Here is a 144,179-nt window from a genome sequence, read left to right on the forward strand (position 1 = left end):
TTATCCCACATTAGGTATAAGCAGAAGAGTTCCCCCACATTAGGTATAGGCAGCAAAATCCCACCCCCCTCCTCCCCAGGATGGAAGCCGCACCTACAGCAGAAAAGAGCACTGTCTGCCTGGGGATCCGGGACCAGTTTCCTCAATCCTCAGTAGCAGCGGCGGCGGGGGGCCCTTTACCGCGTCAGGCCCTCTGACCATGTGCGAACGGACCAACCGCCCCTGCTGGAGACTGATAGAGGAGTTATGTCTCTGTTCCTAAGCCCATCGGAAATATGTTTTTTTTTCCGATGGTCTTAGGCAACCCCTGTAAGGGGGACCCCTGTGATGGTCCATTGTACAATGCACACCAATGGGTTCCTCAGGTTTCCATCTAGTGTCCGTTTGGCAGAGTAATTTTTTTTTCTACGCTCGACTCCCTTCATTTTAACATAATCTGCAAATGGAGCTCCAAACGCAGATGTGAATAAGCCCTCAGATTGTTTAGTCAGCTGACCACTGCCTCTTATGCCTCCCACGTACACATGCATGCTTGGCTTACTTTGCTCTGGCAGTGGCTTATGTCATAAAAAAATAAAATAAAATGTAATCTATACCTCAGGGCTGTGGAGTCGGTAGAAAAATGTTCTGACCAACTCCGACTCCGGAGTTTTCTGTGCTTCCAACTCCGACTCCGACTCCTCTGTATTAATATGCAAATGTATTTTATACATTCCTTGAAGGAAAGAAAGGCAACATACATGTCATTACCACAGGACTACTGGCTGGGAAGCCAACAGTCTACTGTATTGGACAGTTTGTGTGCTGATCTGCTGCTGAAGATAGGGCAGTGGGAGGATCCAGGAAGGGGCATTTATTATAAAACATGATTTCCCTAGTAGAATCCCATAGTCAAGTTTAAAGGGGTACTCCACCCCTAGACATCTTATCCCCTATCCAAAGGATAGGGGATAAGCTGTCAGATCGCCGGGGTCCCGCTGCTGGGGACCCCAGGGATCGCCGATGCAGCACCGCGCTACCTTTACTGCACAGAGCGAGTTCGCTCTGTGCGTAATGACGGGCGATACAGGGGCCGGAGCATCGCTACATCACGGCTCTGCCCCTCGTGATGTCTAGGGGCGGAGTACCCCTTTAAGCTAACAATTGAGTTTACAAGTTTTTATAGCCTTAGCTGAATGGCAGCAGTTTTTCCAATGGTTTACAGCTTCAGTCTTGAACTATTGACCCTCCATTCCCTTCACTTATACAAGTGTCTCTAGTCCTGCAAAAAACATATTTCCTTAACCCCTTATCAGTGAGAGGCGAGGTTACCCATGGGTTCCCTGTAACAGCAGAACACAACACTATGGAAAGTATAAGTATTGCCGCTCCTAATTGTGCGTTGTGTGCCATATAGTGAAGCACATGAAAAGCTTCTTCACGGTCACTTAACTTGTTCGTTTTGCGGTTACGTGAGGCCCTGCATGCATTGGTCTTTATTCTTACAGTAGAGAAGTCATTAATTATAACTTTTTGTGAATTGGGACATTTAAACTTTCTTTTTTTTATTTTATTCCAATCTAAATTTAGTAGGAGTCTGAGTTGGTGCATTGTTTGCAAACTCCGACTCCAGGTACCCAAAATTTCGTCCGACTCCACAGCCCTGCTATACCTACCTCATCCTTTTTTAAATAAAATAAAATAAAAAAGTGATTATTTAGTGTTTCTTGGACAGAAGACGTGGTGACCTGCCACGCCTCCTCCATTCATGTCTATGGCCCATAGACATGAATGAAGGGGGTGTGGGGTGACGTCAGGAGGGGGTGTGGAGTGACATCTCCAGTCCCAGAAACACAGATGATCGAGACTGGAGCAGCAGCCTGGCATAGAATGCGGTTGCTTCACGGAGAGGACCCCCGCGATCAGACATCTTATCTCCTATCCTTTGGATAGGGGATAAGATGTCTTTGGCTGGAATACCCCTTTAAAAGGGTATTTCTGAAAATGTTCTATCTAAAGGGGCTGAGGGTGCAGTTAAATAGAAAAAATAAAAAATAAAATAACTATACTTCCCCCTCCCTGCTCCAATCAGGAAGGCCATAGCTGCTGTCACCGATTGAGTGGAAAGGTCCTTGTGCTGCCACTAACACAAGTAAGTGCCTGCAGTGGGGATCGGCATCTAGCCAGGAGCAGTGCAAAAAAAAAAGGTAAGCATAGGATATTTTTTCTCTACTTAAAAGGGGTACTCCGCCCCAGCGTTCGGAACATTTTGTTCTGAATCCTGGGTGCAGGCTGCAGGGGTTGTGATGTCACGGCCACGCCCCCTCAATGCAAGTCTATGGGAGGGGGCATGGTGGCAGCCATGCCCCCTCCTATAGTCTTGCATTGAGGGGGTGGGGTGTGACGTCATCAGGGACTACAGCCGGAATGTTCTACAGACCATGTGACCCAGCCCTAACTGTGCCCTGAGCCCCTTTAAGAGTAGAAAAAATAATTCTCCAGAATACCCCTTTAACAGATTATAGAAGAGTGAAATGTGGGAAAACCACTCTACTATAAATCATACAGAATAATAAATAAATAAATGACAGTCATTTATATTTGCCACAATAAACTGTTTTGGCTGCTGAAATGCAGAAAAGCAAAAATGGAAAAGAAAATTAGCTGGTCATTAAAGAAGCACTCCGGGAATTATAATTTTCATATATAGGGCAGCATAGACTATTATTAGAGAATAGAGGTTCCCGGGTATAGCTTACCTGTGTGAGCTGATGTGGCAGGCATAGGATAGGCGCCATGCACACACAGAATCTCTCAAATGACTCAATAAGGCAGCGTAAATATACGATGAATCCTCTGGCTGGGTGTTTGATCACTGCACCTGGTCCTCTCATGAGACTACTAGTGCTGGAGGTGAATTTATTAGACTTATAAATGGGTTTGTGTCAGTGCACACTCTGCAGTTTTTATGCATTTTCTTACTCAAAATGCGTTTTTAGAGTAATACTGACATGAGCCTCAGGAGAGGTGTATACCTACTATATATCCTGATTCCATAGAGATAGCAGCAGCAGTACACAGATAGAGCTGGAGGGGAGATGTATAACTACTATATATCCTGATCACATAGAGATAGAAGCAGTATACAGATAGAGCTGGAGGGGAGATGTATAACTACTATATATATCCTGATCCCATAGAGATAGCAGCAGCAGTATACAAATGGAGCTGGAGGGGAGGTATATAACTACTATATATCCTGATCCCATAGAGATAGCAGCAGTATACAGATAGAGCTGTAGGGAAGGTGTATAACTACTATATATCCTGATTCCATAGAGATAGCAGCAGCAATATACAGATAGAGCTGGAGGGGAGGTGTATAACTACTATATATATCCTGATCCTATAGAGACCGAAGCAGTATACAGATAGAGCTGGAGGGGGAAGTGTATAAATATTTATCCTGATCCCATAGAAATAGCAGCAGTATACAGATAGAGCTGGAGGGAAGGCGTATAACTACTTTATATCCTGATCCTATAGGGAGAGCAGCAGTATACAAATGGAGCTGGAGGGGAGGTATATAACTACTATATATCCTGATCCCATAAAGATAGCAGCAGCAGTATACAGATAGAGCTGGAGGGGAGGGGTATAACTACTATATATATCCTGATCCCATAAAAATAGCAGATGGAGCAGGAAAGGGAGGGATCTGTGAGATAGTAGGAGGGATCTGGTAGGTAGTGATGTCATCCTATAGTCCACAGGAAAACCGAAACCAGGTCCGACATCCTGCCACTCATATTAAGCACAATAACTTATTTTTTCTCAGACTGTTGATCACATGACCAGGCTATTGTAATTAAACGTATAGATGCAGCTGTACTGAAATAAAAAAGAAGGCACAGTTTTCAGCTAAGTATCTAAACATAATATGTGTGATACTGCCTGCAGCCTAGTATGTGTGATACTGACTTTACAACATAATGTGTCATACTACATGCAGCACAGTATGTGTGATACTGCAAGCTCTCAGCAAAGCATCTAAGCATAATATGTGTGATACTGCCTGCAGCCTAGTATGTGTGATACTGACTTTACAACATAATGGGGGAAATCAAAACCTGTCCAGAGGAAAAGGTGCCCAGTTGCCCCTAGCATCCAGATTGCTTCTTTCATTTTCAACAAGGACTCTGCAAAATGAAAGTAGCGATCTGATTGGTTGCTATGGGCAACTTTTCCTCTGGACAGGTTTTAATAAATCTCCCCCAATATGTGTGATACTGCCTGCAGCCTAGTATGTGTGATCCTGACATTACAACATAAATGCGTCATACTGCGTGCAGCACAGTATTTGTGATACTGCAAGCTCTCAGCAAAGTATCTAAGCACAATGTGTGGTACTGCTTGCAGCTTAGTATGTGTGATACTTACAACAGTGTATCCAAGTATATTATGTGTGATACTGCCTGTGAAGCAGTGTATCTAAGCCCATTATGTGTGATTAGCCTAATAAGTGTGATACTGCCCAGAGCATTATATCTAAAGCAGTGTAACTAGGGCAGTGTTTCCCAGCCTCAGGCTGTTGCAAAATTACAACTCCCAGCATGCAACAGCTGGAGACACACTGATTGGGAAGCACTGGTCTAGCGCAGCAGATCCTGCGTGGGGGGTGGAAGCAGGGGAATAAACTAGGGGGGTTTACTAGAACTGGGTGTATGGGTCACAGGGGGGAGGGTATTATGCTAATTGTAGGTGGGGAAAAGACAAGCAGGGCGGCGGCTATCAGGGAGGATTTCATACATTTGAATCATGGGAAATGTAGTTTCAGGCTCACAGCCCTGCCATCTGTACGGGGGGCGCAGAGAACTAGTTTTTGGACCAGATGGATTGTCAGGCAAGGGCTAGCAACTATATATGGGTCTTATTTTAGGTTTGCTTGTAGAGCACAATCAGCTGGATAACCCCTTTAAAGGGGTACTCCACCCCTAGACATCTTATTCCCTATCCAAAGGATAGGAGATAAGATGTCTGATCGCGGGGGTCCCGCCGCTGGGGACCTACGCAATATAGCACGCAGCACCCACCTGTTACTGCTTCGGAAGCGCTGGAGGGTCTGGCTCCCGACCACTGGGACGGAAGATCGTGACGTCACGACTCCGCCCCTGTGTGACGTCACACCCCGCCCCCTCAGTGCAAGTCTATGTCACGCCCCTCCCATAGACTTGCATTGAGGGGCGGGGCATAACGTCACACGGGGCGGCGTCGAGCCATCACGCCCCCTCCCATAGACTTGCATTGAAGGGGCGGGGCATGACGGCACACGGGGGCGGAGTCGTGACGTCACGATCTTCCGTCCTCGTGGTCGGGAGCCAGACCCTCCAGCGCTTCCGAAGCAGTAACAGGTGGGTGCTACGTGCTATATTGCGGGGGTCTGCAGCGTCGGGACCCCCGCGATCAGACATCTTTGGATAGGGGATAAGATGTCTAGGGGTGGCGTACCTCTTTAAGTGGTTAATATTGTTCACTGTACAAACAGACTGGGGGAGATTCATTAAAACCTGGGCTGAGGAAAAGTTGACCAGTTGCCCATAGCAACCAATCAGATCGCTTCTTTTATATTTTCAGATGCCTTTTCAAAAATGAAAGAAGCGATCTGATTGGTTGCTACGGGCAACTGGTCGAACTTTTGATGAATCTCCTCCTAAGTTCCTAAAGGCCCCCTTTAAGCTGGCCATGCACCTTCAACAGCTGCCAGCCTGTTCACCCTATACACGTGTTCTGAATTGAGAGAGGGGTGGTAAGCCGCTGCCAGACAGCTCTCTAGGAATAAAAGGGTCAGGCTCGATATCATCTCTTGAGGTCCATATACAATAGGCCAGTGGTCTCCACACTCCACACTGTGGACCTCTAGATGTTGCAAGACTATAATTTCCAGCATGTCGGACAGCTAAAGGCCTTTCTACTTCCTCAAGAGGATCCACACTAGGGATCGACCAATATCGATTTTTTAGGGCTGATACCCATAATCTGTGACCTTTCAGGCCAATAGCCGATAATTTATACCGATATTCCGGTATAATTTATCGTCTCTTTCTCCAACTCGCCCCAGCCCCCGCCCCCCCGAAGAAGCAGCTGCAGATCATTGATTTAAAGTGGGTTATCAGATTATCGGCAAGGTAATTGCGGATACCGATAACGTCCAAAATCGTGAATATCGGCCGAACCGATAATCGGTCAATCCCTAATCCACACTGTCCCTGAAAGGTAAATCAAAGCTTTCCTCTCATCTCTTAGCCTTTGGCTGTCTGGGCCTGGGGTGGTAGGCCGCTGCCAGACAGCTCTCTAGGAATAAAAGGGTCAGGCTCGATATAATCTGTGGAGGTCCAAATATAATAGGCCAGTGGCCTCCAAACTGTGGGCCTCTAGATGTTGCAAAACTATATTTTCCAGCATGCCGGATAGCTAAAGGCCTGTCTGCCTCCTCCAGAGGATCCCCACTGTCCCTGAAAGGTAAATCAAAGCTTTTCTCTCATCTCTTTGCCTTTTTGCAACATCTGGGAGGTCCACAATTTGGAGACGACAGCAATAGACAGTCATCCGGGAGATTCAGATGTCACGTATGACTAGATGACGTATATATCAGCATGAAGAAATAAAATGGAAACATAACAAAAGAAGCGGCAACTTAGTAACAATAAATTGATTTTTTATTATACTTTTGGATTACAACGATGCTTCAATTCTCACAACCCTCCACACCTCTCCTGAACACAATGTGCGTCATTCTGTGTGTATATATACATATAAACATACATACATATATACACACGTAACATAGGCTCCTCCTCTCTCTGTACAATGGGCGTGAACTGTGTGCGCATATAAATACATTGATGGGGACAGAATCAGCAGGACAAAAGCAAACTCAACGCGCTGTTACTTGTTAATTCGCTGTTTATATCGCCATTGATTTGCATTTTCAATGAGTTTTTCGTTTTTTTTTTTAACCCTATGGCAGATCCAGAAATAACCGTAACAGTCATGGGCCGGCGTCTATCTATGGTTACAGAACGCCGGGCAAAAAGCAAAAAAAAAAAAGCTGCCATCTCTGTGGATTAGACGCCCGTATTACCGTGTAGGCCGGAGCCTCTACGCGCCTCTATTTACAGCCGGTAGGCGCGTTTTCACATAATAGAGCAGCTCTTGGCGCGGTCTTTGCGTATTTCCGTCTCGCTTAACAGTTCAGTCCGTCCAGGTAGCTGCGAGACGCGTTTCAGTCCCCTCTTGGAGTTGCTGCGTTTGAGGTTCTTGTGGATGCGGTTGACGGAAGCCAAGGTGGTGACGTGAAAGACGTCCCGCACGCTGTTCTCCGACACCTTGGAGGAACATTCTACGTAGGCCACGGCGCCAATCTGACGGGCCTGAGTGCTGCCCTGGAATAAAAGAGAAGGTCATTAGTTTATGGAATCAAACGTTCTGTATACATAATATTAAAGGGGTATTCCGTGCAAATTTTTTTTATCCCCTATCACACCACGCCCCCTCCATTCATGTCTATGGGAGGGGGCGTCACGCCCCCTCCCATAGACATGAATGGAGAGGGCGTGGCATGACGTCACGTCCCCAGTTCCGGAGGTTTCCGAAACTAGAGACTCAGTCCCTGCATAGAATGCGTGTGCTGCACGGAGATCGTGGGGTGTCCCAGTCCTTTGGATAAAAATTTTTGCCCTGAATAACCCTTTAAATGGTTTGTCCCTTCAGGACCACCCCTCTGCATACACCCTCTTAGCATTCTTGTTACCGATCCCGATTTTGGAAGGATAATCCCAGGATCTAGGCTGAAAAACGAGGTAGGGGGGTATATTGGATAAATTGGGCATCGCTGAAATCGTATGGACCGACAGAACAAAGTGAACGTACCATTTTAACCATATAGTGCACTGTGAAGCAAATAAACCTGCAGAATTAAATTTTTGTTCCACAATTTTTTTTTTTTCACTTTGCCGAGGATTTTGTGGTACAAATAAGTGATGACATTACAAAGTACAATTGGTCCCACATTAAAAGTCCCACATCAAAGTCCTCATATAGGGAGGAAATTGAAAGACTTGAAAAAAAAAATTGTTGCGTCCTCAGGGGGTTATGTGGACAGGGACAGAACATCCTGCAGCCAAATCAGACTGGAAAGTCGGTTCGGTTTTAGAGTGAGTGTGTTGACCTTCAGGGAGAAAGTGACCTGTCCATTTCTGATTAGTTCCTTAGAGTACCCCTTTAAGCAAAGTAAACCCATAGCCCATCCTTTCCCTCTCATCAGCCTATTGTATAAATATCATTCATTAGCTATATAGGGCAGTTTCCCCTCTTTGGTTTTCAATAACATGCATGAAGCGAGGGAATGACGTCATCCAGCCATCCAATCTGTGTCTCTGTCCAAATTCATCTCTGAAAGCAGCTCCCACCCTCCTGAGAGACACAGACCATGTAAATACTGCCCTGCACTGATGAGTAACTGGGAGGTGTGTGCAGCCTTAGCCAATCAGACACTGAATCTCTCTAATGCTCAGAGCAGGAGGGTGGGGACTGGCAGAGCAGAGCTGCAATGATTGCTGGGAGATGTAGGGAAGGTTACAGAAGGATGGCAAAGAATATTATGTAGCCAGAGAAGACAACAGAGGCCACAGGAGCCATGTGTATCAGGAAGGATGGTTTACAGGGAACATAGAGCACAGTATAGGACACATGAGTGGACACAGGTAGCAGTGAGCGAGCACCACTTTATATTATCACCCACCATATACTGTCAGGCCCCCCCCGTCATCGTCCACCACCAGCGTACGCCCAATAAAGCTCACGCTTCCCATCTGTGTTTTAAAGGGGTATTCCAGCTTTATACATCTTATATCCTATCCTTTGGATAGGGGATAAGATGTATAAAGCCAGAATACCCCTTTAATTTCATTAAAGGGGTACTCTGGCCCCAAGACATCTTATCCCCTCTCCAAAGGACAGGGGATAAGATGTCTGATAGTGGGGTTCCCACCGCTGGGGACCCCCACAATCTAGCATGCAGCACCCACCTGTGAGCACTGCAGGAAGCGCTGGAGGCTCCAAGTCTTGTGCCTCTCGACTACGGGGACGGAGTATCGTGACATCACGACTCCGCCCCCGTGTGATGGCACGCCCTGCCCCCTCAATGCAAGTCTATGGGAGGGGGCATGACGGTCGTCACGCATCCTCCCATAGACTTGCATTGAGGGGGTGGGGCGGCATAGGACTTGGAGCCTCTGGTGCTTCCTGCAGTGCTCACAGGTGGGTGCTGCATGCTAGATTGTGGGGGTCCCCAGCGGTGGGAACCCCGCTATCAGACATCTTATCCCCTATCCTTTGGATAGGGGATAAGATGTCTTGGGGCCGGAGTACTCCTTTAAATACCCAACCAGGGACTTTAATTACATTACAAGACGATCAATATGAATCTTTTCTATGTTCTAACATTTTATGTCAACTATTAAACAGAAATCCGACATAATTTAATGTTTATACTGTAATGAAATAACGTTTCACAGGGAAGAACAGTAGGATATATAATTAAGTCATTATTTACTGAAACCTTCACTTCAAGGGGAACTTCCCTGTTTGTATTATTACAATGAAACATATTGATCAGAGGATAAACTGCGGGATTAACCAATGTATATGAATCTAGGAGCCAGGAGAAAAAGTTAGGAGCCAAGATGTCATGTCATGGGGGGGGGGGGGGGGGGGGCACGACAAGGAAATAATTATACCGCTGTACAAATCACTAGTCAGACCACACATAGAATACTGTGTACAGTACTAGTCAGACCACACATGGAATACTGTGTACAGTACTGGTCAGACCACACATAGAATACTGTGCACAGTACTGGTCAGACCACACATGGAATACTGTGCACAGTACTGGTCAGACCACACATGGAATACTGTGTACAGTACTGGTCAGACCACACATGGAATACTGTGTACAGTACTGGTCAGACCACACATTGAATACAGTGTACAGTACTGGTCAGACCACACATAGAATACTGTGTACAGTACTGGTCAGACCACACATAGAATACTGTGTACAGTACTGGTCAGACCACACATAGAATACTGTGTACAGTACTGGTCAGACCACACATGGAATACAGTGTACAGTACTGGTCAGACCACACATAGAATACTGTGTACAGTACTGGTCAGACCACACATGGAATACAGTGTACAGTACTGGTCAGACCACACATAGAATACTGTGTACAGTACTGCTCAGACCCCACATAGAATACTGTGTACAGTACTGCTCAGACCCCACATAGAATACTGTGTACAGTACTGGTCAGACCACACATGGAATACTGTGTACAGTACTGCTCAGACCCCACATAGAATACTGTGTACAGTACTGGTCAGACCACACATGGAATACTGTGTACAGTACTGGTCAGACCACACATGGAATACTGTGTACAGTACTGGTCAGACCACACATAGAATACTGTGTACAGTACTGGGCACCAGGGTTCAAGAAAGATATAGTGGAGCTGGAGAGGGTTCAAACACGGGCAACCAGGGTAATACGGGGAATGGGAGGACTACAGTAACCAGAAAGATTATCAGAATTAGGGTTATTTAGTTTAGAAAAAAGAAGGCTTAGGAGCGACCTAATAACTATGTATAAATATATCAGGGACCGTACAGAGATCTCTCCATGATCTATTTATACCCAGGACTGTATCTATAACAAGGGGGCATCCTCTACGTCTAGAGGAAAGAAGGTTTCTACACCAGCACAGACTGTTAGGGTATGTTCACACTGAGGGTTTGGAGAGGAATTTCAGCGAGTAATTCTGCTCGCTTATTCCTCTCCAATTCATTCAGCAGCGCCGTACCCCATAGTATGTAGTTAACTTTCCTCTCCTCAGTTCACACTGAGGAAATTCCGCTAGCGGAATTCTGTCACAGAATTCCGTTCCGCATGAAGAATGAACATGTTCTTTCTTCATGCGGAATTCTGCCCAGCTTCCGTGTGGAACTCGCGCAAAATTTGCGCATTTTATTGTGTGTCCTATCCCCTTTCATTTCCGCGCGGAATTCAGTGCGAATTCCGTGTGGAATTCCGCGTGGAAAAAAGACAGTCATTTTGAGCGGATTTAATCAGCGAGAATTCCGCGAACATCTTAACCAGTGTGAACATACCCTAAGAGCAGTGAGACTATGGAATTCTCTCCCAGAGGAGGTGTCATGGGGAACTCTGTAAAAGAATATAAAAGGGGTCTGGATGCATTTTTGGAGAGTAATAACATCGCTGGTTATTTATACTAGATTTAGAGGGACAGAACGTTGATCCAGGGATTTATTCTGATGTCATATTTGGAGGAAGGAATTTTTACCTCTAGTCTGAGGGTTTTTTGCCTCCTCTGGATCAACTCAGTAGGGACTCATTAGGGTTATAGGCTGAACACGATGGACTCTGGTCTTTTTTCAACCTTATGAACTATGTTACTATGTGATCAGTCATTAGTGTCCCCTCATCTCCCTGTGTCACAGTCATTACTGTCCCCTCATCTCTCCCTGTGTCACAGTCATTACTGTCCCCTCATCTCTCCCTGTGTCACAGTCATTACTTTCCCCTCATCTCTCCCTGTGTCACAGTCATTACTGTCCCCTCATCTCTCCCTGTGTCACAGTCATTAGTGTCCCCTCATCTCTCCCTGTGTCACAGTCATTACTGTCCCCTCATCTCTCCCTGTGTCACAGTCATTACTGTCCCCTCATCTCTCCCTGTGTCACAGTCATTACTGTCCCCTCATCTCTCCCTGTGTCAGTCATTAGTGTCCCCTCATCTCTCCCTGTGTCGCAGTCATTAGTGTCCCCTCATCTCTCTGTCACAGTCATTAGTGTCCCCTCACCTCTCCCTGTGTCACAGTCATTACTGTCCCCTCATCTCTTCCTGTGTCAGTCATTATTGTCCCCTCATCTCTCTCTGTGTCACAGTCATTACTGTCCCCTCATCTCTCCCTATGTCACAGTAATAAGTGTCCCCTCACCTCTCCCTGTGTCACATTCATTAGTGTCCCCTCATCTCTCCCTGTGTCACAGTCATTAGTGTCTCCTCTTCTCTCCCTGTGTCACAGTCATTAGTGTCCCCTCATCTCTCTGTGTCAGTCATTAGTGTCCCATCATCTCTCTGTGTCACAGTCATTAGCGTCCCCTCATCTCTGTGTCACAGTCATTAGTGAGCCCACATAAGCAGCATATGTCACGAGACCGCCGCAGTCAGCAGCCTAGGCGCTCATCCTCCGTACTTCATAAATATACCATTGGTGCTGTATCCTCTAGAGAAGTGTTTCCCAACCAGTGTGCCTCCAGCTGTTGCAAAACTACAACTCCCAGCATGCCTGGACAGCCAAAGGCTGTCCAGGCATGCTGGGAGTTGTAGTTTTGCAACAGCTGGAGGCACACTGGTTGGGAAACCCTGCTCTAGCGGGATCATCTGAAACATGACGGGACATGACGCAGTTGGCCATAGTACTGTACCATTAAAAAAAACAAAAACCATGTTGCCATTTCCCGATGTGACTAGTCACGCTTCTGCCATAATGTGATATCTTAATGAAACCAGCTTTAGTAATGGCGCGACTCCGACTACTGGCTGTCCAGGTGACGTCTTCTGTTTCTGTACGACAGATTCTCTAGAAATTCTTTTCCTCTCCTTATCCATAAATATCATTTTCTCTCTGTCATTTCTGTTTAGTCTGCTGCAAACCGACTGGAGAAAACATGTCTTCTCCATCCCTGTTCTGCTTATGGGAATGTAAACGTCTTCTGTGCGGGGTCAGAGAGGATGTGGATTAGGACATGGAAGGAATGAAGTGTGGGAACTGTGTAAACACCGGCAGAGACGCTCCATTTTAGGAACACAGGACGTCTCTCCTCGTGTACCGGGATTCTCATCTCTAGCAGCCAGAAGAATTTTAAAGGAGACTTAAAAGGGTACTCCGTCCCTAGACATGTGCCCATGTGTGGACGCATATTGCCGAGAGCCCCTGATGAGGTCATCTACTCGGGTGTACCGAAACTCGTAGGGCAGGGCATTGTGTATGGTCCGAATGCTATATGGCCGTTTGAGTCTAGGTGGTGACTGGTATTGGTCAGACTGGATTAAAGGGGTATTCCAGGAAAAAAACTCCAGAAAGTTAAACAGATTTGTAAATTACTTCTATAAAAAAAATCTTAATCCTTTCAATAATTATCAGCTGCTGAAGTTGAGTTGTTCTTTTCAGTCTGGCAACAGTGCTCTCTGCTGACATCTCTGCTTGTCTCGGGAACTGCACAGAGTAGAAGAGGTTTGCTATGGGGATTTTCTTCTACTCTGGACAATTCCCGAGACACATGTCATCAGAGAGCACTTAGACAGAAAAGAACAACTCAACTTCAGCAGCTCACAAGTACTGAAAGGATTAAGATTTTTTTTTATAGAAGTAATTTACAAATCTGTTTAACTTTCTGGAGCCAGTTGATCTATATATAAAAACAGTATATTTTATTATATATTAACAGTGTTTTTCCTGCGTCTTTACGGATCAGGGGATCATCATCAGTATGTGGGTATATCGTTCACTATATTTATGTATGTTTCTTAACAGCATATTAATTAAAAGTTAAAGGGGTACTCTGCCCCTGGCATCTTATCCCCTATCCAAAGGATAGGGGATAAGATGTTAGATCGCCGCGGTCCCGCTGCTGGGGACCCCGGGGATCACCGCTGCGGCACCCCGCTATCATTACTGCGCAGAGCGAGATCGCTCTGCACGTAATGACGGGCGATACAGGGGCCGGAGCATCGTTACGTCACGGCTCCGCCCCTCGTGACGTCACGGCCCGCCCCCGTCAATACAAGTCTATGGGAAGGGGGCGTGGCGGTCGCCACTCCCCCTGCCATAGACTTGCATTAAGGGGACGGGCCGTGATGTCATGAGGGGCGGAGCCATGACGTCACGCTGCTCCGGCCCCTGTATCGCCCGTCATTACGCACAGAGCGAACTCGCTCTGCGCAGTAATGATGGCGGGGTGCCGCAGCGGTGATCCCCGGGGTCCCCAGTAGCGGGACCACGGCGATCTGACATCTTATCCCCTATCCTTTGGATAGGGGATAAGAAGCCAGGGGCGGAGTACCCCTTTAAGTTTTATTTCACCGAACACCCCCCCCCCGCTCCCGTACTTAGGGGATAAGATGTCTGATCGCGGGTGCCCCGCTGCTGGGGACCCCTGTGATCACCCTGCTGCACCAGGCATTAGTTTAGAGCATCAGGTGCAGCGCCAGAGGCTTGTGACGTCACGCCCCGCTCGTGATGTCACGGCCACGCCCCCTCAATGCAAGTCTGTACACAATGAGATTCTAGGAGGTGGTCTCACCTGTTCATGCGTGACCGGGATGAGTCTCTGCTTGGACAGTTCCCGTAAAGTGTTCAGGTCTGTCCGCATGTCGAGTTTGCAGCCTACGAGGATGACCTTGGCACTTGGGCAGAACTCCTGAGTTTCACCTTGCCACTGCGGAGACAAAATAAAAAAAACACAAAGTTCAGTAAAGATTCCGGATAGTCGATAATTCACACGATCGGACGCTGCACCGGTGACCGTTCTCTTCTGACTAAACAAGAGACTCTAATTCCAAGAAATATTAGTATTTATAAATAAATATATAAATAAATTAAATAAATGACATTGATCCCACCAACCAGCCCGGACACTTTATAAAACCGTTCTACCGGTTACGGTGTCTCGATACTATGTACGCATTGATTTTGTAGGCACCTTTTCTACGTTGCATAAGGTGGCTCATAGCTAGAATACAATGTTTGGGTGTCCAGAACGTTCAGTTTAAAGCAGTGGTCTCAAACTGTGGCCCTGCAGATGTTGCAAAACTTCAACTCCCAGCATGTCTGGACAGCTAAAAGCCTTTCTGCCTTCTCCAGAGGATCCATACTGTCCCTCAAAAGTAAATCAAGGCTTCCCTTACAACTCATCCCCTTGTGCAGTGGTCTCCAGATGTTGCAAAACTTCAACTACCAGCACCTGTCTGGTTTCTCCAGTGGATCCATACTGTCCCTCAAAAGGTAAATCAAGGCTTCCTTCACATCTCATCCCTTTGTACAGTGGACTCAAACTGTGGCCCTTCAGATGTCGTAAAACTTAAACTCCCAGCATGCCTGGATAGCCAAAAGCCTGTCTGCCTTCTCCAGAGGATCCACACTGTCCCTGAAAGGTAAATCAAGGCTGCCGTATCATCTCATCCCTTTGTGTAGTGGACTCAAACTGTGGCCCTGCAGATGTTGCAAAACTTCAACTCCCAGCATGCCCGGACAGCCAACGGCTGTCCGGGCATGCTGGAAATTGAAGTTTTGCAACATCTGGAGGGCCATAGTTTTAGACCACTGCTTTAAAGGGTACCTTTAAAGGAGTACTCTGGTGGAAAACATTTTTATTTTTTTTAAATCAACTCGTGCCAGAAAGTTAAACAGATTTGTAAATTACTTCTATTAAAAATTTTTAATCCTTCCAGTACTTTTTAGCAGCTGTATGCTACAAAGGAAATTCTTTTCTTTTTGAATTTCTTTTTTTGTCTTGTCCACAGTGCTCTCTGCTGACACCAGGAACTGTCCAGAGCAGGAGAAAATCCCCATAGCAAACCTATGCTGCTCTGGACAGTTCCTGACACAGACAGAGGTGTCAGCAGAGAGCACTGTGGACAAGACAAAAAAAGAAATTCAAAAAGAAAAGAATTTCCTCTGTAGCATACAGCTGTTAAAAAGTACTGGAAGGGTTTTTAACTAGAAGGAATTTACAAATCTGTTTAAACTTGTTGGCACCAGATGATTTAAAAAAATGTGTTTCCCACTGGAGTACCCCTTTAAAGACTTGCTCCCTAATGTCTTTCTTGCTTCTGCATTTATCTGGTCCATAAACAGAGAGTATCCAGCATCACCACATTTTTCTGAACAATTTTCTAATCATCAGGACCTCCGTTCGCCCTATGCAAAATTATACCAAGCATAGGACAGTGACCCCCCCCCGACCTACGATGGCCCCGACATACAATCATTTCAACATACGATCACTCTCAGAGGCAGCATCAACATACGATGCTTTTGTATGTCGGGGCCATCGCATAAACGGCTATCCTGCAGCGCAGACTGCTTCAGCTGCCCCCGGATAGCCGTTTACGGTGCCCCATGTGGTCCGCTGACGATCACTTACCTGTCCTCGGGGCTCCGGCGCGTCCTCTTCGGGATCCTCTGCATCGTCGTCGCTCTCCATCGTCGTCATCACGTCGCTGCGCACGCCGTCCCGTTATCCAATAGGAGCGGCGTGCGTAGCGACGTGATGGCGGCGACGGAGAGCGAGGATGCCGGGGAGGGATAGGCCTTACCGGAGCGTCGGGGACACCCCGGGGACGCGGCGACAGTGATGGACGGCGACATCCAGGGCAGCGGTGACGAGCGGTGGCGGTCCGTAGCGGCGGGGACAGGTGAGTATAACCTACAATACCAGTGGTCTTCAACCTGCGGACCTCCAGATGTTGCAAAACTACAACTCCCAGCATGCCCGGACAGCCAACGGCGTTAGTAGCGACGTGATGGCGGCGACGGAGAGCGCGGATGCCGGGGAAGCAGAGGCCTTGCCGGAGGGTCGGGGACGCGGCAACAGCGATGGACGGCGACATCCCGGGCAGCGGTGACGAGCGGTTAAGGTCCGGAGCGGCGGGGACAGGTGAGTACAACTTCCTCTACCAGTGGTCTTCAACCTGCGGACCTCCAGATGTTTCAAAACTACAACACCCAGCGTGCCCGGACAGCCAACTGTCCTATACTTTACATTGCACGGATCCCTCAACATACGATGGTTTCAACAAACGATGGTCCATTTGGAACGGATCACCATCATATGTTGAGGGACCACTGTATCTAATTGATCAGCAGCAAGTGACAAGTGTTGATGCCTAATCCCGGCCAAGGTCACACAAGGGTGACATTGAGCAAGTAGCCGTCTATAGCGCAGTCTGCACCTCCAGGATGTGCGGAGGCCTTTTTTGTGTGTTCTCTCTCTACGCCAGATTAATAAATGATAAGCTCAGCTCTTGAGCCCCTCGAGTTCATTTTCTTGTTTAATGGAACACATTCATTCCCCATGCTGAATGCTAAGTAGCCAAATTTTTCTTATTTGCCGAGATCACTTGGCTGCAAAGAGATCTTGGTTTCACACAACAAACGAGGCAGCGGATTCAGCAGAAACCTCCCAGCGAGGGCAGGAAGAAGTGTTACGTGCTGACAGCGGGAAGAAGCTGCCATCGCCTGCCTTGGAAAGACTGCTGAAAACAAGTTTATCCTGCATTACAAATGAGATAAACTACTAGCCTAATTCCTAACAGTGCCACTGAACGAAAAAGAGCCGGCATTTACAGAACGCGCCATTTCCACGCACGTCTCCAAAGAGGGGTTCAACCTAAACTTGACAAGAGTGTCTTACGCCGAAAAACTAGACTAATGGTGCAAAATTAGTCATAACCATACCTAATGATAAGGCAAAGAGCCCATAACTACGTACGCATGTCCGATAATTTAATGATTATCTCGGGAAGGCTGCAATGTCAACACAGGAAATAATATGCATAGAATAGTTAAGAATAGGAAACGTCGTCTATGTAACGTCTTAAGTATATAGGCTTAAGATTGAGAGAAACAATATCCTGGCTGCTGCTTTGAAGTCATTTGAAGATTTCAGCAACTGCTCCAACACAGTCCACAGTCTCACTGCTCTTACAGTAAAGAACCCCCGTCTGTGCTGGTGTAGAAACCTTTTTTCCTCTAGACTTAGAGGATGCCCCCTTGTTATATATACAGTCCTGGGTATAAATAGATCATGGGAGAGATGTCTGTACTGTCCCCTGATATATTTATACGTAGTTATTAGGTCTCCCCTAAGCCTTCTTTTTTCTAAACTAAATAACCTTAATTCTGATAATCTTTCTGGGTACTGTAGTCCTCCCATTCCCCGTATTACTCTGGTTGCCCTTTGAACCTTTGCACACATCTCACACAACAATATGCACCCTCAAAAACTGCTGTTCAAGGATTGCATACATTGTGCAAGATGCACACTGGACTGCCTTTATCAACATGGAGGCCATACTAGATTTGGGGATTGCAAAAATTTACATTAAAAAAAATTATGAAATATATATATATATATATATATATATATATATATATATATATTTAAAGTCCCTTAATTTTAAGTCCCTCTCACTTTTATACTTACACTTACTTGTATACTTCGCACTCATGTATACAGACACACAATCGCTATCTCAGACAATCGCTTAGTATACTTTCTTTTATAGTTACCAGACACCACCTCTCTCTTCCACTGCCTGGAAGTGAATGCAAAATGAAGAGTAAAAGATTAAATGAGTGGTCTGGTTAAAAAAAAAAAAAAAAGTTTATTTTAGGGAATTTTGTTAAGAGAGCAGAGTCAGGGCCTTCATCTATTATCCGTAGCAGGGAGCAGCTACAAAGAGTCTCTGACATTTTATAAGTGATTGCTAGCTTGTCTTCTGATGGACTTCCTTGTCAGGCCGGAGGCGCTGCTGGCCAGTCAATGTGCAGGTGGTGTTCGGTTTGATGACCAGAAACTCAAATCCCTGATGTCATCACCAGAGCAAGTTCTGCAGTAAAAGTAGGAACACAATTCAATAATTTTATGGATTACAGCAACCAGAACATAAACGCTGACATGTTTTGGACCCTACAGGATCCTTACTCTTGGCATGCCATGATTAAGGATCTTGTAGGGTCCAAAACACGTCAGTGTTTATGTTCTGGTTGCTGGGCTGGAGGCACTACTGGCAAGTCCTTGCACAGGGGCAGGTGGTAGAGACGAGAGCTTTCGACTTGCTTGATTTGAAGACCAGAAACTCAAATCCTTTGATGTCATCACCAGAGCAGCAGCAGGGGTCCCATCCTCCCCCAGTGTTGACAGCGACTAAGTGCTTCTGATTGACAGCACTCAATGGATTACCATACATAATGTCATTATCCACCCAGTTGTCACTTCTGAACTAACTTGTCACCCAGCACATGTCCACCTTGAATCTTTCCCTGAAAAGGACTATGGGAAGAGAGTGACTGTCTACAGCTACCCAATTAACTCTTCAAATGCTAAAGATGTGTTCAGCTCGATGACTCAATGAAGTGGAGACTCTCTTATGGCCTCTCAATCAGCAGGACACCGCTGTCTGCGCTCTATGATCTTCCCCTTCGCTGCCGCTTATTACGGTAACATCAGATAGTGTTTTCTTATCTCGGCCGGAGTGATATGGGAAAACAAAAGAACAAAAATGTGCATCTATTCATCTCGATTCCCCGCAGAGAACACAACCTTCTCCATTTGATGAAACATGTCTTGTTTAAATTATAACTACAAGTTGCAGCAGCGATGAAAGAAAATCGGCAATACGCAACGGGCCTTCCTTCCCCAACCCGCTACATGCTGCATAATGATGTTCAGGGCAGAATCTCATTGCCAGCCCCTCACCGCTCGCTTTAATGAAACACACAAGTGTTGATTGCTCAGCATCATTACCCGGAGCCGCAATGTTCTCATGGAAATGCTTCTTCCTCCTAAGCTGACATACTGTTACAGGCAAGAAGAAACCCAGCCTCAAAATATAGCACTACTGCCATTTGCTGCAGCACAAATCCAAGGGAGAAAAAAAACAAGGGAAAAAGCAACCACATTAAATACATATCCTCTAAAACTGAAGTACTATATATAGTAGAGACAATTTGGGGTCCTTGGTGTATATTTTATATTAGGATGTGAGAACTTCCAGCTATGCTTCTGATTAGAGCTGCAAGTAAAGAATATTGTCATAATTGATAAGTTGGCTTATCATTTCTTCGAATATTCAATTAATCAGATATAAGAAAAGAAAAAAGAAAAAACACGAAAAAAAAAAAACACGGGATTAGGGGACCAGGGAAGCGTTAACGGGAGGAAGTGGACTGCATCGTGAAGAGTTAATGGGAGAAATAGAGGGGACAGCACCTGAAGGGTTAACAGGGGGTAAGAGAGAGAGAGGACAGCACCTGAAGGGTTAACAGTGGGTAAGAGAGAGGGGACAGCACCTGAAGGGTTAACAGGGGCAAAGAGAGGGGACAGCACCTGAAGGGTTAACAGGGGCAAAGAGAGGGGACAGCACCTGAAGGGTTAACAGGGGGTAAGAGAGAGAGGACAGCACCTGAAGGGTTAACAGTGGGTAAGAGAGAGGGGACAGCACCTGAAGGGTTAACAGGGGCAAAGAGAGGGGACAGCACCTGAAGGGTTAAGAGGGCATAAAAAGAGGGGATAACATCTGAAGGGTTAATGGTAGGGAAAGAGAGGGGACAGCACCTGAAGGGTTAACAGGGGCAAAGAGAGGGGACAGCACCTGAAGGGTTAAGAGGGCATAAAAAGAGGGGATAACATCTGAAGGGTTAATGGTAGGGAAAGAGAGGGGACAGCACCTGAAGGGTTAACAGAGGTAAAGAGAGGGGACAGCACCTGAAGAGTTAACAGGAGGGTAAAAAAGGGGACAGTGCCGATGGGTTAAAAGGGGAGAAAAAGAGGGGACAGTACCTGAAGGGTTAACAGGGGAGAAATAGAGGGGATAGCATCTGAAGGGTTAACAGTAGGGAAAGAGAGGGGACAGCACATGAAGCGTTAACAGGGGATATGTAGAGGTGACAGTACCTGAAGGGTTAACAAGAGGGAAAGAGAGCGGACCGCACCTGAAGGGTTAACAGGAGGGTAAAAGAGGGGACAGTCCCCGAAGGGTTAACAGGGGAGAAAAAGAGGGGACAGCACCTGAAGGGTTAACCTATGAGCCAAGGCCTGTGGGGAGGATGGAGGAAGGAGCTTCTGGCAGGCGTCAGGACTGGGGAGGCAGACACAACCCCCCCCCCTCCTTTGGATAGGGGATAAGATGTTTTTGGCCAGAATACCCCTTAAATCAAGAGGGGTTAGGAAGACATTGGCCCAGATTTATCAAACCGTGTGAGAGAAAAAAAAATCGTGATTTTCCCACAGCAGCCAATCACAGCTCAGCTTTCACTTCTCCAGAGCTCGTTTTTCCTTCCTCTGGATTCCTCTTGGACTTTTTCCAACCTTATCAACTATTTAACCATGTATTAAAGGGGTATTCCAACTAAAAGCGCAAGTCTCAAGTAATTTTATTTATTTATTTAAATCAACTGGTGCCAGAAAGTTAAACAGATTTGTAAATGACTTCTATTAAAAAATATTTACCCTTCCAGTACTTTTTAGCAGCTGTATGCTACAGAGGAAATTCTTTACTTTTTGAATTTCTTTTTTGTCTTGTCCACAGTGCTCTCTGCTGACATCTGATGCCCATATCAGGAACTGTCCAGATCAGGAGAAAATCCCCATAGCAAACCTATGCTGCTCTGGACAGTTCCTGACACAGACAGAGGTGTCAGCAGAGAGCACTGTGGATAAGAGAAAAAAAGAAATTCAAAAAGGAAAGAATTTCCTCTGTAGCATACAGCTGCTAAAAAGTACTGGAAGGGTAAAGATTTTTTTTTATAGAAGTAATTTACAAATTTTCTATATATTTTTAGTTTTATCTATCTATCTATCTATCTATCTATTTTCCATATTTCCCTACAATTCTATACATTTTTATGTACCATATACTCATTTTTGTTCCTCATATTTCCTATATGTAATAGATTATTAAAATATTCAATAAAATTTAGTTCAACACCTCCCATTAACATCACACAAATTTTTTTTCTTCTTTCTTTTCGAGTTGCTTTCACCTTCTTTTTTCCTTTTTATGTTTTCACCTGCTCTTTCTGTCATCCACTCCGGATTTTCCCTATTTTTTGGATCCAATCTATCACTCCATTTCACGTTTTTACACTCTCTAACACATCATTAGTAGGAGGCTATATAAACTGCATTTTTACACTATTCTGACACCTATCGCTACTGAAGAAAAGGCCCGAGGCCTTGAAACACGTCTAGAAGAATATACTCCAGTTTATATACGTTCTTGTATCTATACATATTTTTTGATTTTTAATTCATGTTTTAATCCAAGTTATATATTTTTTATTTGCATTTATTCTATTATTTTATGCTCCTGTACCTGATCTTTTACTTCCATATTTTCATATATACTTATTAATAAATAATCATTATTTTATTAGATCCTACCTCATTTTTCTCTTTCTTTTCATTCATTACCCTAGAGGACTGGTTTATAATTGATTTATATCAATTATTCGTGCATTTATTCCCATTTACAAATCTGTTTAACTTTCTGGAGACAGTTGATATATATAAAAAAAAAAAATCCTGGAATAACCCTTTAAAGGGGTACTCCGCCCCCAGACATCTTATCCCCTATCCAAAGGATAGGGGATAAGATGTCAGATGGCCGGGGTCCCGCTGCTGGGGACCCCGGGGATCGCTGCTGCGGCACCGCGCTATCATTACTGCGCAGAGCGAGATCGCTCTGCACGTAATGACGGGCAATACAGGGGCCGGAGCATCGTTACATCACGGCTCCGCCCCTCGTGACATCACGGCCCGCGCCCGTCAATACAAGTCTATGGGATGGGGCGTTGCAGTCATCACGCCCGCTGCCATAGACTTGCATTAAGGGGACGGGCCGTGATGTCACGAGGGGCGGAGCCATGACGTCACGCTGCTCCGGCCCCTGTATCGCCCGTCATTACGCACAGAGCAAACTCGCTCTGTGCAGTAATGATGGCGGGGTGCCGCAGGGGCGATCCCCGGGGTCCCCAGCAGCGGGACCGCGGCGATCTAACATCTTATCCCCTATCCTTTGGATAGTGGATAAGATGTCTAGGGGCGGAGTACCCCTTTAAGCTCCAGTATGTGGAGATGCAGGCCACGCCCAGCATGGCCTGCATCTCCACATACTGGAGCTTAAAGGGGTATTCCAGGAAAAAAAGTTTTTTTTATATCAACTGGCTCCAAAAAGTTAAACAGATTTGTAAATTACTTCTATTAAAACATCTTAGTCCTTCCAATAATTATCAGCTGCTAAGGTTAAGTTGTTCTTTTCTGTCTGACAACAGTGCTCTCTGCTGACACATCTGCTTGTCTCGGGAACTGCACAGAGTAGAAGAGGTTTGCTATGGGGATTTGCTTCCAATCTGGACAGTTCCCGAGACAGGTGTCATCAGAGAGCACTTAGACAGAAAAGAACAACTCAACTTCAGCAGCTCATAAGTACTGAAAGGATTAAGATTTTTTTAATAGAAGTAATTTACAAATCTGCTTAAAGGGGTATTCCAGGCAAAAACTTTTTTTTTTTATATATATCAACTGGCTCCGGAAAGTTAAACAGATTTGTAAATTACTTCTATTAAAAAAATCTTAATCCTTCCAATAGTTATTAGCTTCTGAAGTTGAGTTGTTGTTTTCTGTCTAACTGCTTTCTGATGACTCACATCCCGGGAGCTGTCCAGCTCCTATGGGGATATTTTCCCATCATGCACAGCTCCCGGGACGTGACATCATCATTGAGCAGTTAGACAGAAAACTTCAGAAGCTAATAACTATTGGAAGGATTAAAATTTTTTAATAGAAGTAATTTACAAATCTGTTTATCTTTCCGGAGCCAGTTGATATATATAAAAAAAGTTGTTGCCTGGAATACCCCTTTAACTTTCTGGCACCGGTTGATATAAAAAAAAAAAAAAAAAAAAAAAAAAAAAAAGTTTTTCATGGGAGTACCCCTTTGAAAAGAGGAAAGAGGCCAATACAAAGCAAGAGGAGCTCTAAGTTCGGTTTAGATGGTGACCCCCTCCTTTTTGTATGCCCATGCTGGTGAGCCAACTGGGTCCACATGACCTCACTCCAGCCACTGAATACGTGTTACAGTCACATACAGTAAGGTCACCGGGCCAGGGACCGTTCTTTCCTGCCAAAAATATCAGTACAATATGAATCTATTAGACGTTTAAAAGAAAATAAAAAAGACTCCACAAGTGATTAATAGATGTTTAAATATGTGAAATGCTTACGGAAATATTTATTCACAGGGTTTGGTCCCCACAGAGATTAAGAAGACGACAAAACCCGATGATACGAGCCGAGCGCTGACTCTGGATCCGGTGCCCAAATTCCACTGTAATTAATTCTAGTCAGCTATGCCGCCCCTCTGTCTGACGCGTCGTATTTGTTCGTGTATATCGGGCATCTTTGCGGCTGCATGACTTGCCGTATCGCACCCTTTGTTTGCTGTAATCTCCTAAAGCTCGGCATCCACAGTTGGCCGTACATATAAATAAAAGTACACAAACATACGATCGCCCACGTACGCAAACTGCCATAGCGTCTACACGGCGGCTTAGTCTGACTCGCGCGGGCTCGTGGCTCCAGTGGATTTTCCCCGCACCGAGGCGCTGTAGGAATCTGTGGAGTGGTCTCCAGGGTGTCTGTTGTGAACAATGTCCATTCACAGCCTGTTATTACAGCTACTGTGGAATTACCGACGGGGCTGGAATCAGCAGCTGCCGCGTCCAAGGCTCCCAGAAATGTCGCAGCAGAAGACAGAAGAAATCTCAGCCCGCTGTTCGTTTAATGACATCCTGTGCCACAAATGGCCGCTATCAGGTAATCTGTCACCATACGGGTTGGTGACACCCTTTTTAGAAGTGTATAATTTGGTGACACACTCCTCTCCGTACCGCCAATTGTACATATAGCGTTGCCCGTACTATGACGCACAACGTGATTCCAGTATCAGCATTACAAATGTGGCTGCAACCCCCCCCCCCCCCCCCCCGTGTAATTTAATTCCACCCCCTCCCCCCTTAATCACCCCCTTCATTCCCTGTTCCACTTCATCACTGCCTGTATCATTAAATTACCCCCCTTGATCACCCCTTACGTCACTTCATTCTCCCCCTTTATCCCCAACCTGTGCCACTTCACCCCCTGATTCCCCATGTCACTTTATTCTACCCCTTTAACCCCCTGTACCACTTCATTTCCCCCCCCCCTTTGTTCCCTGTGTCACTTCATTCCCCCCTTAAGCTCCTTTGTGCCACATTATACCCCCATGTCACTTCATTCTCCCGTCACTTCATTCTCCCCCTTGTCCCTTTGTTCTCCCCCTTGTTCCCCGTATCCCTTCATTCACCCCCTTGTCTCTTCATTCTCCCCCTTGTTCCCCCGTATCCCTTCATTCTCCCCCTTGTTCCCCGTATCCCTTCATTCACCCCCTTGTCTCTTCGTTCTCCCCCTTGTTCCCCCGTATCCCTTCATTCTCCCCCATCTCTTCGTTCTCCCCCTTGTTCCCCCGTATCCCTTCATTCTCCCCCTTGTTCCCCCGTATCCCTTCATTCTCCACCGTCTCTTCGTTCTCCCCCTTGTTGCCCGTATACCTTCATTCACCCCCTTGTTCCCCCCTACCTTCATTCACCCCCTTGTCTCTTCGTTTTCCCCCTTGTTCCCCCGTATCCCTTCATTCACCTCCTTGTTTCTACTGCTATGTTTACCACAGAACAAAAGATAATGGCACATGTTGCGGCCCTCTCATTCTATTTAACAGAACCAAATGGAACCCCATTTGTGACAGAACCCAATGGGACCTCATTTGTGATGGAAACCAATGGAACCCCACTGTTGACAGCACCCAATGGAACCCCACTGACAGCACCCAATGGAACCTCATTCATGACGGAACTCAATGGAACCCCATTAGAAGTCAGGTGGGGAGGCATCGTAGTGATAGCGGTTCAGTGGCAGAGATTGCTGGGACAAGCCACACGTCATCTGGTGCCAAGAAACTTTATGGGATAGATTTATAATTAAAGGTAATTTCTTCTGCATCATAAACCTTTGAGACTATTAAACCTAATTAAGAATAATCAATTAAGAAACTTACACTAATTCTACACTCAAAATGTACATTTTCACCGCAATCCCCTTTCACTCTCCATTACCGTTTTACCGCCGTCCTTTGCCGTATCCGTCGCATCCATTCTACTTTTATGAAGTTATTTTGAAGGAAATATTTTTTTAAGGGGGTAACAGTAGGAGATGAGGTTGTTCAATCTTCCTTCAAATTAAATTCTCTCTGAACTTGTTTCAAGCTCTACAAACTCTTTACGAATCGTCGAGAAGGTGTCGGCAGCTTTGATATGAATGTGTTAAATGGAAAAAAAAATGGAACGGGAGGAGGAAAAAGGGATTTGGGGAAACGGAAGTAATTGAGGCCGTGTACATAAAACTAATGAGCCATTAGTAGATCTGCTGATACATAGAACAAGGCTTATGTGGCGGGTTATTAGGAAGGATATTAAGCCTCTGCATACTGCTCTCCACTGTCCCCTGCGCCCTGCAGTGCCCGCTCTTTAAGTACAGACATCTGTCTGGAACATAGGGACATTGTAGGAGCTGTGTATGGCTCCATTGTGTGAACTGCCCAGGACATTCTGCTTCTTTGGACAAATTCCAGGCACTTCCTATCAGCTGCAGAGGATAAACATGGAGTTATGTGGGTCAGCAATGGCCACAAACTAGTCACAGGATGCTGCCCAGTCTAGAAAATGCATCAAGGTCATTCAACCCTGTGGCTGGCACGGTGGATGTGTAATATGGATACATTTCGTCTATTTTGGAAATCTGTCAATGATAGCATAGGAACGAGCTATCCATTTGGATGTAGACCTGGTGAAGACAAGAGGATGAATATACCCTGAAGGACCTTATTGATTCTGTAGGTCTCCATACACCAGCTGGGTCTCTTCAATGAAACAATCACCTCCTCCATCAATTGAAACTGGACCACAAGCTGGAATAGGCCAGGAGAAGGTCCTTTTAGGGATATGTATAGTACATGGTTGGCAGGCAATATTAGCGGGTCAATGGGGTGCAGAACTAGCTTTGACCTTCCCAGGATCCTAATAATGGCTCCCTGTACTTATATGCCCCCCAGGTCTCAAAAATAGAGCAGGGTTGGAAGACCCACTCGTAGAGAAGGGTAGGAAGACCCACCAGTAGAAAAAGGATAGGAAGACCCACCTGTAGAGCAGGATAGGAAGACCCACCAGGAGAGCAGGATACGTAAAACCACCAGGAGAGCAGGATACGTAAAACCACCAGGAGAGCAGGATATGGAGAACCATCAGGAGAGCAGGATATGGAGAACCATCAGGAGAGCAGGATATGGAGAACCACCAGGAGAGCAGGATATGGAGAACCACCAGGAGAGCATGATACGTAGAACCACCAGGAGAGCAGGATACGTAGAACCACCAGGAGAGCAGGATATGGAGAACAACCAGGAGAGCATGATACGTAGAACCACCAGGAGAGCAGGATACGGAGAACCACCAGGAGAGCAGGATACGGAGAACCACCAGGAGAGCAGGATACGGAGAACCACCAGGAGAGCAGGATACGGAGAACCACCAGGAGAGCAGGATATGGAGAACCACCAGGAGAGAAGGATACGGAGAACCACCAGGAGAGCAGGATAGGAAGACCCACCAGGAGAGTAGGATAGGAAGACCCACCAGTAATCACACACAAGCCCGTATCAAGTCAAAGAAAAGTGAGAGCAACTAGTCACAAGGATGCTGTCCAGTCTAGAAAATGCATCAAGGTCATTCAGCTTGGTGGATGTGTAATTTGGATAAATTTCGCCTAGAAAGCTTTAAATTATAGCACAGGAACAAGCCATCCATTTGGATGTAGACCTGGTGATGTACAGAGGATGAAAATACTCTGAAGGACCTTATTGATTTTGAAGATTATATATATATATATATATATATATATTGATTTGTAGGTAGATATGTAGGCCTCCATACACCAGCTGGGTCTCCTCAATGATAAACTGTACATCCACCTCCTCAATCAATTGAAACTTGACCACAAGCTGGAATAGGCCACAAGTCCTTTTAGTGATTTGTACGAGATGCTCCCAGGTCTTAACAGTAGAGCAGGATAGGAAGGTGAAATCTGCATTGGAGCCCACATCTAAGGCTTTGCTCACAACATTAGCATCTGTAGTCTAACTAGATCACTGCAAGGAACTGATGACAGAGAGTGCTATCCCATCTTAATAGTGGCTTCCTGTGCTCAGAAGCCCCCAGGACTTAACTGCAGAGCAGAATAGGAAGTTGAAATCTACATTGGAACCAGGGCCGGCTCTGCCTTTAGGCAACATAGGCAGCCGCCTAGAGCGCCCTCTTGATGGGGGCGCTGCTCTGCTTACTGTAATAAAGTTGGCCAGCATCCAAAGCACCTGCCCATCCAAAGCTCCTGCCCATCCAGCAGAACCCCGCCACACTACCCACACCCTACCTGAACTATAATAATCAGCATTTTTCAGCCTGCTGGAGGAGCGCAGCGCCACCTCTGGGGTAGACAGGGCGATCACTAAAGGTCAAGTCTATCCAACATCCTGACATCGCGCATGCCTCCATACAGTGGGGGGAGCCAATGGGCGGGATCAAGGGGTGGCAAAATTAGCTTTCGCCTAGGGTGGCAAAAATTCTTGCACCAGACCTGAACCCACATCTAAGGCTTTGCTCATACCATTAGCATCTGTAGTTCTGCAGAACTTGACAGAAAAAAATAAATAAAATGCAGCATGCAGTGATAATCATACACTAACTATATCACTGCCTTAAAGGAGATGTCGGGTGTGGACTTTTCCTATTCCATCCTGCCCGGGCTGCAAAAAAAGAGAGGACAAACTTTCACTTACCTTCCTACGTCCCCCCGGAGTTCTGCAACAGCTGATTGGTCGGCCGGGCTGTTTACTTACTACTTTCCTTTGCCCGGTACGTCACACGGCACTTCAGCCTATCACTGGTCGCAGTGATGTCTCACCTCAGCCGGTGAAAGGCTGAAGCGCCGTGTGACATACCGGGCTAAGGGAAGTAGGAAGTAGACAGCTCGGCCGACCGATCAGCTGTTGCGTAGCTCCGAGAGAATGTAGGAAGGTGAGTAAAAGTTTGTTTTCTCTTTTTTTGCAGCCCGGGCAGGATGGAATAGGGAAAGTCTGCACCGGATATCTCATTTAATAATGGCTCTCTGTGCTCAGAAGCCCCCAGGACTTAACTGTAGAACAGGATAGGAAGACCCACCAGTAATCATACACAAGCTCGTATGAAATGAAAAATAATAAGAGCCACGAGTCACAAGGATGACTGAAGCCGAATGGCAGTAGTGGTGTCTGGAATAACCGTAGAATAAAAAAGAAAGGATCCCAGCACTCTTGAATATAATGCGTCTTTTCTATTTTATTTAGGCATTCAAATTGCAGCACATAAACGCAGGCCCGGGGTCACGTAACTAGTTACGCGAACCCCGGGCCTGCGTTTATTTGCTGAAATTTGAATGCCTAAATAAAATAGAAAAGAAGCATTATATTCAAGAGTGCCGGGATCCTTTCTTTGTCTTCTACGGTTGTATCTTATCCACAGGCACCAGATATTTCCGCAGTGCCAACCAACGCTGGTTACTGCGGTGTCTGGAATAAATGAGCAGCCACTCACAGAGTTTGGCAGTAGCAGACACGAGCTGGATAAGTGAATAGTGATTCAGACAGAAGGACAATAAATGATGGGAGTTGTAGTACGCATATGTTGGCCAAATCGAACATACAGAAAACACTAGCTAGTGGAAGGCAGAGGGGGTCAAATGAGGAGTCGGCTACACCAACCAAATAGAACAGGGAGCGCAGAGACATTGGCTCAGATTTAGGGTATCTTCACATGTAGCTAATTCACAGTAGATTTTGATACCATTGACTAAAGGGGTACTCCGCCCCTAGACATCTTATCCCCTATCCAAAGGATAGGGGATAAGATGTCTGATCGCGGGGGTCCAGCCGCTGGGGACCCCCATGATTTCGGCTCCGGCACCCCAGACACCCGGGTGCACGGAGCGAACTTCGCGGCCATGCCCCCTCAATTGAAGTCTATGGGAGGCGGCGTGACGGCAGTCACGCCCCCTCCCATAGACTTGCATTGAGGGGGCATGGCCGTGACATCACAAGCCTCGGACGCTGCACCCGACGCTCTAAACGAACCCCGGGTGCAGCATGGAGACCGCGAGGATCCCCAGAGGTGGAACCCACCGCGATTAGACATCCAAAGGATAGGGGATAAGAAGTCTAGAGGTGGAGTACCCCTTTAATGGGTCCGCGAAAAATCCTCAAATCAGCCATTAGTGCGGATTTTCCGTGGACCCATTTAAGTCAATGGTATCAAAACCCGCAGCGGATCAGTTACATCTGAACGTACCCTTGCTATTCCTACTCTGACAGTTTACTATGTGCATTTGTGACACAATTTTGGTGCACGTGTGTTGAAATTTTGGCAAATTGCGATACCTAATATGAACAAACCCGAACAATCGCACAACTTGCATTTTTAACCCAATAAATCTGGCATGTTTTTGGCAAAAATACTACAGATTTATCAATGGAACCTGAAAAAAAAAAAAATTAATAAAAAAAAAAGCTAAATGTATTTAATTTTTTTGACACAAATGTCAAGGTTTTACCAGAAGAGGAATGTTGGCGATAATTTGCGGCCCGTTATGAGTAATGAATACAAATTAATAATAGCAAACTTCAGTGTCGCTCACCACACCGGTCTAATCCACCACACCCGCGCACGGACACGCCGGTCTCGCCCTCGGCCCAAAGCAAAGAAAAGGATTGTCCAGCGCAAGGCTTGCGGATAAAAGCTTCTTCTTTATTGGAAAATTCACAGAGATCACTCGACAGAGGACAATGTCTAAAGACATTGTCCTCTGTCGAGTGATCTCTGTGAATTTTCCAATAAAGAAGAAGCTTTTATCCGCTGGACAATCCTTTTCTTCTAAAAATTAATAATGGAGTATGGAAAATACAGAGTCTACAGAATGTTTTCCAGTGCAGATAGTCCTCCCGTACGTCGGTCGTTTTTGAAAAGTCTACCGTGCAGCGCGCGATGGTGGATTTGTCACCCTTCGATCACAGGTCTCTGCTAACAAGCTTCCGTGGCAGCTTTCTCTCAGACGCTATTGAGGCCCAGGAGGTGCCTGATAAATAAGGGAGGAGGCGGCAGCATTAATTTGCACCTCTCCAGACAGAAGCTACGTGTGCATCCTCACACCTCAGACAATGTTACTAGGATGTACGCCTTCTCCCACCATGACAGCACGCGCTGCACCGGGGCTGACAGATGAGAAACATTCGCTCATACACTTCCTTTCTTGCACATTGTTAAAAAAATAATAAAAAAATAAAAATAAAAAAAACACTAACAAAGAACAAACCTGCCGGAGAAAGCGCATACTGTCTATGCATGTTGTCGAAAGAGTGAAAGCTGCCACGTCCCTCAAACAGCTATGAAAAACATTGCTGGTTGAACAGCGCTGCGTAGTAACAACGAAAGCAGCCGCCATCTTTGATGTGAGCGTCATAACCTATGGGTGATGCCAGGGCAAAGATGGTGCTCACGGTAGCACACAAAACTGACACGGTATGCACATGGCAACGCATGGTATACGGCAAGAGCAAGGTAGTGGAACTAAAACTAAGGCTTGGTTCACACTGCTGTCGTACTCCGGTATATGTCGTGCACCATCGGCCCATCCATTAGAACAACGGAAGTTAGGATGGGCCGACAGAGCTCCATGAAAAAATATTTCTAATGTACTTTGTTTAAAAAAAAAAGAAGTTTTCTATGTTTTATTCAGGTTTACAAAAGTTGTCACTAGGTGTCTCCCTACTTGTCCAGAGCACATTTCCCCCACCCCTATCTCTTGCACAGACTTTGGAATCCCGCTGGCCTGGCAGAAGTCTAAAATCAGGAAATGCTGAGGGGGGTGAGCGCAGCCTTAGCCAATCATAGCTCATCTCACATTGAACTGCTCTGGGCTGTGTGTAGCAGAGTGAGGGAGGAAGTACTCCCCTGTATGGCTTCAGATGATGTCACGTCTGATGGGGAACACCCCTTCCCAGTCTGGGAATATGACTGAGCAGAAAATACAGAGCGATATCAAGGTAGAAAACAAAAACATAATGGGTGGTTTTTCATGATGGGGGCAGTGACCTGGAAGTCAACCGATGTATGCCAAAGAAGTCACTTTTATTCCATGCTGGAGGGTTACAGCGGTTCGGGTCGGGGAGAGGGAGGAATCTTGAGCTCAGCCGAGCTCGTGGAACGCCGGTTCCGTTTCGCGGGTGGTCCGTAAGGGTATGTTCACACTGCGGAATCTCCGAGAGCTGAATTCAGCGAGTGGAGATTCCATCTGGCGGCCACCGCTGAAAATACTTCGCCGGTAGGACCGTGTGGCACTGTGCCGTCACCACTGATCAAGATGCGGTAAGTATCATTTTGATCAGTATCACCCGCACTACAAGCCTCTATGACAGGTTAGTGTGGGTGATACTGATGACAGATTTCCTTTAATAATCACTTCCTGATTGGTGGATGGCGCCAAACACCCAATTATTTCCTTACTTTCCTGAACGCAAACAAAAGGGTTCTGCATGCAAATCTTACCCTTGGTTGGATTTGAACTCAGGCCTTGAAAACCTGTGCAAGGCCCTTGTGTCCCACTAATGCCAAAGTAAGTGTGTGTGGGGATAAGGACGGTAACCAAGTGAGTAGAGCAATAAGACCACCAGTTTTGTAGAACAAATGATACAGTATGAACCAACAAAGGATGGAACATTATCTTGTCTTATTTTAATTATAATAATAAGAATAATAACAAAGTCCAAGGTGGATATGACAGAATACGATGTCCCAGTGGGTGATGAGGCATAAAATACTATGTGAAGTGATGCGCGAGGCTGGATCGGCACCCTCTGAGCCAAAAACTCCAGTGACACTAATACACAGTGATTATTTACAGCAATTCAGGAAAAGCTGGCAGACCTCCGACAGTCGCGTGATGTCACGGTGAGCGTGCTCCTGCCCGGTACATAGGATATTAACACTCTCATTAACGCTCATGAATATTTATATCACTCAAGGAGCCTTTATTCTGCAAACAAGACATATCTATGAGCATCGGTTCTGCTGTTTACTTTACTACGGATCCCATTGACTTAATTGGGGTCTGTCGGGGATCCGGTATTTTATTCCAGTTAAAGGGGTACTCCACTGAAAAACATTTTTATTTAAATTTTTATTTTTTTATTGACTGGTGCCAGAAAGCTAAAACAGATTTGTGAATTACTTCTATATACAAAATCTTAATCCTTCCAGTACTTATCAGCTGCTGTATTTTTCACAAGAAGTTATTTTATTTTTGAATTTCCTTTCTGTCTGATCACATTGCTCTCTGCTGACACCTCTGTCCATGTCAGGAACTGTCCAGAGCAGGAGCAAATCCCCATAGCAAACCTCTCCTGCTCTGGACAGTTCCTGACATGGACAGAGGAGGCAGCAGAGAGCATTGTGGTCAGACTGGGAAGAACTATACAACTTCCTGTGGAGCGGAGCATACAGCAGCTAATAAGTACTGGAAGGATTAAGATTTTTTAATAGAAGTAATTTACAAATCTTTATAACTTTCTGGCACCAGTTGATTTAAAAAAAAAAAAAAAATAGGAGATCCATTCTAACAAACTGGCCGACGGACCGACATTCACCAGAGAACAACATTTGAACGAGCCTCTAGGCTAAGTTCGCCTGGCAGAATTTTCGTGCGGAATTCCACAAAAAATATTTGGCACGGAAATACCGCTGCAGCAGAATCCCACGGATTTTAATGGGATTCTGCTGCACTGTGCATACGGTGGAAACATCTGCCGCAGAAATCCCGATTCTGATGTCTGCAGAAAGAATAGACTTGTCTATTCTTTCTGCAGATTTGACTCGGAAATGCATTGCCGTCTATGAGAGCAGTCCTAGTGCCCGCTGGAACATTCAAACATCCCGAATATCCATCCGTGTTTTCTGGGACAGACATTCCGCACATTTTCGGCCGTGTGAACCCGGTCTAAGTCTTCTCCAGGCAAAAGCCCGGTGAGTTAAAGCGGTACCCCGCCCCTAGACATCTTATCCTCTATCTAAAGGATAGGGGATAAGATGTCTGATCGCGGGGGTCCTGCCGATGTGGACCCCCACAATCTCTGCTGTGGCACCCCAGATATCTGGTGCATGGAGTGGCGATGCGGGGCGAAGGCTCGTGATGTCATGGCCATGTATGCCGTCACGCCCCCTCCCACAGACTTACATTGAGGGGGCGTGGCCATGACGTCACGAGCAGGCTGTGATGTCACGAGCCTCTGGCGCTGCACCCGACGCGCTAAATGAACACCGGGTGCAGCAGGAAGATTGCGGGGGTCCCGCTGCTGGATAAGGGATAAGATGTCTAGGGGCGGAGTACCACGGGTCAGCACAAGGGAGAAATGGCCCCATATGCCATGAGGTCCTCCCACCACAAAGCACACCACTCGCTGAAGGACTCCGACTGTACAGTAGAAAGCGTGCAGCTACAAATCGGGAGCTTATTTTCTCCTAGCAGAGAAGTTAACTTGACCCATTTCCTACAAGACATATCTGATTTCCCGAGAGCCGAGCAGCATCGTAGTTTGAGAAGATTTCTGATTCCTGTGTTTGATCCAGGTCTGATCTCCTGACTCTGCACCGAGTCTCCGGCACTTGAACCGGATTGTTGACCCTGAATCCGTGCCACCTGCCACAACCCTTCTGCCTGTTCCCGACTATGCCATCTGCCGCCCGCCCACGACCTACACCAGTACCTAGACCCGCCTTTCCCTGACTCCTCGGAGTCACACGCCAATGTACCCTGCACCAATGGGCCAGTCGCTACCCACACTTGAATACAGGGATAGGTCGGCCGTGGAATCTGCGGTGGTGCACGAGGTAGGGTAAAGCCACAGGTAGAAGAAAGAGGATACCCAGCACTCACCAGTAATGCACAGTGAAGATTTTTTTTTTACTATAGTGTAGTACAAGGACGCGTTTCGGCATGGGAGCTGTCTGCCGATTCTGCCATAGTGTAGTACAAGGATGCGTTTCGGTGTGGGGGCCTTCCTCAGCTGTCTGCCTACGACAGACAGCTGAGGAAGGCTCCCACGCCGAAACGCCTCCTTGTACTACACTATGGCAGAATAAATCTTCACTGTGCGTTACTGGTGAGTGCTACCCACTGCTACCCACATTTGGACCACTCTTGAGAAGCATCCCAGTGCCATCTAGTAGCCAAGTCCAACTTCTATATCCCATAGCGGGATAAATGGTGAAAACCAAGGAGTTTGGCCCAAAGTCAAAAGCGTTGGGTAGCACAGCAAGTCCACAACCATTGGTTGTGAGAAACACGTGCCCACACAGAACAATTTTTCCCTAGATTGACAACCAATTGGCGCTGTTGTTATCATGGTAGGTGAAACAGAATATAGTTCGTTAGACTAGTGCCACCTAGGGCACTTTATATGGTATATTAGAAAAGGGTAGGCAAAAGACAAAAGTTCCAGCATGGCCATGTTGCACAAAATCTTGCAAGTGTTCATTCCAAAACCACACACTAAATGACATAGTAGAACAGGAAGTGACACGTTTCGGGTGCAACTCACCCATAGTCGTACTTGAGTACTTAGTGCACATGACTAAGGGTAAAGTGCACCTGAAACGTGTCACTTCCCATTCCACTACTTCCTTTAGTTTATCCGTTTTGTAATAAACTTGTTAGATTCTATGCAACATTGCCACACTTGAATTTTTTGTCTTTTGTCTGCTGTTCCCGGGTGCCATCCTGTACTGTCTGGGCAGTGGCTGGGTTCTATCGGGTGAGCTGGAATTGCGTATTTAATTTGTACACTCAATGGAAAAGGGTGGCATCAAGAAGCCATGCTTATTTCTATTAAAGGCGATGGGTCACCAAATGTAATTATTTTTTATATTTTTTTTAGAGGTGAATATTTTAAAAAATACTTGCGTTACAAAATATGTCAAATTAAATAATAACTTGTTATATTTCTCACTGTTGACCAGCAGAGGGAGCTAACATGAGAAATCTGGTGAAGGCAAGCAACTTGTAGATTGACTACTGCAAAAGTGGCCTCGCCCGTCTACACCTTCCTTTTGGGTTTGTGTGAAAATGTAGAGGGGGAGGGGGTTTTGTAGTTTTTCAATTTCACTGTCTGCTCCATTTTGTTGGTGTCTCCACAGTGGTAAAGTACAGACAACCATATTACCCTTGCTTACTGTTTCCTGCTGCCAGATGCCTTTTGCCCACTGCCTCCCGCTGCCAGATGCCTCGTGCCTACTGCCTCCCACTGCCATACACCTCTTGCCCACTGCCTTCCGCTACTAGATGCCTCTTGCCCACTGCCAGACACCTCCTCTTGCCCACTGCCAGACAATGAAATAGACAAAACCCAATATACAAATGGCCATAGGACTAATTGTATATACACCAAATCCGGTAGAGCCTGAATATACCTGAAAGGCATCAACTGGGCACAAAGACCTAATACTAGGAGGTCAGTACTGAACGTTCCCTTCACAGAATAGTAATGAATACATCACACGCTGTATGGGGCACCCTCGCACATGAGCCTACCCCAAGGGACTCTACGCACCCTGATCTGTGCCCGGCACATCACATCCTGTAGCACTCCGAACAAAAGCCAGTCTAGACTATGAACCGCCTATTCTGGGACAGCTGCCCAAGTGTTTAAGTGAGCAAATTGCCCGACTAAATGTGTTCCCCTTCTCACATTCCCCGCAGATGGGCAGGTGGACCGAGCAACTTCACGAGAGCTTTAGCTTTGCCTGGAAAAAGTGTGAAATTGTGAATTACCAGGGATCGTGTTCAGCGGATCCTGTAATCCTCGATACCTTGTAGCATTATACCGCAAAATCCTAAAATGAGAAAGCTTAATTTATGCTAGAAATGGCAAAACTACTATAATATTTATTACATTTCTCTGATATATTTTCTATCATTGTTCACGTAAAGCAGGGGTCTCAAACTGTGGCCCTCCAGATGTTGCAAAACAAGTTGTGCAACATCTGGAGGGCCACAGTTTGAGACCACTGCACAAAAGGGATGACATGAGAGGGAAACCATGATTTACCTTTCAGGGACAGTGTGGGACCTCTGGAGAAGGCAGACAGGCTTTTGGCTGTCTGGTCATGCTGGGAGTTGTAGTTTTGCAACATCTGGAGGGCTATAGTTTGAGATCACTGACATAAAGGGGTTGTTTCACAAAGACCACTCCTTGCCCATACTTGCCACCATTGGAACATTTAAGCCGCATCTATGAGAATGCTAGTAAAATGTCTGGAATGCCACCAAATGTACCAATTTGCACAAATTCTGCCCGATGCCGATGGGATTGTAGCCAAGTTCATGGTATTATTGTCCAACCAAAAATGGGACTGTTGGCAAATGTGACTTAAATGGTACCTGTCACAGTCACTGGCAACAGGACATGTTTTAACAAGGGGTACACCACTTTTTTTTTTTTTTTGTTTAAATTAACTGGGGCCAGAAAGTTAAACAGATTTGTAAATGACTTCTATTTAAAAAATCTTAACCCTTCCAGTACGTATCAGCTGCTGTATAGTCCACAGGAAGTTTTTTTCTTTTTTAATTTCTTTTCTGTCTGACAACATTGCTCTCTGCTGACACCTCTGTCCATCTCAGGAACTGTCCAGAGTAGGAGCAAATCCCCATAGCAAACCTCTACTGCAGAGAGCACTGTGGTCAGACAGAAAGGAAATTCAAAAAGAAAAGAACTTCCTCTGGAACATACAGCAGCTGATAAGTACTGGAAGGGTTAAGATTTTTAAATAGAAGTAATTTACAAATCTGTTTAACTTTCTGTCACCAGTTGATTTAAAAACAAATGTTTTCCAGCAGAGTACCCATCTAAAGGAGTACTCCAGAATATGAAACCATGTCCGCTATCCTAAGGATAGGGGATACGTTTCAGATTACAGGGCTCCCCGCAATCTCCTGTACGTGGACCCTGGCAGGAAGTGCCTGGGGGCGTGTCTGACCACAGCATGACGCGGCGGCCAACACCCCCCCCAATACATCCCTATGGGAGAGACAGAGCGCTGCATTCGGCAGTCTCCGGCTCTGCCATAGAGATATATAGAGGGGCATGTCGGCAAGAGCTGGGGGCCTTGAAGAGGAGAGTTCGCCGGGGATAGGGGATACATTTTCATATCCAGGCGTTCTCCTTTAAAGACTGACGAAATCAGAGGTAGAACTTCCTGAATTCCCGTATACTTTGCATGGGACTTCCAGAAATAAGTCCTCTTCTTGAGTCAGTCTCTAAGCAAGTCTCGGGCTACAAGATTGCCCAGGAGCCCTAAGATGGTACCATTAACCTGACCTGTGGGTGGTGTGAATATGTCAGGGGGTCTCTACGAGCAACACTCCACAAAAAAGGGAGCACAAGCAATGAGCCCAATTGTTCTCGTATGGTACGGAGAGCCGATATCACAATAGGCCCTGAAATTAGATATATTAAATATACGACTTATACTGGTAGAACCAAAGAATAACGGCAGAGAAGTGAAAGAAAAACACCAGCACACGCGATGATGATAGATACCCTATACACGGACCAGCGGGAAGCCAAGCAGTAAAGCAGAGGTCCAGCAAGATTCTCTATTTCTCCATATAAAAATACATATTTCCTAACAGGTTTCGGTCACAAGGGACCTTAGTCACAGGGAGCCTTTGACTAAGGTCCTTTGCAAGCAAAATGCGTCTGGCATTTTAGCCTACTAAAGGCATGTATTTTAAAGGATATATATCATGTTGGATAGAGGCAAAATTTTAGATTGCGAGGGTTCTGACCGCCAGGACCTCCCCCCTGTACTGGGCACCAGCTCTCTCCGGGAACGAGACATGTCGACCCCTCCATATGTTTTTATGGCTCTCCTATAGAGATACACGTAGAGAGTGTGTTGGTCGCCGCTTCGTGCGGGGTCGACAAGCTCTGTTTCCGGGGAGAGCCAGTGCCCCCCGTACAGGAGGATCGCAGGGGGGTTTGACGGCTGGGACTCCTTGCGATCTCCTGTATGGGGCACCGGCTCTCTTGCTGGATAGGGGATAAGTTTTTGTACGCGATACTTCTCCCTTAATATTGAGAAACAAAGAATGAAGCTTCCTTCACCCACGCCGGACTTCTACTTTGCATGCATTCTGACTGTATACAGATAAATACATTCCACAAGAAGTATAAGTACCTAACAAAATAAAATGAAGCTCCGCCCTTGACATTTCGAACAAATGAACAAAGGAGGAAACAATACTGATATCATAAAAGACTGTTGCTACGTAACAGTCCCTTTAAAGGGGTACTCCACCAAAGGATAGGGGATAAGATGTCTGACCGTGAGTGGCCCGCCGCTGGGGATCCCTGCGATCTTGGCTGTGGCATCCCAGACATGCGGTGCATGGAGCGAACTTCATTCCCAGCTGGATGACTGGCAATGTGGGGCGGAGGCTCGTGGTGTCACGTCCACGCCCCACATGTGACATCACGGCCACGCCCCCTCAATGCAATTCTATGGGAGGGGGCGTGACGGCAGTCACGCCCCCTCCCATAGACTTGCATTGAGGGGCGTGGCCGTGACGTCACGAGCGGGGCGTGACCGTGACATAACGAGCCTCCGGCGCTGCCCCCTACGCTCTAAACGAATGCCGCGGGACCCCCGCGATCAGACATCTTATCCACTATCCTTTGGATAAGGCATAAGATGTCTAGGGGCAGAGTACCCCTTTAAGTGAGCAAACCTAGCGACCTACGGCTTGACTGGTCAAGAGGCTGTGCGGTCAAGCATAGTTTGCGCATTTGTACCGATCCCTCTCTGTAGTCCTCTTTTTCGCTACATTTTCCGTCACGAATCATAACGATCCAACCAATTGTGAAATCTCTGCGTAGACAATTTAGACATTTCCACTAGAAGGAATACATACAAATGGAGGAAAATAACATCAAAAAAATATCTATAAAAGAAAAGTGGTCATTTGTTTTCCATGGCAACCGGATTTTAAAGTACTACAAATGAGTGATAATAACAACACATTGCCATCCAATAGACGGAAAAGAAAAACAGATTTTCTACAATCATATGTTGACTAAATCGCACCAACTTATGCTACGGTACTTCTGCTGTAACAGCGGTCCTATTTATCGACACGCTTGTTCATTTTAGGCACTCGTCTCCATTCCTTTTATTTTTCATGCGAGCAGAGGAAGTGGTGTAGTTCTTTCCAGTCTGAGCACAGTGCTCTCTGCTGCCACTTCTGTCCTTGTAAGGAACTGTCCAGAGCAGGAGCAAATCCCCATAGCGAAGACCGTTCCCGACACGGACAGAGGTGGCAGCAGAGAGCACTGTGGTCAGACTGGAAAGAACTACAGTCTGAGGGTAGGCTGTATGCAGACCAAGCCCAAACATGGGTGTTTGGGGCATTTTAGGGGCAGGGCTTAATATTTAGGGAGGGGAAAAAATATTTACAAATAAAATGGTGCCAGAAAGCTTAACAGATTTGTAAATTACTTCTATATAAAAAAAAACTTAATCCTTTCAGTACTTATCAGCTGCTGTATGCTCCAGAGAAAGTTGTGTAGTTCTTTCCAGTCTGACCACAGTGCTCTCTGCTGACACCTCTGTCCGTGTCAGGAACTGTCCAGAGCAGGAGCAAATCCCCATAGCAAACCTCTCCTGCTCTGGACAGTTCCTGACACGGACAGAAGGTGTCAGCAGAGAGCATTGTGGTCAGACTGGGAAGAACTACACAACTTCCTGTGGAGCATACAGCAGCTGATAAGTACTGGAAAGATAAACATTTTTATATAGAAGCAATTTACAGATCTGTATAACTTTCTGCCACCAGTTAAAAGGGTACTCCGCCCCTAGACATCTTATCCCCTATCCAAAGGATAGGAGATAAGATGTCTGATTGCGGGATGTCTGATTCCATGCCCCCTCGTGATGTCACGCCACATCCCCTCAATGCAAGTCTATGGGAGGGGGCGTGGCGGCAGCCACGCCCCCTCCCATAGACTTGCATTGAGGGGACGTGGTGTGCCGTCTTGAGTGGGTGTGGCCCACTCAAAGCGTTCAAAACAAAATGTTCCGAACGCTGGGGCAGCAGAGTACCCCTTTAATTTGACATTTTCATTCCCTTGGAGTTCCCCTTTAAGTAAAATGTTGGGACCCTCCATTTACAACTGCTGCAAAACTAAAACTCGACCGCCATGATGCGGAGCTGAAATTTTGCAGTAGTTGGAGACTAACAGGTTGGGGGGGGGGACAGATCCAGAACGCGCCACAGCCGCAACTATTAATCTAACACAACGTTTTCACTTGGGGGAAGAGATACATTAGCGCACAATCCTACTTACCTTTTTTAATACACTGTCTAAAGTTTCCGGACGGCTGATATCGAAACAAATGAGTACAGCATCGGATTCGGGGTACGCCAGAGGACGGACATTGTCGTAATACGCTGAGCCTGCAAATGGAGAAACACATTAGCCGATTCCGTTCAGAGTCTTATCCCAGAGCGAACAGAGATTAGTAAATGTCTTCCTATCACTTACACATTATAATACTGCTATAAAACAGGGGGGAAAAAAACACATTAAAAAGGTCTTGTACTTGTGAGTAGAAATAAAAGCATTATGATAATCTCTCCGGCATATGGTGCCCGCGGTCCTTTATGCCGTGCTGCACATATTTGGGTTTTGCAGAATCACTTTTGGCCTTTTGGGTTTATCCCTATGTGCAGAGGACCCTCCTGTCCTCCCATAAGAGATCAATAAAGACAATTTCCAGCATATATATATATATATATATATATAAAGCTATGCAAAATAGGGTCTTTCCCTTTAAGGAAAGATTCTGCCATTCCCAGTCATGTTCTAAGGCTCTTTAAAGGGGGTACTCTGACATCAGGTATAAATAAATAAAAATGCTGCAAAAAAAATATAGCATTGCTTATCTATCCCCAGTTTGGAAGCCATTTATTTTGTGGGTCTGCATTCCTCTCCCCTACGATGGTTTCTCTGTCTCTCTATTTCCTGGTTGAGCGGTTTCTCAGTACTACAATTCCCAGAATTCATGACTTTCCCACAGATCATTATTGCAGCTCTCCTGCCAATTCCCCGCTTAGAGCTGCTGCAGAAAATGTCAGTAGACAGACCATTGCCCTGCAATCAGTAAAACTGCAGCACCTGCTTTATTCATTCCCTGTCTGCTCCTTTGCCTGTGGCTTTGCTGAGGACTTGACAGTAGTCCGTCACCACTCCTCATTCTTTCTAAATGTCCCAAAAAAAGAGATATATAATGTGGAGATGTGATGAAGGCTGGTCAGGGGTGGTGACATCACTAAAGGGGGGCGGGTGAACTCAGAGATAAGATTACAGCCACACCTTCTGAGACAGCAGAGAATGAGGAGTCATCTCGGGAGAGAGGGAGGAGCCTGGGAGCTGCTGAGACAACACCACACTGAGAATGAAAGAACTACACAACTTCCTGTCTAGGGTATTTCAAGACAAAAACATGCTGACGCCAGTACAATTTGTGATAACACTATATTAGTCAGTTGTTATACATCTTGGAGTGATAGATTTATTTAAAGGGGTACTCCACCCCTAGACATCTTATCCCCTATCCAAAAGGATAGGAGATAAGATGTTTGATTGCGATATCGGCTGCGGCACCCCAGACATCCGGTGCACGGAGCGAACTTCGCTCCGTGCACCGGATGTCTGGGGTGCCGCAGCAGATCCTTTGGATAGGGGATAAGATGTGTAGGGGTGGAGTACCCCCTTTAAATATAATTTGCTGATAACGGAATACCCCTTTAAGGAGTCAAACACTAACTCGCAGGAATTCTGCCTCCAATAAGTGGCATCAGAGAGCAAGCCCTTTTGCCTCCTGGGAGAGAACTACTTTGCATATATTTTTTCCCAAAATTTCCAGTGAAGCATGAACGGCCTCCGGAGGCCAATCTGAAGGCAAAACTTAACCCCTTCAGCACACAGATGTCCTCATTTGCCATGTAGGTAACATTCCTGCTAGTTTCTTAGGTACAATGCCTAGATATCGGACCCTCTCTAGCCCAATGTTGACTATAACTAGAAAGAGCACCACCCTCATCCATGGGCTGTATCTGGCATTGCAGCTCATCCCCATTTAAAGGGGTACTCCAGAAAGCTCCAGAAAGTTAAACAGATTTGTAAATTACTTCAATATAAAAATCTTAATCCTTCCAGTACTTATCAGCTGCTGTATACTACAGAGGAAGTTTAGTTGTTTCTTTCTGTCTGACCACAGTGCTCTCTGCTGACACCTCTGTCCATGTCAGGAACTGTCCAGAGTAGGAGTAAATGCCCATAGCAAACCTCTCCTGCTCCGGACAGTTCCTGAGACAGACAGAGGTGTCAGCAGAGAGCACTGTGGTCAGACAGAAAAGAACAACTCTACTTCCTCTTTAGTATACAGCAGCTGATAAGTGCTGGAGGGATTAAGATTTTTTTAATAGAAGTAATTTACAAATCTGTTTAACTTTCTGGAGCCAGTTGATATGAAAAAAAATTTTTTCACAGGAGTTCCCCTTTAAGCGAATGGTAATATCAGACTATGGGAACATTCAACCCCCTCCATCGTGGACAGATTTCAGTGACCATCTATAAAACTATCAATGTCCATTGCTAACAGTCAGGATTCTGAAGAAACATTAATGTAAATCGATGCAGCCAATAAATCCACCAGTAACTAATACAGTGAAATAGACTATAGACTGGAGTCAATGCCGGTCTACAGCTCACTGGCAAAAAGTCAATTCGGTCACGGAGAGTCGGTGATTGTTATTCCCAGTGTTTTGCGCGGTGTGCCTTCAGACTGGAGACTCTCATGCTTCACATTATACGCCGGATCGGTAAACGCTTCTCTCTCTTTGTGTATCAGAGCAGTCCGCAATACACGAAAAAAACAAAACACAAAAAAAACAAAACGTGAAGACAGGATATAAAAAGGAAACAAAAATATAAGGCGAGTCAAGCTGGAACGTGTGATTTAAACACTGGTTATAAAACTCACGACAATGTTTTAGCGACAATATATGTGCGAAACTATACATTAAGATTTAGTGTTACAGAAGCACAAAACACTGCGCGTTGTACCCAGAGTAGCCATATCCTCGGAGCTAAAGGGCCATACGTTATCTACGGGCATTAGTGCAGAATGACTACACGGCCATTGTAGCGCTCTCGTTCCTGGGGCACAGACAGGATAGATACAGAACCTCCATGTATACTATGTTTAGTATCATTGCTTTTTGATAGTATTTGCCAGTTGTCACAGTGAATAGGGGACGACTATGCCAATTTATAAGACCCATCTGCTATTAATGCCTAGTGCCCGACTCACCCCAATGAACAGTGCCCAACCTTCTCCCAATACACAGTGTCTGACTTTGCCCCCCATGCACATTGCCAGACATTCCCCTCCAATGCACAGTGCCTGACTCCCCCCAATGCAGTGGCCGACACTCCGAAAATGCACAGTGCCCGATACTTCCATTCCCAATGCACAAAGCCCTACCACCCCCCCCCCCATGCACAGTGCAAGACTTACTCCCCTATGCATTGTGCCTGACTTTTTCACCGACACACAGTACACAGCTTTCCCCAAATACACAGTTCCTGAATTTACCCCATGCAATGTCAGACTGCCCCACCCCCAATGCACAGCACCTGACTCCCCCTAATGCACAGTGGCCGACACTTCCCCTGACCCCCCCCCCCACTCCCCTCAATGCACAGTGCCCAACACTCCCCCCCCCCCCCCCCATGCAGTGCCCAACTTTTCCCAAATACAGTTTATAAATTTCCCCTATGCAATGTCAGACTGCCCCACCCCCAATGCACAGTGCACAACTTCCCCCCCCCCAAATGTACAGTGCCTGACTTCCCAATGAAGACTGCCCTCCCCCTCAATACACAGTGCAAGACAACCAACCCCCATGACATCATCTGAATTCATACAGAGGAGAACTTCTTCCCTCACTCTGCTACACACAGCCCAGAGCAGTTCAGTGTGAGATGAGATATGATTGGCTAAGGCTGCATCCTCAGGTTTTTCTTGCTATTTGTCCCCTCCTATCGAGTGCCTCTTTTCCAAATCGTGGTGACACATGATGGAAAACACTGAGCTGACACTTTTCATAACTGGAATTTGGCTGCAAGCACCAATCTCCAAAAGAGAGAAAAATAAGTTTTGGTGCATCAAAGCATACCTGCGAAGTGTACACACAGACCGCGCCTTGTGTAATCACGAGTCAGCCCGAGCGATCAGGTCAGACGGGATGGCAGCCCGCCGGGAGGTTACATACCAACTTCTCATGCTGCGCAAACAGCAACAAGACCCACCAGACATACACGTCAAATCTAGACTGGATGACACCACCAATTCATCAACTCCATCACTGACACCCAGTCTGTACCTCTTGTCTGGAAAATGTCATTAAAGTGGTGCTCCGCCAGAAAACATCTTATCCCCTATCCAAAGGAAAGGGGATAAGAGGTCTAATCACCAGGGTCCCGCTGCTGGGGACGGCCGAGATCTCCGCTGCGGCACGCCAGTCTTCCGGGGCACGGAGCGAACTCCACTCCGTGCTGGATGACTGACGACTACAGCCGCCACCCCCCTTCCATTCATGTCTATGGGAGGAGGCGTGACGGCTTCAGACCTGTCAATCTGAAGAAGAGGTATGTACACCCCGAAACGCGTTATTGCTGCTTTGAACCAATAAACTTGAACTTTAATTCACTTCCATAACTTGGTTGTGAGAATCCTCTGAACACCTGAGCGCCTGCATGAAGGCCATCTTTTTCCTTGTCTTATCCATTTTCAATGGTGTCTTTGCTTATTATGCCCTCTCATTCCCAAGATATAGGAGAAATACCAAGATGGCCATGGCTTCCCTTGGTAAAATCAGCTGTTAGTGGAATAGGAGGCTGATCACCCCAGGTGCCGCGTTCTGAAGAGGGTAGTCAATAACGAAACAAAATAGTGGAGCCAAAATAAACTTTCGCACGTTCCTAAAGCAGCACAAAGGGACCTTTGAAAACGTGAGAAGGAAAAAAAAAATATATGATTGATATGGCTGTAACACATATTACAGTCGTTTTGCAATATGTCCCCCACTATGGGGGGAGAGTTATCATAACCTGCGTGGAGGAATAGTGGAGCAGTTACCCATAGCAACCAGACTGCTGCTTTCGTTTTCAATTAGGCCTGTGTAAAATGAAAGCAGCAAGCTGATAGGTTGCTATGGGAACAGCCCCACTCTTCTACACTCTTCTCCTAAAATCTTCCCTCTTTAAAATTTTCGGAAACTGTTCAGGACAAAGAGGGAAGATTTAACAAAACCTGTGAAGGAGGAGTGGGGCTGTTGCCCATAGCAACCTATCAGCTTGCGGCTTTCATTTTACACAGGCCTCGTTGAAAACGAAAGCAGCAGTCTGGTTGCTATGGGCAACTGCTCCACTATTCCTGCACGCAGGCTTTGATAAATCTTCCCTCTTTGTCCTAAACAGTTTCTGAAAGTTTTAATCGCTTTCTCTCGCACTGTTTACCTCATGTGGCGTCCGGCCCCCGCGGTCATCGCCATAAATTTCTATGGAGAGATTATTACATTGTGAACTTGCATGAGCAAGGTCCCTCATTACCTCTCCCGATGCCCCCGAGATATTACAGTAATAAAGATGGAGGCCATAAAAGTAATAACTGCTGTCACCTGAAGCATGGCGGCCATTTTGGAGATGATCAGAACAAGTGTTTTACAAGGTGCGTTACAGGGTTAATGGCCCGGAAAGTCACATCTGCCTCTTTCCTATATCCATAAGCTCAATGATGGTAAGTCTGGAGAGCAGGAGACAAGGTGCTAAATTATGTATGACCCCCGCATCAGGGCAGGGCGCGCCACGCAGGAGGTGACAGCTGCTGGGTGACACTAAGTGGCAAAACGCTCTGCAGACGAGCGCGTTTAGTAAGGACGGAAATGGAGGTAAAGGTCAAGGACTCGACTGAAAACTAAATAGGTCTTTAAATAGCATGAGAAAAATTCATACTGTAAAAAAGCAAAAAATAAAGCAAATTATATGTAATTACAAAAAGTACAAAAAAAAAAAAAATGCACGCGATATAACAACGCCCCCTGGAGGACAGTTTGGAGTGAAGTCCTGACAACCAGAACTGGGTTCTCACAAGTCCAGGATTCTCTAGGCCAATATTTCTCCATCCAGGGCGCCTCCAGCTGTTGCACAACTACAGCTCCCAGCATGTCCGGACAGACAACGGCTGGGAGTTGAACATACAACACGTTTCGAGCCATAAGCCTTGGACCTTCACGTACCGTATACTGAAGAGGTCCCCGTCCTCAAGTAGGGTTGCCACCTGGCTGGTATTTTAGCGGCACAGCCGGTATTTTAGCCACCCTGCGGGTATTTTTATATTAAAAAATATCGACAATGCAACGGCCGGTTTTTATCCAACCAATCCTCAAACTCTCGGAATGTTACCATATACTATACCAATGTTTCCCAACCAGAGTGCTGTCCTGGCATGCTGAGAGTTGTAGTTTTGCAACAGCTGGAGGCACCCCTGGTTGGGAAACACTGACCTATACTATATACTACTATATAGTCCAACATGCTGGGAGTTGTAGTTTTGCAACAGCTGGAGGCACCCTGGTTGGGAAACACTGACCTATACTATATACTACTATATAGTCCAACATGCTGGGAGTTGTAGTTTTGCATCAGCTGGAGGCACCCTGGTTGGGAAATCAAAATCAAAATAGAAATACAAAACCTAAAAAAAAAAAAAAGTTATGGGGTTATAGGGGTCAGAATAGGACAAAATATCCCTGCACATGTATCCTGTGATGTCACGCATATATAATTATGCAAATATGCATGGCCGGTATTTTTTTTGCAAGAAAGGTGGCGACCCTGTTCTCAAGGGTTACAGACAGTCCTGGATCCCTGTTCTATCCCAATGGTGGAACTGAAACCCCCCCCCCCTCCCCCCCTCCCAGGATGTTGGTGGTTCTTGAGGACTGGGTTGGGGACTAGTGGTCTACAGGATCCACCATTATAGTCAACGATGGTGGCGTGGAGCCCTTTCCCGTGCATTCCGATCACAGCCCCGTAGGGTTCTTCCTATCCCCCATTACACAAAGCTGAAGGAATAATTGTCGACACTGCGGAGTGTGAAGGTGCGAGGTGTGCGGAAAACCTGCGGCATCTGGAGAAACTCATTAACTCCTCAACAACCTCTTTGACACAGGAATGCAAAGTGAATGACAAGAGAACATCACCTCAGCAAACCCTGGAGGCCAATAATTACTTTATATACTACTCCCATAATGGTGTATCTTCTATGTAGAGCAGTGGTCTCAAAACTGGGGCCCTCCAGATGTTGTAAAACTAAGACTTCCAGCATGCCCGGACAGCCGTTGGCTGTCCAGGCATGCAGGAAGTTGTAGTTTTGCAACATCTGGGGATAGATATATAGATATATATATATATATATATATATATATATATATATATATATAGATAGATAGATAGATATAGTTGTGTATCAGTATGTGCTGGCCAACATCCATTTTTGTATTGCACATATGGGGGGAGTGGCTGGTAACTGACTAATCAGAGGCACATCCATAGTGTAGGGTCCGTCGCAGTGAGGTCACCTTATCATGGTGGGATGGTACACACTATTTGGCCAAATGGTAAGAGAAGCACCTAAATTTTTCAATATAGCATTTCATATTTCATATATATCTTTGTGCTAGCAGTGGTATATATATATATATATATAAAAATGTGTGTGTGCTCTGTATGTATATGTATACTGTATGTATATGTGTGTATGTCTGTGTATATATTTGTATGTATGTGTACTGTATGTATATGTGTGTATGTCTGTGTATATATTTGTATGTATGTGTACTGTATGTATATGTGTGTATGTCTGTGTATATATTTGTATGTATGTGTACTGTATGTATATGTGTGTATGTCTGTGTATATATTTGTATGTATTTATATTTCGATAAAACTTGGTCCCAATACTTATTTGTCAATTAAACATATAGTAGAGTTAAAGGGGTATTCCGGCCATAGACATCTTATCCCTATTCAAAGGATAGGGGAAGAGATGTCTGAGCGCGGGGAGCCTGCACCTCGGTGTTTCCGGGACTGGAGATGTAATGTCACGCCACGCCCTCTCCCATAGACATGAATGGAAGGGGTGTGGCATGACATCATGAGAGGGTGTGGTGTTACGTGACATCACATCTCCAGTCCCGGAGAATGCGTGTGCTGCACGGAGACCATGTGGGGTCCCAGCGGCGGGCCCTCCGCGATCAGACATCTTATCCCCTATCCTAAGGATAGGGGATAAGATGTCTATGGATGGAAAACCCCTTTATTACCTCGTGCAAAACAAGTTTTCCATGACAGCTCGTGAGATCATATTACTTTATTGCTCTACAGATGGAAAAACAACGGGAGACACTGACAATTTTTTCTTTTAATCTCTGAAGTTCCATGCAAGTCTATAGGACTTCCGGTACAGCTCCAGATCATGTTACTCTCAGGCTGCAGAGATTGCCCGGGAGTTCTAAACAACTTGCCGTTGGGCCAACGTCATGGTAAAGTATGATTTAACTGTCCAGCAGGCAGGTGCAGAGTACAGCTAGTAAGGGGCGGGACATGAGGAGGAGATAGGAGGGCAGGGACATGAGAACGGGATAAGAGGACAAAATACGCGGTTACGATAGGAGGACGGGATAAGGGAACGATATATGAAGTTAAGATGTGAAGTCGGGACATGTGGACAAGAGGGCGAGAAAGTTATTGTTGTTCTCCCTCTCCCACAAGGTTTAGTTAGGAAGACCGGGTAATGCCTGGTACTCCGCTAGCAATGGAATACATTTTTTTATTTAAATAAGAAAAAATTAAGATTAGGAAAAAAAAAAAAAAAAATATATATATATATAAATAAATAAAGACAACACAGTCCCTTTAAATTGTAAAAAAACAAAAACAAAATAATAAAAAAAAAACCTTCAAAAGTGTCCCCAGAGCTTTGGGAAAGGATTTCCTACTGCTAGAATTCATTCCACCTACCCGGTGCCATTTACGTGCGGCAGCGTCCCCCCCCCCCCCCCCCCATGTACCAGGCTTGGGGGGCATCTGCTACCTGTATACTGCCTTTAGCTACACCCCAGGATGAGAGGAGACGTGGAGCCAGGATACAGCCGTGTGAACGTGCCCTTCACTGTCACAGTAATATATGGAGGGAGGTCACGGGGCGCCCCAGGCTTTTCCCACAGACACTTTAATGATTTGTTTCTCCGATTTCAGACTCAGATTTCTACTTCCTAAATGACACAAAGACAACGGCTTATTCCAGAGACAACCGTGATGGCGGACGCCGACCTGATAACCGCACAGTACAATGCATCAGGGGCAAATCTACAACGTGCACTTGGACATGTTGGATATCAGCTGCTCGTGTTTTTTTGATCTTAGATAAGCTACTGCTGGAGGACTCTGGCAGCGGCTCACCCCTTCTCTTTCTATTGAGAATACGTGAACATTTGGCTGAGCAAGTACAAGTGTATGGAGGGATCAGGAGTGATAACTCATTGAAGGTGTACGGCCACCTTGAAGCTTATACAGCCGATGGCTGAACAAGGACCCCCATTGTGTCCTGCTGGTAGACACCTCTGGCCGCAGCTTATCCCTCAAGACAAAAAGGATCAAACATACTAATATCCAGCAGTACTCTTTGGTAGTAGGAAGTCCAATACATGTTTGACCCAAAAAGTATCAGCTCTATCTGTGTACTGCTGCAGCTATCTCTATGGGATCAGGATATATAGTAGTTCTACATCTCCCCTCCCAGCTCTATCTGTATACGGCTGCTACCTTTACGGGATCAGGATATATAGTATACACCTCTTCACCTCTATCTGCATACTACTGCTGCTGCTATCTCTATGGGATCAGGATTTATAGTAGTTATACACCTCCCCTCCAGCTCTATCTATATACTGCTGCTATCTCTATGGCAGTGTTTACCAACCAGGGTGCTTTCGGCTGGCCAGGCATGCTGTGAGTTGTAATTTTACAACAGCTGGAGGCACCCTGGTTGAGAAACACTGCTCTATGGGATCAGGATATACAGTAGTTATTCACCTTCCCTCCAGCTCTATCTGTATACTGCTGCTATCTCTTTGAGATAAGTGGCCCCATTCAGGAGATTGTGGATTCTGACGACTGTGTATAGGAAGTTCTTTCACTGGACAACCCCTTTAATGTCACAAACAAACCCAGCAGCAAGTGATCAGTTGCCCTTCGGCGCCACTGTAGGAGAAAATGAGCATTACACAGCTCCCCAAAAAATCTATGAACTGAACTGATGCTATAAAGTTAAAAACAGAATTATAAATGACTTCTATTAAAAAAAAAATCTTTATCCTTCCAGTAACTATTAGCAGCTGTATGCTACAGAGGAAATTCTTTTCTTTTCGATTTTTTTTTTGTCTTGTGCACAGTGCTCTCTGCTGACACCTCTGTCCGTGTCAGGAACTGTCCACAGCAGCATAGGTTTGCTATGAGGATTTTCTCCTGCTCTGGACAGTTCCTGATACAGGCATCAGGTGTCAGCAGAGAGCACTGTGGACAAGACAAAAAAAAAGAAATTCAAAAAGAAAAAAAGAATTTCCTCTGTAGCTTACAGCTGCTAATAGGTACTGGAAGGATAAAGATTTTTTTTTTATTTTTTTTTTTATAGAAGTAATTTATAAATCTGTTTAACTTTCTGACACCAGTTGATTTATTCCAGGAAAAAACTTTTTTGATATATCTCAACTGGCTCCAGAAAGTTAAACAGATTTGTAAATTACTTCTATTAAAAAAATCTTAATCCTTTCAGTACTTATGAGCTTCTGAAGTTAAGGTTGTTCTTTTCTGTCTAAGTGCTCTCTGATGACACGTGTGTCGGGAACCGTCCAGTTTAGAAGCAAATCCCCATAGCAAATTTCTTCCAAACTGGGCAGATCCCGAGACACGTGTCATCAGAGAGCACAGAAAAGAACAACCTTAACTTCAGAAGCTCATAAGTACTGAAAGGATTAATTAGTAATTTACAAATCTGTTTAACTTTCTGGAGCCAGTTGAAAATGAATATGTTTTCCACCGGAGTACCCCCATTATGCTGCTTGACGCCGGCGCATAAACGCACTCCTGCTGTTTGTTTTACATTTTAGTCGACTCCTTTACGTAACATAACTGCAGAACTTTAGCCATTTAAAATCCCTGTGCATACAGCGAGTCAAAAGGCGTCTGCCGGAAAGGATTTACTCCCTTTAATGTCAATAGATAACTGCTGAGATACCGACCTGCGGTGTGGATATACTGTATGGCGCCCAAGGTTTGGCAGCATTTAATTATTATGTAACGCCGTGAACCCTCATGTGACCCCAGCATCTACTGTTTCGCGTTCCCCGCACCTCCAGGGGGACACACAAGAAGACGCTATTTTGGCAGCTTTGTCTGACTTTGACAATGTCCGTCATAACCCTGGGAAATTTATCACGAAGCTGTAATGAACATATTGAAGTTTTCAGCAGAACACAAGACATATTGCCAGCGCGCCGTCGACATGGCCTTAGGGGCGAGACAAGCAGATGCCTATCTGTGCATAATGCGAGCAAAGAAAGAACGCCAAAACACGAAATCTCATTGTAATTACGGCCCGGGCCACCCTCCCGAAAACCCATAGTCACCATCTATAATAACAAGCAAACAGGAAAATACACAATATACTACTGACGCCGCGTCACTCGTATGGTGTAATCCTGGTGGGAACAAGAATGACGGAATTATCTATGACAAAGACGTGCGGCTCTTAGGAGAGTCTTGGCTTTTCCATAACTTATCAGGAAATGCAAACGCCAAAAGGCCATAGAAAGAGTAGGGAAAACTTCATTACAATAGCCATAAAGGGGTACTCCAGGAAAAAAACTTTTTCTCTTATATCAACTGGCTCCAGAAAGTTAAACAGATTTGTAAATTACTTCTATTAAAAAAACTTAATCCTTTCAATAATTATCAGCTGCTGAAGTTGAGTTGTTCTCTTCTGTCTGGCAACAGTGCTCTCTGCTGACATCTCTGCTTGTCTCGGGAACTGCACCGAGTAGAAGAGGTTTGCTATGGGGATTTGCTTCTAAACTGGGCGGTTCCCGAGACACCTGTCAGCAGAGAGCACTTAGATAGTAAAGAATAACTCAACTTCAGCAGCTCATAAGTACTGAAAGGATTAATATTTTTTAATAGAAGTAATTTAAAAATCTGGTTTTTTTTTATATATCAACTGGCTCCAGAAAGTTAAAGTTTTTTCCTGGATAACCCCTTTAAAGGGGTACTACGCCCCTAGACATCTTATCCCCTATCTAAAGGATAGGGGATAAGATGTCTACTAGGGTCCACTGGGGACCCCTGCGATCTCCCTGCTGCACCCGGCGTTCATTTGCAGTGTCGGGTGCAGCCCCGGAGGTTTGTGACATCACATCCACGCCCCCTCAATGCAAGTCTATGGGAGGGGGCGTGACGGACATCATGCTCCCTCCCATAGACTTGCATTGAGGGGGCGTGGGGGTGAAGTCAGTCATCCAGCACGGAGCGAAGTTCTCTCGGTGCACCAGATGTTTGGGGTACCGCAGCAGAGATCGAGGCAGGCGGGACCCCCGCAATCAGATATCTTATCCCCTATCCTTTGGATAGGGGATAAGATTTTTAGGGGTGGAGTACCCCTTTAAAAATGGTATCTTTAATAGAGTACCAAGAGGACCTTTCCCCCCCCCCCCCCCCCCAAGTACTCACCGATACCAAATTACCGATACTTTTATTTTATTTTATTTAAATGGTCATGTGACAGCAGAGGTGGCTCTAGACTTTGTTAAGCATAATTCAAATATGAGGCCCTCACTGACACACGTAATTAAGATATGCCCCCAGTAGGTAGGTAGAGAATCCCCCCTATTAGGTAGAAGACCCCAGTAGGTAGGGAATTCCCCCCTATTTTGTAGAAGACCCCAGTAGGTAGGGAATTCCCCCCCCCCCCATTAGGTAGAAGCCCCCAGTAGGTAGGGAATCCCCCCCCCCCCCCCATTAGGTAGAAGCCCCCAGTAGGTAGGGAATTCCCCCCTATTAGGTAGAAGATCCCAGTAGGTAGGGAATTCCCCCCTATTTTGTAGAAGACCCCAGTAGGTAGGGAATTCCCCCCCCCCCCAATTAGGTAGAAGCCCCCAGTAGGTAGGGAATTCCCCCTATTAGGTAGAAGCCCCCAGTAGGTAGGGAATTCTCCCCTATTAGGTAGAAGCCCCCAGGAGGTAGGGAATTCTCCCCTATTAGGTAGAAGCCCCCAGAAGGTAGGGAATCTCCCCCTATTAGGTAGAAGACCCCAGTAGGTAGGGAATTCCCCCCTATTAGGTAGCAGACCCCAGTAGGTAGGGAATTCCCCCCTATTAGGTAGGAAATTCCCCCCTATTAGGTAGGAGCCTCCAGTAGGTAGGATATCCCCCATATTAGGTAGAAGCCCCCAGTAGGAAGGGAGTCCACCATATTAGTTAGAAGCCCCCAGTAGGTAAGGAATCCACCATATTAGGTAGAAGCCCCCCAGTAGTTAGGTAGGGCAATGCACTCTTACCATTGGAAATACCAATTTCAAGTAAGTTGTTCTTTACCTAAAGTCCCAAGATCTCCTATGCATACCAGTGAGCACTTGAACGTAAGAAATAGTAGGACCAACCCAATTGCTATTCCTTTTCAAGAACTTGAGAAGGAATAGCAATTGGGCGCTTTCACAATTGTACCCTCTGAATCAGTATTTCATACACCCATAGAAGGGTTAACAATCCCTTTCCCTTCCTTATTACCCATAGAGGATTGCTTTCTTTAAGTCCTACTTCCGCACTATATTTGTTTTTGCATTTCTATGTGGTTTGGCTTCTATGTGGTTTGTACTGCTTAATTTTGGCGCTCCTCTGTTATTGCCTTTACTTTACTATTTTGTATTTTTTATTTTTTTTGTGAGGAAAATAAAAAATATTTAATTTTGAAAACAAAAGAGGTAACAATGTTGGAATCACTTCATCTGTTGCCCCCAACCTCTATGTATTGGCGCTTTTTTTTGGGGGGGGGCAAAAACCCTTATTTATTTCTGGCGCCATTTACCTTAACGGTTAAGTCCGAGACCAAGACAAGTGGTTTCCAAGCCTTCCGTGATACAAGAAACACAACATTATGTGATTGTAGCTATAGGGGATAAACCGTACCCAGCACTAATCCTTTAAAGTGGTGGTCTCAAACTGCGGCCCTCCAGATATTGCAAAACTTCAATTCCCAGCATGCCTGGACAGCCAAAAGCCTGTCTGCCTTCTCCATAGGATCCCCACTGTCCCTGAAAGTTAAATCAAGGCTTCCCTCTTATCTCATCCCTTTGTTCAGTGGTCTCAAACTGGGGCCTTCCAGATATTGCAAACCTTTAACTCCCAGTATGTCCAGACAGCCAAAAGCCTGTCTGCCTTCTCCATAGGATCCACACTGTCCCTGAAAGGTAAATAAAGGCTTCCCCTTTATCTCATCCCTTTGTGCAGTGGTCTCAAACTGTGGCCCTCCAGATGTTGCAAAACTAACTCCCAGCATGCCCGGACAGCCGTTGGCTGTCCGGGCATGCTGGGAGTTGAAGTTTTGCAACATCTGGAGGGCCACAGTTTGAGACCACTGCTTTAGAACGATCGAAGGCCCCTCCCATCACATACAAGGACAACAGCGCGCATGGTAGAAGGAGAAGAAGGCTACAGAGCTCAGGAACCCCGAGTTACACTACAATCAACTGGTGCCAGAAAGTTAAACAGATTTGTAAATTACTTCTATAAAAAAATTTTTTATCCTTCCAGTACTTATCAGCTGCAATATGCTCCACAGGAAGTTGCGTAGTTCTTTCCAGTCTGACCACAGTGCTCTCTGCTGACACCTCTGTCCGTGTCAGGAACTGTCCAGAGCAAGAGAGGTTTGCTATGGGGATTTGCTCCTGCTCTGGAACAGTTCCTGACACGGGCAGAGATGGCAGCAGAGAGCAGACTGGAAAGAACGACACAACTTCCTATGGGAGCATACAGCAGCTGATAAGTACGGGAAGGATTAAGATTTTTTTATATCGAAGTCATTTACAAATCTGTATAACTTTCTGGCACCAGTTGATTTGGAACAATTTGTTTTCCACCGGAGTACCACTTTAAGTCAAGTGCTAGCAGAACCTCGCCAACTCAAGATCCCATTAAGAGGTTAATATTTTTATACATTACCTTATTTTTACTGAAAGCGAATTGTTATTATTACCATTAATCCTCCAGCGCCGGGGCCTGATAACACACTGGGAGCCACTTGTGAAGAATTAATGGCCCATGTTCATATCACTAATGCCTTATTCCCACTAAATGAAATTGCCGAGGGCTTTGTAATTTAAAAAAAACAACGTGAAAGCTATAAATTAGGTATTGATGGCTATAATATATATATATATATAAATAAATTATCATTACGAATAATGTTTTATTATATTTTTTTTTTTTAAACTAAATTAATTAATCGCTTTTCCATTTATTTTGAAATATTGGGAGATATCGGCACTCCCCGCAGCCCTTTTTGACATTCGGAAACGTCTGCTGCTATTCAACATGTGTCGGCCCCGCGAAGCCTCTACGACAGTCACCCACTGTACGGGGGGTCAGTGGAGGGATGAGAATCTACAGCTGCCAGATAGGGAATTAGCTTTATTACACTTACGAGGGAGCGTGGGACGGTAGCGTCGGCTAACAATGCCTGGGTGTTACGAATCGCGCAGCTGTTGTTGTGGATTTCAGCCCCCGGGGGTGACGGACAAAAGACAACCTTGACAAAACGTACATGGCCCAATGTCTCCTGCTCTACAGCGAGGTTATTATGAGGGTTATTATGGTTTGTAGAGATCTTTGCCATCACGAAGAGTTACATAATTAGTAGTTGTGTCAAGTAAAATTACAACATGTCATAAAGCAAGACAGTTACGGTCTGAGGATGGGGTAACAGGAATGACCCCGAAACGTGTTATTTTTTACCAAAATGATTCCGGTGGCTGAGTAAGAATTCCCTGTGTATTAGGAGACAGTGAAGACCAGAAAGGAACCTGGTAAGTGTGGGAATGGAAACGGACGGAATCGGTGAGTTGAGTTTGCGGAATCGGTGAGTGAGTTGAGTTTGCGGAATTGGTGAGTTGAGTGGACACCAGACAATCACTTACAATGCTGGGACTCAAAAACAAAAAAAGGACCAATGTTGGCTTGGGTACACCCCTCAAACTATATAGAGACCCCATAGCTAGGTTTTGGCTTATGCTCTCTAACCAGAGGTCCCCGACCCAATCCTCAAGGGCAACCAACAGTCTAGTACTTCAATTTTTCCCTGTTTTATTCCAATGGAATAACTTAAAAAAATAACCCAAAAGGATACCCCACTTAGTTCCGAACGCTAGGTGTGGGCTTGGGGGGGTTGTCACGCCCCTCGTGATGTCATGCCATGCCCCCTCAATGCAAGTCTATCGGAGGGGGCGTGACGCCCCCTCCTATAGACTTGCATTGAGGGGGCGTGGCGTGACATCATGAGCGGCGTAGCGACCCCCCAAAGCCCACACCCAGCGTTCGGAAATACGGTAAATGTTCCGAACGCTGGGGCAGTGAAGTATCCCTTTAAGGAATGGTTTGGGAACCACGGATTTAAACGGTAGGAGTGACAGCAAGCAAGTGACAAATGGTGACGGGAAAAAAGGGGTTGTCCCATAGGACAATCCCTCTGTGCAGTTCCCTAGACAAGCAGAGATGACAGCAGAGAGCACTGTTGCCAGACAGAAGAGAACAACTCAACTTCAGCAGCTGATAATTATTGGAAGGATTAAGATTTTTTTTTTTTTTAAAGAAGTAATTTACAAATCTGTTTAACTTTCTTGAGCCAGTTGATATATACCGTATATATAGTTTTTTTCCTGGAATACCCCGCCCATACCTAACATAGGGGAGGCCTTGAGAGGGGCCCCCATGAAGAAGATATACCCTAATGGGTATACAAATACATCCATCTGCCCTTAGGGTATGTGAATACACCCTTAAAATGTACAAAGCTCAGATCAAGTTACCCAGAATATATGTCTAGCCCAAACCAAAGCCAAGTTATTAAAAAGATATTGGCGGAGATTTATCAAAACCTGATGAAAAAAGTTGCCCAGTTGCCCATAGCAACCAATCAGATCGCTGCTTTCATTTTCAACAAGGCCTCTGCAAAATGAAAGCAGCGATCTGATTGGTTGCTATGGGCAACTGGGCAACTTTTTCCTCAGGTTTTGATAAATCTCCCCCGATATTGTATTATATAAGTGCACACGTGTTTCTCCAACCTCCTGACATAGACGACGCTTCCTTCTGGCTGAAATCAGTCACCATGGCTAATGGAGGGCAGGGGGTGACATCCAATAATGGACCTAATGGACTCTAATATCCTTACAGCCACCTGCACCTGCATTAATAAATAACAGCCACCCACCCCCTTATTTAAGAAAATACTCTCTAAGTATTTAAGTCTACCAAGCCGGTGGCATGTGAAGCATTCGATGGCAAAGACTTGGCATGGCTGTGTGATTCCAGTCACTTAACACCACCGAGGTCCCCGCTGCCCGGCCCCGGCAGACACAGCAGCTGAATGCTAACACTGACTCTTTCACAGGCAACACAAGAAGGGCAGTGTGCGGACACACAACACTGCCACAGTATGAATTATATATGACTGTGTGACTGGAATGTACCCGGCTGCATTGTGCATGTGTTTCCTACCACCAGAGGTTAATAGATTTACACTTCTTTTGCTTGCACGCTGAACCCTTGTTTTTAGGTTGTTTACGAAAATGAAAATAAAAACATTTTCTTAATCATTTATATCTATGGGTGATGAGCTGAAACAATTGATGCTTGTGCAGGCCGCTCCCAATACACCTACACTCACTGGCCACAGTCTGACCCCTTTATACTTCCTACAAGGTGCGGAAAATATTCCTCAGAGATTTTGCTCCATATAGAAATGATGACATCACACAGTTCCTCCATATGGACATGATGACATCACACAGTTCCTCCATATGGACATGATGACATCACACAGTTCCTCCATATGGACATGATGACATCACACAGTTCCTCCATATGGACATGATGACATCACACAGTTCCTCCATATGGACATGATGACATCACACAGTTCCTCTATATGGATATGATGACATCACACAGTTCTTCCATATAGACATGATGACATCACACAGTTCTTCCATATAGACATGATGACATCACACAGTTCCTCCATATGGACATGATGACATCACACAGTTCCTCCATATGGACATGATGACATCACAAAGTTCCTCCGTATGGACATGATGACATCACACAGTTCCTCCATATGGACATGATGACATCACACAGTTCCTCCATATGGACATGACGACATCACACAGTTCCTCCATATGGACATGATGACATCACAAAGTTCCTCCGTATGGACATGATGACATCACAAAGTTCCTCCGTATGGACATGATAATATCACACAGTTCTTCCATATGGACATGATGACATCACACAGTTCCTCCATATGGACATGATGACATCACACAGTTCCTCCATATGGACATGACGACATCACACAGTTCCTCCATATGGACATGATGACATCACAAAGTTCCTCCGTATGGACATGATGACATCACACAGTTCCTCCATATGGACATGATGACATCACACAGTTCCTCCATATGGACATGATGACATCACACAGTTCCTCCATATGGACATGATGACATCACACAGTTCCTCCATATGGACATGATGACATCACACAGTTCCTCCATATGGACATGATGACATCACACAGTTCCTCCATATGGACATGATGACATCACACAGTTCCTCCATATGGACATGATGACATCACACAGTTCCTCCATATGGACATGATGACATCACACAGTTCCTCCATATGGACATGATGACATCACGCAGTTGCTGTAGATTTTTCGGATCCATGATGAGAATCTCCGGATCCACCACATCCCAGCGGTGATCTATTGGAAGAGATCTGGTGATTGTGGAGGCCATTGGAGTCATGTGACCTCATTGTCCTGTATGAGATGATGTCATGTGACCTCATTGTCCTCTATAAGATGATGTCATGTGACCTCATTGTCCTCTATAAGATGATGTCATGTGACATGGGACATTATACCGATGGCAGCATTATCATACTGTATCTATGTGTGCATATACTTATATACTGTATGGGAGAGATTTATCAAATCCTGTCCAGAGGAAAAGTTGCTGAGTTGCCCATAGCAACCAATCAAATCGCTTCTTCAGGTTTTGATAAATCTCCCCATATATATATATATATATATATATATATATATATATATATATATATATATATATATATATATATATATATATATAATGTGTGTGTGTATGTTCCAGCATAACTTCCGAATGGCTAGAGATATTCTGATGAAACTCTGCACACGAGTTCCAGTACTTATATGTCAATCAAAAAATAAAGTAGAGTTAAATCAACCCTAACCCACCCTTTATGTGAGGTTCAGGGTTTTTATCTAAAGTCTTATGCAAGTCTATGGGATTTCTTGTACATCTACTGATCACATTACTCTCTGGCTGCTGAGATTGCCCGGGACTTTTAACCATCTGCCAACTGTCTGGAAGGCAGAAAATAGTTAGTGACGAGATATAATGTTGGGACATGAGGTCGGGAGCCTTATCGTGGCTTTTCCTCTCCTACAAGGAAGATCGGGCAATGCTGGGAAATCTTCTAGTAAATAATTTAAATGGGGTACTCCGGTGGAAAACAATTTTTAAAAATCAACTGGTGCCAGAAAGTTAATCAGAGTTGTAAAATTACTTCTATTAAAAAATGTTCATCCTTTCAGTACTTATCAGCTGCTGCATACTCCACAGGAAGTTGCTTAGTTCTTTCCAGTCTGACCACAGTGCTCTCTGCTGACATCTCTGTCCATGTCAGGAACTGTCCAGAGCAGGAGAAAATCCAGATAGTAAACCTCTCCTGTTCTTGACAGTTCCTGACATGGACAGAGGTGTCAGCAGAGAGCACTGTGGTCAGACAGAAAATAAATTCAAAGAAAAGAACTTCCTGTGGAGTATACAGCAGCTGATAAGTACTGGAAGGATTAATATTTTTAAATAGAAGTAATTTACAAATCTGTTTAACTTTCTGGAACCAGTTGATTTAAAAAAAAAAAGATTGTCTTCCACTGGAGTACCCCTTTAAAGAGTAACCGATACCATAACGTCCAGAACCATACACTGCAGGACAAGAAACCATGGTGGGCCATTTCTATCACTTGGTGGTATTGACATTTTCACTGCTGCTAGACCAATGGCCCATGGAGGCTTTGTAACCCTTCACCTGTATGTCCAGAGCCAAATGGATACTCTCCTCCATCGTCAACCATTAATCACTACCAAAAATGGTCTTGACTTCACAGCGTCAAGTTGTTATTGCTGAACGAAATATAATCGGCGCCCGGACTGGTCTGACCGGCTCCTGGTATTGAAACCATTTTGTCCATTCGTCGCCCCCCAGAGAAATACTGACCTGAGCTGGCCCCATTCCTCTCCACCGGCCCCATAGGCTATCTGCATAGTACACAACCGGATGACAAAGACGCATCTCCTCACCAAGTACGGACCCTATCATTAGTCGGCTGCGGTCATTTATAACCGATTACAAAGTTGACAGGCGTTGGAGTGTTTTACGCGACAACATAGCTATTAGACAGGTGGACAGTGTCTACGTTATTTGGCAACCTGTCCTTAAAATCAAGATGGCCGTAATCATAGGGGGCGTAAAATGGCACTAAACAGCGATTAGGAAATTGCTAAATGATGACGGGAACCGTGGGATTGTAATATCTATTGTCTGCGCAGAACAATGCGGTAATTACTGACTACACGGAGAGCCATGAGAACTCGGCTTTAGCTGGGAGCCATAGTAAAGTAGACAAACTGGAATCCACCAGACAGCGCAGAAAACTGCAAACAGTCACCTAAGGGGAACAGTTCGCAAAGAAAAGAAAGAAAAAAACAAAAACTTTCCACGTCCGTCTGTACCTGTCACCCAAAACAAAAAAATCCTACTTTTTCTCGCATCTAAGCGACTTTCAAAGAAACCTAATCCACCCGCCGCCCCTGCCTCAAGTCATCTAACTCGCCTGACGAAACCAAAATGTCCAAGAGGCGGTGATCCCATCCACTTACAGCCTATTACCATTGCCTAATAATTCACTTTTCTAGCACTTAATTCACTTTTTTTATCCTAACTTCCCTCCCAAAGATAAAAAACAAAAAACGATGTCATTTGTTCCTATTAGTGTAACAGCTTATGCCGGGCGATCTGCAGTAAATCATTTGCATGGTGGTAGATGATTTTCATTGTCACCTGCACTAATTACAATCTTATTTTATTAATTTAATTATTTAAATGGGCACTCTCATTAAAACTAATTTTTGCTATTGCACTCCTTATGGTAAATGAAAAATATTTCTAATATACTTCGTTTAAAAAAAGTTTTCTATGTTTTATTTGTGCTTGAAAAAGCTAAAGAGCACATTTTCCAAAATGTGGACCAAAGTCCGAACACAGGAAGTGCCACCTGGATTGCCGAGGGGGGAGGGGGGGTGTCCTGCCAACAGCATATGGCAGTTATGTGTGAGAGGAGCTATGATTGGATGAGGCTGGACACCCCCCCCCCCCTCCCCCTCAGCACTCCAGGCGGCACTTCCTGTGTTCGGACTTTGGTCCAAAGTCTGTGTATGAGTTGGGGGAAAATGTGCTCTTTAGCTTTTTCAAGCACAAATAAAACATAGAAAACTTTTTTTAAACAAAGTATATTAGAAATATTTTTCATTTACCATAAGGAGTGCAATAGCAAAAATTAGTTTTAATGAGAGTTACTCTTTAAAAAAAAATATATTTATTTTTTAATTATTGTTTTTATTTTTTTTTATTAATAAACTTATTTTACTTTATTTTATTTATAAATGTATTTAATTTATTGGCATTTAGTACAGATTTATTACCCAACAACATTAGGCATTTGCTGTACCCCAGATATACAGTATACAACTGTATGCCTACAGCAGTGTTTCCCAACTTGGGTGCCTCCAGCTGTTCCAAAACTACAATTCCCAGCATGCCTGGACAGACGGTGGCTGTCACTGCCATAGAGAAAGCAGCAGCAGTATACAGACAGAGCTGGAGGGGAGTTGTATAACTACTATATATCATGATGCCATAAAAATAGCTGCAGCAGTATACAGATAGAGCTGGAGGTGAGGTGTATAACTACTATATACCCTGATCCCATAGAGATAGCAGCAGCAGTATACAGATAGAGCTGGAGGGGAGGTGTATATTATAACTACTTTATATACTGATCCCATAGAGATAGCAGCAGTATAAAGATAAATTTGGAGGGGAGGCTTATTTCTACTATATAATGATCCTGATACCATAGGGGAGTGTTTCCCAACCAGTGTGCCTAACACTGTTGCATATGTTAGGAGGCAATAGACCTAATTTGTTACTCCATAGAGAGGCTTGGTTGATTTTAAAGGGGTTATCCGGTTTTTGATCAAATATGCAGCTGGGGCGAAAGGGGGGAAATGAAAAAAATAAAAAAAATAAAACATACTTATTAGCCCCGGTCTCCCAACCTTTTATCTTCTTCCAGCATCCGAGACAAGCGGCTGGTGCAGGACCTTCCTACCCAGCCAATGACTGGTTGAGATGGGACACCGCTGAGGCCAGTGACTGGCTAAGCCGACATGTCCGGCTCCTAGTGCTCGTCTCAAAATCAGGAAGAAGACTCGGCCGAATCAAGGAGCAGATAGAGTCGGCGTGAGCGGTGGGGGACCGACCGGTCATAGGCAAGTATGGCTTTTTTTTTTCTCCTGAAATCCAACCCCCACTCCAGCAACAAAGATTTTTTATGAAACCCTTTAACTTTCAACATTTCTCAAACAAAAAGAAGTCACGCAACCTCCTGATACACTTTGGTGTGAACGATTTGTGCGGAGAGCCAATAAACAATGGGAACAATTAAACAACAGGAACAATTTAGCATTCTATGAATAATCATCAATATGGCACACGAGGGACCTAAACACACTGCGAAATGATTACAGCCGTCAATCCCGATTGTTCAGCTGATGAGAGTCAATATTTCATGTTGGTTACGATGGAAAAACAAAAAAAGAAAATGACATAATTTGTCAAATCTGTGTATAGAGGATCACGGGCGTTCAAGGATTGGTGCACCGCTGTGCTATAGAGGGCCGAAAAATACTAAGACTATGGGAGAATGATTGCCTCCCGCTAATATAGTTATGTAGACCACCCGTACTGTCGGCCGGAGTCAAACGCTGACTCCGGTTGTCTCATTTTTCCCTGTATACGGATTTCTGACCGGATCAAAAACCGTGGTATACCATGGTTTTAGGTCCGGTCAGAAAACCGTATACGGGGCAAAGATGAGACAACCGGAGTCAACGTTTAACTCCGGTCAGCTCATTGAAATGAATGGGGTTCGGGCCAGATCTGGCTGGGATACGGGAGGGGCCAGATCCAGCAATCGTACACTACAAACGTAGTGTGAACACACCCTGATAAAGAGATCATTGCCTAAAACAATCACCAGCCTAACGTTTCGCCAGAGCACCGCCTTTGTCAAGGGTTTGTGAGGCATTTAAAAAGGGGTACTCCGGTGGAAAACAATTTTTTTTAAATCAACTGGTGCTAGAAAGTTAAACAGATTTGTAAGTTACTTCTATTTAAAAATCTTAATCCTTCCTGTACAGTAAGTTAATTTCTTTTTTGAATGTATTTCCAGTCTGACCACAGTGCTCTCTGCTGACACCTCTGTCCATGTCAGGAACTGTCCAGAGCAGGAGAGGTTTGCTATGGGGATTTCCTCCTGCTCTGGACAGTTCTTGACATGGACAGAGTTGGCAGCAGAGAGAACTGTGGTAAGACTGGAAAGAAATTAAAAAAGAAAAGAACTTGCTGTGGAGTATACAGCAGCTGATAAGTACTGGAAGGATTACGATTTTTAAACTGAAGTCATTTACAAATCTAAGTTTTCCACCGGAGTACCCCTTTAAAAAGGCTGCCACCCCTTATGCAGCATTGGCAGAGGTGTCAGCATCCCACCAGCTATTGATGGTCTATCCAATCTATTGAACACCCCTTCAATCTAGTAATTCATTACAAAATACTTAGTTCACGGGGAACCAACTCAAATACATGTTCTTCACCATTCTAGGTGCACACATCCTATTGGCATAAGAGAAGTTAACATTAAAGAGAACCTCTCATGACCTTGTTAAATGTTATAATCCTCCCAGGTCTCTGCCCCATCATGATAAACCACCCCCCGCCTTTATTTTTATATTTTTTTGTTTTTCTACCTTGATATTGCTCTGTATTTTCTGCTCCGTCTCAGTCAGATTCACAGACTGGGAAGGGGCGTTCCCCAGCAGCCGTGACATCATCTGAAGCCATACAGGGGAGAACTTCCTCCCTCACTCTGCTACACACAGCCCAGAGCAGTTCAGTGTGAGATGAGCTATGATTGGCTAAGGCTGCACACACACACACACACACACACACACACACACCCCTCAGCACTCCAGACTGCATTTCCTGATTTTGGACTTCTGCCAGGCCTGCAAGAGATTGGGGGGGGGGGGGGAAAATGTGCTCCGGACAAGTAGGGAGACACCTAGTGGCAGCTTATTTAAACACAAATAAAACAGATAACTTCATTTTTTTTAAACAAAGTATATTAGAAAGATTCTTTATTTACCATAAGGAGTGCAATAGGAAAAATTTGTTCAAATGAGAGTGCCAATTTAATTTCTTGAGAAAGACGAAGAACTGAAAAGAAATCCTTGGGCTACATTTAGAACACAAACCGAGCAACGCAATAATCGGAGCGATCTCACAGAATCCTTATTCACGGCATATGTGGGTCGTTGTCTTGCTCTGATAAACACAACTATTTTGCTTCCAGCTCCCCTGACAAAAGGGACGGAGAATTGTCTACAGGAAAGTTCAGCAAAGGCTTCTGGGGAAACGCCATGGAATTAGCATGAGAATGGCGGAGCTCTGAGGGAAGCATTGTCCCCAGCAGGGCTGTCAATCGCATAAAAGGGTGAAAACAAAAATGTTAAAAAGCCAAGACAGAAAACCTTACACAGCGAAAAGGATAGAGATCTGGCTACTTGTAAACAAGGGGTGGCCTGGGAAAACCCTCACCTCTCCGCAACATGGCCTTCATTGTTATGGGGAACTCGCGACAGGCCAACAATGCTAAGTCTATAGGAGATAGATCAGCAGCACAACCAGAGCCACGGAGGGGGCCACGCTTGGTTTGTGGTGTATAGAGATGTCAGCCCTACAAATGGATTCATCATTGTACAAGAAATATGCCCATCGTATCAGATAGAACGCTGAGTGCGGGCTGCAGGGGTCGTTAATGGGGTATTCCAGGGGGGGAAATATTATGGCTCCAGAAAGTTAAACTGATTTGTAAATTACTTCTATTAAAAAATCTTAATCCTTCCAATAATTATCAGCTGCTGAAGATGAGTTGTTGTTTTCTGTCTGGCAACAGTGCTCTCTGCTGACATCTCTGCTTGTCTCGGGAACTACACAGAGTAGGAGAGGTTTGCTATGGGTATTCGCTTCTAAACTGGGCATTTCCCGAGACAGGTGTCATCAGAGAGCACTTAGACAGAAAAGAACAACTCAACTTCAGTAGCTCATAAGTACTGAAAGGATTAAGATTTTTTAATAGAAGTAATCTACAAATCTGTTTAACTTTCTGGAGCCAGTTGATATATAAAAAAAAGTTTTTCCTGGATAACCCCTTTAAAGGAGTAGTCCAGTGGTGTTTCAGTGGTGAGCAACTTATCCCCTATCCTAAGGATAGGGGATAAGTTGCAGATCGCGGGGGGTCTGACCGCTGGGGCCCCCTGCGATCTCCTGTACGGAGCCCCGACAGCCCGCGGGAAGGGGGCGTGTCGACCTCAGCACGAGGCGGCGGCCGACACGCCCCCTCAATACAACTCTATGGCAGAGCCGAAGCGCTGCCTTCGGCAATCTCCGGCTCTGCCATAGAGATGTATTGAGGGGGCGTGTCGGCCGCCGCCTCGTGCGGGGGTCGACACCCGCTATCTCGGCGGAGAGCCGGGGCCCCGTACAGAGAGATCGCAGGGGGCCCCAGCGGTCGGACCCCCCGCGATCTCAAACTTATCCCCTATCCTTAGGATAGGGGATAAGTTTTTCACCACTGGACTACCCCTTCAAGTCACGGCCATGTCCCCTTAAATGCAAGTCTATGGGAGGGGGCGTGGCGACAGCCACGCCCCCTCCCATAGACTAGCATTGAGGGGGCATGGCGTGTATGCTCCACAGGAAGTTGTGTAGTTATTTCCAGTCTGACCACTGTGCTCTCTGCTGCCACTTCTGTCTGTGCAAGGAACTGTTCAAAGCAGGAGAGGTTTGCTATGTGGATTTGCTCATGCTCCGGACAGTTCCTGACATGGACAGAGGTGTCAGCAGAGAGCACTGTGGTCAGACAGAAAAGAACTACACAACTTCCTCTGTAGTATACAGCAGCTGATAAGTACTGGAAGTATTAAAGGGTTTTTGTTTTTATTTTTTTTTATTTTTTTTATATCAACTGGAGCCAGAAAGTTAAACAGATTTTTAAATTACTTCTATTAAAAAATCTTAATCCTTCCAGTACTTACTAGCTGCTGAATACTACAGAGGAAAGTATTTTCTTTTTGGAATACAGAGCTCTCTGCTGACATCACGAGCACAGTGCTCTTTTTTTTAGGAAATGTCCAGAGCAGCATATGCTGCTTTGCTATGGGGATTTTCTCCTACTCTGGACAGTTCTTGAAATGGACAGATGTCAGCAGAGAGCACTGTGGTCATGATGTCAGCAGAGAGCTCTGTGTTTCAAAAAGAAAATAATTTACTCTGTAGTATTCAGCAGCTAATAAGTACTGGAAGGATTAAGCTTTTTTAATAGAAGTAATTTACAAATCTGTAGGACTTTCTGGCACCAGCTGATTTGCAATTTTTTTTTCTCGGGGTACCCCTTTAAGTAAATAGAAGTCGGCTTCTCTGTTTCAGGGTAAAAGAGCAGCAATGACAAAAAGGGGCACACACTCACACCGGCCTTCCTGACAGCCATTTTTTCGGGTTCTACATAAACCAGTTGACCTGAAAGAAAAAAAAAAAAAAAAAGAAACAAATTCCCTCCGGAGTGCCCCTTTAAAAAACAAACAAAAAAAACACTCAAATAATGAACGTCGGACGCAGCGATAGGGTTCAGTCACAACGCGCTCCCCTCTGTTTCTAGAAGCAAAGTGATTGCCGACGGCGCGGCAATCGCAATGCGTATCGTAAATACCAGCGGGGAAAGAGTTAAAAGAAAAAAAAGCAGAGAACAGCAGTTAATGTTACTTAAAGATCAATAAGCAGAACGCGGAGACAGAAGGCTATTGAGCCGATAATCAATTAACGCAGGTGGTAATTACGGCCCCTGAATACTATATTAGTGAGACATTAGGAGAGGAAGGAATCCGTGCAGGCCGCGCAATCATCCGCTGTCGGGGGTCTTTAAGGGCTTAGCAATAGCGCTGGAGAGGTTTCAGGCAAGTGGCATTTTATTTAAATAGAACAAAAATAAATAATAATAATATAAAATAAAAAGAATTAAAGTGAATACAACTTAAAGGAAGAAAAAAAAAAGAAAAGCAACAAAAACACTTCCTTCCCGAGGCGTCCATTCATCTGCTCCCAGGAGAGGTTCTTCAACGTTCAATTGCTATACAAGATAAGGGGAGCAATTACCGTTACGGTACAAAAGCTGCCGACGTCAAGGGGGTCGCCCGAATAGAATCATCTGGCTCAAAATATGTGCATTATAGTCTCTGGAAGAGGAGTGGTTGTGAGGAAGCTGAACGCAGCTACTGAATTGGTCTCCAAACCGTGGACATTTAGCCGTTGCAAAACTACAACTCCCAGCATGCCCGGACAGCCGTTGGCTGTCCGGGCATGCTGGGAGTTGTAGTTTTGTGGCAACTGGGAGGCACCCTGTTTGGGAAAGGCTGCTATACTCAATGGTCTTCAAACTATGGACCGCCAGTTGTTGCAAAACTACAACTCCCAGCATGCCTAGGCAGCTATTGGCAGTATTGTCCGCCTGACTGAAGCAGTGGTCTCCAAACAAAGGACCTCCAGCTGTTGCAAAACCAACTACCAGCGTGCCCATTGGCAGTACTAGCCAATTGTCTAAAGCAGTGGTCTCAAAATTGTTGTAAAACTACAACTCCCAGCATGCCTAAACACCCACTGGTAGGACTGGCCGGCAGTCTGAAGCAGTGGTCTCCAAAGTTTGGAGCTCCAGCTGTTGCAAGACTACAACTCCCAGTGTGCCCTGACAGCCGTTGACAGGACTGGCCAACTGTCTAAAGCAAAACAAAAACACTTCCTTCCCGAGGCGTCTATTCATCTGCTCCCAGGAGAGGTTCTTCAACGTTCAATTGCTATACAAGATAAGGGGAGCAATTACCGTTACGGTACAAAAGCTGCCGACATCAAGGGGGTCGCCCGAATAGAATCATCTGACTCAAAATACGTGCATTATAGTCTATGGAAGAGGAGTGGTTGTGAGGAAGCTGAACGCAGCTACTGAATTGGTCTCCAAACCGTGGACATTTAGCCGTTGCAAAACTACAACTCCCAGCATGCCCGGACAGCCAACGGCTGGGAGTTGTAGTTTTGTGGCAACTGGGAGGCACCCTGGTTGGGAAAGGCTGCTATACTCAATGGTCTTCAAACTATGGACCGCCAGTTGTTGCAAAACTACAACTCCCAGCATGCCTAGGCAGCTATTGGCAGTATTGTCCGCCTGACTGAAGCAGTGGTCTCCAAACAAAGGACCTCCAGCTGTTGCAAAACCAACTACCAGCGGGCCCATTGGCAGTAGTAGCCAATTGTCTAAAGCAGTGGTCTCAAAATTGTTGTACAACTACAACTCCCAGCATGCCTAAACACCCACTGGTAGGACTGGCCGGCAGTCTGAAGAAGTGGTCTCCAAAGTTTGGAGCTCCAGCTGTTGCAAGACTACAACTCCCAGTGTGCCCTGACAGCTGTTGGCAGGACTGGCCAACTGTCTAAAGCAAAACAAAAACAAAAACACTTCCTTCCCGAGGCATCTATTCATCTGCTCCCAGGAGAGGTTCTTCAACGTTCAATTGCTATACAAGATAAGGGGAGCAATTACAGTTACGGTACAAAAGCTGCCGACGTCAAGGGGGTCGCCCGAATAGAATCATCTGGCTCGAAATATGTGCATTATAGTCCCTGGAAGAGGAGTGGTTGCGAGGAAGCTGAACGCAGCTACTGAATTGGTCTCCAAACCGTGGACATTTAGCCGTTGCAAAATTACAACTCCCAGCATGCCCGGATAGCAGTTGGCTGTCCGGGCATGCTGGGAGTTGTAGTTTTGCAACATCTGGAGGTCCGCAGGTTGAAGACCACTGGGTTAAACCTCTTATATGCCATGGGAAGAGAGTGACCGACAAATAAGTGACTTTTGTGCATCTGTCACCCAACTGGAACCCTGGGACACAAGACTGCTGGAAGAGACTTCCGATCCTAGGGGTAGTTGAACCGCTTATGTGCCATGGTAAAAGAGTGATTGCAGCATATAAGTGGCTTCTGTACATCTGTCACCCAGTTGGAACCTGGAAAGACATGACTGCTGGGAGAGACCTCCGATCCTAGGGTTAGTTTTACCGCTTCTATGCCATGGTAAAAGAGTGACTGAGACAAATAAGTGACTTTTGTGCATCTGTCACCCTGGGCCAAATGACTTCTGAGAGAGACCTCCAAAGCTAGGGGTAGTTTAACCCCCTTTGTGCCATGGTAAAATAGTGATTGCGGCATATAAATGGCTTCTGTGTATCTGTCACCCAATTGACACCTGGGGCAACATGACTGCTGGGAGAGATCTCCAATCCTAGGGTAGTTTAACCCCTTCTGTTTCATGGTAAAAGAGTGACTGCAGCATATAAGTGTCTTTTGTGCATCTGTCACCCAATTGGCACCTGTTAAGCCATGACTGCTGGGACACTTATCGGTTTCCATGGGGGCCAACCCCAGTGTCTGAGTGCACCCTCACACTGTATCGCTCTAATGCAAAGCACATTTATAGTAACAGAACCTACCCCCCCCCCCCCCTTCCCTACCCCCAAACTTTACTGCCATAGTGAGATCACATTGTGCAAGGAGCCCACCCGGGGACAGAACACTGCAGAACAATTAACAGCGGCCACGTACAGCTATATAACGGTATCATTAGCAGTTAGTGAGCAGCCGCGCGCAGAGAAATCCCCCTCATTACCTTCCTATAATATTTTCCAGGCGAGGAGAAGTTTAACGCAGAATATATTCAGGTATTGGAGTCTGCCAGGGCTACAGCTTAATAGTTTCTTAATTTGCCGGTAATTATACGGCTTTCGAGACGAATACGCGGAGACTGGCGAACAGTAAACTATAGGACAAGGGAGGTGGAACCGTCTACAGCTATGCCTTATAGGGGGTGAGATACTACAACCCTCAGCATACCCTGACAGCACGTGTTGTTATATGGATATAATAAAGGCAGCAAAGTAAGAAAAGGGGATTGTCAGCATCAGGACACAAAATACCAAAGCTGAGCAGGCGTGGTGCCCTCTATTCATCCTGAGAACAATTGTCCCCTAACCTGGGATCGGTAGAGGTCCCCACACTCATCACCTTGGTATCCACTATTCAGCGGATAAGAATAACTTCTTCTAATGGTCCATTGTTTAGAACAGATTGGTATTAGACTGTCTGGTGTCTGACTCAACCAATAGTGGTGCAGTCTCCTAGAGAAAACAACAATATTTTCTTAAAATTTCCAGCTCTACCTGTATACTACTGCTATCTCTATGGGATCAGGATATATATAGTAGTTATATACCACCTCCAGCTCTATCTGTATACTGCTGCTATCTCTATGTGATCAGGATATATATAGTAGTTATATACCACCTCGAGCTCTATCTGTATACTACTGCTATCTCTATGGGATCAGGATATATATAGTAGTTATATACCATCTCCAGCTCTATCTGTATACTGCTGCTATCTCTATATGATCAGGATATATAGTAGTTATACACCTCCCCTCCAGCTCTATCTGTATACTGCTGCTATCTCTATGGGATCAGGATATATATAGTAGTTATACTCCTCCCCTCCAGCTCTATCTGTATACTGCTGCTGCTATCTCTATGGGATCAAGATATATAGTAGTTATACACCTCCCCTTCAGCTCTATCTGTATATTGCTGCTATCTCTATGGGATCAGGATATATAGTAGTTATACACCTCCCCTTCAGCTCTATCTGTATACTGCTGCTGCTATCTGTATGAGATCAGGATATATAGTAGTTATACACCTCCCCTTCAGCTCTATCTGTATATTGCTGCTGCTATCTCTATGGGATCAAGATATATAGTAGTTATACACCTCCCCTTCAGCTCTATCTGTATATTGCTGCTATCTCTATGGGATCAGGATATATAGTAGTTATACACCTCCCCTTCAGCTCTATCTGTATACTGCTGCTGCTATCTGTATGAGATCAGGATATATAGTAGTTATACACCTCCCCTTCAGCTCTATCTGTATACTGCTGCTATCTCTATGGGATCAGGATATATAGCAGTTATACACCTCCCCTCCAGCTCTATCTGTATACTGCAGTTCTCTCTATGGGATAAGGATATATAGCAGTTATACACCTCCCCTTCAGCTCTATCTGTATACTGCAGTTCTCTCTATGGGATCAGGATATATAGCAGTTATACACCTCTCCTGAAGCTGTGTTCACACATTGCGATTCTTGCTGTTTTTTTGCTGTCATTTTCCCAAATCATGGCAAAACTAGGGATTGTACCGCAATTGTACAAAATATGGTATCATTTTTACCACAATTATGGAAATATCGCTGCAAAACCGCTAAAAATTCAACGTGTGAACACTGCCTAAAGACGTAAAATCTTCGTTACAAAAACACCTTAATCATCATTATAGGTCAAATCACTTTCCCCTTGTGGCGATATTTCTCTAAAGTAGGGAAAGAAAACTGCAACAAAACTGCACAGTGTGAACTAACCCCAATCCACTTAGGAGTCTATTGAGTTCACCTGGGTGATCTCCAGCACCTTAGTTAGATGACCAGCTGGAATGATCAAACACCTGATCCTCAGTCAGAGGATTCATGGGAAATGTAGGTTGCATTACAGAACCCACATCGTTGTGCATTTGTAAACCAAAATGGAGCCTATCCCATGCCTGCCACATCAGCATAAAGGAGGTAAGCAAATGTAATACATAAGAACCTCTACGTTATTCTTTAATAATAATCTATTCTACACTATATAAAAGCAAAAGAAGGAAATAAAATTGATAGATTGTCTCCTGGCCACCTGGTAGAGCAGTACTTACGTACTACTTTAAAGGGGTACTCCACTGCCCTAGTGTTTGGAACATTTTGTTCCGAACGCTGTGTGCGGGCTGCAGGGGTCGTGACGTCACGCCATACCACCTCAATGCAAGTGTATGGGAGGGGGTGTGGCAGCTGCATTGAGGTGGCATGGTGTGACGACAAGGGGCGTGGCCGTGACGTCACGTCCCCCGCAGCCCGCACCCAGCGTTCGGAACAAAATGTTCCAAACGCTGGGGCAGTGGAGTACCCCTCTAAAGGGGTACTCCAGTGAAAAAAAAATTTTTCATATCAACTCGCTCCAGAAAGATAAAATAGACTTGTAAATTACTTCTATTAACAAATCTTAATCCTTCCAGTACTTATCAGCTGAAGTTGAGTAGCTTTTTTCCTGTCTGACCACGGTGCTCTCTGCTGACACCAGTCTGTCTGTCTCGGGAACTGTCCAGAGCAGGAACAAATCCCCATAGCAAACCTCTCCTACACTGGACAGTTCCTGAAACAGACAGAGGTGTCAGCAGAGAGCACTGTGGTCAGACTGAAAAGAACAACTTAACTTCAGCAGCTAATAAGTACTGGAAGGATTAATTTTACCAGAAGTAATTTACAAATCTGTTTAACTTTCTGGAGCCAGTTGATATGCAAAAAAAAATAAAAAAAATAATAACCATGTTTTTTTTTACCGGACTACCCCTTTAAGTGGCAGTGTATCTGTACGCAACACACGTTACGGCACATGGAACGTCTTGTACAAGTGACGTACCGTAAACCCCAGGGTACACAACATTTATAGCCACAAGACGTTCCTCTGGAGTCCAAGTTGTTTGACGGCCTTCAGATAGAATATCTTGTGGTTATTATTGCATCAAGTACCAATGTGGCCGCAACGTATCTACCGCCATATGTTGCGCAACACCGACTGCTACACTGGCCAAGCAGCAACAACGCCATCGCACAGGTTGTGCCGATTTGGAAGTCAACACAAACCTTGCTCGACCGCTACATAGGTGAGTGATATTTACATTGACTTCTATTGGGACGGTGACTCCATCATATGTTTCCGAAACGCGAACCAAAAGGAAGTAGCACTGAGCAATAGGACTCGTATGACCCTATAAGACCTGACATCGTAAGGCCATACTGGACTGCATGAGTACAGGTACAGTACGTACAACAGGTCACATGTTACATGCCGGCCATCAGAACCATGAGTCAGCTGTGGTTAAAGAAGCACTCCGGGAATTTATTTGTTCTGGTTATATAATGCTGCGTATGGTATTATTAGATAACACTGAAGAAAAGTGTTTCCCAAACAGTGTGCCTCCAGCAGTTATAAGACTACAACTCTCAGCATGTGTGGACACTACTATATATCCTGATCCCATAGAGATAGCAGCAGTATACAGATAGAACTGGAGGGGAGGTGTATAACTACTATATATCCTGATCCCATAGAGATAGCAGCAGTATACAGATAGAACTGGAGGGGAGGTGTATAACTACTATATATCCTGATCCCATAGAGATAGCAGCAGTATACAGATAGAACTGGAGGGGAGGTGTATAACTACTATATATCCTGATCCCATAGAGATAGCAGCAGTATACAGATAGAACTGGAGGGGAGGTGTATAACTACTATATATCCTGATCCCATAGAGATAGCAGCAGTATACAGATAGAGCTGGAGGGGATGTGTGAAACTACTATATATCCTGATCCCATACAGATATCAGCAGCAGTATACAGATAGAGCTGGAGGGGGATGTGTATAACTCATATTCTGATCCCAATTAGATAGCAGCAGTATACAGATAGAGCTGGAGGGGAGGGGTATAACTATCGTATATTCTGATCCCATTTAGATAGCAGCAGTACAAAATAGAGCTGGAGGGGAGGAGCATAGCTACTATATTTCCTGATCCAATAGAGATAGCAGCAGCAGTATACAGATAGAGCTGGGGGAGAAATGTTTAAACTACTATGTATCCTAATACCATAGAGATAGAAGCAGCAGTATATAGACCGAGCTGGAGGGGAAATGTACAACTACTAAATATATCTATAAATATACACACACACACACTGATCCCATAGAGAGAGCAGCAATATACAGATAGAGCTGGAGGGGAGGCCTTTAACTACTATATATATACAGATCCCATAGCGATAGCAGCAGCAGTATACAGATAGAGCTGAAGGAAAAGTGAATAACTACAATATCTCCTGATCCCATACGGATAGAAGCAGTATAAAGATAGAGCTTTATAATGTATACACACACACACACTGAACCCATAGAGAAATCAGCAGCAGTATACAGATAGAACTCGACAGCAATGAAACACATAGATGCACCCTAGAGTGCTTCTTTAAGCAAAAAAAAAAAAAACACACACACACACACACTTATAGGCAGTAAGACAGAGCTCATTCTTCGTAGACTCTTTATTCACAAACTAAATGAAAAGCAGAATTTCCGTCCCCGCATCACATTACCCCGATGTGACTGCAGCTACAGACGATATTTTACAGCCGCCTTCGCTTCATAAGCGTCGTAAAAGCCAATATCCGAAATTGGAACGTTTTCAGCAGTAATGTGAATTATTAGGAGGCTGCATCTCCCCCTATGTTATGTGTTATAGCGAGGAACAGACGGGTAAAAAGAAAAAAAAATGTAAAAACAAAAGGCTCCCGCCCATAGTCCACATCTGGTTCATATCACTCCGTGCGAGGGAATGGTTTTTTTTTGTTTCCTGAAACCTTACACCAGATCAGAGTCACCAAATTACGATAAAATGCTTAAAATTTGTGAAATTTTTGGGCCACAGCAAGAAATATAGAAACACTCCAAGAAAAAAAAAAGATAATGAAGGGGCGGATTATAGCCATTGCAAAGGTTAATTCACATAGAACTTGTAATACATTGATCTATATTTCTGCTCATTCTCGGCTTATCAGCTCCTCCTGCTCTATAACATGTTACCTGCAGATTGTACTGTATTGTATATATCATCTGCTCAGCTCCTCTTGCTCTATAACATATACAATACAGTACAATCTGCAGGTATCATGTTATAGAGCAGGAGGAGCTGAGCACATTATATATACAATACAATACAATCTGCAGGTATCAGGTTATAGAGCAGGAGGAGCTGAGCAGATGATATATACAATACAGTACAATCTGCAGGTATCATGTTATAGAGCAGGAGGAGTTGAGCAGATGATCTATACAATACAGTACAATCTGCAGGTATCATGTTATAGAGCAGGAGGAGCTGAGTAGATGATATATACAATACAGTACAATCTGCAGGTACAATGTTATAGAGCAGGAGGAGCTGATTAGATGATATATACAATTCAGTACAATCTGCAGGTATCATGTTATAGAGCAGGAGGAGCTGAGCAGATGATATGATACCTGCAGATTGTACTGTATTGTATATATCATCTGTTCAGCTCCTCCTGCTCTATAACCTGATACCTGCAGATTGTACTGTATTGTATATATCATCTGCTCAGCTCCTCCTGCTCTATAACATATACAATACAGTACAATCTGCAGGTACAATGTTATAGAGCAGGAGGAGCTGAGCAGATGATATATACAATACAGTACAATCTGCAGGTATCATATCATCTGCTCAGCTCCTCCTGCTCTATAACATGATACCTGCAGATTGTACTGAATTGTATATATCATCTGCTCAGCTCCTCCTGCTCTATAACATGATACCTGCAGATTGTACTGTATTGTATATATCATCTGCTCAGCTCCTCCTGCTCTATAATATGATACCAGCAGATTGTACTGTATTGTATATATCATCTGCTCAGCTCCTCCTGCTCTATAATATGATACCTGCAGATTGTACTGTATTGTATATATCATCTGCTCAGCTCCTCCTGCTCTATAATATGATACCAGCAGATTGTACTGTATTGTATATATCATCTGCTCTGCTTCTCCTGCTCTATAACATGATACCTGCAGATTGTACTGTATTGTATATATCATCTGCTCAGCTCCTCCTGCTCTATAACATGTTACCTGCAGATTGTACTGTATTATATATATTATGTGCTCAGCTCCTCCTGCTCTACAACATGAAACCTGCAGATTGTACTGTATTGTATATATTATCTGCTCAGCTCCTTCTGCTCTATAACATGTTACCTGCAGATTGTACTGTATTGTATATATCATCTGCTCAGCTCCTCCTGCTCTATAACATGAAACCTGCAGATTGTACTGTATTGTATATATCATCTGCTCAGCTCCTCCTGCTCTATAACATGAAACCTGCAGATTGTACTGTATTGTATATATTATCTGCTCAGCTCCTCCTGCTCTATAACATGTTACCTGCAGATTGGACATGCAATACACCTTGTTCTGTGGGGGAGGGGGTTCCGGTTACTGGACACTTAAAGGAGATATCCAGTGCTGAAAAACGTATACTAAGAATAGGGGATGAGTTTCAGATCCCAGGGGGTCCGACCACTGGGGCCCCCCGCTATCTCCTGTATGGGGCCCCGGCAGCCCGCGGGAAGGGGGCACGTTGACCACCGCACGAAGCGGCGGCTGACATGCCCCCTCAATACAACTCTATGGCAGGGCCAGAGCACTGCCTACGGCAATCTCCGGCTCTGCCATAGTGCAGTATTGAGGGGGCGTGTCAGCCGCCGCTTCGTGCTGTGGTGGACACCCGCTATCTGGCCAGCGAGCCGGGGCCCCGTACCGGAGATCGCGGGGGGGGGCCAGTGGTTGGACCCCCCCCCCCCCCCGATCTGAAACTTATCCCCTATCCTTAGGATAGGGGATACGTTTTTCAGCACTGGACAACCCCTTTCATATTCATCATATACCAGACTGACATATAATATAGGGAACAGCATCAAATCCCTTTAACCTAAACACATGGTCTGAGTATGAGGACGTATTTATAAATGTCACCGCCGCATACAGCGGATTAAGTCTCGCCCAGCAAGAGTCTGAAAAGCTGAAGCTTTGCATCCTGGGTACTCCCCATCAAGTTGGTATTAAATGCTCCCTGCTGTAAGAAACTGCAAAAAAAATTAGCAACTCTACTTAGTACAACACATGCCATTTATACGTGAAAATGTTTATAAAAAAAAAATAACAATAATAAAATATAAAATGTATATACCGTAATAAAAAAAAAAAAAAATATATGATTTATACATGATATATATATAGAACATTTGAAAAAAAAAATTATTTAATATATATATATATATATATACACACGAAACGTTGTATCTGGATATGGGACATTAAACTGCACTTTATTTGAACACTACCCGGTGTGCTGCCTTATACCTGCATTGGATACCTACCTGTACAGTCTGCGACTGGGACTGTTAGAAATTCGGCTTGCACCCACCTGCTGTGTGACTACTTTGGCCATGCTTTCTCCGCATCTCTTGTGTGTGTATATATATATTATATATCTATATCGTATATACTCGAGTATAAGCCGACCCGAGTATAAGCCGAGACCCCTCATTTCAACCCAAAATCCCAGGAAAAGTTATTGACTCGAGTATAAGCCTAGGGTGGAAAATACATCATCCCCCCCCTGTCATCATCCAGACCCGTCATTAACATCCTCATCATCATCATCATCACCGCCTGTCATCATCCAGACCCTCATCATCATCCCCTTGTCATCATCCCACACCCCCCCTTCATCATCCCCTTGTCATCATCCCACACATCCCCCCTTCATCATCCCCTTGTCATCATCCCACACATCCCCCCTTCATCATCCCCTTGTCATCATCCCCACCCCCCTTCATCATCCCCTTGTCATCATCCCCACCCCCTTCATCATCCCCTTGTAATCATCCCACACCCCCCCTTCATCATCCTCTTGTCATCATCCGCCCTCAGTGGTCTTCAACCTGCGGACCTCCAGAGGTTTCAAAACTACAACTCCCAACAAGCCCGGGCAGCCATCGGCTGTCCGGGCTTGCTGGGAGTTGTAGTTTTGAAACCTCCGGAGGTCCGCAGGTTGAAGACCACTGCGGCCTTCGACATCATCCAGCCCCCTCTCACCCCCCTTTAGTTCTGAGTACTCACCTCCGCTCGGCGCTGGTCCGGTCCTGCAGGGCTGTCCGGAGAGGAGGTGGTCCGGTGGGATAGTGGTTCCGGGCTGCTATCTTCACCGGGGGCGCCTCTTCTCCGCGCTTCCGGCCCGGAATAGAGGCGTTGCCTTGACAATGACGCAGAAGTACGTTGGCAATGAACGCACCTCTGCGTCGTTGTCAAGGCAACGTGACTATTCTGGGGCCGGGCCCGAAGCGCTAAGAAGAGGCCTCCCCGGTGAAGATAGCAGCCCGGAACCAGTATCCCACCGGACCACCTCCTCTCCGGACAGTCCTGCAGCACCGGACCAGCCTTTGGCTGTCCGGGCATGCTGGGAGTTGTAGTATTGCAACATCTGGAGGCACCTTAGTTGGGAAACACCGTATTAGACTAACAGGGTATTATCGTGACGTTACATTTAACATAAAAAACACATTTATTACTCCGCAGTACGACAGCTTCAAATACCAATAACAGTATATAATCGCCGGATCAACTTACTTACATAAAAACGTGATTTATCTTACCATATAAAGCGTATGGCGAATAGGGGAGGGGCCTGCGCCGAGATAGGATACGAGAAACGATTTATTATTCAGTTCCTTTTATATGGACTATATGCTCACTTCAAAAAAGGTATTAAGAACCATCCAGTATTATAAAGGCCGAGGATAAAATACGTCCTTATTTACAAGTAAAATGTCCCTGGTGTCCCGGGGGCTTATAAATCATTGCCTGGCGTGTGCGGGAAGAATAGGAAATAATGTATCAACGAATGGTAAGTAAAAACGGAGAACAAAATGTGTCTGACAAGCTGAGATTTACGGTGCTCACAATCTGTGTCTTACGTAGAGATCTATCGCCCTCGTTCACACTGTGCTGCATCAAAACAAATGGACACGGATTACAACTCCTTTTTAGACCGTGTTCACACAGCATAATGTCTGCCCGGAAAACAAAGGTGGACATTCCGCAAATTACGGGTGCCGGCGCTAGGATCGATCAAAATTTGTGCCGTCTCCATAGAGATACACACAATAGCTGTTGCTCACAATTCAGCCTCCCCCTCTTGGTAAAAAGACCTTTGAAAAGGTCACAGAGAACGTCCAGAAAAGTCTCCTCATCAGGCAAGATAATCTAATACTAAATATTTAGTTACCTTTATATGGATTATATACTCTCTTCAAAAGGTATTAAAGGGGTACTCTGCCAAAAAACATCTAATCCCCTATCAAAATTTGTGCCGTCTCCATAGAGATACACACAATAGCTGTTGCTCACAATTCAGCCTCCCCTCTTGGTAAAAAGGCCTTTGAAAAGGTTACAGAGAACATCCAGAAAAGTCTCCTCATCAGGCAAGATAATCTAATACTAAATATTTAGTTACCTTTATATGGATAATATACTCTCTTCAAAAGGTATTAAAGGGGTACTCTGCCGAAAAACATCTTCTCCCCTATCCAGCGGCACAGCACCCCAGTCATCCGTGCACGGAGTGAACTCCCCTCTGTGCCTCCCCTTCCCTGTAGAATCTGAAAAGGTCACAGAGAACGTCCAGTAATGTCTCCTATTCCTCTGAACAGCTCCTCTCTATGGTCTACGTATCCTGCTTTAAAGCATATCGCTAAATGCGGTTAATAAAAGCTCAGGCAAGATGGCCGACCCAATAATAATGTACAAAAAAATTCAGAAATTAACTTACAATAAAAATAAATGAATTAATAAATACATAAATAAAATAAAAATTGGATCAGGTTGCTGTGTCTGGCTCTAATCGCATGTTTCCCAACCAGTTTGCCTCCAGCTGTTGTAAAACTACAACTCCCAGCATGAGAGTTGTAGTTTTGCAACAGCTGTAGGCCCACCGGTTGGGAAACACTGCTATAAGCAGTAGAAAACCTACTGAAAAATGGGTCATTGGGTGGTCCCCGAGGCTTCTAACCTACCTTGATTGACCTTTTCCTGTTTGGTTATAGAAAGAAACCTAACAATCAAGTCCGGTTGGGCAGGGAAAAACCGCCAAATGCCAACCCAATGACTTTTGGTTACGGCAGTAGCTTTTGTTTTCTTTTATACCTATTAGTATACACTTAGTATTTTGGTGCCCACTTTAGCGCATATCAAGCTTTAAAATACTGCAATGCGCACTCCATTGTTTTTTTAAAAGGAGTACGCAGCGCAGCTCAAACTGTGAATTGGGGCCTCCCTGGAAAAGTGGCCCTTCCTATAGGTATGGGGCGATGTCTCTTTAAAAATAAAAAGTTATTTTGCTGGGAAAAACACATAAAAAGCTCATTATTTCCAGCTACAGACCAGCACACCTGCCACGCTGCGTAACTCGCAGACAGCCTGCCGATACCGCGCAGAGACTCACCAGACGTGTCCCACATGTTGAGCTCGATTCTCTGCTTGTCTATCTCGAAGCTGGCCGTGTAGTTCTCAAAAACAGTCGGGACGTAATTCTGAAATAGACAAGAAAACAAAAAACACAGATTATTAACAGGACTCGAAAATACATAAAAACTATAATAGATTTTCAAGGAACCAAATTCATTGCACAGTAAGAGTTTTACTTTGCCTTCCCTTTCAAATGTTTTTGCTTATTTTTGTAATATATATTACAAAAAAAAATTATATATTTTATATATATATATATATATATATATATATATATATATATATATATATATATATAAATTTTTTTTTTTTTTTTTTTGTGCTTTTTTTTTTTGCTCACAATTTTTATTAATGTCAGTTATTTTTGCCGGCACAAAAGACGGCGCATGCACTAATTTTTGGTCCGGCAAAAAAAAAAAAAAAATGTAAAAATAAAAAAATGGTGAAAAACTGGATGTTAAAATTTAACATTGAAGTCTATGGGAACCAGATGTTCCAAAAAAAATAAAGAAATTTAAAAAAACACATCCGTTATCATCAGTTATTGTCAGGTTTATTAACATCCGTTTTATTTTGTACTGAGCATGCTCAGTACAGCTTTACCAAAAAAATTAAAAAAAAATGTAAAAAAGGGTTAAAAACCTGATTTAAAAAAAAAAATAAGTAAAAACTGATGTAACGGAGGGCGATAACGGAGGGCGATAACGGAGGGCGATAACGGAGGGCGATAACGGAGGGCGATAACGGAGGGCGATAACGGAGGGCGATAACGGAGGGCGATAACGGAGGGCGATAACGGAGGGCGATAACGAATGATCAACATCAGGTTTTTTAAGAAAAAACCCTTTAAATAATAACGGATGATGGTCGTCAGTTATCATCCGTTATTACCAGTTATTGCATCCGATTGTAAAATAACGGCAGTAAAAAAGCAGGATGATACCTGTAGTGTGAAAAGGGCCTAACGGGCCAATACAAACAGGTGTAGCATAGCCAAATTTGTCACATTAAAAAAAGGGACGTTTCACCTTTAATTAAAACAGGTTCTGTAACCAACAAGCCGGTAAAACGTGTTTTTTTCGTAACATCGTCCATAGAATTTTTCCACTTTTTCACGTATTTTTTCTGTTTGCTTTTACTACGTCAAGTATAGGGAAACCATCTGGTTCTACAGGAAACTGTCAACAAGGTGCTGTAGATGGATCTGTTACGCCTGCGTCTAGTTAGTGATCTAAATCGCTTTACCTGTTGCAAAAACTACAACTCCCAGCATGCCCGGACAGCCGTTGGCTGTCCGGGCATGCTGTGAGTTGTAGATTTGCAACAGCTGGAGACACCCTGTTTGGAAAAAAGACGCAGAAAGGTGATTAATAGAGAATAATATTGAGGTTCTTTTGTATGCCTCTTGCTTACCTGTTTTAGCTGATGTGGCAGGTGTAGGTTTTCATCTATACTGATTTATATATCGACATGGATATTATTTCCTAATGCTGCATACATTGGCCATGAATCCTTGGCTTTGCAAAGACGGGGGGCTATATACACCTCCCCTCCAGCTCTCTCTGTATGCTGCTGCAACTATGGGATCAGGATATACAGTAGTTATACACATCCTCTCCAGCTCTATCTGTATACTGCTGCTATCTCTATGGGATCAGAATATATAGAAGTTAAGTTATACACCCTCCCTCTAGCTCTATCTGTATACTGCTGCTATCTCTATGGGATCAGGATATATAGTAGTTATACACCTCCCCTCCAGTTCTATCTGTATACTGCTGCTGTCTCTATGGGATCAGGATATATAGTTGTTATACACCTCCCCTCCAGTTCTATCTGTATACTGCTGTTATCTCTATGGGGTCAGGATATATAGTAGTTATACACCCTCCCTCTAGCTCTATCTCTATGGGATCAGGATATATAGTAGTTATACACCTCCCCTCCAGCTCTAGCTGTACACTGCTGCTGTCTCTATGGGATCAGGATATATAGTTATTATACACCTCCCCTCCAGCTCTATCTGTATACTGCTGCTATCTCTATGGGATCAGGATATAAACGGTAGTTGTTTTCCTTTTAGGTTTTTGCCATGATTCTTTCATAACGGCAGCAAATAACGGTAAAAACTTGTCATTTTATAGACAAAATGGACTAAAAATGTGTATAAAATATATAAAAAATTCAAAGCCTAAAGACTTTAAATCTTTACAAAACACCTTAATTGTGATTATAGGTCAAATCACTTTTGCCTCCCTGCAATTTTTTTTTAAAACACTCTGAATAAGAAAAAAGCATCAACGCTGCAAACGATCTAAACTGATCCCAACCCTCTAGTCTAATCCGTTCCCCCGGGTGACCTTCAGCAGCAGCCTAATCAGATGGCCAGGTGCAGTGATCAAACTCCACCACCTCTCTTTGCAAAACCAGATCATTCATGGGAATTGCAGACAGCAAAAGGAAATGATTTCAGTGATAGAAATGCAATCAGCATGGCTGAAAACTCATGCCTGCCACATCTAGTAAAACAGGTAAGCACGAGGTATGCACAAGAACCTCTATATTATTCTTTATAGACAGTAGTCTATACCGTAATTTCCCAGCAGTACCACCACATTGGAAATAAAGTATTACACAGTGCCCATTCACATCCAAGAGAATAGGATCCCCATTATTGGCTTAAAAATTCTATAAAACGAATATATATTTTATAATTATATTATTATATTATTATTATTATTATTATTATTATTATTATTATTATTATTATTATTATTATTATTATTATTATTAGGCTAGGTTCAGACTACGGAATTTCCGACTGTCTGCCAGCAAAATTTTCCGCAACTATTTTCCGCCTCCAAAGGAGTTTTTCAATTTCATGCGTAATTTTGCCATTTCCGTGAGTAATCCGCCGCTATTCCGCACGGAAATGACCCCACCATATCCGCCTTAAATTTCCGCTTCAATTACAAGCAGAAAACAGTGGGAGCGCTAAGAGCCAAGTTCAGCCCCTTTTGGACCATGTGATCACATGACCCAAACCAGGTCAGTCAATTTTTTCAATGTGGGCTAGTCCAAGAACCAGTGGGCTGATCAGATTTACATTTCTGACTCTAATCCGTACGGATTTTCCGCATGTCATCCGCTTTCAATCTGCCTACATTCCGCGTGTGAACAAAAATCCGCCGGGAAATGAGAGTCCCATTGAAGTCAATGGGATTCTGCTGCGGAAAAATCCATCTGAAGAAAGAGCTCCTCCTTTCTTCATGCAGAAATTAGACACGCAAATTCCGAGTGAAAAAATCCGAAGTAAGAACACGTGCACGGAAATCCCATTGACTCGCATGTACTTAAAAGCGGAATTTCGGATGGAAATTTTAAAACGGAATTTCTGTCGGAAATTCCGTAGTCTGAACCTAGCCTTATTGTTTTGGGTTTTTTTGTTTGTTTTTTTTCTACATTTATTTTTTTTTCAATATCCAACTCTGTATAATACTATTAGAGATGAGAGAATTTACAGTAAATTCGATTCGTCACGAACTTCTCAGCTCGGCAGTTGATGACTTATCCTGCATAAATTAGTTCAGCTTTTAGGTGCTCCGGTGGGCAGGAAAAGGTGGATACAGTCCTAGGAAAGAGTCTCCTAAGACTGTATCCACCTTTTCCAGCCCACGGGAGCACCGGAAAGCTGAACTAATTTATGCAGGATAAGTCATCAACTGCCGAGCCGAGAAGCTCGTGACGAATCGAATTTACTGTAAATTCTCTCATCTCTAAATACTATAGCTTTGGTTCGTTTATTTACATTTGACAGGGAAATTAGATTTAAGTCAGGTACAGACGTGACGCAACTCATTTACCGCACCATGAGATCATCCCTAAATCCCGTAGAACAGCTCTTTGTCCCCTGGTTTTCCCTATGCAGCCATTTTTCCTCCATACCTTTACATTTCGAGCTGCCAGACGTTCTCATTTGAATGTGAGACGACAGCGATAAATGAATCACAAGAATTCTCCCATAACCCTATTCATCTTCTGGAGTGAAGAAAAAAAATAAGAAAAAAAAATGGAGAAAAAAAAAAAGAAAAGAATAAAAAAAAAAAAGAAAAGAAGGATCTTGGAGGTGGAAAAAGAAATTATCACCTTATAAGAAGTTATGGAGATAAGGCTGGATATTCCTATGGGATGTGGGGGAAGCTTATTGAGACTATTCTGTAGCACATCTAGCTACTAGAGATGAGCGAACTTACAGTAAATTCAATTCGTCACGAACTTTTCGGCTCGGCAGTTGATGACTTATCCTGCGTAAATTAGTTCAGCTTTCCGGTGCTCCGGTGGGCTGGAAAAGGTGGATACAGTCCTAGGAGACTCTTTCCTAGGACTGTATCCACCTTTTCCAGCCCACCGGAGCACCGGAAAGCTGAACTAATTTACGCAGGATAAGACATCAACTGCTGAGCCGAGAAGTTCGTGACGAATCAAATTTACTTAAAGTTCGCTCATCTCTACTAGCTACGTTGTGTCCACCAAATCTAACCGCGTATGATAATATAAAATAATTATTTAAAAAAAAAGCGAATGCAGGAGACGGAACGGTTCCGCCGGCAGAGAGTCCCATTGATGTTAAAGGGGTACTCTGGTGGAAAACTTCATTTATTTTTTTGTTTTTAATCAAGCTGTGCCAGATTTGTAAATTAAAAAATTTCTATTAAAATGTTTTAATCCTTCCAGTACTTATTAGCTGCTGAATACTACATAGGAAATTATTTTCTTTTTGGAACACGGAGCTCTCTGCTGACGCCTCTGTCCATTTTAGGAACTGTCCAGAGCAGCATATGTTTAGCTATGGGGATTTTCTCCTACTCTGGACAGTTCCTGAAATGGACAGAAGAGAGCACTGTGCTCGTGATTTCAACAGAGAGCTCTGTGTTCCAAAAGGAAAATAGTTTCCTCTGTAGTATTCAGCAGCTAATAAGTACTGGAAGGATTAAGATTTTTTTTTTTTTTTTAACAGAAGTAATTTACAAATCTGTTTTAACTTTCGGGCACCAGTTGATAAAAAAAAAGAAAAGAAAAAAAATAAGTTTTCCACCGGAGTACCCCTTTAATAGGATTCAGCTGCTCGGCATAATCACCTGTGCGGAGTTCTGCTAGCAGAATGGACGTCCGCTGAGGTTAATTCTTTAGGTGGAACTCCGTGGCACTGTATTGCCGTCTAGGAGACAGCGCATGTCTGCGTGGTCCTACCTCTGATTGTGTCGGCGGCGCCCGCTGGGCGCCGCCGACACCATCAGAGGTAGGACCGCGGATGTGCGCCGTCTCAAAGATGGCAATGCAGTGTAGAGGAATTCCACTGTGTGAACGAGCCCTTAAAAGGGGTACATTTTAAAAATCATCGGATGCCAGGAAGTTAAACAGATTTGTAAATTACTTCTATTGAAAAAATCTTAATCCTTCCAGTACTTATCAGCTGCTGTTCTGATCCACAGGAAGTTTTTTTTCTTTTTGAATTTCCTTTCTGTCTGACCACAGTGCTCTCTGCTGACACCTCTGTCCATTTGAGGAACTGTCCAGAGTAGGAGCAAATCCCCATAGCAAAACCTATCCTGCTCTGGACAGTTCCTAAAATGAACAGAGGTGACAGCAGAGAGCACTGTGGTCAGACGGAAAAGAACTACACCACTTCCTGTGGAGCATACAGCAGCTGATAAGTACTGGAAGGGTTAAGAAGTAATTTACAAATCTGTTTAACTTTCTGGCACCAGTTGATTTAAAAGAAAAAATGTTTTTCCAGTGGAGTACCCCTTTAATCCTTCCAGTACCTATGAGCTGCTGTATACTACAGAGGAAGTTAAGTAGTTATTTCCAATCTGACCACAGTGCTCTCTGCTGACACCTCTGTCCATGTCAGGAACTGTCCAGAGTAGAAGCAAACCCCCATAGCAAACCTCTCCTGCTCTGGACAGTTCCTGACATGGACAGAGGTGTCAGCAGAGAGCACTGTGGTGAGACTGGAAAGAACTACACAACTTCCTGTGGAAACTGAAATGCTGGAGACCACTTTATAGCCCGAGCCATGATTCGACATCTAGGCCACCTACATTTCTGCGGAGAAAGGAACGTTCTGATCAGTCTCTCTATTTCTGATTGAGCATTTTCTTCTCGTACTCTGCCGATTCCGTTACCATAGTATCGATACTCGCGCTTTCCGCGCCGTCACTAAACATTTCGGGGGAGATTTATCAAAACCCGTCCAGAGGAAAAGTGGCTGAGTTACCCATAGCAACCAATCAGATCGCTGCTTTCACTTCTCACAGGCCTCTTCAAAAATGAAAGTAGTGATCTGATTGGTTGCTATGGGCAACTCAGCCTCTTTTCCTCTGGACGGGTCTCGATAAATCTCCCCCGTTCATTTCCAACCAAGAATTTAACATTTGGTTATTTTAACCTGATGAGGATATCAGAGGGAAATCTAAATGAGTCGGAGTGTTAATCCGCAGCTTAAAGAAACATCCCAAATGAGATGAGGAGCAGATGTTTTCTAATACAATTATTTGGAGTCTACAGGAAGAAAGCGGCGCAAAAACCAGACCGGGTGCGTAAGAGGGTAAGTGGCCATTGTGTATTCAGTCTCTTTAATCTTATTAAAAGGGGTCGCCTCATCTCCACAACCCTTCTCCATATGGCGATTAGGACACAGACATCATGTAGATTCCTTGCCTGGGACCCCCCATCTGTGCCAGACTGGGCCCATCAGTATAGAACACAGCCGCCCATTCATCTATTAAAGGGGTACTCCTCTGGAAAAAATCAACTGGTGCCAGAAAGTTAAAACAGATTTGTAAATTACTTCTATTTAAAAATCTTAATCCTTCCAGTACTTATCAGCTGCTGTATGCTCCACAGGAAGTTGACCACAATGCTCTCTACTGACACCTCTGTCCATGTCAGGAACTGTCCAGAGCAGGAGAGGTTTGCTATGGGGATTAGTTCCTGCTCTGGACAGTTCCTGACATGGACAGAGGTGTCAGCAGAGAGCACTGTGGTCAGTCTGGAAAGAACTACACAACTATCTGTGGAGCATACAGCAGCTGATAAGTTCTGGAAGGATTAAGATTTTTAAATAAAAGTCATTTACAAATCTGTTTAACTTTTTGGCACCAGCTGATTTAAAAAAAAAAAAAAAAAAAAAAAAAAAAAAAAGTGTTTTTCCAGTGGGGTACCCCTTTACCATCTATATCTATATCTATATATATATATATCTCTCTCTCTCTCTCTCACACACACACACACCCCATGTCCTCTATATATAACACTCTGTCCTCTATATATATATATAACACCATGTCCTCCATATATAACACCATGTCCTCTGTATATAACACCATGTCCTCTGTATATAACACCATGTCCTCCGTATATAACACCATGTCCTCTATATGTCCTCTATATATATATATAACACCATGTCCTCTATATAACACCATGTCCTCTCTATATATATATATAACACCATGTCCTCCGTATATAACACCATGTCCTCTGTATATAACACCATGTCCTCCGTATATAACACCATGTCCTCTATATGTCCTCTATATATATATATATAACACCATGTCCTCTATATAACACCATGTCCTCTCTATATATATATAACACCATGTCCTCTCTATATATATATAACACCCTGTCCTCCATATATAACACCCTGTCCTCCATATATAACACCCTGTCCTCCATATATAACACCCTGTCCTCCATATATAACACCATGTCCTCTATATATAACACCCTGTCCTCTATATATATAACACCATGTCCTCTATATATATAACACCATGTCCTCTATATATATAACACCATGTCCTCTATATATATAACACCATGTCCTCTATATATAACACCCTGTCCTCTATATATATAACACCCTGTCCTCTATATATATAACACCATGTCCTCTATATATAACACCCTGTCCTCCATATATAACACCCTGTCCTCCATATATAACACCCTGTCCTCCATATATAACACCCTGTCCTCCATATATAACACCCTGTCCTCCATATATAACACCCTGTCCTCTATATATAACACCCTGTCCTCTATATATAACACCCTGTCCTCTATATATAACACCCTGTCCTCTATATATAACACCCTGTCCTCTATATATAACACCGTGTCCTCTATATATAACACCGTGTCCTCTATATATATAACACCGTGTCCTCTATATATATATATAACACCATGTCCTCTATATATATAACACCATGTCCTCTATATATATATATAACACCATGTCCTCTATATATAACACCTTGTCCTCTATATATAACACCTTGTCCTCTATATAACACTATGTCCTCTATATATAACACCCTGTCCTCCATATATAACACCCTGTCCTCCATATATAACACCATGTCCTCTATATATATAACACCATGTCCTCTATATATAACACCTTGTCCTCTATATATAACACCATGTCCTCCATATATAACACCCTGTCCTCTATATATAACACCCTGTCCTCCATATATAACACCATGTCCTCTATATATATAACACCGTGTCCTCTATATATAACACCGTGTCCTCTATATATAACACCGTGTCCTCTATATATATAACACCATGTCCTCTATATATATAACACCATGTCCTCTATATATAACACCATGTCCTCTATATATAACACCATGTCCTCTATATATAACACCTTGTCCTCCATATATAACACCATGTCCTCTATATATAACACCCTGTCCTCCATATATAACACCCTGTCCTCCATATATAACACCCTGTCCTCTATATATAACACCCTGTCCTCTATATATAACACCCTGTCCTCTATATATAACACCCTGTCCTCCATATATAACACCCTGTCCTCCATATATAACACCATGTCCTCCATATATAACACCATGTCCTCCATATATAACACCATGTCCTCTATATATAACACCCTGTCCTCTATATATAACACCCTGTCCTCTATATATAACACCCTGTCCTCCATATATAACACCCTGTCCTCCATATATAACACCATGTCCTCCATATATAACACCATGTCCTCTATATATATAACACCATGTCCTCTATATATATAACACCATGTCCTCTATATATATAACACCATGTCCTCTATATATATAACACCATGTCCTCTATATATATAACACCATGTCCTCTATATATATAACACCATGTCCTCTATATATATAACACCATGTCCTCTATATATATAACACCATGTCCTCTATATATATAACACCATGTCCTCTATATATATAACACCATGTCCTCTATATATATAACACCATGTCCTCTATATATATAACACCATGTCCTCTATATATATAACACCATGTCCTCTATATATATAACACCATGTCCTCTATATATATAACACCATGTCCTCTATATATATAACACCCTGTCCTCTATATATAACACCCTGTCCTCTATATATAACACCCTGTCCTCTATATATAACACCATGTCCTCTATATATAACACCATGTCCTCCATATATAACACCCTGTCCTCCATATATAACACCATGTCCTCTGTATATAACACCATGTCCTCCATATATAACACCATGTCCTCCATATATAACACCATGTCCTCTATATATATAACACCATGTCCTCTATATATAACACCATGTCCTCTATATATAACACCATGTCCTCTATATATATATAACACCATGTCCTCCATATATAACACCATGTCCTCCATATATAACACCATGTCCTCCATATATAACACCATGTCCTCCATATATAACACCATGTCCTCTATATATAACACCATGTCCTCTATATATATAACACCATGTCCTCTATATATATAACACCATGTCCTCTATATATATAACACCATGTCCTCTATATATATAACACCATGTCCTCTATATATATAACACCATGTCCTCTATATATATAACACCATGTCCTCTATATATATAACACCATGTCCTCTATATATAACACCATGTCCTCTATATATATAACACCATGTCCTCTATATATAACACCTTGTCCTCCATATATAACACCATGTCCTCCATATATAACACCATGTCCTCCATATATAACACCATGTCCTCCATATATAACACCATGTCCTCTATATATAACACCCTGTCCTCTATATATAACACCATGTCCTCTATATATAACACCCTGTCCTCTATATATAACACCCTGTCCTCTATATATAACACCATGTCCTCTATATATAACACCATGTCCTCTATATATAACACCATGTCCTCTATATATAACACCATGTCCTCTATATATAACACCATGTCCTCTATATATAACACCATGTCCTCTATATATAACACCATGTCCTCTATATATAACACCATGTCCTCTATATATAACACCATGTCCTCTATATATAACACCATGTCCTCTATATATAACACCATGTCCTCTATATATAACACCATGTCCTCTATATATAACACCATGTCCTCTATATATAACACCATGTCCTCTATATATAACACCATGTCCTCTATATATAACACCGTGTCCTCTATATATAACACCGTGTCCTCTATATATAACACCGTGTCCTCTATATATAACACCGTGTCCTCTATATATAACACCGTGTCCTCTATATATAACACCGTGTCCTCTATATATAACACCGTGTCCTCTATATATAACACCGTGTCCTCTATATATAACACCGTGTCCTCTATATATAACACCGTGTCCTCTATATATATAACACCATGTCCTCTATATATATAACACCATGTCCTCTATATATATAACACCATGTCCTCTATATATATAACACCGTGTCCTCTATATATAACACCGTGTCCTCTATATATAACACCGTGTCCTCTATATATAACACCGTGTCCTCTATATATAACACCGTGTCCTCTATATATAACACCGTGTCCTCTATATATAACACCGTGTCCTCTATATATAACACCGTGTCCTCTATATATATAACACCATGTCCTCTATATATATAACACCATGTCCTCTATATATATAACACCATGTCCTCTATATATATAACACCATGTCCTCTATATATATAACCCTATGTCCTCTATATATAACACTATGTCCTCTATATATAACACCATGTCCTCTATATATAACACTATGTCCTCTATATATAACACTATGTCCTCTATATATAACACCATAGTCTCTTGTGGTAGTTTTTCTCCTATATAAACCTCCTCTCCTCCTTTATGTATATACAGTTTCTATCATCTCCCTCTTTTTTACATGTTCAGGTCCTGGAACCTTTCCTGATAAGTTTTCATCCTACTCTTCTCTGAACTCTCTCCAATGTATCTGTACTCCAAGTGAGGTCTCACCAGTGTTCTGTACAGCGGCATGAGCACTTCCCTATACACCCATGACCATTTCTCTCGACTGCTAATACCTCTCCCTAAAAACCCATGAGCACTTCCCTCTTTCTACTGATGATACCTTTCCCTATACACCCATGAGCACTTCCTCTATACTGCTAATACCTCTCCCTATACACCCATGAGCACTTCCTCTATACTGCTAATACCTCTCCCTATACACCCATGAACACTTCCTTCCCTACTGCTAATACCTCTCCCTATACACCCATGAACACTTCCTTCTCTACTCATAATACCTCACCCTATACACCCATGAGCACTTCCCTCTACTTCTAATACCTCTCCCTATACACCCATAAGCACTTCCCTCTTTCTACTGATAATACCTCTCCCTATACACCCATAAGCACTTCCTTCTCTACTGCTAATACCTCTCCCTATACATCCATGAGCACTATCCTCTCTACTGCTAAAACCTCTCCCTATACACCCATAAGCACTTCCCTCTACTGCTAAAACCTCTCCCTATGAGCACTTCCCTCTCTACTGCTAAAACCTCTCCCTATACACCCATAAGCACTTCCTTCTCTACTGCTAAAACCTCTCCCTATACACCCATAAGCACTTCCCTCTACTGCTAAAACCTCTCCCTATGAGCACTTCCTTCTCTACTGCTAAAACCTCTCCCTATACACCCAAGGATTTAGGTAAACTAGATCAGTGTTTCCCACCCAGGGTGCCTCCAGCTGTTGTAAAACTACAACTTCCAGCATGGCCAGGCTGTCTGGCCATGCTGGGAGTTGTAGTTTTGCAACAGATGGAGGCACCCTGGGTGGGAAACACTGACCTAGTTTACCTAAACCCTTTTCCATATGGCTTCTCCCTCCAGGAACATCTACCCTGTTACAAAGATACCGGCGTCTAGGACAACCGTAAAGGTCATAAAATATAATTAACAATTGCGTAGCGAGACGACACCGACGCATCAAGAGGCGGAAATAATTGACGACGCCATAAATCCCGACACCCTTCTCGGAAATCCAAACCCGCCGAGACATATGTGGTCAATACGGCCATTGATCATAAGGGAACTGTCTTACCCAAAATGAGCTATGATCGCGCTCGGCGGACACCGTAATGTAGACAGAAAGCGAAGGACGTCGCCGCCATACGATTCATTACAAAGTCATTGGCCGAGATTGACGACCGTTTTTTTTTTTTTTTTCTCTAGTAGCACCGAGCGAACAAAATGATGCGGATCGTCTGCAAGTTTCCCGATGCGGGTTTAACCCCTTGAGGTCACAACCAATTTTCATTTTGGCGTTTTCGTTTTATCCTCCTCGCCTCCTAACAGCCATAAAACCCTTTCTATTCCACCCACAGACCCATATGAGGGCTCGTTTTTTGCGCGACCAATTGTACTTTGTAATGACACTTTTATTTTACCATAAAATGTATGTTGCAATTTTCAAAATTATTTGGGAGGGGGGATTAAAATAAAAATGCAAGTTAAAAAAATTTGGCGGGTTTCAGTTTCACGCAGTGCACTTTACATCCTATTCTGTGGGTCAATAGGATTAAAATGATACCCAAATCTCATTATATATACATACACATTATATATATATATATATATATATATATATATATATATATATATATATATATAAAATTTAATTAATTTATTATGATAATAATATTTTTATTAATTGAATTTAATTTTTATTATTATCACATTAATAATAATAATAATATTATTATTATCCCACTTTGGAATTTTTATATATTTATGCCATTCACCGTATGGGATCATAAACCTTATAATTTACTAGTCCAGACAATTCCACATGCGGCGATATCAAATATGTTTATTATTTATTTTTTTACAGAAAAAGGTGAGGGGGGATTTAAACTTTTATATAATTTTAAAACTACTATATGCTATCATTAGATTGATAACATTGAACCGTGAGATTAGTGCTCCTCTAATACAGCCAGGCTTTGGAGTGTCAATCCAGGAGCAGGAGGCTGGCTAAGGGGAACCTCCGCCGTCATTTTAACTCATCGGACCCCTACGATTGTGCTGTGGGGATCCGATGGGAACCAGCACTTGTCACCTATACTGTTATATATGTCGTGATCGGCATAGTTCACGGCATCTAAAGGGTTAATCGCGCTGTCATAAGTGTTGAATGCCCGGTTACTGATAGTAGCCGTCACTCATGCTCTCTCTCTCTTTATAGACACTTAAAGGGGTACTCCGCTGCTCAGCGTTTGGAACAAAATGTTCAGAATGCTTAGAGCCGGCAGCTCGTGATGTCATAGGGGCTATGACGTCACGCCTCCTCAATGCAAGTCTATGGGAGGGGGCGAGACGGTTGTCACGCCCCCCTCCCATAGACTTGCATTGAGGGGGCGGGGTGTGGCATCATGAGGGGGCGTGGCTATGACATCACGAGCTCCCGTCACCGGCAAAGGTGTGAGAATCACTTCTACCTTCCACAATTTAAAGGGGTGTTCCAGGAAAAAAAAAATTTATTTAATTTTTTATTTTGTTTTTTTCAACTGGCTCCAGAGAGTTAAACAGATTTGTAAATTACTTCTATTAAAAAAAAAATCTTAATCCTTCCAATAATTATCAGCTGCTAAAGTTGAGTTGTTCTTTTCTGTCTGATAACAGTGCTCTCTGCTGACATCTCTGCTTGTTTCGAGAACTGCACAGAGTAGAAGAGGTTTGCTATGGGGATTTGCTTCTACTCTGGACAGCTCCCGAGACACGTGTCCTCAGAGAGGACTTAGGGCCCGTTCACACGTCGGAATTCAAGAGGAATTTACTCGAGTAATTCCTCTTGAATTCTCCGCTCCAAAAGAATCCCCATCTCCTCTGCCATTGACTTCAATGTAATTTCCGCTGACCTGTTCACACAGCGTAAATTCCGCTAGCGGAATTCCGACGCTGAATTCCGTTCCGCTTGAAGAAAGAACATGTTCATTCTTCAAGCGGAATCCGCGAGCAGAAATCAATTGAAGTCAATGGGAAAAAAAAAAATTTACGCCCGAGATAGTTTCCGCGCGGAAAAATGTAGAAGAGACAGCCCATGGAAAAAGGAGGACACCCATTCTCCACCCCACACTCCACCCTTTTTTTACTTGTCAGCCATTTTAGGACAAGATAGAAGCAGAGCAAAGTGCTGTCTTTCCAAAATCTTAAAAATGAGTGAAACTAATGATATTAATTATTAAGAAACTAATTTCTGACTAGCACAATCATAAAATGACCGATTTGGACCTCCCACAAACCCTCCCCTTCCTTCTTTCCCCTTTCTGCGCATAATTCCGCGCGAAATGAAATTTCGATTTTTCGGACGTAATTTTTTCTGCTCGAATTCCTCTTGAATTCCGACGTGTGAACGCACCCTTAGATAGAAAAGAACTCAACTTCAGCAGCTCATAAGTACTGAAAGGATTAAGATTTGTTAATAGAAGTAATTTACAAATCTGTAACTTTCTGGAGCCAGTTGATATATATTTTAAAAAAAAAAAGTTTTTCCCTGGAATACCCCTTTAACCTCTTGTGGACGACAGCGTCCCACTCCCCTTCTATGACTCAGCTCCTGAGCGCGGGTCATAGCTGGGTGGTCCTGGCCGCTATCTGCCACCAGCACCCATCTCTAATGCCAGATATCACCGATCACAGTAATGCCCGGCTTTAACCCCTTAGACACCACAATCAAATTGGATTGTAGCGTCTAAAATGCAAGTAAAAATGTCCAGGCAGCTCTGTGAAAGTAAGTAAAAACACCTAACCTGCCAAATTCAAGACCCGGCACTGTTGCCAGACAGATAAGAACAACTCAACTTCAGCAGCTGATAATTATTGGAAGGATTAAGATTTTTTAATAGAAGTACCGTATTTATCGGCGTATAACACACACTTTTTAGGCTAAAATTTTTAGCTTAAAGTCTACCTGCGTGTTATACGCCGATAAGCCGCTGCAGTTCAATGATTTAAAGCGGGCGCTTTAAATCAATGAACTGCAGCAGCTTTGCAGGTGCAGAGACCGCCACCGCTGCCGGCTTCTCTGCCCCTGCCTGTCCTGGGGTCTAGAGCCCTGCTGCCGGCCCTTCTCTCCCCCTGACTATCGGTGACGCTTCCCGTTCTCTCCCCCTGACTATCGGTGCCGGCGCCCCATTGCCAGCACCAATAGCCAGGGGGAGGGAAGCAGCGCCGACAGACAGGGGGAGATAAGGGGCAGCGGCACCCATTGCCGGTGCCGCTGCCCCGTTGCCTCCCCCCATCCCCGGTTGCATAATTACCTGTTGCTGGGGTCGGGTCCGCGCTGCTTCAGGCCTCCTGTGTGCGTCCCCTGCGTCATTGCTATGCGCTGCACGGCGCGGCGCATGACGTCAGTGCGCCGCGCAGTGCATAGCAACGACGCAGGAGACGCACACCGGAGGCCTGAAGCAGCGCCTCTCTCCCCCTGCCTTTCCTGGGGGTGTATCGGGGTATACACGCGCACACACGCACCCTCATTTTACCATGGATATTTGGGTAAAAAACTTTTTTTACCCAAATATCCTTGGTAAAATAAGGGTGCATGTTATAGGCCGGTGCGTGGTATACCCCGATAAATACGGTAATTTACAAATCTGTTTAACTTTCTGGAGCCAGTTGATATATATAAAAAAATAAAAAAGGTTTTCCTGGAATACCCCTTTAAAAGTATCTACTTCCCTTCCTCACAAGCGTCTAGAAGAAGTATATGTGGTCGAGCTTTTCCCACCACAGTAGAGCTGCGCAAAATTCATCATCCTGCTGCACCTTCTTGATAAATAAGATACCCGCTAGTCAATCCCACCGCCAAATAAACGTGGGAAAATAGCTCTACCGTAGACATTCTTTGATAAATCTCGGCCTTTGTGTTTTTTTCAGGGGAAAAAAAAAACGACGTATTTTTTCGTTTTTCTCCAGCCCTTCTCTAATTTGGTCATGTGATTTCCAGTCTGACTCTCCAAAACTTCCAGCGCCCAATGGCTACAATAGGATGTAAGAAAACGCATCAGAAGTGCAGTGTGAACTGACCCAATCCAATTATCAATCTGAAGAGAGTACCAGCTGCAGCGATCAAACACCTGACCCTCAGCCTAACGATTCATGGGAAATGAAGGCTGCGTTATGGAACCCACATTATCGTGCATTTATAAACCCATTTATAAACCAAAATAGAGCCTATACTGTGCCTGCCACAAGTACAAAAAAAAGGTAAAAAACAGACACACTAAAAAACTCTACCTTATTCTCTAATAATAGCCGATGCTGCACCAAGGAGTGCTCCTTTAAAGGGGTACTCCGGTGAAACACTTTAAAAAAATAAAAAATAAATCAACTGGTGCCAGAAAGTTAATCAGATTTGTAAATTACTTCTATTAAAAAAATCTTAATCCTTCCTGTACTTATTAGCTGCTGAATACTACAGCGGAAATTCTTTTCTTTTTGGAACACAGAGCTCTCTGCTGACATCACGAGCACAGTGCTCTCTGCTGACATCTCTGTCCATTTTAGGAACTGTCCAGAAACAGCAGATGTTTGCTATGGGGATTTCCTTTTACCCTGGACAGTTCCTAAAAATGGACAGAGATGTCAGCAGAGAGCACTGTGCTCGTGATGTCAGCAGAGAGCTCTGTGTTTCAAACGGAAAAGAATTTCCACTGTAGTATTCAGCAGCTGATAAGTACTGGAAGGATTACGATTTTTTAATAGAAGTAATTTACAAATCTACTTAAATTTCTGGCACCAGCTGGCAAAAAAGTTTTTCACCGGTGTACCCCTTTAAGAAATCTAAAAAAAAGGTCCAACCTGCAGAACAAGATTTTCCTGTAGTTCTCCATCACACCCAACCCCCCCCCCCCCCTTCGCTCAACCACAGAATTAGGATCATCCTACCCTGGCACACGTTCGTCTCTACAGAAATTCTCTCTAAAGAACTGCACGGAGGCAACAGGATTACACACGCCGCTTTATAGGGCCACCGCCGCCGCCGCACTCGGGCACGTCTAGGATTCTCTACCGACAAGACGTCCAGGATTACGTCCGCGATATAATCCTGACATTTCTACACGTAAAACTGTCGTACATAGAGAGTTCTGTATGATCACTAGAGATGAGCGAACCTACAGTAAATTCGATTCGTCACGAACTTCTCGGCTCGACAGTTGATGACTTTTCCTGCATAAATTAGTTCAGCTTTCTGGTGCTCCCGTGGGCTGGAAAAGGTGCATACAGTCCTAGGAGACTCTTTCCTAGGACTGTATCCACCTTTTCCAGCCCACCGGAGCTCCGGAAAGCTGAACTAATTTATGCAGGAAAAGTCAGCAACCGCCGAGCTGAGAAGTTCGTGACGAATCGAATTTACTGTAGGTTCGCTCATCTCTAATGATCACGCTCGATTACTTGCATCCCCGCCGGGTCCGTCCTTAAAAAAAAATTTTGAATAATTTCCCAATACCGGAAAAAAAATAAAAAAAATTCATAAATGCAAAAAAAAAATAAAAAATAATAAAAATAATTCACTGGGAACAATACTCTATAGCAGTGTTCTCCAACCTGCAGACCTCCAGATGTTGCAAAACTACAACTCCCAGCATGCCCGGACAGCCAACTTTGCAACATCTGGAGGTCCGCAGGTTGGAGACCACTGCTCTATAGGATTATCCTAGAAATTGATATATGATTCCACTTTAGGGCGGAAAAAAGCGAAAATGGGGGATGGGGAGTAGAGATGAGTGAATTTACAGTAAATTCCATTCGTCACGAACTTCTCAGCTCGGCGGTTGCTGACTTTTCCTGCATAAATTAGTTCAGCTTTCCGGTGCTCCGATGGGCTGGAAAAGGTGGATACAGTCCTAGGAAAGACTCTCCTAGGACTGTATCCACCTTTTCCAGCCCACGGGAGCACCGGAAAGCTGAACTAATTTATGCAGGAAAAGTCATCAACTGCCGAGCCGAGAAGTTCGTGACGGATCGAATTTACTGTAAGTTCGCCCATCTCTAATGGGGAGAAATCCAGCTGAGCGGCCTGAATCGGATCCTATTGTAGACGCATACTTTTTTTTTTTACCCCATCAGAGGTGTCTGCTGAACAATGGCTATAGCCAGCTACCGAAATACTTAAAGGGGTACTCCGGTGGAAAGCTTTTTTTTTTTCAAGTCAATGACACTTGTGTGAGATCCCACTGTCCACTCAGGAAGAACACTGATTGACAATCATTTTCACATGGAACAGACAACAGGTGGAAATTATAGGCAATTAGCAAGACACCCCAATAAAGGAGTGGTTCTGCAGGTGGTGACCACAGACCACTTCTCAGTTCCTATGCTTACTGGCTGATGTTTTGGTCACTTTTGAATGCTGGCGGTGCTTTCACTCTAGTGGTAGCATGAGACGGAGTCTACAACCCACACAAGTGGCTCAGGTAGTGCAGCTCATCCAGGACGGCACATCAATGCGAGCTGTGGCAAGAAGGTTTGCTGTGTCTGTCAGCGTAGTGTCCAGAGCATGGAGGCGCTACCAGGAGACAGACCAATACATCAGGAGACATGGAGGAGGCCGTAGGAGGGCAACAACCCAGCAGCAGGACCGCTACCTCCACCTTTGTGCAAGGAGGAGCAGGAGGAGCACTGCCAGAGCCCTGCAAAATGACCTCCAGCAGGTCACAAATGTGCATGTGTCCACTCAAACAGTCAGAACCAGACTCCATAAGGGTGGTATGAGGGCCCGACGTCCACAGGTGGGGGTTGTGCTTACAGCCCAACACCGTGCAGGACGTCTGGCATTTTCCAGAGAACATCAAGATGGTACATTCGCCACTGGCGCCCTGTGCTCTTCACAGATGAAAGCAGGTTCACACTGAGCACATGTGACAGACGTGACAGAGTCTGGAGACGCCGTGGAGAACGTTCTGCTGCCTGCAACATCCTACAATGACCGGTTTGGCAGTGGGTCAGCAATGGTGTGGGGTGGCATTTCTTTGGGGGGCCGCACAGCCCTCCATGTGTTGCCAGAGGTAGCCTGACTGCCATTAGGTACCAAGATGAGATCCTCAGACCCCTTGTGAGACCATATGCTGGTGCGGTTGGCCCTGGGTTCCTCCTAACACAAGACAATGCTAGACCTCATGTGGCTGGAGTGTGTCAGCAGTTCCTACAAGAGGAAGGCATTGATGCTATGGACTGCCCGCCCGTTCCCCTGAATCCGATTGAGCACATCTGGGACGTCTCGCTCCATCCACCACAGACTGTCCAGGAGTTGGCGGATGCTTTAGTCCAGGTCTGGGAGGACATCCCTCAGGAGACCATCCTCCACCTCATCAGGACCATGCCCAGGCATTGTAGGGAGGTCATACGGGCACGTGGAGGCCACACACACTACTGAGCCTCATTGGGACTTGTATTAAGGACATTACATAAAGTTGGATCAGCCTGTAGTGGGGTTTTCCACTGTGATTTTGAGTGTGACTACATATCCAGACCTCCATGGGTTGATACATTTCATTTCCAGTGATAATTTTTGTGTGATTTTGTTGTCACATTCAACTATGTAAAGACGAAAGTATTTCATACGATTAGTTCATTCATTCAGATCTAGGATTTGTTATCTTCGTGTTCCCTTTATTAGAAATAGTAGATGGAGCTGGGAAGGGGTTTCGGTAGGTGATGATGTCATCCTGTCACTCCGATGGAAAACTTTTTTTTTTTTTTTTTTTTAAATCAACTGGTGCCAGAAAGTTAAACAGATGTGTAAATTACTTCTATTAAAAATCTTAATCCTTCCAGTACTTATTAGCTGCTGAATACCACAGAGCAAATTCTTTTCTTATTGGAACAGAGAGCTCTCTGCTGCCATCTCTATCCATTTTAAGAACTGTCCAGAGTAGGGGAAAATCCCATTGAAAACATATGCTGCTCTGGACAGTTCCTAAAATGGACAGAGATGTCAGCGGCTGTCCGGGCATGCTGGGAGTTGTAGTTTTGCAACATCTGGAGGTCCGCAGGTTGGAGACCACTGGTCTATAGGCTCCTGTCAATGGCGTGTATAAATGGATTGGTGGTCGTATATATCGCCCGTGTGTAATACGTTGCCCATCAATAAGGTGATTGTAGTCAATGAAGATGCCATTGGTAATTCTGGGAGGACACCAGACATGCTGCGGGGGATGGACTGCAGGAGCCGCCTACATCTCAGCACGTATTGTTCGGTATAAGCCATAGACACACAAGTCTTTATCACCATGTACACATTTTCCATCCACTTTAATAAAGGACGCACATTTCGTTTTTCATACCGCCTATGAAAAGACAGATAATGGAGATACGCAAGAATAATCGTACAGTGCGCGGCCTTGTACAACCTACGAGCGCTTCTGTAAAGCGAGTGGTACTTCAACTCTGAAAGAGCAAGCAAAGTACTACAACTACCAGCTATAACACTCAATCGGCGGATATAATATACTACTAGCTATATCAGAATGACAGTAATTGTACAGTAGGAATATATACTGTATATATAAAAACACACTACTGACTACAACACTATCGTAAACAGAGTGCCAGACTAGGATATAACACTAGTAAATAGAATGTTAGACTAGGATATAACACTATAGTAAATAGAATGTTAGACCAGTATTTACCACAATGGTAAATAAAATGCTAAACTCGTATATATCACTATAGTAAATAGAATGCTTGACTAGGATATAACACTAAAGTACATAGAATGTTAGACTAAGATATAACATTAAAGTAAATATGCTAGACTAGTATATAGCACTATAGTAAATAGAATGCTAGACTAGTATATAACACTATAGTAAATAGAATGTTAGACTAGTATATAACACACTACTGACTACAACACTAAAGTCAATAGAATGCAAGACTAGGATATAACACTATAGTAAATAGAATGTTAGACTAAGATATAACATTAAAGTAAATATGCTAGACTTGTATATAGCACTATAGTAAATAGAATGCTAGACTAGTATATAACACTATAGTAAATAGAATGCTAGACTAGTATATAACACTATAGTAAATAGAATGGTAGACTAGTATATAACACACTACTGACTACAACACTATAGTAAATCGAATGTTAGACTAGTATATAACACTATAGTAAATAGAATGCTAGACTAGGATATAACACTATAGTAAATAGAATGTTAAACTAGTATATAGCACTATAGTAAATAGAATGCAAGACTAGGATATAACACTAAAGTACATAGAATGTTAGACTAAGATATAACATTAAAGTAAATATGCTAGACTAGTATACATCACTATAGTAAATAGAATGGTAGACTAGTATATAACACACTACTGACTACAACACTATAGTAAATAGAATGTTAGACTAGTATATAACACTATAGTAAATAGAATGCTAGACTAGTATATAGCACTATAGTAAATAGAATGCTAGACTAGTATATAACACTATAGTAAATAGAATGCTAGACTAGTATATAACACTATAGTAAATAGAATGCTAGACTAGTATATAACACTATAGTAAATAGAATGCTAGACTAGTATATAGCACTATAGTAAATAGAATGCTAGACTAGTATATAACACTATAGTAAATAGAATGCTAGACTAGTATATAACACTATAGTAAATAGAATGCTAGACTAGTATATAGCACTATAGTAAATAGAATGTTAGACTAGTATATAACACTACTGACTACAACACTAAAGTCAATAGAATGCAAGACTAGGATATAACACTATAGTAAATAGAATGTTAGACTAGGATATAACACTAAAGTAAAAAGAACACACTACTAGCAAAAACTAGCAGAGACTAATAAACAACACATTTACAGTCTATAGCTGTTTAACAAACAAGTAGCAGTACAGAGACATCATCATTCCCAACGCTCCCCCCGTCCCCTGAATTCAGGGCCGGCCTTAGGGATGTGCAGGCTGTCGCAATAGCAACAGGGGCGCCGGGCGGCCGACACAGCTCGCAGTGTAACAGACCGGCTGAGGATGGGGAGAAGCTATAGGCGTGAGCATGGGGTGTGTCTGGGCACACCCTAAGCAAGCCCGTGGGGGGGGGGGGGGAGATCCGCGACCGCCACTAAGCAGACATCCCATGCGTGCGCCCATAGCAACAGCAGAGCGGAGCAGCGAGGGAGAGGACGCGCGCGCGCATGGTAAGTTACCTGTATGTTGTACGTCATCTTCAGTGTTCCGACCACCGCTCCTCCGGTCCCGGGACCTACTGCTATGGTCTATAGGTCATAGCAGTGGATTGTGACCCCGGACCGGAGCGGTGGTCGGAACACTGAAGTGGGGAAGTACACAGACATACAGCCTCCAGCCATACACTGTATATAGCTGGAGGCTGTATGTCTGCGGGGAACACACTATACTGCACGCACCCCTAATGTGGGGGAACTATACTGCCCCCCTAAGTGGGGGAACTATACTGCCCCCCTAATGTGGGGGAACTATACTGCCAACCTAATGTGGGGGAACTATACTGCCAACCTAATGTGGGGGAACTATACTGCCAACCTAATGTGGGGGAACTATACTGCCAACCTAATGTGGGGGAACTATACTGCCAACCTAATGTGGGGGAACTATACTGCCAACCTAATGTGGGGGAACTATACTGCCAACCTAATGTGGGGGAACTATACTGCCAACCTAATGTGGGGGAACTATACTGCCAACCTAATGTGGGGGAACTATACTGCCAACCTAATGTGGGGGGAACTATACTGCCAACCTAATGTGGGGGGAACTATACTGCCAACCTAATGTGGGGGGGAACTATACTGCCAACCTAATGTGGGGGGGAACTATACTGCACCTAATGTGGGGGGGGAACTATACTGCACCTAATGTGGGGGGAACTATACTGCACCTAATGTGGGGGGAACTATACTGCACCTAATGTGGGGGGAACTATACTGCACCTAATGTGGGGGGGAACTATACTGCACCTAATGTGGGGGGAACTATACTGCACCTAATGTGGGAGGAACTATACTGCACCTAATGTGGGGGAAACCATACTGTATCTGATTAAGGGGGGCAGGGAACTGATTAAATATTTATAAAAAAAAAATATTTGTTACAAAGATTTTTTTCCTCTGTGTATGTTTATGGGGTAATAGGGGGGGGGCACAAGGTTAGTTGGCACAGGGCGCCTGAACGCCTAAGGCCGGCCCTGCCTGAATTCCCAGTATATATATTTTGGAGCGTATAGTAGTCCACCAGAGAAAACCCCACCAAAACACGGGGAGAACACACAAACTCCATGCAGATGTCGCCCTTGGTTGGGTTAAAATCCAGGACTCCTGAGCTGCAAGGAAACAATGTTAACCAGTGCAGTGCCATGCTGCCCGCACTACTGGATTTATTATACAATGTATAACACAAAAGTAACCAGAATCCACTTCTAGAAAATATATATAGTGAAAGATATAACACACGAGCAATGCACATATATCCGAATAGTATCGATAATACATCAGTGACTACAGTATATACAATAGCTATACGACACTACAGTATATACAATAGCTATACGACACTACAGTATATACAATAGCTATACAACACTACAGTATATACAATAGCTATACGACACTACAGTATATACAATAGCTATACAACACTACGGTATATACAATAGCTATACAACACTACAGTATATAAAAAAGACAACAAAGCAGTGCGCTAACTGTGTGCACCTCCAGATGTTGCATAACTACAACTCTCAGCATGTCCGGACAGCCAACGGCTGTCCGGGCATGCTGGGAGTTGTAGTTTTGCAACATCTGGAGGTCCACAGTACTACAGTATGTATATATATATATATATATATGACACTAAGCAGTAATAACACACAATAGCATAAAACAGTATATACATACACACACACATATATAGAAGAAAAAAAAACATATTTTATATATATATATATATATATATATATATATATACACACACCATATTTACTAACTATAACACTACAGTATGTATAACACTAATATTTATAAAACAATTGTATCTTCTGACACCCTGGATACACTGGATACACTGGACACACTGGACACCCTGGACACACTGGACACCCTGGATACACTGGACACACTGGACACCCTGGATACACTGGACACCCTGGATACACTGGACACCCTGGATACACTGGACACACTGGACACACTGGACACACTGGACACACTGGACACACTGGACACCCTGGATACACTGGACACCCTGGATACACTGGACACCCTGGATACACTGGACACACTGGACACACTGGACACCCTGGATACACTGGACACCCTGGATACACTGGACACACTGGACACCCTGGATACACTGGACACCCTGGATACACTGGACACACTGGACACACTGGACACCCTGGATACACTGGACACACTGGACACCCTGGATACACTGGACACACTGGACACCCTGGACACACTGGACACCCTGGACACACTGGACACCCTGGACACACTGGACACCCTGGATACACTGGACACCCTGGATACACTGGACACACTGGACACCCTGGACACACTGGACACCCTGGACACACTGGACACCCTGGATACACTGGACACCCTGGACACACTGGACACCCTGGACACCCTGGACACACTGGACACCCTGGACACAGTCTCCCAATAGTCACATCACAGCCGCGTGTAGAACATGGACACCCTGGATACACTGGACACCCTGGATACACTGGACACACTGGACACACTGGACACCCTGGATACACTGGACACACTGGACACCCTGGACACACTGGACACCCTGGACACACTGGACACCCTGGACACACTGGACACCCTGGATACACTGGACACCCTGGATACACTGGACACACTGGACACCCTGGATACACTGGACACCCTGGATACACTGGACACCCTGGATACACTGGACACCCTGGATACACTGGACACCCTGGACACCCTGGACACCCTGGACACCCTGGACACACTGGACACCCTGGATACACTGGACACCCTGGACACCCTGGACACACTGGACACCCTGGACACAGTCTCCCAATAGTCACATCACAGCCGCGTGTAGAACAGTATAGAGAGGAGCTGACACATCAGTGCTCCGCCAACGGTGGCAAAACTACAACTCCCAGAATGCCAAAGGCTGTCCGAGCATGCTGGGAGTTGTAGTTTTGCAACAGCTGGAGGCACCCTGGTTGGGAAACACTGCACTAGGAGATAGAGCATTCACTGGTTATAATGCAAGATACTAATGGCTTCTAGTGTCTATAATACAGCACTCGCTATAATACTCTGGTGTATATATATATATATATATTACTCTCCAGTATACACAATACACACTCTCCCCGGTATACACAATACACTCTCCGGTATACACAATACACACTCTCCCCGGTATACACAATACACTCTCTCCGGTATACACAATACACTCTCTCCGGTATACACAATACACTCTCTCCGGTATACACAATACACTCTCTCCGGTATACACAATACACTCTCTCCGGTATACACAATACACTCTCTCCGGTATACACAATACACACTCTCCCCGGTATACACAATACACACTCTCCCCGTTATACACAATACACACTCTCCCCGTTATACACAATACACACTCTCCGGTATACACAATACACACTCTCCGGTATACACAATACACACTCTCCGGTATACACAATACACTCTCTCCGGTATACACAATACACTCTCTCCGGTATACACAATACACACTCTCCGGTATACACAATACACACTCTCCGGTATACACAATACACACTCTCCGGTATACACAATACACACTCTCCGGTATACACAATACACACTCTCCGGTATACACAATACACACTCTCCGGTATACACAATACACACTCTCCGGTATACACAATACACACTCTCCGGTATACACAATACACACTCTCCGGTATACACAATACACACTCTCCGGTATACACAATACACACTCTCCGGTATACACAATACACACTCTCCGGTATACACAATACACTCTCCGGTATACACAATACACTCTCCGGTATACACAATACACTCTCCGGTATACACAATACACTCTCCGGTATACACAATACACTCTCCGGTATACACAATACACTCTCCGGTATACACAATACACTCTCCGGTATACACAATACACTCTCCGGTATACACAATACACTCTCCGGTATACACAATACACTCTCCGGTATACACAATACACTCTCCGGTATACACAATACACTCTCCGGTATACACAATACACTCTCCGGTATACACAATACACTCTCCGGTATACACAATACACTCTCCGGTATACACAATACACTCTCCGGTATACACAATACACTCTCCGGTATACACAATACACTCTCCGGTATACACAATACACTCTCCGGTATACACAATACACTCTCCGGTATACACAATACACTCTCCGGTATACACAATACACTCCGGTATACACAATACACTCTCCGGTATACACAATACACTCTCCGGTATACACAATACACTCTCCGGTATACACAACACACTCTCCGGTATACACAATACACTCTCCGGTATACACAATACACTCTCCGGTATACACAATACACTCTAGTATACACAATACACTCTCCGGTATACACAATACACTCTAGTATACACAATACACTCTCCGGTATACACAATACACTCTAGTATACACAATACACACTCTCCGGTATACACAATACACTCTCCGGTATACACAATACACTCTCCGGTATACACAACACACTCTCCGGTATACACAACACACTCTAGTATACACAATACACTCTCCGGTATACACAATACACTCTCCGGTATACACAATACACACTCCGGTATACACAATACACTCTCTAGTATACACAATACACACTCTCCGGTATACACAATACACACTCTCCGGTATACACAATACACACTCTCCGGTATACACAATACACACTCTCCGGTATACACAACACACTCTAGTATACACAATACACTCTCCGGTATACACAACACACTCTCCGGTATACACAATACACTCTCCGGTATACACAATACACTCTCCGGTATACACAATACACTCTCCGGTATACACAATACACTCTCCGGTATACACAATACACTCTCCGGTATACACAATACACTCTCCGGTATACACAATACACTCTCCGGTATACACAATACACTCTCCGGTATACACAATACACTCTCCGGTATACACAATACACTCTCCGGTATACACAATACACTCTCCGGTATACACAATACACTCTAGTATACACAATACACTCTCCGGTATACACAATACACTCTCCGGTATACACAATACACTCTCCGGTATACACAACACACTCTCCGGTATACACAATACACTCTCCGGTATACACAATACACTCTCCGGTATACACAATACACTCTAGTATACACAATACACTCTCCGGTATACACAATACACTCTAGTATACACAATACACTCTCCGGTATACACAATACACTCTAGTATACACAATACACTCTCCGGTATACACAATACACTCTCCGGTATACACAACACACTCTCCGGTATACACAACACACTCTAGTATACACAATACACTCTCCGGTATACACAATACACTCTCCGGTATACACAATACACACTCCGGTATACACAATACACTCTCTAGTATACACAATACACACTCTCCGGTATACACAATACACACTCTCCGGTATACACAATACACACTCTCCGGTATACACAATACACACTCTCCGGTATACACAACACACTCTAGTATACACAATACACTCTCCGGTATACACAACACACTCTCCGGTATACACAATACACTCTCCGGTATACACAACACACTCTCCGGTATACACAACACACTCTAGTATACACAATACACTCTCCGGTATACACAATACACTCTCCGGTATACACAATACACTCTCCGGTATACACAATACACACTCTCCGGTATACACAATACACTCTCCGGTATACACAATACACTCTCCAGTATACACAATACACACTCCGGTATACACAATACACACTCCGGTATACACAATACACTGACAGTAACACTTCCCTGTCTTATTACACACTGGTGATTGTGATTCACTAAAATGCATTTCCCTATAAAAGCTACAATACTTCTCTGCTACATAAAACAACATTACAATACTATAGAGAACACTAGAAGCGAATACACTACACAGGGCACACAGTATAGTAACTATCTATGACAGTAGTGCCTCTACAATGCTAATACAGTGTATACACTACACAGGGCACACAGTATAGTAACTATCTGACAGTAGTGCCTCTACAATGCTAATACACTACATACACTACACAGGGCACACAGTATAGTAACTATATGACAGTAGTGCCTCTACAAAGCTAATACACTACACAGGGCACACAGTATAGTAACTATATGAATGTAGTGCCTCTACAATGCTAATACAGTGTATACACTACACAGGGCACACAGTATAGTAACTATATGAATGTAGTGCCTCTACAATGCTAATACAGTGTATACACTACACAGGGCACACAGTATAGTAACTATATGACAGTAGTGCCTCTACAAAGCTAATACACTACACAGGGCACACAGTATAGTAACTATCTATGACAGTAGTGCCTCTACAATGCTAATACAGTGTATACACTACACAGGGCACACAGTATAGTAACTATCGATGACAGTAGTGCCTTCACAATGCTAATACATTACATACACTACACAGGGCACACAGTATAGTAACTATCTATGACAGTAGTGCCTCTACAATGCTAATACAGTGTATACACTACACAGGGCACACAGTATAGTAACTATCGATGACAGTAGTGCCTTCACAATGCTAATACATTACATACACTACACAGGGCACACAGTATAGTAACTATCTATGACAGTAGTGCCTCTACAATGCTAATACACTACATACACTACACAGGGCACACAGTATAGTAACTATCGATGACAGTAGTGCCTTCACAAAGCTAACACATTGCATACACTACACAGGGCACACAGTATAGTAACTATCTATGACAGTAGTGCCTCTACAATGCTAATACACTACATACACTACACAGGGCACACAGTATAGTAACTATCTATGACAGTAGTGCCTTCACAAAGCTAACACATTGCATACACTAGAGTTGGAACACAGTACTGTAACCAGCTATGACAGTAGTGCCTCCACAATACATTACACTGGGCTCACAGTAGGGTAACTAGCTATGACAGTAGTGCCTCTACACTGATAATTTTGTACATACGCTGCACTATGCACACAGTAGGGTAACTATGACAGTAGTGCCTCCATCATACACTATACTATGCACACAGTAGGGTAACCAGCTATGACAGTAGTGCCTCCACAATACACTGGGCCCACAGTAGGGTAACTAGCTATGACAGTAGTGCCTCCATCATACACTACACTATGCACACAGTAGGGTAACCAGCTATGACAGTAGTGCCTCCACAATACACTGGGCCCACAGTAGGGTAACTAGCTATGACAGTAGTGCCTCCATCATACACTACACTATGCACACACTAGGGTAACCAGCTATGACAGTAGTGCCTCCATCATACACTACATTGGGCACACAGTATTGTAACTACCTAAGACAGTAGTGCCTCAACAATACAAAAAACTGGGCACACAGTATTGTAGCTAAGACAATAGTGCCTTCAACATACACCACACTGGGCACATACTACAAGCACAGTAGTGCCTCCACACTGGGCACAGTATAGTAACTATCCATGACAGAAGTGACTCAACAATACACTGGGCACACGGTATTGTAACTATCTATGACAGTAGTGCCTCCATCATAAACTACACTGGGCACATAGTATAGTAACTATATATACAGCAGTGCCCTCCCCATACACTACACAGGGCACACAGTATAGTAACTATATATACAGCAGTGCCCTCGCCATACACTACACAGGACACACAGTATAGTAACTATATATACAGCAGTGCCCTCCCCATACACTACACAGGGCACACAGTATAGTAACTATATATACAGCAGTGCCCTCGCCATACACTACACAGGGCACACAGTATAGTAACTATATATACAGCAGTGCCCTCCCCATACACTACACAGGGCACACAGTATAGTAACTATATATACAGCAGTGCCCTCCCCATACACTACACAGGGCACACAGTATAGTAACTATATATACAGCAGTGCCCTCGCCATACACTACACAGGACACACAGTATAGTAACTATATATACAGCAGTGCCCTCCCCATACACTACACAGGACACACAGTATAGTAACTGTAAATGCCAGTAGTGCCTCCACAATACACTGGGAACACAGTATAGTAACTATCTTCCACAATACACAGTACAGTAACTACCCATGCCAGTAGTGCCTCCACAATACACAGTACAGTAACTACCCATGCCAGTAGTGCCTCCACAATACACAGTACAGTAACTACCCATGCCAGTAGTGCCTCCAGAATACACAGTACAGTAACTACCCATGCCAGTAGTGCCTCCACAATACACAGTACAGTAACTACCCATGCCAGTAGTGCCTCCACAATACACAGTACAGTAACTACCCATGCCAGTAGTGCCTCCACAATACACAGTACAGTAACTACCCATGCCAGTAGTGCCTCCACAATACACAGTACAGTAACTACCCATGCCAGTAGTGCCTCCACAATACACAGTACAGTAACCACCCATGCCAGTAGTGCCTCCACAGTACAGTAACTACCCATGCCAGTAGTGCCTCCACAGTACAGTAACTACCCATGCCAGTAGTGCCTCCACAGTACAGTAACTACCCATGCCAGTAGTGCCTCCACAGTACAGTAACTACCCATGCCAGTAGTGCCTCCACAGTACAGTAACTACCCATGCCAGTAGTGCCTCCACAGTACAGTAACTACCCATGCCAGTAGTGCCTCCACAGTACAGTAACTACCCATGCCAGTAGTGCCTCCACAGTACAGTAACTACCCATGCCAGTAGTGCCTCCACAGTACAGTAACTACCCATGCCAGTAGTGCCTCCACAGTACAGTAACTACCCATGCCAGTAGTGCCTCCACAGTACAGTAACTACCCATGCCAGTAGTGCCTCCACAGTACAGTAACTACCCATGCCAGTAGTGCCTCCACAGTACAGTAACTACCCATGCCAGTAGTGCCTCCACAGTACAGTAACTACCCATGCCAGTAGTGCCTCCACAGTACAGTAACTACCCATGCCAGTAGTGCCTCCACAATACACAGTACAGTAACTACCCATGCCAGTAGTGCCTCCACAATACACAGTACAGTAACTACCCATGCCAGTAGTGCCTCCACAATACACAGTACAGTAACTACCCATGCCAGTAGTGCCTCCACAATACACAGCACAGTAACCACCCATGCCAGTAGTGCCTCCACAATACACAGTACAGTAACCACCCATGCCAGTAGTGCCTCCACAGTACAGTAACTACCCATGCCAGTAGTGCCTCCACAGTACAGTAACTACCCATGCCAGTAGTGCCTCCACAGTACAGTAACTACCCATGCCAGTAGTGCCTCCACAGTACAGTAACTACCCATGCCAGTAGTGCCTCCACAGTACAGTAACTACCCATGCCAGTAGTGCCTCCACAGTACAGTAACTACCCATGCCAGTAGTGCCTCCACAGTACAGTAACTACCCATGCCAGTAGTGCCTCCCCCCAGACTATCCTCAGGTACACAGGCGCCTCACCTCCGGGTAGCAGTCCTTCGCGAACACATGCAGCAGAGCCGTCTTCCCGCACTGAGTGTCCCCGACCACCACGATCTTACACCGAGACATCGTCTTATCCATTGTGTCCCCGGTGTCCTCCGCCCTCTCCTCCCTCATGAAGACCCCCCCGGGCCAGCGGAACAGAGCCCCCCGGTACAGTCCACACATGCACGACGGTCCTCAGCCTCCCAACATCCTCCTGCACTGCACACTACGGCCAGCCGCGCCGCCGACCCTGCCAGTCCTGGGGACACGCCTCCTATCGGGGCCGCACCAATCAGAAGCCGCCGATACGGGTCCTCATTACCATAACGGGCGTGGCCCGGTGCTTGGTCCAGACTGTGAATTGATGAGTACGGGGATCAGAGGCGCAGCCTGGCGGGCAACAGAGGGTTAACTGAGGAAAAGCGCGCGGTGTGACTGGAGCCGAGCGCGGTATACTGGGGGGAATACCGCATCACAGAACCGTACAGTGTGACTGGAGCCGAGCGCGGTATACTGGGGGGAATACCGCATCACAGAACCGTACAGTGTGACTGGAGCCGAGCGCGGTATACTGGGGGGAATACCGCATCACAGAACCGCACAGTGTGACTGGAGCCGAGCGCGGTATACTGGGGGGAATACCGCATCACAGAACCGCACAGTGTGACTGGAGCCGAGCGCGGTATACTGGGGGGAATACCGCATCACAGAACCGTACAGTGTGACTGGAGCCGAGCGCGGTATACTGGGGGGAATACCGCATCACAGAACCGCACAGTGTGACTGGAGCCGAGCGCGGTATACTGGGGGGAATACCGCATCACAGAACCGCACAGTGTGACTGGAGCCGAGCGCGGTATACTGGGGGGAATACCGCATCACAGAACCGTACAGTGTGACTGCAGCCGAGCGCGGTATACTGGGGGAATACCGCATGACAGAACCGTACAGTGTGAACTATACCAGCAGTGTGACTGGAGCCGAGCGCGGTATACTGGGGGAATACCGCATCACAGAACCGCACAGTGTGACTGGAGCCGAGCGCGGTATACTGGGGGGAATACCGCATCACAGAACCGCACAGTGTGACTGGAGCCAAGCGCGGTATACTGGGGGGAATACCGCATCACAGAACCGTACAGTGTGACTGGAGCCGGGTGCGGTATACTGGGGGGAATACCGCATCACAGAACCGTACAGTGTTACTGGAGCCGAGCGCGGTATACTGGGGGGGGAATACCGCATCACAGAACCGTACAGTGTGACTGGAGCCGAGCGCGGTATACTGGGGGGAATACCGCATCACAGAACCGTACAGTGTGACTGGAGCCGAGCGCGGTATACTGGGGGGAATACCGCATCACAGAACCGTACAGTGTGACTGGAGCCGAGCGCGGTATACTGGGGGGGGAATACCGCATCACAGAACCGCACAGTGTGACTGGAGCCGAGCGCGGTATACTGGGGGGAATACCGCATCACAGAACCGTACAGTGTGACTGGAGCCGAGCGCGGTATACTGGGGGGAAAACCGCATCACAGAACCGCACAGTGTGACTGGAGCCGGGTGCGGTATACTGGGGGGGGAATACCGCATCACAGAACCGTACAGTGTGACTGGAGCCGAGCGCGGTATACTGGGGGGAATACCGCATCACAGAACCGTACAGTGTGACTGGAGCCGAGCGCGGTATACTGGGGGGAATACCGCATCACAGAACCGTACAGTGTGACTGGAGCCGGGCGCGGTATACTGGGGGGAAAACCGCATCACAGAACCGTACAGTGTGACTGGAGCCGAGCGCGGTATACTGGGGGGAATACCGCATCACAGAACCGCACAGTGTGACTGGAGCCGAGCGCGGTATACTGGGGGGGGAATACCGCATCACAGAACCGCACAGTGTGACTGGAGCCGGGCGCGGTATACTGGGGGGGGAATACCGCATCACAGAACCGCACAGTGTGACTGGAGCCGAGCGCGGTATACTGGGGGGAATACCGCATCACAGAACCGTACAGTGTGACTGGAGCCGAGCGCGGTATACTGGGGGGAATACCGCATCACAGAACCGCACAGTGTGACTGGAGCCGGGCGCGGTATACTAGGGGGGGAATACCGCATCACAGAACCGTACAGTGTGACTAGAGCCGAGCGCGGTATACTGGGGGGAATACCGCATCACAGAACCGTACAGTGTGACTGGAGCCGAGCGCGGTATACTGGGGGGAATACCGCATCACAGAACCGTACAGTGTGACTGGAGCCGAGCGCGGTATACTGGGGGGGAATACCGCATCACAGAACCGCACAGTGTGACTGGAGCCGAGCGCGGTATACTGGGGGGATACCGCATCACAGAACCGTACAATGTGACTGGAGCCGAGCGCGGTATACTGGGGGGAATACCGCATCACAGAACCGCACAGTGTGACTGGAGCCGAGCGCGGTATACTGGGGGGATACCGCATCACAGAACCGTACAATGTGACTGGAGCCGAGCGCGGTATACTGGGGGGAATACCGCATCACAGAACCGCACAGTGTGACTGGAGCCGAGCGCGGTATACTGGGGGGATACCGCATCACAGAACCGTACAGTGTGACTGGAGCCGAGCGCGGTATACTGGGGGAAAACCGCATCACAGAACCGTACAGTGTGACTGGAGCCGAGCGCGGTATACTGGGGGGAATACCGCATCACAGAACCGCACAGTGTGACTGGAGCCGAGCGCGGTATACTGGGGGGAATACCGCATCACAGAACCGTACAGTGTGACTGGAGCCGAGCGCGGTATACTGGGGGGAATACCGCATCACAGAACCGTACAGTGTGACTGGAGCCGAGCGCGGTATACTGGGGGGGGAATACCGCATCACAGAACCGTACAGTGTGACTGGAGCCGAGCGCGGTATACTGGGGGGAATAACGCATCACAGAACCGTACAGTGTGACTGGAGCCGAGCGCGGTATACTGGGGGGAATAACGCATCACAGAACCGCACAGTGTGACTGGAGCCGGGCGCGGTATACTGGGGGAATACCGCATCACAGAACCGTACAGTGTGACTGGAGCCGAGCGCGGTATACTGGGGGGAATACCGCATCACAGAACCGTACAGTGTGACTGGAGCTGAGCGCGGTATACTGGGGGGAATACCGCATCACAGAACCGCACAGTGTGACTGGAGCCGAGCGCGGTATACTGGGGGAAAACCGCATCACAGAACCGTACAGTGTGACTGGAGCCGAGCGCGGTATACTGGGGGGAATACCGCATCACAGAACCGTACAATGTGACTGGAGCCGAGCGCGGTATACTGGGGGGAATACCGCATTACAGAACCGTACAGTGTGACTGGAGCCGAGCGCGGTATACTGGGGGGAATACCGCATCACAGAACCGTACAGTGTGACTGGAGCCGAGCGCGGTATACTGGGGGGAATAACGCATCACAGAACCGTACAGTGTGACTGGAGCCGAGCGCGGTATACTGGGGGGAATACCGCATCACAGAACCGTACAGTGTGACTGGAGCCGAGCGCGGTATACTGGGGGGGGAATACCGCATCACAGAACCGTACAGTGTGACTGGAGCCGAGCACGGTATACTGGGGGGAATACCGCATCACAGAACTGTACAGTGTGACTGGAGCCGAGCGCGGTATACTGGGGGGAATACCGCATCACAGAACCGTACAGTGTGACTGGAGCCGGGTGCGGTATACTGGGGGGGAATACCGCATCACAGAACCGTACAGTGTGACTGGAGCCGAGCGCGGTATACTGGGGGAATACCGCATCACAGAACCGTACAGTGTGACTGGAGCCGAGCGCGGTATACTGGGGGGAATACCGCATCACAGAACCGTACAGTGTGACTGGAGCCGGGCGCGGTATACTGGGGGGGGAATACCGCATCACAGAACCGTACAGTGTGACTGGAGCCGGGCGCGGTATACTGGGGGGGGAATACCGCATCACAGAACCGTACAGTGTGACTGGAGCCAAGCGCGGTATACTGGGGGGAATACCGCATCACAGAACCGCACAGTGTGACTGGAGCCGAGCGCGGTATACTGGGGGAATACCGCATCACAGAACCGTACAGTGTGACTGGAGCCGAGCGCGGTATACTGGGGGGGGAATACCGCATCACAGAACCGCACAGTGTGACTGGAGCCGGGCGCGGTATACTGGGGGGGGAATACCGCATCACAGAACCGCACAGTGTGACTGGAGCCGAGCGCGGTATACTGGGGGGAATACTGCATCACAGAACAGCACAGTGTGACTAGAGCCGAGCGCGGTATACTGGGGGGAATACCGCATCACAGAACCGTACAGTGTGACTGGAGCCGAGCGCGGTATACTGGGGGGAATACCGCATCACAGAACCGTACAGTGTGACTGGAGCCGAGCGCGGTATACTGGGGGGAATACCGCATCACAGAACCGCACAGTGTGACTGGAGCCGAGCGCGGTATACTGGGGGAAAACCGCATCACAGAACCGTACAGTGTGACTGGAGCCGAGCGCGGTATACTGGGGGAAAACCGCATCACAGAACCGTACAGTGTGACTGGAGCCGAGCGCGGTATACTGGGGGGAATACCGCATCACAGAACCGTACAGTGTGACTGGAGCCGAGCGCGGTATACTGGGGGGGGGAATACCGCATCACAGAACCGTACAGTGTGACTGGAGCCGGGCGCGGTATACTGGGGGGAATACCGCATCACAGAACCGTACAGTGTGACTGGAGCCGGGCGCGGTATACTGGGGGAAAACCGCATCACAGAACCGTACAGTGTGACTGGAGCCGAGCGCGGTATACTGGGGGAATACCGCATCACAGAACCGTACAGTGTGACTGGAGCCGAGCGCGGTATACTGGGGGGAATACCGCATCACAGAACCGTACAGTGTGACTGGAGCCGAGCGCGGTATACTGGGGGGAATACCGCATCACAGAACCGCACAGTGTGACTGGAGCCGAGCGCGGTATACTGGGGGGAATACCGCATCACAGAACCGCACAGTGTGAACTATGACCAATTATATTAGGGCGCACGCACACCACGTTTTTGCTATCCAGTTCCCGTATCAGGTTTTTTGTAAACGGATAGGCAAAAACCGGACTCAACCGTATTAAACCGTATCGTGTGCACATAGATCAACCTGTATACAGTTTGAATCGTGATGTGCGGTTTAATCCGGTTGTATCCGTTTTCACCCTAAAAAAAACGTATACGTCTGTCAATGTTCGCCTTGTTTTTAAAGTTTTTCCAGAAAGAACATTCTAGAAGGTGGGTGGTGTTTTCGGCATTGCGCATGTGCAATAATAAAAACCGAAGGATTAAAACGGATGCAACTGTACACTCATACGGTTTAGTCCGGTTCTCATTGACTTCCATGTTAATAAAAACGTATCCGGTTAGGATACAGTTTGTCAACCGGACCTAAAAACGCTGTATACTCCGGTTGTGAACACGGCTGAAAAACCGCGCCCAACCGTAAAAGTCGCCAAACGGACATAACCGTATGATGCGTTTGCAATGTTAAGTCAATACATCCGGTTTTCAATACGTTTTAGTGCGGTTTATGAAGGAAAACCGTATACGGGAACTGGATAGCAAAAACGTGGTGTGCGTGCCGCCTAAGGCTGGGTTCACACCACGTTTTTCAAATACAGTAACCGTATACGGTTTTCCGCAAAAAAACTTATACGACCGTATCCGAAACCGTATGCATAAAGAATGCATTGTAAACCGTACTCCAAATGTTGTGTACGGTTGCATCCGTTTTGCCTCGGATACGGTTTTGCCGATTTTTCAACCGTAGGCAAAAACGCTGTCGACCACGTTTTTGCCTCCGGTTGGAAAACCGTATGCGAACCGTATGCGGTTCTTTTAACATTGTTGTCTATGAGAACCGTACACAGAATTTCAGAATACGGTTGCACACGGTTTTTCGAATCCGTTTTTGGAGTTGACACATGTGCAGATTGGAATTTCAATAGAACAATAGTAACTTTATTAAATTGCTGGAAAACTAATTCCAACAAAATAGCAAAACCGTTGGCAAAAACTGATGCAAATGGATAGAACCGTACAGGGAAAACCGTATACGTTTTAATTTGAAGTCATACGGTTGTATACGGTTTTTGCCATACGTTTTTTAGCAGAAAACCATATACGGTAACCGCATTTGAAAAACGTGGTGTGAAGCTGTGACGTCAGGAATATGTATCCGCAAGGTGAGTTATGACGTCTGGTCGGCGGCTGTGATGTCAGGAATATGTATCCGCAAGGTGAGTTATGATGTCAGGGGGGGCGGCTGTGATGTCAGGAATATGTATCCGCAAGGTGAGTTATGACGTCAGGGGGGCGGCTGTGACGTCAGGAATATGTATCTGCAAGGTGGGTTATGATGTCAGGGGGGCGGCTGTGATGTCAGGAATATGTATCCGCAAGGTGAGTTATGATGTCAGGTGGGCGGCTGTGATGTCAGGAATATGTATCCGCAAGGTGAGTTATGACGTCAGGTCGGCGGCTGTGATGTCAGGAATATGTATCTGCAAGGTGAGTTATGACGTCAGGGGGGCGGCTGTGATGTCAGGAATATGTATCCGCAAGGTGGGTTATGATGTCAGGGGGGCGGCTGTGACCACAGGAATATGTATCCGCAAGGTGGGTTATGATGTCAGGGGGGCGGCTGTGACCACAGGAATATGTATCCGCAAGGTGAGTTATGACGTCAGGGGGGCGGCTGTGATGTCAGGAATATGTATCTGCAAGGTGAGTTATGACGTCAGGGGGGCGGCTGTGATGTCAGGAATATGTATCCGCAAGGTGAGTTATGACGTCAGGGGGGCGGCTGTGATGTCAGGAATATGTATCCGCAAGGTGGGTTATGACGTCAGGTGGGCGGCTGTGATGTCAGGAATATGTATCCGCAAGGTGGGTTATGACGTCAGGTGGGCGGCTGTGATGTCAGGAATATGTATCCGCAAGGTGAGTTATGACGTCAGGGGGGCGGCTGTGACCTCAGGAATATGTATCCGCAAGGTGAGTTATGACGTCAGGGGGGCGGCTGTGATGTCAGGAATATGTATCCGCAAGGTGAGTTATGATGTCAGGGGGGCGGCTGTGATGTCAGGAATATGTATCCGCAAGGTGAGTTATGACGTCAGGGGGGCGGCTGTGGCGTCAGGAATATGTATCCGCAAGGTGAGTTATGATGTCAGGGGGGCGGCTGTGACCTCAGGAATATGTATCCGCAAGGTGAGTTATGATGTCAGGGGGGCGGCTGTGACCTCAGGAATATGTATCCGCAAGGTGAGTTATGATGTCAGGTGGGCGGCTGTGATGTCAGGAATATGTATCCGCAAGGTGGGTTATGACGTCAGGGGGGCGGCTGTGATGTCAGGAATATGTATCCGCAAGGTGGGTTATGATGTCAGGTGGGCGGCTGTGATGTCAGAAATATGTATCCGCAAGGTGAGTTATGATGTCAGGGGGGCGGCTGTGGCGTCAGGAATATGTATCCGCAAGGTGAGTTATGATGTCAGGGGGGCGGCTGTGATGTCAGGAATATGTATCCGCAAGGTGAGTTATGATGTCAGGGGGGCGCCTGTGATGTCAGGAATATGTATCCGCAAGGTGAGTTATGATGTCAGGGGGGCGGCTGTGATGTCAGGAATATGTATCCGCAAGGTGGGTTATGATGTCAGGGGGGCGGCTGTGATGTCAGGAATATGTATCCGCAAGGTGAGTTATGATGTCAGGGGGGCGGCTGTGACGTCAGGAATATGTATCCGCAAGGTGAGTTATGACGTCAGGGGGGCGGCTGTGATGTCAGGAATATGTATCCGCAAGGTGGGTTATGATGTCAGGTGGGCGGCTGTGATGTCAGGAATATGTATCCGCAAGGTGGGTTATGATGTCAGGTGGGCGGCTGTGACATCAGAAATATGTATCCGCAAGGTGGGTTATGATGTCAGGGGGGCGGCTGTGATGTCAGGAATATGTATCCGCAAGGTGAGTTATGATGTCAGGGGGGCGGCTGTGACGTCAGGAATATGTATCCGCAAGGTGAGTTATGACGTCAGGGGGGCGGCTGTGATGTCAGGAATATGTATCCGCAAGGTGGGTTATGATGTCAGGTGGGCGGCTGTGATGTCAGGAATATGTATCCGCAAGGTGGGTTATGATGTCAGGTGGGCGGCTGTGACATCAGAAATATGTATCCGCAAGGTGAGTTATGACGTCAGGTGGGCGGCTGTGATGTCAGGAATATGTATCTGCAAGGTGAGTTATGACGTCAGGGGGGCGGCTGTGATGTCAGGAATATGTATCCGCAAGGTGGGTTATGATGTCAGGGGGGCGGCTGTGATGTCAGGAATATGTATCCGCAAGGTGGGTTATGATGTCAGGGGGGCGGCTGTGACCACAGGAATATGTATCCGCAAGGTGGGTTATGATGTCAGGGGGGCGGCTGTGACCACAGGAATATGTATCCGCAAGGTGAGTTATGACGTCAGGGGGGCGGCTGTGATGTCAGGAATATGTATCTGCAAGGTGAGTTATGACGTCAGGGGGGCGGCTGTGATGTCAGGAATATGTATCCGCAAGGTGGGTTATGATGTCAGGGGGGCGGCTGTGATGTCAGGAATATGTATCCGCAAGGTGGGTTATGACGTCAGGTGGGCGGCTGTGATGTCAGGAATATGTATCCGCAAGGTGAGTTATGACGTCAGGGGGGCGGCTGTGATGTCAGGAATATGTATCCGCAAGGTGAGTTATGACGTCAGGGGGGCGGCTGTGATGTCAGGAATATGTATCCGCAAGGTGGGTTATGACGTCAGGTGGGCGGCTGTGATGTCAGGAATATGTATCCGCAAGGTGAGTTATGATGTCAGGTGGGCGGCTGTGATGTCAGGAATATGTATCCGCAAGGTGAGTTATGACGTCAGGGGGGCGGCTGTGATGTCAGGAATATGTATCCGCAAGGTGGGTTATGATGTCAGGTGGGCGGCTGTGACATCAGAAATCTGTATCCGCAAGGTGAGTTATGACGTCAGGGGGGCGGCTGTGATGTCAGGAATATGTATCCGCAAGGTGGGTTATGATGTCAGGGGGGCGGCTGTGACCACAGGAATATGTATCCGCAAGGTGGGTTATGATGTCAGGGGGGCGGCTGTGACCACAGGAATATGTATCCGCAAGGTGAGTTATGACGTCAGGGGGGCGGCTGTGATGTCAGGAATATGTATCTGCAAGGTGAGTTATGACGTCAGGGGGGCGGCTGTGATGTCAGGAATATGTATCCGCAAGGTGGGTTATGATGTCAGGGGGGCGGCTGTGATGTCAGGAATATGTATCCGCAAGGTGGGTTATGACGTCAGGTGGGCGGCTGTGATGTCAGGAATATGTATCCGCAAGGTGAGTTATGACGTCAGGGGGGCGGCTGTGATGTCAGGAATATGTATCCGCAAGGTGAGTTATGACGTCAGGGGGGCGGCTGTGATGTCAGGAATATGTATCCGCAAGGTGGGTTATGACGTCAGGTGGGCGGCTGTGATGTCAGGAATATGTATCCGCAAGGTGAGTTATGATGTCAGGTGGGCGGCTGTGATGTCAGGAATATGTATCCGCAAGGTGAGTTATGACGTCAGGTGGGCGGCTGTGATGTCAGGAATATGTATCCGCAAGGTGAGTTATGATGTCAGGTGGGCGGCTGTGATGTCAGGAATATGTATCCGCAAGGTGAGTTATGACGTCAGGTGGGCGGCTGTGGCGTCAGGAATATGTATCCGCAAGGTGAGTTATGACGTCAGGGGGGCGGCTGTGATGTCAGGAATATGTATCCGCAAGGTGAGTTATGACGTCAGGGGGGCGGCTGTGATGTCAGGAATATGTATCCGCAAGGTGAGTTATGATGTCAGGTGGGCGGCTGTGGCGTCAGGAATATGTATCCGCAAGGTGAGTTATGATGTCAGGGGGGCGGCTGTGATGTCAGGAATATGTATCCGCAAGGTGAGTTATGATGTCAGGGGGGCGCCTGTGATGTCAGGAATATGTATCCGCAAGGTGAGTTATGATGTCAGGGGGGCGGCTGTGATGTCAGGAATATGTATCCGCAAGGTGAGTTATGATGTCAGGGGGGCGGCTGTGGCGTCAGGAATATGTATCCGCAAGGTGGGTTATGATGTCAGGGGGGCGGCTGTGATGTCAGGAATATGTATCCGCAAGGTGAGTTATGATGTCAGGGGGGCGGCTGTGACGTCAGGAATATGTATCCGCAAGGTGAGTTATGACGTCAGGGGGGCGGCTGTGATGTCAGGAATATGTATCCGCAAGGTGGGTTATGATGTCAGGTGGGCGGCTGTGATGTCAGGAATATGTATCCGCAAGGTGGGTTATGATGTCAGGTGGGCGGCTGTGACATCAGAAATATGTATCCGCAAGGTGAGTTATGACGTCAGGTGGGCGGCTGTGATGTCAGGAATATGTATCCGCAAGGTGAGTTATGATGTCAGGTGGGCGGCTGTGATGTCAGGAATATGTATCCGCAAGGTGGGTTATGACGTCAGGGGGGCGGCTGTGATGTCAGGAATATGTATCCGCAAGGTGGGTTATGACGTCAGGTGGGCGGCTGTGATGTCAGGAATATGTATCCGCAAGGTGGGTTATGACGTCAGGGGGGCGGCTGTGATGTCAGGAATATGTATCCGCAAGGTGAGTTATGACGTCAGGGGGGCGGCTGTGACATCAGGAATATGTATCCGCAAGGTGGGTTATGACGTCAGGTGGGCGGCTGTGATGTCAGGAATATGTATCCGCAAGGTGGGTTATGACGTCAGGTGGGCGGCTGTGACGTCAGGAGTGGTTTTCAGTCAGGCAAACTGCTGTGATGAGTGCACGGGTATCCGCGACCCCCACAACTGTGCTTCTGCTTTACTTGTGATGTCATCGCTTCTGTGACATCATCAGTGGGTCTCAGGAAAGCTACTATGATATCACAATTGTGTTTCCTTCCGTCAAACAAATGGTTTCATTGTGGTAATCTGCTATGACATCATGGGTGGGAGGGGCTTCAGATGCTGTGACATAATGGTAGGAGGAGCTTCATATGTTATGACATAATGGGTGGGAGGAGCTTCATATGTTATGACATAACGGGTGGGAGGAGCTTCATATATTATGACATAATGGGTGGGAGGAGCTTCAGCTGTTCTGACATCATGGGAAGGAGCTTTAGATGCAGTGACATCATAGGAGGGAGGAGCTTCAGATGCAGTGACATCAGGGAAGGGAGGAGCTTCAGATGCAGTGACATCATAGGTGGGAGGAGCTTTAGATGCAGTGAAATCATGGAAGGGAGGAGCTTCAGATGCAGTGACATCATAGGTGGGAGGGCCTTCAGCTGTTCTGACATCATGGGAAGGAGCTTTAGATGCAGTGACATCATAGGATGGAGGAGCTTCAGATGCAGTGACATCATAGGAGGGAGGAGCTTCAGATGCAGTGACATCAGGGAAGGGAGGAGCTTCAGATGCAGTGACATCATAGGTGGGAGGAGCTTTAGATGCAGTGACATCATGGAAGGGAGGAGCTTCAGATGCAGTGACATCATAGGTGGGAGGGCCTTCAGCTGTTGTGACATCATGGGAATGAGCTTTAGATGCAGTGACATCATAAGTAGTCATTTCAGATGCAGTGACATCATGGGAGGGAGGAGCTTCAGATGCAGTGACATCATAGGTGGGAGGAGCTTTAGATGCAGTGACTCCATGGGTGGGAGGAGCTTCAGCTGTTGTGACATAATGGGTGGGAGGGCCTTCAGCTGTTGACATCATTTGTGGGAGGAGCTTCATGGGTGGGAGTTTTCATCAGGAAAATAGTTGTGTGGAAATAAGATAAACACAAGGGGTGAGGTCATGCAGGTCGGCCGCTGTGATGTCATAGCTAGTAATGCTTACGTGGACCATCTGATGTCAGAATTAAAGGGGTAGTCCAGTGCTGAAAAACTTATCCCCCATCCTAAGGATAGGGGATGTGTCAGATTGCGGGGGGTCGACCGCTGAGCCCCCCGTAATCTCCTGTACGGGGCCCCTGCAGCCAGCGGGAAGGAGGCGTGTTGACCACCGCACGAAGCCGACACGCCCCCTCAATACATCTCTATGGCAGAGCCGGAGATTGCCGAAGTCCCTGCCATAAAGTTGTATTGAGGGGGCGTGTCGGCCGCCGCTTCGTGCGGTGGTCAACACGCCCCCTTCCCGCGGGCTGGCGAGGACCCGTACAGGAGATCGCAGGGGGCCCCAGTGGTCGGACCCCCTGCGATCTGACACTTATCCCCTATCCTTAGGATAAGGGATAAGTTCTTCAGCACTGAACTACCCCTTTAAGATCTGGGGCATTTCCTGTTCATAAACCCAAAATTTAAATATTTTATTCACCGAGCCGCTTCGTATCACTTTTGACTAGTGCAGTGTTTCCCTACCAGGGTGCCTCCAGCTGTTTGGAAAACTACAACTCCCAGCATGCCTGGACAGCCATAGGCTTCAGGACAGAAAAAAATATCTACAGATCACGGCGCAAAAAAATGACCCTCATACATCACCGTGTACGGAAAAATAAAAAAGTTATAGGGGTCAGAAAAGGGGGGTTATAAGCATACTCATTATCTTACAAAAAGTTAAAACAAAACCTATATAAATGGGGCATCGCTGTAATCATATGGAAATACAGAATAAAGAGAACGTGTCGTTTTAGCCATAAAGGGCACCACGTAGAAACAGAAGCCCCCAAACGTTGCAAAATTGCATTGTTTTTTTGTTTTTTTTAACTTGCCCCCCAAATAATTTTTGGGGGGGCTTTGCTGTAGATTTTATGGTAAAATGAAAGGTGTCAGGTGTCCTGACTCTCACTTAGTTTTAAAGCCCTTCTTCGGCACCTGTGCTGAACTGGGCTTGGCTGAAAACCTGAAATGATCTAGGAAGGGGAATGAAAAACCCCACTACCAAACCTGAATGTCATCCCATAAAAATCCAGGCCTAATAACAAGACTTGACAAAAGTCTCTTGCAAGCTGAGTCTCGCCAGGGATTTTAACTATTTCCTGTATTCCCTAGATCACATCCATTTTGGATAAGAAATGTACTTCCTGAAACCTGGTATCCAAAGGATAGGGGATAAGATGTCTGAACGCAGGGGTCGCGCTGCTGGGACCCCCTCAATCTCGGTGTAGGCCCCGACTTCACAGCCATGCCCCCTTGTGATGTCATAGCCATGCCCCCCTCGTGATGTCACGGCCATGCACCCTCCATTCACGTCTATGGGAGGGGGCGTGACGGCCGTCACGCCCCCTCCCATAGACATGAATGGAGGGGGCATGACGTCGCTAGGGGGCGTGGCCATGACATCACGTCTGCGATCAGACATTTTATCCCCTATCCTTTTGGATAGGGGATAAGATGTAAAAAGCCGAAATACCCCTTTAACTTCACTTTAACAATTTTGCCAATTTTTGGGATGGAAACGTCATTTTTAGCACTTGGGAATGATGTGTGGTCATGATTAGTGTTGAGCACGATTTGTAATGCGAAATTTTATCTCGAATATCGGCACTTTGCGATTTAGCGAATATTTAGAATATAGTGCTGTATAATCGTAATGACAAATATTTGTTTATTTATTTTTCTTTTTTCACATGCAAATTTTTATGCAAATTTTAAATTTGCATGTAAAAAAAAAAGTGAATGACCATAGCGACTATGCGAATTTCGCGAACATAGGACGAACAATCGTCAATATATTCGCAAAATATCGCAAATTCGAATATGGCCCCTGCTGCTCATCAGTAGTCACGATAGATAATGTGATCATCTGCTATTATCTAGGATCCCAGTCCTAATCTCATTTAGGATGATCCTGTCTAGTCTTCTTTTTCAGGGACCAGTTACACTGGTTCTGCCCTTTAATCCCATCACAAAGGATGAGGTAAGGCAAACTGTAGATAACCACAGCTCCGTATATCTCCGGGAATATGGAAGTAATAGAGGGACGCCCCAAAAACAAGACAATCCCTTCAAAGGGGTATTCCACAAAATAAAACTTGGGTGGCTGGTAGTAAGCCACTTGTATAGACAAGCAGCACTGGACAAGCAGGGTTTTATTTGTATTTTATGCCTCAATATAAAGGCTGTTTTTTTTTGTTTGAAAATAAAAACAGGAGAAGCCTGTTTAGCCCCTAAACTGAACTGAGGCCGGGTTCACACCACATTTTTGCCATACAGTTCAATTTGAAAACCGTACGGAACCATATGGAAAACCGTATGCATTGACTCTCCAATAAAAACCGTATGCCGAACGATGCATCCGGTTGTGTCCGTTTCTTTCCTGTACCCAAAACCGTAGCCTACCACGGTTTTTGGTCCAGGTGAAAAACCGTATTGAAACCGTATACGTTTTTTTTTTAACATGGGAGTCAATGGGAAGATGATAAGTGTCTGATCGCGGGGGCCCAATTTCCTGTAGGGTGCCCCATCTCCCACGTCCTATTGCAGGCCTCGTCTCTCCTCCTCAGTGCGCTACAGCCCCCATCCTCGGAGACGTGCAGGTGCTGAAGAGAGATGACGGCCCGTTCAGCCAATCATTGTCCAAGGCCGGACCCCATCACGGCCGGTGATTGGCTGAGCGGGCCGTCACTTTTTTACAACAAAAGCGCATCTCCGAGGGTGTGGAAAAGAGACAGTGCCTGCATTAGGAGGGGAGAGATAGGGCGCCATACAGGAGATCCAACCACTGGGACCCCCTTGATCAGACACTTAGTCCGTATCCTTTGGATGGGGAATAAGAGTTTAAAGGGGTACTCCGGCCAGAGGCATCTTATCCCCTATCCAAAGGATAGGGGATAAGATGTCTGATTGTGGGGGGCCCGCCGCTAGGGACCACCCGCGGTCTCCGCGCAGCGCCCGCATTCTATGCCAGGCTGCTGCTCCAGTCTCGGAAACCTCTGTGTTTCCGGGACTGGAGATGTGACGTCACGCCACGCCCCCTCGTTACATCATGCCACGCCCCCTCGTTACATCACGCCACGCCCCCTCGTTACATCACGCCACGCCCCCTCATTACATCATGCCACGCTACATACTTTACACTGTTGGGACATCACTGCGGATAAGTTGATTACAAGAAGAAGGAAGAAGAGCAAAGTGGAGGCCGAGAGTACTAAGTCTATTATTTTTTTCTTTTTTTTGGGGGGGGGGGGGTTTAATGCCGAAATTCTGGGGAGGTCAGAAACAAAAAAAAGTTGCATCCTGGGGTACTCCTTTAACTCCTTGGGGATGGAGGGTGTATGCATACGCCCTCACGTACCGTCACTTAAGGACGCCCTTCGTATTTCCGATCACTGCCGCTCGCACCCCCCCCCCCCATGTCGGTGATCGCAGGTCAATTCAGACCTGCGATTTGCAGCGATCTGGGCAAATCGGGCAAATTCGGCCGGAAAATAAGACTGATCGGACCGGCCTAAAGGATAGGAGCGAGGTGGCAGTTTTGCCACCCCCTCCTATCCCCTGCCATTGGTCGGTCAGGCTGACCACCAATGGCAGGCGAGGGGTTAGAGTCAATTTCCCCCGCTCTGGCCACCGATCGAAGTCGGTACAGAGCGGGGGAACACGGGCGGAGAGGGGGGGGGGGAGGAACATGGCCCGGCTTACCTGGACCTGCGGAGGCGGCGGCATCCCGGGCAGCGGCGTCATCATCTGAGCGGGAGCCGGAAAGTGCGTCGGAGGAGGCTGCAGTGAAGATCGCGATAACTGATCTTTACTGTGGCCTTCTTAGTGGTCTCCAAACTGTTCTTCCCCAGTTGTTGCATAACTACAACTCCTAGCATGCCCAGACTGTCCAGGCATGCTGGGAGTTGTAGTTCTGCAACATATGAAGGGCCAGATATTGCAGAACTACATGCCCAGCATCCCTGACTGTCTGGCTGTGTTGATAATTGTAGTTTTACAACAGCTGTAGGCACACTGGTTGGGAAACACTGAGCTAGAGTCTGTTTCCTAACTCAGTGATTCCAACCCGTGTGCCTCCAGCTGTTGCAAAACTACAACTCCCAGAGTGATCTGACAGACCGTACATGCTAGGAGTTGTAGTCTTGCAACAGCTGGAGGCACATGGGTTGAAATCACTGAGCTAGAGTCTGTTTTCTAACTCAGTGGTTCCCCACCAGTGTGCCTACAGCTGTTGTAAAACTACAACTCCCAGCATGTACGGTCTGTCTGGGAGTTGTCATCTTGCCACAGCTGAAGGTTTGGGGCGCCCCCCCCCCATGTGAATGTACAGGGTACATTCACACGGGCGGGTTTACAGTGGGTTTCCTTCAAGGAAACTTACTGTGAACCCCTGCCTCTGTGAATGTACCCTAAAAACACTACACTACACTAACAAATAATAAAAAGTAAAACACTACACATACACCCCCTTACACGTCGCCCCCCCCCCCCCCCCCCCCAATAAAAATGAAAAACGTCTCATACGGCAGTGTTTCTTAAACGGCGCCTCCAGCTGTTGCAAAACCACAACTCCCAGTGTTGCCGGACAGCCATAGACTGTCCTGGGAGGCTGGGAGGCTTGCAACAGCTGGAGGCACCCTGTTTGGGAAACACTGCTGTAGGGTTTTGGTGGAGACAAGCCCCATCCATGTAACCGGGTCCACCCCTATTGCAAATTCCTAATTTAGGCCTCAAATGCGCATGGCGCTCTCTCACTTCAGAGCCCTGTCGTATTTCAAGGCAACAGTTTAGGGCCACATATGGGGTATCTCCATACTCGGGAGAAATTGCGTTACAAATTTTGGGGGGATTTTCTCCCATTACCCTTTGTAGAAATGGTAAATTTTGGGAAAAAACCTGCACTTTAGTGAAAAATTTTTCTTTTCATTTACATATCCGAATTTAACAAAAAGTCGTCAAACACCTGTGGGGTGTTAAGGCTCACCGGACCCCTTGTTACGTGCCTTGAGGGGTGTAGTTTCTAAAATAGTATGCCATGGCGTTTTTTTTTTTTTTTTTTTTGCTTTTCTGGCACCATAGTGGCTTCCTAAATGTGACATGCCCCCAAAAACCATTTCAGCAAAATTCACTCTCCAAAATCCCGTTGTCGCTCCTTCCCTTCTGAGCCCTCTACTGCGCCCGCCGAACACTTGACATACACATATGAGGTATTTCCATACTCGAGAGAAATTGGGTTACAAATTTTGGGGGGCTTTTTCTCCTATTACCCCTTGTAAAGTTTCAAAACTGGGTCTACAAGAACATGCGAGTGTAAAAAATGAAGATTTTGAATTTTCTCCTTCACTTTGCTGCTATTCCTGTGAAACACCTAAAGGGTTAACAAACTTTTTGAATGTCATTTTGGATACTTTGAGGGGTGCAGTTTTTATAATGGGGTCATTTGTAGGGTATTTCTAAGATAAAGACCCTTCAAATCCACTTCAAAACTGAACTGGTCCCTGAAAAATTCAGATTTTGAAAATTTTGTGAAAAATTTGAAAATTGCTTCTGAACTTTGAAGCCCTCTGATGTCTTCCAAAAGTAAAAACATGTCAACGTTATGATGCAAACATAAAGTAGACATATTGTATTTGTGAATCAATATATAATTTATTTGGAATGTCTATTTTCCTTATACGCAGAGAGCTTCAAAGTTAGAAAAATGCTAAATTTTCTATTTTTTCATCAAATTTTGGAATTTTTCACCAAGAAATGGTGCAAGTATTGACAACAATTTACCACTAACATAAAGAAGAATATGTCACAAAAAAACAATCTCGGAATCAGAATGAAAATTAAAAGCATCCCAGAGTTATTAATGCTTAAAGTGACAGTGGTCAGAATTGCAAAAAATGCTCCTGTCCTTAGGGTTATAATGGGCTCCGTCCCCAAGGAGTTAAAGGGGTACTCCCGTGGAAAACTTTTTTTTTAAATCAACTGGTTCCAGAAAGTTAAACAGGTTTGTAAATTACTTCTATTAAAAAATCTTAATCCTTCCAGTACTTTTTAGGGGCTGTATACTACAGAGGAAATGCTTTTCTTTTTGGATTTCTCTGATGTCACGACCACAGTGCTCTCTGCTGACCTCTGCTGTCCATTTTTGGAACTGTCCAGAGAAGGAGAAAATCCCCATAGCAAACATATGCTGCTCTGGACAGTTTCTTGTTAGGATTCGGCAGGCTGGATGTGGATCCTCTGTGTCAGAGAGGGATTGGCGTGGACCGTGCTGGTGGACCGGTTCTAGGTTGCTACTGGTATTCACCAGAGCCCGCCGCAAAGCGGGATGGTCTTGCTGCGGCGGTATCAACCAGGTCGTATCCACCAGCAACGGCTCAACCTCGCTGACTGCTGAGAAGGCATGGGACAGAAGGACTAGACAGAGGCAAGGTCAGACGTAGCAGAAGGTCGGGGCAGGCGGCAAGGTTCGTAGTCAATGGAGATAGCAAGAGGTCAGGAACACAGTAATGGCAAACACTAAACGCTTTCTCTGGCACAAGGCAACAAGATCCAGCAAGGAAGTGCAGGGGAAGTGAGGTAATAAGGACAGGGAGCAGGTGGAAGCTAATTAGACTGATTGGGCCAGGCACCAATCATTGGTGCACTGGCCCTTTAAATATTAGAGAGCTGGCACGCGCACGCCCTAAGGAGCGGATACGCACGCGCCAGGACGTGACAGCCGGGGACCGGGACGGGTGAGTGACTTGGAATGCGATTCACGAGCGGGTGCGTCCCGCTATGCGAATCGCATCCCCGCCGGCAGTGTCAGTGCAGTGCTCCCGGTCAGCGGGTCTGACCGGGGCGCTGCAGAGAGAGGAACGCCGCGAGCGCTCCAGGGAAGAGCAGGGACCCGGAGCGCTCGGCGTAACATTCCTAAAATGGACAGCAGAGGTTGGCACTTGGCAGAGAGCACTGTGCTTGTGACGTGAGAGAAATCCAAAAAGAAAAGCATTTCCTCTGTAGTATACAGCCCATAAAATGTGCTGGAAGGATTAAGATTTTTTAATAGAAGTAATTTACAAATCTGTTTATCTTTCTGGCATCAGTTCATTTAAAAAAAAAAAGTTTTCCACTGGAGTACCCCTTTAAGCTGCACATAGAGAATAGCATTTAGTCAGCTTCCTTAGGTTGAGTTTCTACTTGTTTTTTTTTTTTTGGGGGGGGCAGAGAAAAACGCCAAATCTGCCGCATGGTGTTTTTTCGGCCAAAAAACCGCTGTGGCCAGATATTAGCTGTAAATCAATGAGAAATTGAAAAATTCTTTTTCCATTTGGTGTTTTCCATTTTGGCATATTTTAAATCCTTTTGGCGTTTTTTCCCGCTTTTTTGGGCTTTTTTCAGCTCCTTGGTGATTTTCCAAAGTCGCAGCATGTTGAGCCACTGGCGTTTTTTGTTAGTCAAAACCGTGGCATTTTTCTCCCATAGAAGTCTATGGGAGTGAAAAAACACCATTAAAATCGCCATGTATGTTTTGCATTTGGCGTTTTTCTTTGGCGTTTTTTCACCTGTGGAAAAAAGGGTCTGTTTCCAGGAAGAGGAACAGCAGCCATTTTCTCTGGAGTCAGACAAAAAGTAAAAAAAAAAAATCCAACTTGGAAAGGCTAGAAAAACTGCCAAGGTACCAAAAATGCAATTTCCACACAGATGAAAACACGCCAAAAAAACGCCAGATGTAGGAAATTGCACTAGCGTTTTTCAGGCATTTATTTTTTTCTTGCAATAAACCAAGTAGAAACTTAGCCTTAGAGTCTGTTCACATGGCGGAATGTCCGCTTGCGGAATTCCATCACGTATTAAAGCCCATAGACTGCTATGGGATTCCGCACTCCCATTCACACTTCTGAATTTCCGCAAGCGGAAATTCAGAAGTGTGAATGGGAGTGCGGAATCCCATAGAAGTCTATGGGCTTTAAAGGAAAACTATCACTTGGATAGTGCGGGAGACGCTGAACATTTTGAGTCTTACCTTGCCCGGTTCCGCTGCGCCGTTTACCCGTTATAGCTGGTTTTCGGTATATTCAAATTAGCTGCTAACTGGCACGGGTGGGGTTACTGCGTTCAACTGGCACTGTGACATAACCGCCGCCCGGCCCGCAGCACCGCTGGCTAATGAATATTCATACGTTGTCTTACACTCTCTGTCTCATCTCGGCCGAGTCCTGGACGATACTGCGCATGCGCGGGATTTCCTACTATACCGGAAGCGGTCTTCAGCATTGCTTCATTTGTCCGGAGCAGCGCTGGAGTAAGGGTGCATGCGCAGTATCGTCCAGGACTCGGCCGAGATGAGACAGAGAGTGTAAGACAACGTATGAATATTCATTAGCCATCGGTGCTGCGGGCCGGGCGGCAGTTACGCCACAGTGCCAGTTGAAGGCAGTAACCCCACCCGTGCCAGTTAGCAGCTAATTTGAATATACCGAAAACCAGCTATAACGTGCGAACGGCGCAGCGGATCCGGGCGTCACCCGCACTATCCACAGGTACCCGTGGATAGTGCGGGACAAAACATATGACAGTTTTCCTTTAATATGAGATGGAATTCCGCAAGCGGAAATTCTGCCGTATGACTAGACCCTCACGGACAACGAACCATTACATCAGCACCTCCATTAGCATAGCAGAGCGTCATTAGGTCAGGTGACGACTCAAACACAAGAGCCAACAAAAAGTCATCGACATAAAAGATCAAAAAGAAATCTATAGTAAGAGAAGAATTTACACGTGTAATCGGAGGACGCGGTCAACCTCAATGTGCGTCGCCAGCTTAAAAGCGCGTTCCCATAGACACGGCAAGTGCTGTGATCCGCCATACATCTGGGAACACTTATCCGATGTCATAAATTATTAGCTGTAAATGCGTTCGCGCTGTTAAAGTGAATGTATCACCTAAATTTTCACTGATTAAAACCAGATACAGAGACATGATTCTATTTTCTGAGTGTATTTTTTCATTTTTTTTTTCATTTTTTTTTTCTTTGTTATGGGGGCAGCCATTTAGACTCAGCAGTTTTTTACATATTTACAAGCACACATACAGTAAATATACATATATATATATATACACAACATTTACATACAGAGACATATATATATATATATATATATATATATATATATATATATATATATGTAAGGGACCGACCGATTACCGGTTTGGCCGATATAGGCCGATAATCACGATTTTGGACATTATCGGTATCGGTAATTACCTTGCCGATAATGCCCCGCCCCCCCCCCCCCGTCCAGAGACGACCATTGCTACCGCTGCCCCATTGCCTCCCCATCCTCTGGCCACATACCGCTGCCCCAATTCCTCCCCCCATCCTCTGGCCGCATACTGCCGCCGCCGCTGCCCCATCGCCTCCCCCCCCCCCATCCTCTGCCCACATACCGCCGCCGCCCCATCGCCTCCCCCCATCCCCAGTGTTATAATTACCTGTTCCCGGGGTCCGCGATACTTCTGGCTCCTGCGCTGTTGCTGTACGCTGCGTAATGACGAGTGACGTCTCCAACACGACGTCACCGTCAGTGCGCACAGTGACAGCGCAGGACGCCGTTGGAGCCAGAAGTATCGCGGACCCCAGGAACAGGTAATTATAACACCGGGGATGGGGGGAGGCGATGGGGCGGCGGCGGTATGTGAACAGAGGATGGGGGGGCGGCGGCGGTATGTGGGCAGAGGATGGGGGGGGGAGGCGAGGGGGCAACTGTGGTGGTTAGACTCAGGACCCCAGGACAGGCAGGGGGAGAGAAGCGGGTGGCGGTGGCGGTCTCTGGCCCAGCAAAAGCAGCTGTAGTTCAATGATTTAAAGCGCCCGCTTTAAATCATTGATCTGCAATGGCTTCTGCCCCGCCTGGGGTGGGGGATTAGGGGTTGAAATAGCCGATAACTTATACCGGAATATCGGTATGTTATCGGCTATCGGCCTGAAAGTTGACAGATTATATCGGTCGATCCCTAATATATATATATATATATTGTGACACTAAGTCAGGTTTTAGGGCAATGAAAGGGTGTTTTTCCAAGACCTTTATACTAGGTGAGCAGCAGAGAGGCTCATCAGGGGCCTAATTAATGAGGCCAGCAGAAGTGTGGGAAGTCTATATATAAGGAAAGGAAACAGAATAGTCTGGGCTCTCCCCAGAAGACAGCAAGGTGGCTGTGGGGGAAGGCAGGGTCCTTGCGAGGAGCACACAGCCAGGCGCTGTGAGTGACCCCAAACAGTGAAGTGGACAGACAAGGAGTCTTCGTACACACAGCAAGAGGCTGCAAACGCTGTGTGTGAACAGTGAGTAAAAGGTTGCTGAAAGTGTTTTTGTTAGCTGGATAGGGGATAAGATGTTTAGGGGTGGAGTACCCCTTTAAGCTTTGTGCTCTAGCATCTGACCCTTTTGTACGTGTCCTATTAGGTGGTGTAAAAGTAGGCTTTGGGCAAAAAAAACTAAAAAAAAATTCTAAATTTAATTTGCGTAAATAATAAATACAGCTCCACTACAAAAAGTGGGTTACGGTGCACCAAACAGTAGACAACTGTGAAAGATGTTCTACCGAAAATTGCGCAAAATTTGCAGGGACATTTAGAACATTGAAGTGGTGCAAACTAATGATAAATGTCCCCCATTGAGTGTGTGTATGTGAGTATGTATATTATATGTAGGTATGTGTGTGTGTGTGTGTATATATATATATATATATATATATATATATATATATATATATATATATACTATACAGTGAACATGTTACTTTCATTATATCACCTGCGGTTTGCACACCTCACCCATCCCAAAATACCTTTCTCATCTTCATTTATTCGGCGCTGACATTGACATTTAAAATGTCACAGCCCAACCCTCACCTTTCCCTCTATATTGTGTAGTCTGTGTGAAAAAAAAAAAAAAATATATATATATATATATATATATATATATATATATACCCCAAAGGGGATGAGTATTTAACTCAGGGTGAGTTCACCACTCCAGGTGTGATGGAGCTTTCAAGGGCCACTTAGCACTCCGCGGGCATTCTGGGTAGGGGAATATGCAAAGCAGCTCATAACATCACCTTCTCAGGTAATGTTCCCTGGTATCAGCTTAGCTCCAGTTACGGAATATAAAAAACTGATCGGGATTAATGCCAAGCCAGACTTAGGTTGGGTTCACACCACGTTTTGTTAAATAGGGTTCCCGTATACGGCTGGGAGGAGGGGTGGGCGGGGCTTAATCGCGGCGCCCGCACTCAGCCGTATTCGGGAACCATAGTTAATGTATGTCTATGAGCCGACCGGAGTGAACCGCAGCCTCCGGTTGGCTTCGTTTTCGGCCGTATGCGGTTTCCCGACCGCAGGCAAAAACGTGGTCGACCGCGTTTTTGCCTACGGTCGGGAAACCGCATACGGCCGAAAACGAAGCCGACCGGAGTGAACCTCATAGACATACATTAAATACGGTTCCCGAATACGGCTGAGTGCGGGCGCCGCAATTAAGCCCCGCCCACCCATCCTCCCAGCCATATACGGGAACCGTATTTAACAAAACGTGGTGTGAACCCAGCCTTGCTCCCCAAAAGGGAAGTTTCTACCCATCTGCAGACAGCTGTTTCGGGGTGATGTAATGAGCTGCTTTGCATATTCCCCTATATCTATCTATATATATATATATATATATATATATATATATATATATATATATATATACGCATAATAATAACTACACTACACACAGAATCCTCATCCTGTAAACTTGTAGGAAAAAAAATAATCTGTGTTTTTCAAACAGTGTGTCCCCAGCTGTTGCAAAACTACAACTCCCAGCATGTCCGGACAGCCAAAGGCTGTCCGGGCATGCTGGGAGTTGTAGTTTAGCAACAGTTGGAGACAGGCTGTCTGGAAAATAGCATCTTGATCCATACTGGAAACCTAACTTTATACATGTGAGGCCATAGCCACAGACTGTATTTTCCGTTCCGTTTTATAGGTGTGAAATATACGGCCGTTTTTCTAAGCTTTGTTCAGTGTTTCTTCAGCCGTATTTCGGTTGAAAAAAAAACGTGTTCACAAATTGGTGGACAAATTAACATAAAAAAATGTGGAGGTAGTGTGCTGGGTTCATACAGCGTAAAATGTGCAAAATTAAATGCAGCTGCATTTTGTGGGAAGAACAATGCTTATTTAAAGGAGTACTCGGGTATAAAAAAAAAATTTTTAAATCAACTGGTCCCAAAACGTTAAACAAATTGGTAAATTTCTTCTACAGAAAAATCTTAATCCTTCCAGTACTTATCAGCTGCTGTATGCTCCACAGGAAGTTGTTTAGTTCTTTCCAGTCTGAGCACAGTGCTCTCTGCTGACACCTCTGTCCGTGTCAGGAACTGAGTAGAATTAAAAAAAAAAACATAGTAAACCTCTCCTGCTCTGGACAGTTCCTGACACGGACAGAGGTGTCCGCAGAGAGCACTGTGGTCAGACTGGAAAGAACTACACAACTTCCTCTGGAGCATACAGCAGCCAAGTACTGGAAGGATTAAGATTTTTAAATAGAAGCAATTTACTAATTAAATAGCAATGCTGGCAGCAGTAATATGTCTTGACTAGGGGATATTATAGCTGCCATGTCCCACCAACCACCTCAACCAACCCATCTATACCAACCCATCTTCTTCCAGCATAAACCCCTTCCCCTAAATAAAACAAGACAAGGTGTTGGTACAAAAAGGTCACAGCAGCCCACTTTATTAACAATCCAATTAAAACATTGTCACCATGACAATTCATATGAACGTCATACGTAAACCAGAGCATAAACAACTTTTAGTATCAGTATAGCAGCAGAAGCTCCTAGCCGTAGCTCACATACCCAGAAGCACCATTTATGAAGCCCAAAAACCTTCCTGGGGCCCATGTCCACATGGACTTCACTGCCGGGCTGGAAACCGCTCCCAGACCACCTCCACACTCTATTCCAAGAAATCCGTCATGCTGTCCACTGCTGCCTCAAGATCCCCCTCCTGACCCCGCCACAACGGCGACAAGTGACCCCTTACTTATCGCCATTCCAACACAACCGAACTGCTTGCTCCACTGCTTCCCTCAACTACAGGGTCCATAGATCCATCCCCAGCTCATTCAGGTGTACCCCATCAGCTGCCAAAAACTCCGGCGCCCCCTCTTCCTGCTCCCGGTGTCGTACCACAGGGCCACCATTCCTCACCACAAACTTATCACCTTATTAACTTTGATCTTCGCCTTTTTCAATGCCACCACAGAACGAGCCGGATGCCACTTCCTCCGAGCCACCATCTCCGACCAAACTATGATCAAACCCGGAAAAGATGGCCACAAGCGGAGCATATCAAGCTTAATATCCCACATGAGATCATGGGACTGCCGGACTCCAGGATCGTCACCCCCCCCCCCCCCCCCCCAAATGAATGACCAGAACATCTGGGGACCTGTCAAACTGGACTCTCGCTAAAAGCACTGACCACCTTTTCCCAGCCAATGCACCTGCACCTCCAAGCTAGGCAAACCCAACTGCCGACCTGCAGGCCGCACTCCAGCCCTCACCCCAACCCATGTGACATAAGAGTGTCAGATCATCCACACTAATCCGGGGCAGGCACCAAAAATTATGGGATATACTGTATATATAATGTGAGGGGTGGAGTCACTTATGGGATATACTGTATATATAATGTGAGGGGTGGAGTCACTTATGGGATATACTGTATATATAATGTGAGGGGTGGAGTCACTTATGGGATATACTGTATATATAATGTGAGGGGTGGAGTCACTTATGGGATATACTGTATATATAATGTGAGGGGTGGAGTCACTTATGGGATATACTGTATATATAATGTGAGGGATGGACTCACTTATGGGATATACTGTATATATAATGTGAGGGGTAGACTCACTTATGGGATATACTGTATATAATGTGAGGGGTGGAGTCACTTATGGGATATACTGTATATATAATGTGAGGGGTGGACTCACTTATGGGATATACTGTATATATATAATGTGAGGGGTGGAGTCACTTATGGGATATACTGTATATATATAATGTGAGGGGTGGAGTCACTTATGGGATATACTGTATATATAATGTGAGGGGTGGAGTCACTTATGGGATATACTGTATATAATGTGAGGGGTGGACTCACTTATGGGATATACAGTATATAATGTGAGGGGTGGAGTCACTTGTGGGATATACTGTATATAATGTGAGGGGTGGAGTCACTTATGGGATATACTGTATATAATGTGAGGGGTAGAGTCACTTATGGGATATACTGTATATAATGTGAGGGGTGGAGTCACTTATGGGATATACTGTATATAATGTGAGGGGTGGAGTCACTTATGGGATATACTGTATATAATGTGAGGGGTGGAGTCACTTATGGGATATACTGTATATAATGTGAGGGGTGGAGTCACTTATGGGATATACTGTATATAATGTGAGGGGTGGAGTCACTTATGGGATATACTGTATATAATGTGAGGGGTGGAGTCACTTATGGGATATACTGTATATATAATGTGAGGGGTGGACTCACTTATGGGATATACTGTATATATAATGTGAGGGGTGGAGTCACTTATGGGATATACTGTATATATAATGTGAGGGGTGGAGTCACTTATGGGATATACTGTATATAATGTGAGGGGTGGAGTCTCTTATGGGATATACTGTATATTTAATGTGAGGGGTGGACTCACTTATGGGATATACTGTATATAATGTGAGGGGTGGACTCACTTATGGGATATACTGTATATATAATGTGAGGGGTGGAGTCACTTATGGGATATACTGTATATAATGTGAGGGGTGGACTCACTTATGCGTTATACTGTATATAATGTGAGGGGTGGAGTCACTTATGGGATATACTGTATATAATGTGAGGGGTGGAGTCTCTTATGGGATATACTGTATATATAATGTGAGGGGTGGACTCACTTATGGGATATACTGTATATATAATGTGAGGGGTGGAGTCACTTATGGGATATACTGTATATATAATGTGAGGGGTGGAGTCACTTATGGGATATACTGTATATATAATGTGAGGGGTGGAGTCACTTATGGGATATACTGTATATATAATGTGAGGGGTGGAGTCACTTATGGGATATACTGTATATATAACGTGAGGGGTGGAGTCATTTATGGTATATACTGTATATATAATGTGAGGGGTGGAGTCACTAATGGGATATACTGTATATATAATGTGAGGGGTGGACTCACTTATGGGATATACTGTATATATAATGTGAGGGGTGGAGTCACTTATGGGATATACTGTATATATAATGTGAGGGGTGGAGTCACTTATGGGATATACTGTATATATAATGTGAGGGGTAGACTCACTTATGGGATATACTGTATATAATGTGAGGGGTGGAGTCACTTATGGGATATACTGTATATATAATGTGAGGGGTGGACTCACTTATGGGATATACTGTATATATATAATGTGAGGGGTGGAGTCACTTATGGGATATACTGTATATATATAATGTGAGGGGTGGAGTCACTTATGGGATATACTGTATATATAATGTGAGGGGTGGAGTCACTTATGGGATATACTGTATATATAATGTGAGGGGTGGACTCACTTATGGGATATACAGTATATAATGTGAGGGGTGGAGTCACTTGTGGGATATACTGTATATAATGTGAGGGGTGGAGTCACTTATGGGATATACTGTATATAATGTGAGGGGTAGAGTCACTTATGGGATATACTGTATATAATGTGAGGGGTGGAGTCACTTATGGGATATACTGTATATAATGTGAGGGGTGGAGTCACTTATGGGATATACTGTATATAATGTGAGGGGTGGAGTCACTTATGGGATATACTGTATATAATGTGAGGGGTGGAGTCACTTATGGGATATACTGTATATAATGTGAGGGGTGGAGTCACTTATGGGATATACTGTATATATAATGTGAGGGGTGGACTCACTTATGGGATATACTGTATATATAATGTGAGGGGTGGAGTCACTTATGGGATATACTGTATATATAATGTGAGGGGTGGAGTCACTTATGGGATATACTGTATATATAATGTGAGGGGTGGAGTCACTTATGGGATATACTGTATATAATGTGAGGGGTGGAGTCTCTTATGGGATATACTGTATATTTAATGTGAGGGGTGGACTCACTTATGGGATATACTGTATATAATGTGAGGGGTGGACTCACTTATGGGATATACTGTATATAATGTGAGGGGTGGAGTCACTTATGGGATATACTGTATATATAATGTGAGGGGTGGACTCACTTATGCGTTATACTGTATATAATGTGAGGGGTGGAGTCACTTATGGGATATACTGTATATAATGTGAGGGGTGGAGTCTCTTATGGGATATACTGTATATATAATGTGAGGGGTGGACTCACTTATGGGATATACTGTATATATAATGTGAGGGGTGGACTCACTTATGGGATATACTGTATATATAATGTGAGGGGTGGAGTCACTTATGGGATATACTGTATATATAACGTGAGGGGTGGAGTCATTTATGGTATATACTGTATATATAACGTGAGGGGTGGAGTCACTAATGGGATATACTGTATATATAATGTGAGGGGTGGACTCACTTATGGGATATACTGTATATATAATGTGAGGGGTGGAGTCACTTGTGGGATATACTGTATATATAATGTGAGGGGTGGAGTCACTTATGGGATATACTGTATATAATGTGAGGGGTGGACTCACTTATGGGATATACTGTATATATAATGTGAGGGGTGGAGTCACTTATGGGATATACTGTATATATAATGTGAGGGGTGGAGTCACTTATGGGATATACTGTATATATAATGTGAGGGGTGGAGTCACTTATGGGATATACTGTATATATAATGTGAGGGGTGGAGTCACTTATGGGATGTACTGTATATAATGTGAGGGGTGGAGTCACTTATGGGATATACTGTATATAATGTGAGGGGTGGAGTCACTTATGGGATATACTGTATATAATGTGAGGGGTGGAGTCACTTATGGGATATACTGTATGTAATGTGAGGGGTGGAGTCACTTATGGGATATACTGTATATAATGTGAGGGGTGGAGTCACTTATGGGATATACTGTATATAATGTGAGGGGTGGAGTCACTTATGGGATATACTGTATATATAATGTGAGGGGTGGAGTCACTTATGGTATATACTGTATATATAATGTGAGGGGTGGAGTCACTTATGGGATATACTGTATATATAATGTGAGGGGTGGAGTCACTTATGGGATATACTGTATAT

At 45.2% G+C, this 144,179-nt stretch overlaps 1 protein-coding gene across 1 annotated transcript; it reads right to left on the minus strand.

The window, feature by feature from the left end:
• Positions 1 to 6,677: 6,677 nt before the first annotated feature.
• Positions 6,678 to 114,971, minus strand: RND2 (Rho family GTPase 2). Its single transcript, XM_056548228.1, has 5 exons — positions 114,744 to 114,971; positions 82,450 to 82,537; positions 41,483 to 41,592; positions 14,434 to 14,568; positions 6,678 to 7,421 (listed from the first exon to the last, which is right to left on the minus strand). The coding sequence occupies exons 1-5, from the start codon at positions 114,930 to 114,932 to the stop codon at positions 7,173 to 7,175; spliced, it is 771 nt and encodes a 256-aa protein (XP_056404203.1). The 5' UTR covers positions 114,933 to 114,971; the 3' UTR covers positions 6,678 to 7,172.
• Positions 114,972 to 144,179: the final 29,208 nt, after the last annotated feature.

This window comes from Hyla sarda, chromosome 12 (assembly GCF_029499605.1).
Source record: "Hyla sarda isolate aHylSar1 chromosome 12, aHylSar1.hap1, whole genome shotgun sequence".
Lineage (NCBI taxonomy): Eukaryota > Metazoa > Chordata > Amphibia > Anura > Hylidae > Hyla > Hyla sarda.

Bases quoted from the DNA above. Each gene is read 5' to 3' on its own strand.
- RND2 (XM_056548228.1), bottom strand. From the start codon at position 114,932: ATGTGTGGACTGTACCGGGGGGCTCTGTTCCGCTGGCCCGGGGGGGTC. The intron at 41,593-82,449 runs GTGAGTCTCTGC...CTCCATTTGCAG, and splicing joins CAACATGTGGGACACGTCTG to GCTCAGCGTATTACGACAAT. The intron at 7,422-14,433 runs GTGAGACCACCT...CTTTTATTCCAG, and splicing joins TCCCGGTCACGCATGAACAG to GGCAGCACTCAGGCCCGTCA.